General features: G+C 48.5%; 9 protein-coding genes across 16 annotated transcripts; 6 read left to right on the top strand and 3 right to left on the bottom strand.

The window, feature by feature from the left end:
* Positions 1–9,676: 9,676 nt before the first annotated feature.
* Positions 9,677–12,529, top strand: LOC108932218 (probable G-protein coupled receptor 83). Its single transcript, XM_029255891.1, has 4 exons — positions 9,677–10,081; positions 10,497–10,622; positions 11,083–11,216; positions 11,896–12,529. The coding sequence occupies exons 1-4, from the start codon at positions 9,677–9,679 to the stop codon at positions 12,527–12,529; spliced, it is 1,299 nt and encodes a 432-aa protein (XP_029111724.1).
* Positions 12,530–31,725: 19,196 nt separating this feature from the next.
* panx1a (pannexin 1a) lies at positions 31,726–44,929 on the bottom strand. 2 transcript variants are annotated; one of them, XR_003797960.1, is made up of 6 exons: positions 44,546–44,929; positions 40,926–41,062; positions 37,282–37,490; positions 34,894–35,564; positions 32,740–32,994; positions 31,726–32,576 (listed from the first exon to the last, which is right to left on the bottom strand). XR_003797960.1 is itself a non-coding variant. In XM_029255716.1 (5 exons), exons 1-5 carry the CDS (start codon positions 44,724–44,726, stop codon positions 32,912–32,914), a joined length of 1,281 nt encoding a protein of 426 aa, XP_029111549.1. In that variant the 5' UTR covers positions 44,727–44,929; the 3' UTR covers positions 31,726–32,911. The 2 variants fall into 2 exon arrangements, 1 of the variants encoding a protein (XP_029111549.1); XM_029255716.1 differs by having other exon boundaries at positions 31,726–32,994.
* A 114-nt stretch (positions 44,930–45,043) lies between these two features.
* On the bottom strand, positions 45,044–64,844 carry LOC108932216 (hephaestin-like protein 1). Its single transcript, XM_029255713.1, has 20 exons — positions 64,523–64,844; positions 63,316–63,560; positions 59,929–60,141; positions 58,678–58,872; positions 56,731–56,985; positions 56,449–56,620; positions 55,787–55,926; positions 53,972–54,103; positions 53,511–53,716; positions 52,543–52,687; positions 52,184–52,396; positions 51,869–52,082; positions 51,292–51,431; positions 48,803–48,931; positions 48,598–48,704; positions 48,240–48,462; positions 47,098–47,237; positions 46,383–46,545; positions 46,207–46,230; positions 45,044–46,119 (listed from the first exon to the last, which is right to left on the bottom strand). Exons 1-20 carry the CDS (start codon positions 64,699–64,701, stop codon positions 46,004–46,006), a joined length of 3,351 nt encoding a protein of 1,116 aa, XP_029111546.1. The 5' UTR covers positions 64,702–64,844; the 3' UTR covers positions 45,044–46,003.
* Position 64,845: 1 nt separating this feature from the next.
* LOC108932390 (transmembrane 4 L6 family member 1) lies at positions 64,846–72,349 on the top strand. Its single transcript, XM_018748746.2, has 7 exons — positions 64,846–65,224; positions 66,104–66,381; positions 67,520–67,697; positions 68,731–68,799; positions 70,616–70,761; positions 70,887–71,073; positions 72,181–72,349. The coding sequence occupies exons 3-7, from the start codon at positions 67,527–67,529 to the stop codon at positions 72,193–72,195; spliced, it is 588 nt and encodes a 195-aa protein (XP_018604262.1). The 5' UTR covers positions 64,846–65,224; positions 66,104–66,381; positions 67,520–67,526; the 3' UTR covers positions 72,196–72,349.
* A 4,549-nt stretch (positions 72,350–76,898) lies between these two features.
* LOC108932097 (high-affinity choline transporter 1-like) lies at positions 76,899–84,959 on the top strand. Of its 2 annotated transcripts, XM_018748291.2 has the most exons (10): positions 76,899–77,481; positions 78,381–78,458; positions 79,641–79,824; positions 79,991–80,104; positions 80,641–80,796; positions 80,978–81,126; positions 82,006–82,149; positions 82,350–82,503; positions 82,653–82,870; positions 83,062–84,959. In XM_018748291.2, the coding sequence occupies exons 3-10, from the start codon at positions 79,641–79,643 to the stop codon at positions 83,617–83,619; spliced, it is 1,677 nt and encodes a 558-aa protein (XP_018603807.2). In that variant the 5' UTR covers positions 76,899–77,481; positions 78,381–78,458; the 3' UTR covers positions 83,620–84,959. The 2 variants fall into 2 exon arrangements, with proteins under 2 accessions (XP_018603807.2, XP_018603808.2); XM_018748292.2 differs by lacking the exon at positions 78,381–78,458.
* Positions 84,960–85,666: 707 nt separating this feature from the next.
* vstm5 (V-set and transmembrane domain containing 5) lies at positions 85,667–89,730 on the top strand. Of its 3 annotated transcripts, XM_018748287.2 has the most exons (4): positions 85,667–85,851; positions 87,865–88,191; positions 89,299–89,442; positions 89,622–89,701. In XM_018748287.2, exons 1-4 carry the CDS (start codon positions 85,773–85,775, stop codon positions 89,651–89,653), a joined length of 582 nt encoding a protein of 193 aa, XP_018603803.1. In that variant the 5' UTR covers positions 85,667–85,772; the 3' UTR covers positions 89,654–89,701. The 3 variants fall into 3 exon arrangements, with proteins under 3 accessions (XP_018603803.1, XP_018603804.1, XP_018603802.1); XM_018748288.2 differs by lacking the exon at positions 89,299–89,442 and having other exon boundaries at positions 89,622–89,730; XM_018748286.2 differs by lacking the exon at positions 89,622–89,701 and having other exon boundaries at positions 89,299–89,615.
* A 1,913-nt stretch (positions 89,731–91,643) lies between these two features.
* Positions 91,644–97,132, bottom strand: med17 (mediator complex subunit 17). 2 transcript variants are annotated; one of them, XM_018748285.1, is made up of 13 exons: positions 97,058–97,132; positions 96,248–96,511; positions 95,923–96,086; positions 95,462–95,681; positions 95,082–95,218; positions 94,845–94,926; positions 94,513–94,665; positions 94,264–94,394; positions 93,883–94,067; positions 93,407–93,544; positions 92,897–93,014; positions 92,104–92,263; positions 91,644–91,868 (listed from the first exon to the last, which is right to left on the bottom strand). In XM_018748285.1, exons 2-13 carry the CDS (start codon positions 96,480–96,482, stop codon positions 91,660–91,662), a joined length of 1,932 nt encoding a protein of 643 aa, XP_018603801.1. In that variant the 5' UTR covers positions 96,483–96,511; positions 97,058–97,132; the 3' UTR covers positions 91,644–91,659. The 2 variants fall into 2 exon arrangements, with proteins under 2 accessions (XP_018603801.1, XP_018603800.1); XM_018748284.1 differs by having other exon boundaries at positions 97,062–97,132.
* Positions 97,133–97,559: 427 nt separating this feature from the next.
* Positions 97,560–121,503, top strand: cep295 (centrosomal protein 295). The gene is made up of 31 exons (XM_018748866.2): positions 97,560–98,029; positions 99,045–99,245; positions 99,492–99,616; positions 99,914–100,007; positions 100,102–100,215; positions 100,669–100,809; positions 101,394–101,577; positions 102,450–102,698; positions 102,980–103,174; positions 103,401–103,501; positions 103,744–103,947; positions 104,421–104,503; positions 105,272–105,998; positions 106,457–106,625; positions 110,471–110,638; positions 110,942–111,130; positions 112,227–112,324; positions 113,456–113,597; positions 114,101–114,265; positions 114,617–114,774; positions 115,032–115,143; positions 115,225–115,325; positions 115,989–116,184; positions 116,405–116,517; positions 116,670–116,793; positions 116,894–117,324; positions 118,577–118,753; positions 119,167–119,236; positions 119,503–119,697; positions 120,413–120,509; positions 121,158–121,503. The coding sequence occupies exons 1-31, from the start codon at positions 97,922–97,924 to the stop codon at positions 121,288–121,290; spliced, it is 5,364 nt and encodes a 1,787-aa protein (XP_018604382.2). The 5' UTR covers positions 97,560–97,921; the 3' UTR covers positions 121,291–121,503.
* Positions 121,504–121,723: 220 nt separating this feature from the next.
* smco4 (single-pass membrane protein with coiled-coil domains 4) lies at positions 121,724–135,888 on the top strand. 3 transcript variants are annotated; one of them, XM_029255718.1, is made up of 4 exons: positions 125,303–125,361; positions 129,479–129,599; positions 132,331–132,401; positions 134,771–135,888. In XM_029255718.1, exons 1-4 carry the CDS (start codon positions 125,358–125,360, stop codon positions 134,836–134,838), a joined length of 264 nt encoding a protein of 87 aa, XP_029111551.1. In that variant the 5' UTR covers positions 125,303–125,357; the 3' UTR covers positions 134,839–135,888. The 3 variants fall into 3 exon arrangements, with proteins under 3 accessions (XP_029111552.1, XP_029111551.1, XP_029111550.1); XM_029255719.1 differs by lacking the exons at positions 125,303–125,361; positions 132,331–132,401 and adding an exon at positions 121,724–123,913; XM_029255717.1 differs by lacking the exons at positions 125,303–125,361; positions 129,479–129,599 and adding an exon at positions 131,894–132,035.
* The last annotated feature ends 1,068 nt before the right edge of the window (positions 135,889–136,956 follow it).

Raw genomic sequence — 136,956 nt, 5'->3', positions numbered from 1 at the left:
AGTGGAGGCACGTGATCCTAGAAGTACGCTCAGTTAGCCCGATTACACCACCGATTTTGCCAGAGCGCCTTTACAAAGTTTACAGGGCAGGTGGGTGATCGGGAGGGAAGTGGGTCTGAAAGAGATGGGCTTTGAGATCCTTCTTGAATGCTGAGAGGGATTCAGCAGCTCCGAGGAACGGAGGGAGTTTGTCCCATTGCCAGAATCATTAACCAGCAGACTTTTGATTTTGGACCTCTAGTGGGTGGGAACCACCAAGTACCCAGTGGTGGAGAAGCGTAACAGTCTGGTTTGGGTGTAATGAGTGATCAGGTCCTGTAGATATCAGGGAGCAGATCCTTCGATGGTCTTGTAGGCCGTAACCAGAGTGCTGAATATGGTACAGGTAGTAGCTACAGGAAGCAGGAATTTAACACAGGCACTGCCATTAACAGATATGGAGCTTTTCCAGGAATGAAATTGCCATGTGCTGAAAGGTGGGTATTTGGACCCATCTCTCACATCGGTACCTAAAGTGCCTGCAGGTAGCTGGTCAACTCGCACAAGTCGCACTCTCGTCAAGGTGCGTTACATCTCAGATGAAGCCTGCAGAGCGGAAATAAGTAGGCAGCTCCCAACACACACATCGGTGGAGCTTGTTGTGGGTGTCGTGCTTTGGGGGGTGTGGATGAAAGAAGGAGGTAATTGTCCATAACTAAACCGGGAGCAAAAAGCGGTGTTAAAAAAATTGCACATCACAAAAAGCCCTACAGAAAGTAAATGACCTCTGCCGTAGCCTGGGGGGGGGGTGTGATAGTGTACAGCGGCGATGTTTGGGGTCAGTTGTAGTGACGCCGCTTAGTTTGGTCTCCAGACATCCTTCCAAACAGCCAGAGCTCCTTCGGCTCTGTGTTAATAGATTTATGTGTCTGCAAAGACGATGGCCAGAATTATATTTGATTACGGAACCGTTTTCCTCTTCCGGAAAGTTCTTTCATCATTTTGCAACCTGCTAGTTGTGATCCAGTTCGTCAAGCAGAAAATGGCTTGAGTACCAGATCCGCAAAGATCTCGAGCGCTGGGATGGGGTTCTGCTCCCACCCGTGGGAGACATGTCCCTCTTCTCCTTGCTGAAGATGCCTTGGCATTCGTCTTCAGCTGCCTGTCTCTAATTCTTCCTGCCTCCCGAATCATGTTCACCAAGAGCATCGGGGCAGCAAGTCTCTCCCAGCCTGTCCATCTTTTCGTGGAGAGATGTTCTCCTGCAGCGGCGCTTGAGCTCGTCGTCAATGAAATAATAATGTGTTACTGAGACCAGCCAGTTCATCCATCCATCCATCCATCTTCCTCCGCTATCCGGGGCCGGGTCGCGGGGGCAGCAGTCCGAGCAGAGTCCTCCAGACTTCCCTCTCCCCGCACACCTCCTCCAGTTCCTCTGGGGAAACCCCAAGGCGTTCCCAGGCCAGCCGGGAGACGTAGTCTCTCCAACGTGTCCTGGGTCTGCCCCGAGGCCTCCTCCCAGTGGGACAAGCCCGGAACACCTCCCCAGGGAGGCGTCCAGAAGGCATCCGGAACAGATGCCCGAGCCACCTCAACTGGCTCCTCTCGATGCGGAGGAGCAGCGGCTCTACTCCGAGCTCCTCCCGGGTGACTGAGCTCCTCACCCTATCCCTAAGGGTGCGCCCAGCCACTCTGCGGAGGAAACACATTTCTGCCGCTTGTATCCGCGATCTCATTCTTTTGGTCATGATCCAGAGTTCATGACCATAGGTGAGGGTAGGAACGTAGATCGACCGGTAAATTGAGAGCTTCGCCTTACGACTCAGCTCCTTCTTCACCACAACAGACCGGTACAATGACCGCATTACTGCGGACGCCGCACCGATCCGTCTGTCAACCTGCCGCTCCATTTTTCCCTCACTCGTGAACAAGACCCCGAGATACTTAAACTCCTCCACTTGAGGGAGCAACTCCCCCCTAACCTGGAGGGGGCAATCCACCTTTTTCCGACTGAAAACCTCCCGGCTGCAAACCTCCCCAGTGCACGCTGCAAGTCTTGACTTGATAAAGCCAACAGGACCACATCGTCCGCAAAAAGCAGAGACGAGATCCTGCGGCCACCAAAACAGACACCCTCCGTTCCCTGGCTGCGCCTAGAAATTCTGTCCATGAAGATAATGAACAGAATCGGTGACAAAGGGTAGCCCTGGCGGAGTCCAACATGCACCGGGAACAGGTCTGACTTACTGCCGGCAATGCGAACGAAGCTCCTGCTCCGGTCATACGGGGAACAAACAGCCCGTAGCAGCGAGCCCCGAACCCCATAATCCCGAAGTACCTCCCACAGGATGCCATGAGGGACACGGTCGAATGCCTTCTCCAGGTCCACAAAACACATATGGACTGGTTGGGCAAACTCCCACGAACCCTCCAGCACCCTAGTGAGGGTATAGAGCTGGTCCAGTGTTCCACGGCCAGGGCGAAAACCGCATTGCTCCTCCTGAATCCGAGGTTCGACTATCGGTCGGATTCTCCTTTCCAGTACCCTGGCATAGACTTTCCCAGGGAGGCTAAGGAGTGTGATCCCCCTGTAGTTGGAACGCAATCTCCGGTCCCCCTTCTTAAAAAGAGGGACCACCACCCCGGTCTGCCAGTCCAGAGGCACCGTTCCCGAACTCCACGCGATGCTGCAGAGGCGTGTCAGCCAAGACAGCCCCACAACATCCAGAGACTTGAGAAACTCGGGGCGGATCTCATCCACCCCCGGAGCCTTGCCACCGAGGAGTGTTTTGACTACCTCAGCAACTTCAGCCAGGGTAATGGACGAGTCCCCCTCCAAGTCCCCAGCCTCAGCTTCCTCTACGGAAGGCGTGTCGGAGGGATTGAGGAGATCCTCAAAGTACTCCTTCCACCGCCCGAGAACATCCTCAGCTGAGGTCAGCAGCGCACCACTTCCACTGTAAACTGTTTGTGGAACACCGTTTCCCCCCTCTGAGTCGCCGGACGGTTTGCCAGAATCTCTTTGAGGCCGACCGAAAGTCTTCCTCCATGGCCTCACCGAACTCCTCCCAAGCCCGAGTTTTTGCCACGGCGACTGCCAGAGCCGCGCTCCGTTTGGCCCGTCGGTACCTGTCAGCTGCTTCAGGAGTCCCATGAGCCAGCCAGGCCCGATAGAACTCCTTCTTCAGCTTGACGGCATCCCTTACCTCCGGTGTCCACCACCGTGTTTGGGGATTGCCGCCGCGACAGGCGCCGGAGACCTTATGGCCGCAGCTCCGAACCGCTGCCCCGACAATGGAGGCGTGGAACATAGTCCATTCAGACTCAATGTCCCCCACCTCCCTCGGGACCTGGTTGAAGCTCTGTCGGAGGTGGGAGTTGAAGACCTCTCTGACAGGGGCCTCCGCCAAACGTTCCCAACAGACCCTCACTATGCGTTTGGGCCTGCCAGGTCTGTCCAGCTTTTTCCCCCACCATCGAATCCAACTCGTCACCAGGTGGTGATCAGTTGACAGCTCAGCCCCTCTCTTCACCCGAGTGTCTAAGACATATGGCCGAAGGTCATAAGAAACGACTACAAAGTCGATCATCGACCTCCGACCTAGGGTGTCCTGTTGCCAAGTGCACTGATGGACACCCTTATGCATGAACATGGTGTTCGTTATGGATAAACTGTGGCTAGCACAGAAATCCAATAACAACTCACCGCTCGGGTTCAGATCAGGGAGGCCGTTCCTCCCAATCACGCCCCTCCAGGTGTCACTGTCGCTACCCACGTGGGCGTTAAAGTCCCCCAGTAGAACGACAGAGTCCCCAGTGGGAGCGCTTTCCAGCACGCCCCCCAGGGACTCTAAAAAGGCCGGGTACTCTACACTGCCGCTAGGCGCATAAGCACAAACGACAGTGAGAGACCGTTCCCTGACCCGAAGGCGTAGGGAGACGACCCTCTCATTCACCGGGGTAGACTCCAACACATGGCGGCTGAACTGGGGGGCTATTAATAAGCCCACACCCGCCCGCCGCCTCTCACCTTGGGCAACGCCAGAATAGTGGAGAGTCCACCCTCGATCGAGAAGAGTGGTTCCAGAACCCAAGCTGTGAGTGGAAGTGAGCCCGACTATATCTAGACGGTATCTCTCAACTTCCCGTACCAGCTCAGGCTCCTTCCCCGCCAGTGAGGTGACATTCCAAGTCCCAAAAACCAGAGTTGGCGCCCGAGGTTTGGGTCGGCCGGGCACTCGGCCCCGACCACCGCCTAAATCGCAATGCACCAGCCCCTTACGGTTTCTCCGGCAGGTGGTGAGCCCACCGAAGAGCGGCTCTACGTCATGGCTTCGGGCTGAGCCCGGCCAGGCCCCGTGAGCATAGACCTGGCCACCACGCCCCCCCCTCCCCCAGGCCTGGCTCCAGGGTGGGGCCCCAGTGACCCCATACCGAGTGGGGTAAACGAAAGCCTTGATTTTATTTTCTTCATAAGGGGTTTTTGAACCGCACTCTGTCTCGTCTGTCATCCAGGACCCTGTTTGCCATGGGAGACCCTATCAGGGGCATATAGCCCCAGACAACATAGCTCCTGGACTCATTCAGGCACTCAAACCCCTCCACCACGGTAAGGTGGCGGTTCACGGAGGGGCAGCCAGTTCATAATGGGGTGAAATAAATGTAAGTGATATTTTAGTACACGTCTCGCTTTTGTCGGTAACGAAAAGTTTTTTTTTGTGCCAGAAATAGGTGAATGCACCTCTTTTCAAATTATGGAGCAGCACTAATCTGTTTCTGCTGATTTTCTATATAAATGGTGACTAATATTTGAGTTTTTTTTTTTCTTATTATTATTTGCCAAGGTTGTCCTTCATTTCAGGGACAGCATTTGATGTCCAACTACTGGAGGCTGTGAAAATTATTATTGTGTTAGAAGGTGATGATAAAAATAGCAGCCTATTCTATTTTTTATTTTAGTGCACCATGTTTTCTCCTGCATGTTTAGTATTTTTGAGGATGCGCCTTGACCAGAGTTCTACGCTATTGTAGGTCTCCGCTGCTCTTCTCTTCGTTGATCTTTTCCTTCAGCATCAGCAAATATATCCATAAAAAATTTTTTTTAAGATTCAACCTTCAAAAACTTGGAGCAGAACTGATAAATGAATCATCTGCTCTATATTTTAAATAACTTATTTAAAAACAAAAAAAAAAAAAAAAAAACTAAATTTAAATGTGCAATTGTACGCCTTAAAAGTCCAGATCACTGTAGTAAAATAATTTGAAAAATAATCAATGCATAAAGGAAGGACGGTCCACTTGACTGGAGTCAATTATTGACAGTGTATTTATTTGTAGTGTCACCCCTCGATCGCAATTTTATTTAATGATTAAACCGTAGTGCATCCTCAAGAATTTGCTTATGCCAAGTGTTGTTTTCCTTTGATTAAGCATTTATGCAAATTTTGATTCATTTCATATTCGCCAGTGATTACTACAGAAGATTGAATTGAGTCAATTTGCATACGTTCTGCTGGAATCATTTCTCGCAACAATGCAGCTGTGAGTGACAGCCGTGCGGAATGGCCTCTTTGTGAATGACGCCGACGGACCCTGCAATTTAATACACGCAAAAAATTCCGACATTAAAAATGCAGATGAAAGCAGTTAGAAACAAAGGCTTGTAATTTATGAGAACAGTTGCAGATATGAAAAATTACAGCTGCCTAATTCTCTGTCTCAGAAGTGTGTTAACATTATAATACAATGATGACTGAAGGAGAGGGACCAGCTAAAGATGAACGCAATCTGTGCCGAGGTTAATGATAGCTGGGAGCTCAATACAAGCTACTGCTTTTGGATCCAAAGGTTGCAGGTTCGATCCCCACCTCCAGCTGTAGTACCCTTGAGGAAGGTACTTACCCTAAATTGCTCCAGTAAAATAGATAAATAATTGTAACCTTAGCACTGTTTTGGAAAAAAGTCTCAGCTAAATGAATGAACGTAAATTTAAAGAAAAAACTTTAAGAAACTCTTAAGGACACGGAAAGATTATTGAAAACGCTAAAATACGAGATAAAATATACTGGTGCAGCCGACATATCGGTACGCGGCTCACAGAAGAGGTCTCGCCGTTGCTTCTGCTGAAAAATAACTTGCATAAGCATGTAATCTGCCGCCTCTTACATCATTTCGATAAAGGTTGAAACCGCCTGCACTCTTGGAACAGGTGGTCGTCGAAATCAAAGCATCTCGGAAAATTTGCCTGTTTAGGCCGTGCACTTCAAAGGCCGCTTTTGTGGGCAAATTACTCACAGACAATATGCTGGCGATTTTACCGACCGTTAGGGAAAAAACGTCTGCATCTTTTGCCGGATTTCTTTAAAAAAAATTATTCCTGGTCAAAGGGATTGGTCCCACCAATTTGTCGATAGCTGTTTTACAGCTGGGAAACTTTCTCAAATGAAATTGTACTGACATGCCAGTCAATATCAGCTGTCATGATGGCAACGTGGTCTTTTTTTTCTTAGCGATTTTCTCTCGAGATTTGGATTTTTAAAATTTTTTAAATGTATTTTTTCTCTTTTTTAATCTTCTGTCCTGTTAAATATAGATCACACAACGAAAAAACGCTTTCGGGCCTGTATGCGAAACAAATTCCACGTTGTTATAATAACTTGCAGAAGCAGGCTTGTTTTTGCATGTCGGTATGAACGCTATTATGCATGAGTTATAACCTGCTTAAAATTTCTGAGCCGTTCCAGTCGGCCTAACACACATGCAGAACAAGACATCACGTTCTACGTTGCTCCTTTGAAACGGCTTGACCTTGATTTTCCCGCATTTTCAGTCGCTGAGGCGAACTGCTTCGACAGGCGCTAATTTACTCTAGTCATGACCACGCTGGTGTGGTTAAAGCAAAGGCAGAGCTGTGCATTGTGGGACGGTGCAGAGTTTTGGGGCTCTCTGTAATCTAGCAGCGGGGGATATACTGGTCATATCTGTCTCCTTACAGTCAAACACTCCAGGGTTCAAATCCCCAGTTTTGTTGTACTACCCTTAATCAGTGTACTTACCTTGATTTAATATAGTAAATCTTACACTGCTGATAAATGGGTAGATAATTGTAAGTCAGTGCGGAGAAAAATACATAGATATTACTGTGAGTAAAATAATGACATAGTACAGCACTTCATTTGTCCCTGCAGGGAAATATAGCAATATTATTGCAATATTATATGACAATAATTTTAATAAAATGCATATTGGTGATATGCAAAGTTACTTGAACCAGATGAGTGTAAAATGTAAGCACTAGGGAGCCTGGGAAGAAGCTGTTTGTCTTGAGATATCTTACTAAGCACACTTTGTCCCTGTGTGTCTCCTTGACCACAAGCACCTTAATTTCTGTGATAACTGATGATGTAACTAATGTGATTACTCTGATGCCTACCGTATTCGATGAGACGCATGATGCTGGCAATATTTCACAAAAGCACAATGAAGAAATACAATTTCAGCTCTACAGGTGCGTCATATTCATTTCGGTACCAATTGTACCATCTGTAAAGGGACTGGTAATCAGCACTTTAATATGTTCTTAAACTAGTAAGATAAGAGTCAGTGGGTCAAATTGAAAAAGCATCAGCGATAAAAATGAATATGGAAAGGGCTGGAGAGCATGTGAAAGGCAAAGTGAAACTCCATCGCGTGGGGAAAAATGGCAGAAGAATCTAAAAGCTGTTGACAGGTATGGTATCAACACAAAAGGAACGGCCTTGGAAATTACCACAGAATTGAATCAACACGTCTGTGGCCCCATCGCAACTCAAAGCCCCGCAGTGCCAGTTACACAACGCTCATATTCAGATTTGTGTCGCTGCTTGGAAATTACTTTCATGCGAAAAACACAACATGTACCCTGGAGCGGTGGAGAAGCACAACGTGGTCCGAAGAGTCATCTTTCACTCTTTCTTCTACATCGACACCGAGAGACCAGAAAGTCAAAGGTTGGATTAGTGCTGCATTCATGAAGTTCCCATTTTCCACAGCAGTAACACCTTCATACAGAAGGTCTCCATGAGATTGAAGACGGGTGTCACGAAAGCCCCAGTGAAGTGATTCGAAATCCTTCCATCACTTCCTCGGTCTCGAGATCTGAAAATTGCTGGGCATCGATGGGAAGTTTGGAAAGCGTGTAGATGCGAAGGTAAAGGTCCAACAGGTAGTGTATCTGTGCCACCAGTTGGTGTAGTGCTTAAAGATGCCACTTTACACTCAAAAAAGACCCAAGTTTGAGTATCTCATCCTGCTACAGTACGTTTGATCAGGATAGGAGACTTACCTGGGATTGGTACAGTAAAATGTGCTCTGCAGTACAAATGGGTAAATTATTCTAAGTTGAGAAGTGCAGTGGGTTGGACCAGGTTGGACCAGGTCCTGCTCTTCAGTGGGTCTGGGGTTCAAGTCCTGCTTGGGGTGCCTTGTGATAGACTGGTGTCCTGTCATGGGTGTGACCCCTCCCCCTCCAGCCTTATGCCCTGAGTTGCTGGGTTAGGCTCTGGCTCCCTGCAACCCCGTATGGGACAAGTGGTTCAAAAAATACATGCGTGTGTATGTGTATTCTAAGTTGTGAACAGTAAAAGTGGCTTTGGAGAAAAGGGTTAGCTAAATAAATAAAAATGTAGGTCCAGTGTCTGGCTGGTTGACTTCAGGACAGGGTTCTAAGAAGGTCTGAGGCTGTTCTGAAGGCTGATGGGTCCCTCCTGCGGTGAATAACTACATACAGTGTAAATATTTTGACTTGCAATTTTTGCCACTGGTGTTGCTCAAGTTCCAAAATGGATTGAAATGATTTATTTTTCAGTCCACAGAAAATACCCCACGTTCCCTGATGGAAAGACATTTTTAGACTTTTTTTTGAAGTTTATTATTTAGAAAGAAAGTCTTCAGGCCCATTTATTCGGTTAAACTTAGAGTGTTATGCTACCTACGGTTATTTACCCATTTATACGACTGGGTAATTCTAGTAGAGCAATTTAAGGGTAAGTACCTTGTTGTACTGGGGGGTACCTACCCTCAAGTCCTACTGTAGTAAGAGGTGGGATTCAAACCTGCTACCTGTGGGTCCGAAGGCAGCAGCTCTAAGCACTAGACTACCAGCTGTCCCGCTACCACAACCCTCCGCGTTGAGCTCAGATCCGTCCGACGTCTTTCCATCATCTCGCGCTGCTTCTCAGGAACTTGGCTGGCGCGAGACCACGTTGTAGCCGGTGTTTCCTGTAATTCCTCCACTTTCCGTGCGCGAACGAACACGGACGGGGTGTGACGGGGTGTGAATCGCGCTCGCTCGCGGCGAGCTGCAGAGGAGCGGCTCGGCTGCCTGTTTTGAATGAGGTGTGGGCGCGCGCGCGGGTGGACCAATGGGGGGAGAGCGCCAGCGCTCGCGGGCTTGCGGGGGTCCACCTTGACAGGGAGCGCGACGGCTGGGCTGGAGTGGGGGAGGAGGGGGGGGGGGGGGGGGCGGACTGACTGACTGACTAACTGACTGACTGACTGGTGGGTTAGTCGCTCCCGAGATGCTCTCGCTGGCAGGTGCGTCCTGAGCGACGCGCTCCTCCTCCGGCACCCGAGCGACTCCCGGCGCATGATCCCGTCTCTCTCTGCGCGTCTCCCGCGTCCTCCGAGAGAGCCGAAGCTCGAGCCCTCGCGGGGCGACATGCGGGCGGCGCGCGCCTGGCTCGCGCTCGCGTGCGTGGCGGGCGGGCTCGGCGGGTCCCGCGCGCGCGGCTCCAACGACTCCCGGCTGCTGCCGGCGCCGGGGGGCGTCGCGGGGGGCGGCGGGAACCGCTCGTCCCTGTACGCGGTGGACGAGGACGCGCTGGCCGACTGGCGCTTCCTCATCGGCCAGAAGAAGTACGGCGCCGAGTCGCAGGACCCCACGGCCAGAGCGCTGCTCATAGCCGCCTACTCCTTCATCATCGTCATCTCGCTCTTCGGCAACGTGCTCGTGTGCCACGTCGTCATGAAGAACAAGAGGATGCACTCGGCCACGAGCCTCTTCATCGCGAACCTGGCGGTGGCCGACATCCTCATCACGCTGCTCAACACGCCCTTCACGCTCGTGAGTGCGCGCCGAGCGCGAGTCCGAGCCGCGCACGCGTCACTTGACTTTCTTTTATTTACGGTTGTTCCGCTTAGCAGCCGTGCGGGGGGGGGGGTTCGCCCGGGCAGAACGCAGCCGAGCAACTTTTTTGTCTCTTTGCAGGTGTCGAGAGAGAGAGAGAGAGAGAGAGACAGAGAGAGAAAAGTCACATCTGAGATTTCACGCTTCTCGCTCTGCCATTTATTTATGCAATTTTTTTTGTTTTCCTTTTCTTTCTTTCTTTTCCTTTCTGGGCAAGAACGGATGCCACCTTTTGTCCGCGCCCCTCCTCGGCTCCTCGGTGCTCTGCATGTTTTCGCTCCTCGCAGATGAATCCTCGCGGATGACTTGCGGACTGATGCCCGACTGCTCATGAGCGCTGTCGCCCTTGCAGGTGCGCTTCGTCAACAGCACATGGGTGTTCGGCAGGAGCATGTGTCACATCAGCAGGTTCGTGCAGTACTGCTCCCTGCACGTGTCCACGCTGACCCTGACGGCCATCGCGCTGGACAGACGGCAGGTAACGATGTATTTCGTAATCGAACCCCGACTCGAGGAGCAATATGGAATATTTCAGAAAGGAGCCTGTTAAGGCGCCCCGTGCGCCAACGAACCCGTTCCCGTTCTACCCACTAGGTGTTTGCACGATGCTACACCACACCAGCACACGACTGTCAGTGTGAGATAAAGTCAACCAGGCTGTGTATGATTTTTTTTTTTTCCCACCTCCTAGTAAATAACATTTGCCTCCTTCCCCTTGCGCTGTCCACCGCTGTGGTGCTGAAATTGCGCGCCGACTCCCCGCTCCCTCGGAAGAATTAAGAGCGTCCGGGAAGCATCTTTGATAATAAGTAATAATGTGAACTATGGAAGTAGAGCATGTGTTATTGCATATGTATTTCACCCGCCCGTCGAAGATTCATATGTGAATGAGTAGAGATGCGTGCAGGGATGAGCGCCGGTCTCCTGTCTCTCCACAGATCATCTTACACCCGTTAAAACCCCGCATGTCCACAGCCCGTGGGGTGATCTGGATCGCTGTGATTTGGGTCATGGCCACCTGCTTCTCACTGCCCCACGCCGTCTATCAGAAGCTCTTCACCTTCGTCTACAGGTGCGCTCGAGCCCCGGGTCCTCGGAGAGCGATGATTCATGAACTGCGGAGACCGGGTGCAGATCCGGAAGCGCGGAGTGATGTGAATATGGCTTTGAGGAGCTGCTGAAAAGACCACGAGGACAGCAGATGTGCTCGCCTTCCTCACGCAAGAGTACCCTTTCGTTAGTGGGAAAACAAAATTAAACCGCACTGGCTGCTTTCGTATCTTATCATATCTCCAGGTATGAAAGAGAAGCCCCCCCTCCAAAAAAAAGCAGAGTCTTAGTCTAAAATCCATCAGTGCGCATCTGACAATGGCTTGGTGTGACATTCATCTGTGCCAGAGAAACCTGGAAACACCTCCCACCCTCTGGCTGAAGTGGGGGGTGCAGATGAAATAATATTTCCATAGAATTTTCCTTTATCCATCCCAGAAGCTGAAAACAGTCTTGAAAATGGCATTTTCAATGTCAGCACACATAAGGAGATCCCAGTAGCGCCCTAAAACGCTAAGTTTAACTTGTAATTGCTTCCGGTCTCATCGTTTCAGCGCGCTGATATTCGTGGTTCGAGCTGAAGGTATTGACCTGTGTCGATTAGGATGCTGCACGTTGCTTTGGAAAAATCAAGCAAATGAGATGCAGCAGTGATTTGTTCAGCCTTCGATCCTCAGAGCTGTTACCCGTCTCGTCCACAGCAAGGACATCCTACGGAGTCTGTGCGTGCCCAACTTCCCAGAGCCGTCCGACGTGTACTGGAAGTACATCGACCTGGCCACCTTCGTGCTGCTCTACGTGCTGCCCCTCCTCATCATCACGGTGGCCTACACTGCGGTGGCCAAGCGGCTGTGGCGGCGCAACGCCATCGGCGACATCACCACCGAGCAGTACTTCGCCCACCGCAAGAAGAAGAAGAAGACCATCAAGATGCTCATGGCGGTGGTGGCCGTCTTCGCCGTGTGCTGGTTCCCGCTCAACTGTTACGTGGTGCTGCTGTCCAGCCAAGCGATCCGCAGCAGCAACGCCCTCTACTTCTCCTTCCACTGGTTCGCCATGAGCAGCACCTGCTACAACCCCTTCATCTACTGCTGGCTCAACGAGAACTTCCGGGCCGAGCTCAAGTACCTGATGGGCATGTGCCGGAGACGGCCGGGCGCCGCCCCGGCGGGACCGCCTCTGTCCGGGGAAGGCTGCCGCCGCACCGCCTGGCCCGAGAGCCACGCGTCCACGCAGCTGCGCCCCAAGGACAGCCACGCCCTGCGCTTCGCCTCCCAGAACCAGTCCGGCAAGACGGACATTCTCTCGGTGGAGCCCATCGTGGCGGTCAGCTGATTCTTTGGCGCTGTTTTCCCTCAAAGTCCTGCGCTTCGCAGACACACGCCTGTACATACCGTAGTGTATTCCCATTCTTGTGCGGAAGTGTAAATAGCATCACCTTGGTACCGGTTTCCGGATGTCAAATTCCAGTCTGGAGCGGCCTCGGGCTTCCGGCGTCGACTGAGAACTTTGAATTGCGATTCGAAGACGCGATTCCCATCTTTCGAGATCCAATTCGTACCTGCGAGGTTGCGGCTCGCCCGTCGGAAGCAGTTCTTAACGGCTCAGCATTTGGGGAAATGCGATTTAAATCACATCTTGTTTACAGCTCGAGCGCCTGTATCGGTGGTGCCGTCGGCCGGACTTTTTCAAAGCACAAACAATGTAGCAAACAAGCGACAGATCGCCTACCTATCATTCGGCTTCCCGAAAGGACATCGTGTCCAGGTAACATTTTGACTGTTTGCGCATTGCCGAAATGAGAGCACAAGATGAAAATCCTGCAGGAAAAAACTTTCCACGTTTCGCCGGAAACTGCGACGTGCGTTTGAGACACGATTCACATCTTCGCTCGCGTTTCCTTTCTTGTTCTTTCACCTTTCTTACCGCCCTCGTGCGATGCAAAGAAAAGTCTCTGGTGCAATCTCAAGATGCCGAGGCTGTACGTTTCAAGATTTTCAGTGGTCGGAACTGATCTTTCTCGTGCAGCTCGTGGTTCTTTGGAGTCTCAGTAATAAAGCACAGTAAAGCTTAAAAATAGTTTATTACAGCTCTAACCAGATGTTATCCATCCTACGCCTTCACCGTCTTTTCTCCCCCCCCCAAACTCTCTTATCTACTTGCACCCAAAACAAAAACCATCCAGTCTCCAGCATCCAACCCCATTAAGTGGCATTTATGTGAACAGAAAAGCTTTCTTCTAGAAATTTCTACTGCACCTAAGCATCTCTTTCCTGCGCCCGAGTCTCTCTTCCTGCTGATGTAATGAACACGTTGTATTTTCTATGAAACGTACGTCGCTTTGGAGAAAAGCATCTGTTAAATGAATACATGTAAATGTAAGGTACAGCTGGGTGTATCACAGACTTATATGCACCAGAGACACGCTGCCCTGTACCCTGCAAAGCCGTTTGCTTCCACTCGTGCCTGATTTTCTGCAGCAAACCACCTTCCGGTGTTTTCTCATCTTGAGCATCAGTGTGTGTACCGGCAGGATGTGTGTTACACTCACCGGTGTGAACATTTTCACCTGGAGAGGGGCTGGATTTTATTGATATTGCTTATTTATTCTTGTTTGAACTCCTTGTCTGAATATTATTAAATTCCTCTCTGAAAATCTTGAGTCAGGTCAGTCTGTTATTGCACAGGACCCACATTAATAAAAGAACAGTGTGTGGAAGTGTGCAGCCCTGCAAAGGGCCAAAGAACTTCTAAACGGCTCTGTTTTCCTTTGACTCTCGGGCACCGGACGCTTAACCTCTCGCCGTTTCCTTTGTCTCGCTTCTTCTACCAGCGGCGTGTTCGTGCCAGGGTTCCGATCCAAGGACACCCTGAGCGTAATTCGTTCTCGAAACAAACCTCCGACTACTTACAGATGAGGCCGACGATGAGGCCAGTGAGTCATCATCCTTCAAAACCTCGTGCAGAAACCATCTGCTCAACACAGCCAGCGTTCCATCTTTATTGTTTTGTAGTCACATCTGAAAGTGTGACTCTTCCCATTTTGTTTCATGGTTTAATACAATTTACATGTATTTATTTATCAGACACTTTTCTGCAAAGTGACTTCCAATGAACTCTATGTAGTGTTATCAGTCCACACACCTGCTTCACCGCAGTGACTTACACTGCTAGATACACTACTTACACTGGGTCACTCATCCATACATCAGTGGAAAGCACACACACTCTCTCACACACTATGGGGGAACCTGAACAGCATGTCTTTGGAGTGTGGGAGGAAACCAGAGCACCCAAAGGAAACCCATGCAGACACAGGGAGAATACACAAACTCTACACACACTGAGCAGGGATCAAACCCACATCCTCTCGCACCACCCAGGCACTGTGAGACAGCAGCACTACTCACTGCACCACCGTGTCACCTTCAGTCCCATCACATTTACTCAATTAGCTGATATTTTTCTCCAAAATGACTTAGTCTACCTACAATTATTTACCGTTTATACAGTGGGGTAATATTACTGTAGCAATTTAGGGTAAGTACCTTGCTCAAGGCTACTACAGCTGGAGGTGGGATTTAAGCCTGCAACCTTTGAGTACAAAGGCAGGAGCTCTACCCACTATGTGGCCAGCTTTCCTGTTTAATATGTGTAATCCAAAAAAAATTGTTGTCCTTCATACACAAACAAGACAGATTCATCCAAATACACGTAAGGGTTACGGAAAAAATACACCGATTGTCTCTCATAGATTTATACGTTTGTACCACATACCAGCAGGTAGCGCAGCGAGAGCCGCCGTCGCCACCTTGCACACGAAGGAACCAGGTTCGAATCCCGCCGTCTGCTACAGTGCCCTTGATCAAGGTACTCAGCTTGCATTAATACAGTAAAAATTACCCTGCTGTATCGATGCATAAATCGGTGTGTTTAGCTCAACATTGCGAGCTGCTTTGGAGAAACGCATCAGATACATGGCTACATGTACATTTTTGGATTCCGAAACCTGATCCTGGTAGGAGCCATGATTGCATCTATTTGTTTACAGTGAGAGCACTGATGTTTCACCGGAGCTCTGCCGCATCACAATGGATCACAACTTGCGAAGCATCGTCCATCACTAACGACCTTTGTGTTTAAAACATGAGACGAGATGCTGCAAGTGACCCGACCCTTTTGCTCTTCCGCCCCGGAAGAACGACTCATTTTCCTAAATAAGCGATTTGTCCGCTGTCCCTCTAAGGAATGGGTGCGGCTGCATTTACCGTATTTTACCGGCTCTAAAGCAGCCCAGGGGGATTGTTCTACGAATAAAAGTTCCACGAATTCTAGTTAAGATTATGAAACTTTTGGGGGGGGAATGCAGTGGAAAAGTTTACACTGGGGTTCATCTCAGACGTGTTCCGCCTTCGCTGGAAGAGCAGCATCTCTTCACTTCCTCGTAAAAACATCACATTTTTCTTTGGGATCAACAAAGAATTCTCAGAAATGAAGGTGTACAAATAATGTAAATTGTCCCAGGCTTGGGGGGAGCGTTCCCATCCCATCATCCTTTGTCACGTAGCGGTTCCTTCTTGTTTCAGCCTTGAACAAACTGCTGCAGTTAATAGTGTTGGTTAGTAAACTTATTAATAAATGCTGTGTTATTGATGTCTGTTTTCCTATGAGATGTATTTATAATATTTAGGTTGCCCATCATCACTATTGTTGCTGTTACATTTGATATCCTCTCTTGTGTGTGCACTGGTCCCCCCCATCCGTGCTTTCGCTTTCCGCTGTTTCAGTTACCCTCGGTCAACCGTGGTCCGAAAATATGCGTGCGTGCGCACACACACACACAGGAGCTGCTTGTCCCAAGCAGAATCACGACGAACCGGAGCCTGATCCGGCAACGCAGGCTGCGAGGCTGGAGGGGGAGGGGACACACCCAGGATGGGACGCCAGTCCATCATAAGGCACCCCAAGCAGGATTCGAACCCCAGACCCACCGGAGAGCAGGAACCGGTCAAACCCGCTGCGCCACCATGCCCCCCCGGTCCGAAAATATTAAATGGAAAATTCCAGAAATAATTCACGAGTTTTAAATTGGTGATGAAATCAGCCCAAGAAGATATTTTTAGAGAGAGACCACATTCACATAACTTTCATTACAGTACATTTACATTTTTTTCTCTATCAGACACTTTTCACCAAATGACTTCCAATGAGCTCTATGTAGTGTTATCAGCCCACACACCTTATTCACCATGGTGACTTACACTGCTAGATACACAAAACACTGGGTCACTCACCCATACATCAGTGAAACACACACACACTCTCTCTCTCTCTCTCTCTCTCTCTGTCACTCACACACTATGGGTGAACCTAAACAGCATGTCTTTGGACTGTGGGAGGAAACCAGAGCACCAGGAGGAAACCCACACAGACACAAGGAGAACACGCAAACTCCACACAGACCGAGCGGGAATCAAACCCATGTCCTCTCACACCAGCCAGGCGCTGTGAGACAGCAGAGCTACCCGCTGTGCCACCAAGCTGGCCGTATTGTTATAATTGTTCTATTGTATTATTATCTATTTTTGTAAATCTCTTATTACACCTGATTTATACATTAATTCAGTACTATCCGCAATTTCAGGCATCCGCTGGGGGGGTCTTGGACCATATCCCCTACGGATAAGCGGTGACTACTGTATATGTTGCATTGCTGTAATTCTTGTATTTTCACAGCACTTAAATAGTCACAAGTTACAAGTTCCTGGGAAGCAGCTAATTAGAAATAAATAGAAAATTAGCTGACATTCTCTACAGCAGCAGTTGTGGCTGAAACTTCATCCCAGTACACAAACAGCTCCAACCCCTTACATCACCCTACAGAGGGGCCTGACGCACAACCCACACACACAGACACACACAGACACACACACACCCATTCACTTGCCATTGGCCACTGCTATCTTTTCATAATAATTTCAGATAATCCCCTGATTCATTACCTGCCGACCGTCTGCAGCGACATACGAGACCCACCGAGCGAAAACGGTAAGTTACCAAAGCTGAGGGTCGCGTTTGTCGCCGGAAGCTTATGACCTCATATCGAATTCCCGCAATGCCCCATTAAAAACTAATTGCTGCTCAAAAAGTCCAAGTACAATTGGGGGCTCTAAGGCAACTTTGGGATTTTGTTTGATCCCTGCGTGTCTCCGCTCCCGCCTCTGGCTACGAGCGCAAACATCCCGAACTGCTCTCACGGCTCCGGGTCGCGTTCGCAAAGACGGGGAGGGCTTCTGTTAGACAGCCGCGGAGGATGATGCGGGGCGATGGAAAATGCGCAACAGGCTCGAGGAGCAGTGGGGGGATGAAACGAGATGAGTGACGTGAACTATTTGGCGATCGCTGTCGCGGCCGAGATCCGGAGAGCCGTGACTCTTTACCACGCAGACGCTGGGCCCTCTGGGCGATGCTCAGCATGATACATGCCCTTCCGCATGGTTTTCGACATCGAGCTGCAGCAGTGAGATAAAACACATCTCTCAAGTTTTGCAGCTGATGTTATGAAGCACAAAATAAAAGCAAATGTATGTAGATGTTTCAATGCCGTTTTGTACTTGCGGTTTCATACTTCCACTTTGCAGACTGGCCATAAAAAAATTTTAAATATGTAAATTATTACACAGCAGCTCAAGCTTCTACACTTATTTATTTAGCAGACACTTTTCTCCAAAGTGACTTCCGATGAACTCTATGTAGTGTTATCAGCCCACACACCTTATTCACCGCGGTGACTTACACTGCTAGATACACTACTTACACTGGGTCACTCATCCATACATCAATGGAACACACACACACACTCTCTCTCTCTGTCACTCACACACTTTGGGGCAACCTGAGCAGCATGTCTTTGGAGTGTGGGAGGAAACCAGAGCACCCAAAGACTTACACCGCTAGATACGGTACTTACACTAGGTCACTCATCCATGCATCGGTGGAACACACTCTCTCTGTAACTCACACACTCTGGGTGAACCTGGGCAGCATGTCTTTGGAGTGTGGGAGGAAACCAGAGCACCCAAAGACTTACATTGCTAGATACACTACTTACAATGGGTCACTCATCCATGCATCGGTGGAACACACTCTCTCTGTAACTCACACACTCTGGGTGAACCTTGGCAGCATGTCTTTGGAGTGTGGGAGGAAACCAGAGCACCCAGTGGAAACCCACAGAGACACAGGGAGAACATGCAAACTCCACACAGACTGAGCGGGGATCAAACCCACGTCCTCTCGCACCACCCAGGCACCATAAGACAGCAGCACTGCTCACTGTGCCGCCCCAACTTCGGAAGACATCCCAGCTGCCGTGAAGCTTAAAGTTAAAAACAGCGGTTAACAAACCCCAAGCAGATTAAAGAAACTCAACACTGCTTGCAGGAATGCAGACAGAAGCAGTGAAAAAAATGGTCCTTGCAAGGCTACATTTTTGTGTTTCAGTCACCTTATAATAAAGTAAAAGGAGTCCAACAACAGAAAGGCCTGAAAGTTGAGGGACACGATGGAGCGGAGGATGAATTAAACTGAATCGAAGCCTGATGCGCTCGAGGGCCTCTGAAGAGCTGTTCTCATTTACCGCCGATGTCGTGCCGATCGCTGATTGTTGGAGGACGCCGGCCAAGATGGAACCGTTTAAAACTGCTGGGACGTGACAGCGGCAACGTGAACGTGACTTTCATCCGAACGCGACCTCCATCCTTCACTTAACACTCAGTTCACAGACCGTAAGCGGTTCCCTCTCGCTCTGCGGAGATGCTGCCGCACCCCCCTCCTTCCCTTTTCTCCCCGTCATTTATGTGATTTATTTATTCATTTTTCATTCAGCTGATGCTCCTCACCAAAGACCTTAAAACCAGCAACCTACTTATTTTTCACCCCTTTACGCAGCAGGGTGATTTTTACTGTATCAGTCCAGGGTAAATATCCTCATCAAGGGTCCAACAGCAGGACGTGGGATTCAAACCCAGGCCCTTCCTGTGCAAAGCGGTGGCTCTAACCCTCCACATCAGCCTTTACATAACACACCATCACCGCCGCGCTCCTGTAAAAATACATCGGTTTGTTTCTCCGCGACGTAAAGGTCCTTCGATGGTAACAATATTCAATAAAGATTGATGCAAAGGCACTTTACCTGCTGGATCGTATTTAATAAATGTGCAATGGTGTCGAGACTCGATGAGGACAAGTGACAATGTCTTTCTTCGCTAAAGTGGTCCCTTCATTTCAGGGCTCAAGCCCACGAGGCCTGGAGAGCTGTTCCGTTTTAGGGCGCGTGCAATTGCAGAGGAATCGAAGCGTGCGCGATTATTACGAGAGCACTCCGATATTAAAAAAATTGATTTACTCGCAAGAAAAAAAATGACGGGGTGCGATCTCGGAAAACGCTCACCTGTAAGAGCAAAGGTGCGGATCTGAAATATCGCCTTCGCTCTCGGAACACGGTATTTCAAACTGCCCAACAAAAGGACTTGCTGCAAGAGAAAAAAAAAAAAAATGCATTTTGAGTTTTGCAAACTATTGATTTTAAGCCCTTTCTGCGCATTTCGCATCCTGGGGAAAGTAATTCGGCTGTAATTCGACATCCCTGAAAGGACGATGAGTTAAGGGTTGGAACGGACGAGTCGGCCTTTTTTCCGAGGTTTCGCCGAACGCAAAGACGTTGCCGCGTCGGAGTTTCTTCTCTTGAAATCGATACAACTTAAAAGCAGCAGCAGAAGCGGAGAGTAAATAAGGAGTGATTTGGGGTCCTACCTCGGGTGTTGAGCTGAGACGTACCAGCAAGGCACGTTGGGCGTAGATGTATGAAATGAGCGCTTAGTGTTAGGCTTTAGTTCCGATCTGGACCAAGGAGGTTCTCGTGAGAGGGTCAGAGCTCAGTAACCCCCCCCCCACCACCCCCAACTCCATTCACGGTTAAAACTGCCCGTTTTCATAAAGTGGAATCTTGAGCCGCAAACACCCGCAAGGACGCCGACACAAAGAGCAAAGCAGAAAAATCCACAGCCGCATATTTTGGCTGTTACTCCGAACGCGGCTTCTGAAGAAGAGCGACGGGAACGCCGAGCGGATCCCTCGCTCACTCTCAGGAATTTGGACTCCTCGCATGTGCTCGACGGGGCGAATCCGAAGCCTTCCGTGGGTAAGCCCTTCCGCGGCTGCGCCGGGAACCTTCTCGACACCTCAGGCCCACGCAACCCTGCTGCTCGAGGGAACGTGGCACTGCTGAATCGAGCAAGCGGAATGAAGCTTTTTATCTCATGCAGAACAAGAAGATTCACAATCGAGAACTCGGATCGCGCGTAATTTTCACGAATTTGCCGTCTCCCGCACTTGAGCGGAAAGAGCCGCGTTCCGACCGTCGCCGGGCGGCCGACGCCGGTTCTCGTTCCGCTAGTTGTAGTTCACGGCCGACGATGCGAGCGGCGAGCAGGATGTCCCATCCCGTTCAAGTTCTCCAGGATTATGTGTCACGAGGGCCGAAAGGGTCGTATCCCCTTATGAAAGCAACCTTTCGTTGACCGAAATCGAGATTTAAATCGCACGCCATCTCTTTCAGGAGAGTGTGTTGCTTGCGAGGTCGAGAAAACCGAAGAGGTTGTTGAGAGTGCATTTGGCGGCAAGCCCCCCCTTTTCAAAGTGTTATAATGGAAAAATTTACTTGCATATTTATAAAGTCCTCCACTGAACGTTGAAGAGTGCACATTTTTTCCTTTTTTTTGTCTCTCTCTTGAGGATGAGCATCAAAACGGTTCAGATGCGTTCTCTGTTACACCCTCGAAATAGCGACGAACGCTTTTGTCGGAATGACTCGGAAGCGAAGAGCCTACGGATACATTACGTGCGATCGAGTCCAATCCCCCCGAGAGCATCTCTCACGGGCCGAAGTTTTTTCGACCATTCAGAAAATCTGCCCTGCAGTCTCCGCAAATTCATCAGGCTCTAAAAACCTAGTACGTTACCTCTTCGCCTTACGGAACCGGTTGGGACCGGATGTCCGTTCGTAAACGACGAGAAAGAAATTTTCTCCGTCCCGCCGAGCCGTCGGAGACGCCGAAAAAAACTTGGACCCACGAAGACTTTTCACATCATGGGCTGATGGGTCCCCCCCGCCATCAGCCTTGACCGCCTACTTCCATTCAGCAAACTCATACATAGTTCATCTCAGGGCGCAACAATTAGGCATATTAGTAACTTTCCACTCGTTGGGCCCCGAAACTTTTCTTCTTTATCGGTTTCTGCTCTTTCCGTGGAAGCAGAAGCAGTTAAGACCCCACCTCTTGGTGACCTACCGACCTCATTTCATCCCACATCTCACACGTAGAGGCACCAGTCGCCCCGACCACGTCCGGTCACTTCTGGGTGTTAGTACTTGTCCCTACTTAGTTGTCCCAACGCATTCTCAGCGTACATTTTAATTTTTAGACATGTTTATTCAAAGCGTACGTCCAGGTCACGTTCGGATCAAATTCAACAGCGCAACCAATTTTTTTGTAGCTTCACTTCACCCCCCAGATCAGTAACGCAGACGTTCCTCGGTTCAATCGGGGGGTTCGTTTCTGCCGAAATCTCAGGAGGAGCTAAATGAGAAATAATGTGTAAAGACTCTTTACTTCAATTGTTTCATTAAATCTGAACCGCATTCAAATTAAAATTTGTTTAAAATGAGTGAAAATAAAACTAGATTGTGCTCACAAAGTCACATTCGGTGGAAATTGTTGGCTAATTCCATAAATACGGAGAATATTACCTACATCAGTTGGGGGGGGGGGGGGCGTGAGGGTGCGGCGGGTCTGGGGTTCGAGTCCCGTTCGGGGTGCCTTGTGATGGAGTGGCGTCCCGTCCTGGGTGTGTCCCCTCCCCCTCCGGCCTTGCGCCCTGTGTACGGGGTTAGGTTCCGGCTCGCTGTGACTCCACTCAGGACTAGCGGTTTCAGTCAGGGTGTGTGTGTGTGTGTGTGTGTGTGTGTGTTGCTGATCACCGACACAGAGGAACGCCAGACCCTGTGGAAGTGAAGTGAGGACAGTTAAAGGGGCCCCTCGCTCCTATTTCACATGGCTGCTCTTCTTGCCGTCTGTTCCATTGAATCCTCTACAGCCTGAAATCTAAGAAAATGCAATTTGGAAATCGGTGAATAGCCTGGAAAATGTTTTTATCTTTGACAATTAACTCATAGCCAACATCCAATTAGAAAGGAACCATCGTGCATAGTAGAAAAATCTCGCTTTCACAGACAATAGTGACTCAGCGAAAACACACCGTGAACTTTTTTTCCGATGAAGCTCGAGAGATCCTGCAAAAAAAAAAAGAAAAAAAAAACGAAAAAACCAAAAATGCCTCGAAACGTCTCCGTTCGGTTCACATTACTCCGCATGAAGGCCGCTGTAAACTGTACCCTCTCTCCCTCCTCACTGTGTTTCCAAACCATAAGCAATAAGCAGAAGGGATTAAACGGCCCCACATTCACTCCTCCTTAATGAGGTTGGATTTAGAGAAACTTCCAACGCAAACATTTTGCTGAATTAGAGTCGGTGCCCAAGAGAACGAGTTTAAAAGTGAGCAGTTCTGAAGAAGTATGTAAAGTATCGTTTATATTCTTTCACCTTATTAGAGGGACAAAGAAAAAAGCTACGTCTTATTAATTCATCTGATGCCTTTGTGCAAGGTAAATTACACTGGTAACCTGAACGAAACAAAGGGTGAAAGAAATTATACAAATAAGCGACACTTCAACATCTCTGCATATTTATTTATTAGACACTTTTCTCCAAAGCGACTTCCAATGAACTCTGTGTAGTGTCATCAGCTCACACACCTTATACACTGTGGTGAGTTACACTGCTAGATACACTACTTACAACGGGTCACTCATCCATACATCAGTGGAGCACACACACACACACACACACTCTCTCTCTCTCTACCGCTCACACACTATGGGTGAACCTGAACAGCATGTCTGGAGTGTGGGAGGAAACCAGAGCACCCAAAGACTTACACTGCTAGATACACTACTTACAATGGGTCACTCATCCATACATCAGTGGAACACACACACACACACACACACACACACACACACACACACACTCTCTCTCTCTCTCTCTCTCTCTGTCACTCACACACTATGGCTGAACCTGAACAGCCTATCTTTGGACTGTGGGAGGAAACCAGAGCACCCAGAAGAAGATGCAGTGAGAACATGTAAACTTCACACAGGCTGAGCGGGGATCAAACCCACATCCTCCCACATCCTGTGAGACAGCAGCGTTACTCGCTGTGCCACTATGCTGCCCCGTAATTAGCAAAAGGGTTGCGGCACAAAGTGAAATTTTCTTGCTTGTCAGTTCGTAGCCCTTAGTCTGATAGTGTTTTCTGTTTGGGTTCTTCTAGTTCCAGAACACCCCCGTAATGGCATTTTTTTTAATTGTCCCCCAATGCTAGAGCTGATTCAGGCAGATAGCAGCATCTAGTCAACTTATCGAGGACGTGGATCTTCTGGGCTTGTTCTGTTTTTTTTTCTTTTTTACCCCCATCAATTTCCAGCACAATTTTGTGTTAATGTTTGCAGGATATGAGCTGTTGGCCTTGGGTGAAAACTGGACGTGAAGCAGCAGTGAGGGATGAGCAGCGCGAAGGCTGTGTCCATTGGTGGCGGATTGGCTTCGCGAGGAGCCGCTTTCGACTCCCAAGGTCTGCAATTACCGTTTTTTTTTTTACCTCAAACTGAAAGTGATCAGGGTGGGGGTGCGGGGGTGCGGTGGCGCAGTGGGTTGGACCGCAGTCCTGCTCTCCAGTGGGTCTGGGGTTCGAGTCCTGCTTGGGGTGCCTTGCGATGGACTGGCGTCCCATCCTGGGTGTGTCCCCTCCCCCTCCGGCCTTACGCCCTGTGTTGCCGGGTTGGCTCCGGTTCCCCGTGACCCCGTAAGGGACAAGCGGTTCTGAATATGTGTGTGTGTGTGTGTGTGAAAGTGATCAATATCAGTTAGTGTCAGGAAATGAAGATGTGATGCGATGAATCCTTTGCTTCTTTGTGGCCCGTTTTTATTGCATCCTCAGTGGCAAATGAGACATGCAGTCGGTATTCGAAGATGAAATACTTTTTAATACTTTCTCCACCCATAAATTGTTTTTGGCACTTTTCTCCAGAGCAACTGACAATGTTAAGCTGCTTTCAATAATTTGCGCAACTGGGAAAGTTTTACTACAGCAGTTCAGGGTAAATACCTTCCTTGGGGAAATTACTGCAGGAGGTGGGATTCAACGTGCAACTTCCAGAAACCGCAGCGTTCATCTGCTGCAAGGTTTGAATCCACCTGAGCTTTTTAAAATGTGTTTTAACAGAACCTGAATAAATTGAGGAATTATGCTTTATTAAACTTTCATAAACTGTGACATAGTGGGAGGACATGAACAATCTGAGCTACAAAAAAGTTTGGGTGGCACAGCGAGTAGCGCTGCTGTCTCCTAGCACCTGGGTGGTGCGAGAGGGTGTGGGTTTGATCGCCACTCAGTATGTGTGGAGTTTGCATGTTCTCCCTTTGTCTATGTGGATTTCCTCTGGGTGCTCTGGTTTCCTCTCACAGTCCAAAGACATGCTGCTCAGGTTCACTGAGAGTGTGTGTGTGTGTGTTCCACTAATGTATGGATGAGTGACCCAGTGTAAGTGGTGTATTTAGCAGTGTAAATCACCGTGGTAAATAAGGTGTGTGGGCTCACAACACTACATAGAGTTCATTAGAAGTTGCTTTGGACAAAAGTGTCTGATAAATAAATGTAAGTTATAGTTATTACAGCCACAAGCTTACAATTATTTATGCAGCTGGGTAATTTTACTTGAGCAATTCAGGGTAAGTACCTCGCTCAATCAGAATCAGAATCAGCTTTATTGGCCAAGTATACCTGAGCATACAAGGAATTTGTTTGCGGTTTAGAGCAAACCTGCAGTGCACATTCACACATACAGGCTACATGAGCACATACTGAACTAGACATAGACTAATACAAACATGATTACGGATAATGCAGCAGACAAGAACGTAGTATAATGCAGACAGAACATAATACCACTAAATGACCAAGCATAGAAAAAAAGGACGCGTTGACCTGTATCATAAAGTGACATTATAGCGCAGTGATTGTCAGTTATTTGGAGAACATATTGCATGTGGGTATGATGTTACTCAAAAGATATAAAGAAACATATTGCGCATGGATATGATATTGCACAAAAGATATAAGGAGACATATTGCACATGATATTGCAAAAAAGATGTAAGAACATACTGCGCATGGGTGTAATGCTGAACAAGTAGGGTACAGTAGTAGTAAAAAGTCCGGTGAAGATTGAGGTTATAGGAGGGCGTTTAGAATCTTTACGGCTGCCGGGAAAAAGCTGTTTTGGTGTCTGGTAGTTCTCGTTTTGATTAGTCTGTATCGCCTGCCAGAGGGAAGCAGGCTAAACAGACGGTGAACGGGGTGTGAGGGGTCCCCTACGATTTTCTCAGCCCGTTTCCCCACACGGGACACGTACGGGTCCTGGAGGGAAGGCGGGTCGGTCCCCGTGATGCGCTCCGCTGACTTAACCGGCCTGCGAAGGCGGCGCTTGTCCAACTGGGCGGCAGAGCCGAACCAGACAGCGATCCATGAACATAGTATGGATTCAATGGTGGCCCTGCGGAATTGGCACAGCAGTTCTTTCGGCAGGTTGCGCTTCCTTACATAGCGGAGAAAGTACATCGTCTCTCTGCTGGGCTTTTTTTGTTACGGTAGTGATGTTCTTCTCCCACTTCTTTGCAGATGGTAGAGCCAAGGAACTCGAAGGAATCGGCGCTGGACACAGTACAACCTCGGATAGTGAGCGGTAGCAGAGGAGAAGGTACTTTCTTAAAGTCGACTGTCATCTCCACCGTCTCGCTGGTATTAAGTTCCAGGTCGTCGTTGCGTCCGCACCCCAAAGAAAGCCGGTCCACCTCCCGTCCGCACGCAGACTCATCGCGGTCCACGAGGAGACCTATGACCGTAGCGTCACCGACGAGTCCGCGGAGGTGAGGTCGTGTGCGTGTGTTGAAAAGAGCAGAGGGGAGAGCGCACATCCCTGGGGGGCACCGGTGCTGAGCGTGCGAGCGCTAGATGTGAATATCCCCACAATATCCCCACCTGCCGCTCCCCGTTGGTGAGGAAGCTTGCGATCTGGCTGCAAGCGGACGTTGGCGCAGTGGGGATCGAAGGTGCAACCTTTGGCTCCAAAGGCAGTAACCCCTACGTTAGCAGCCATGCCTCTATACGCAGCCGTCCTTGACGTTACGCGTTTTCTTTCATGTCGAGGTGCGATGTGGGGGGGGGATTTTTTTGAAACGTTTAATTTGACCTCCTCTCCGCTTCAACCGCACGCAGATGTTAAATCTCGCATTTGCGCGAAAAGGGAGACGAGCGGGTGAACCCGAGGCCCCGAGTGCGTCGAAACGGCTCCGCCAAACGACCGACGCGGGAAGAGTGAGCTCCCCTTCTTCACACCCCCGCCAAATGCGTCGCCGTGACTCACTCCGCGACGTGCAGCTTCGGCGGGGCAGCAGCCGCCGAATTCATCTGCGGGCTGACGGCAATTAACCGTCGCATTTGTGGCGTATCCTTCCCGCCACACAAACAAAGCTGCGGGTGTCATCGCGAATCTCGTCTCCACCGGTGCACGTCGATTCCGGCAAAATTGGGCTGAAAAGTGGAAATCCCGCCAACGGTTCGAATGGCGGGACAGCAGCTAAAGGAGGGGATTATGAAAGGAGAAGGACTTAAACAGCAGAGAGAGTAAAGTGAAGGGAAAGTAGACAGGAGTTAGAAGAGCAGCACCACCACAGCTTCGAAAACCTATTTACATTTACTTATCAGACACTTTTGTCCAAAACAACTTCCAATGAACTCTATGTAGTGTTACCAGCCCACACACCTTATTCACCGCGGTGACTTACACTGCTAGATACACTACTTACAATGGGTCACTCATCCATACATCAGTGGAACACACACACACACTATGGGGGAACCTGAACAGCATATCTGGAGTGTGGGAGGAAACCAGAGCACCCAAAGACTTACACTGCTAGATACACTGCTTACACTAGGTCACTCATTCATACACCAGTGGAACACACAAACACTCCCTCTGTCATTCACACACTAAGGGGGAACCTGAACAGCATATCTGGAGTGTGGGAGGAAACCAGAGCACCCAAAGACTTACACTGCTAGATACACTGCTTACACTAGGTCACTCATTCATACACCAGTGGAACACACACCCTCTCCTTATCACTCACATACTATGGGGGAACCTGAACAGTATGTCTTTGGACTGTGGGAGGAAACCAGAGCATCCAGAGGAAACCCACACGGAAAAGGGGAGAACATGTAAACTCCACACAGATTGAGTGGGGATCGAACCCACATCCACCACCCAGGCGCTGTGAGACAGCAGCGCTACTCACTGTGCCACCCTATATTCACATGCATAACCCAGTTAAAGAGATTAATATTTCATAGAGACAAACGTGATTTTTTTTTTCCACTCAACCTTCCGCTCACTGGTCATGGTCCAATGACACCCCCCCCCCCCACCCAAAATAAGTGGGTGGAGATACCGCTACTCGGAGATTATTTCCCAGCATGAGGTGAACCACAGAGCATTGATCATCTTTTCAAAACTCTTTACGGAAACATTGTGACTCAAAGCAAATTATCCATTGATTGAAAAATTAAACACAGCAGAGCACTTACTGTAAAAGGCCACGGAGAGGAATGATTAAAAGAAGAAAAGTAAAGATTTGCATAACTTTCTAATAGCAGTTATTAAAAGTGCATTTGCACAGCTTTTATTCATTTATCAGATGTTTCCTTTCAAAGTGACGCACAGCTCAGAGTCAACAAAAGGTCACCAACAGCAAACGAAGCGCTTTAGACACAGATATGAAATTGCTTGTCTGACACCACCATGTTGCTGGGTCACATCCCTCCAGTAGCTCCTACAGGAGTGACATTCAAATAGCAAATACACGGATAATCAGAGCAGACGGCGTTGGATTCTTGGAGCTGTCAGGAGATCAGGAAGTGGCTCTCAAAGCGACGGGTTCGAGGCCCTTCTTGGATGCGGGAGAGATTCAGCAGCTCCGAGGGACACGGGGAGCTCGTTCCGCCACGACGAAGCCAAAAATGAGCCTGTAGACTTAATTATGTACACACTGTGAGTGGGACCACCAAGGGCCAAAAGCTGGGGGTGTTGGGAGTGATCGGGTCCTGTAGACATTGTAGGTACATTACCCTGCTATTACACATTGGGCTGATGACCCTTTGATCACTTGCTGATGTCTTCTGAGCAAAAGCGCTGCAGGGTCACGTATGTGTAATGAAACAGAGAAACACACATTGTTTACCCTAAGGGTCTCCGTGGGAACCTTGTCTTCTTTTCTCTCTGAGTGACAGAAGAAAGTTTATTCCAAGACATTGGAAGCAAGACTGAGAACCTGCAGACCTTCGTTTCTGGATCCCTTGGCTGGTTTTCCCTCACAGCGCCAGGTGGTGTAATAGGACGTAGGTTCGATCCCCGCTCAGTCTCTGTGGAGTTTGCATGTTCTCTCCATTTCTGCGTGGGTTTCCTCTGTGTGCTCTGGTTTCCTCCCACAGTCCAAAGACATGCTGTTCAGGTTTTCCCCCTAGTGTGCGTGTTCCACAGATGTATGGCTGAGTGACCCAATGTAAGTAGTGTATCTAGCAGTGTAAGTCACCGTGGTGAAGAAGGTGTGTGGGCTGATGACACTACATAGAGTTCATTGGAAGTCGCTTTGGGGAAAAAGTGTGATAATTACACAAATGTAAGTGTTTTTACACCAAGGAAACAGATGGTGAGAAACTGAACGAAAAAGCTTATTTCCCCCATTTGCATTTTCTCTCACGCGTTGTGACCCTGAATATATCGCTTCATTTTGCTCTTTTCCACCGTGCTGGGAGCCAAAGAGTAAGAGGGCCTGGAACATTTCTAATTAGTAATCAATTTAACGTGTGCCTGCCCATACTAATTACCGCGCTTCGTCCCGCGCCCCAGAGACTGATACATCCCGACATCGAAACAGTAGTAAAGGACTAGTAAGGCGATGAAGACACTCAGCCTGGATCCAAAACGGCCAAACGGCTCCGAGAACAGCGCATTTCGCTGTAAAAACATCATTAAATTGCGTTAGCTTCCCGCTGGGCTACATGCAGCTTTCAATGGGAGAGCTGTAGCTGTGAATACAAATCTGAGTAACAGTTCAATGTTGCATAATTAATAGTCTAGAATTTAATGAAAATGTACAAAATTAAAGCTCTGGAAAAACAGGTTTGAATCTGGCTTAGTGTGTGTACAGCGTTCATCTTTTTCCCCATGATCACGTTAGTTTTCTCCAGGTGCTCTGGTTTCCTCCCACAATCCAAAGGTGTTTCAGATTAATGTAAAAAATGAACCTGTGTGTGTGTGGGGTACGGGGACCCGTGCCATGTTTCTGGGATAGACGCTAGGCCGCCAGCAGCCTACACAGGACAAGCGATTAGTGAACGTGTGAAAGAACAATGAAGATCTGCGTCAATTCGAGGACTTGAAGAGCGAGTTTAGGAAGCGCCGCTCTTGCCTCATACCCAACTCAGCGCCGGTAGCAACTTGACAACAAATCACTGCAAAGAGGAGCCCATCAGCGCAGGGATAAATGACAGACGACGACGTCTTCGCAAACCCCCATTCGAGTCGGGGCCGGCGGGCAAGAAACGAGAAGGGAAGGAACGGAAGGGCATTCACCTTGACGGACGTCCCCTTGGGAGGAGGAAGAGGAGGAGGAGGCAACGGCCTGCGAAGAAGCGGCCGGAGAGGAGAACGGGAGCCGCGGGCCGACGACCAGGCAGGAGGACGCGCAGGGATGCGAAGCGAAGCCGAGCCGAGCCCTACCCAGGCGGGCGAGAACCTCGTGGAGCGAGACGGAAAACACTTAAAAGCGAGGCAACCGCCTTTAAGACGCCGAGTGCGTCAAATCCTGTCCGAGTCACGTCTCGGGACCCGCGGCGGAGCGGGATTAAACGAAAATGGGAAATGCGGTAAAACCGCCGTTTGCTTTCGCAGCCTGCGGCTCCCGCTCCCTCGTACCCGCGGAAGAGGAGCTCGGTCCAAAGAGAGGGGTCCCGCCCTTCTCCGGCGACGGACGGTTACCTTGGCTTCGCCCATAATGAAGTATTTCTAGAATAACGTAATATAGTATTTATGCAAACCTAATGAAAATAAATAAGAGAAGCAGAGCTAATAAAGTGCGATAGGCACGGAGGATGCGCGTTGACCCGTGAGGTGATCCACCTGGGGAGGGCGAATCGATACAGATGGAAGAAGATGCGAGCGAGTCCAATGAACCAAACATTCATTTCTCACCTCCTACGTTCGACAGCGACGTTAAACGAAAGGAAACGCACTTTTACGAGTCATTATGTAAATCGGTGCCGCGTAGAGGCCATATTGCTCTTGCCCCAGAGCCGTAATAAGAGAAGAGGCTGCGAGCAACAGAAACTTTTCTCCGCCGCAAGTTTCGGGAAATCAAAGCATCGCGTCGCTTGTTCTGCAGACCTTCACAATAAGTTTTTTTTTTTTTTTTTTTTGCAAATCCTCCCTTCTGCTTATTTCGAAGCTCCATGGGGCGGAGCAGCGGGCTGAAGCGCTGCAATTAATCTTTCATGATGTGCGTAAGTATCTCAGCAGCTAATTGAGACATTTAATGGAACAAACATTTACGAACCTTGAGACGTCCCAAAAGAAAAGGAAAAAAAAGTGGTTAAACCTTCAGAGACCAAAGAAGGCCGTTCTGTGCTTATATGATGAGAGTTGAGATACTTTGTCATTCCGTGCGATACGAGGACATTTTTGCGGCAGCCATCAGAACAGCAGCGGCGAAAGGAACGAACGCAAAACGGACGAAACGGTAAATATTCCTCCGCTCTTCCCGGAGTCCCTCATCCGATCCGCTTCTCCTCTCGCGGACTTGGGGTGGCGAGGAACGGGCTCGGCGGCGCCGCCCCGTGCAGTTTAGCCTGTAGCCGAGCGCGAGGCCCGGGGCTCGAGTCCCCGCTTCCGTTATACCGAGGTCGACGGAGCAAGAGAGGCGCGGTGAACCCCGGACCCGTGTCCCACGTAGCCGCTCTCCCGTCGAATTCGCCACGCTATTTACCTTCGGTTGGGACGCGCAGGGGTTTGCGGCCCCCGAACGCAGGGCCCGAGGCTTCGTCATTTCGACCGCGTCGAAAGCGTCCGCGGGAGAGGTGAGGAAAACGGGGTACGCGGGAGTATTGCCGCAGCGCTCTTAATTCCAACCTCCTGGCTCCAGGTCGGAGGCGTCCATCGGGGCGAACAAAACCTCACTGACTCGGAGTGGAAAAACAGGAAGAGCCAATTTATTAGAAACGGGGGGGGTAGGAAGCTCCTGTGCCGGAGGACGTTCACCTGTTGCGTCACACGGTAGAGCGACGCTTCTTAAAAGCACGTTCAAATGTGTACAGGTGCTGTGGCAAAGGTTTTTTTTTTAAAAAAAAAAAAAAAACCCAACACCAAATGGGCCGAAACACAGGCATCCTTCCTACGAACCTGCTAACCCTGTTCCACATGCAGAGATCTCTCTCACACACACAGAGCGGTTTTTCAGAGCAATAGATGACACCATTCGTATCGATTCGTTATCAGTTCCCCGAGCGCCCAGTTACCACAGAGCAGCGCGTCACCCTCTTCCAACGGAAAGAGCGCAACAATAAATATTTATTGAACGCTGCCGGGGTCCCCACACGCGGAACACGCTAGAATCGCGGTGGGATCCGTTCCCGTCGGAGCCGGCCCACGCCCCCCGTCCGGAAAAGCCCGGCCGATCGGAGCGAAGGGTGTAGAGTTGCATAAAAACACTCCTAAATAAAGACAGACGCAAGCCTAGGGAAGACGAGCGAAAAGCCCTCAGTGCCATTTTACTGTTGCATATGAAAACCGACACGGTGCACATCTTCGGACGTTACCGTCGCTACGTTGGCGCGAAAACGTACAAACGCAGCGGTCGCCCCGCTTGCCACCGCAATTTTTCAAAGGACGGAGTGTCGCTTTAAAGACGCAGTCCTTAAGCGGCGACCCAAGAGTCCCGGAACGTGGCCCGTCCGCGGTCCGAGGGGCTCGTCGGAGGACGGGAGAGCATCGTCGGGAGTCCCGTCGTCCTTTCGGTCCTTCCCGCCGATGGCTCCCGCGGCTCTAAACCTTTTCTTGGGGAAACGGGGCGACGGAGAACCTGCTCTGAAACAGTCTCGAGAAGAAGAGGCAGCTTCTAGCATCACGGCAGGAGACCCAACACCCTCAAAACGTCCAGGAGACCAAAGGGAGACACAGAACTCATTCTCAGGGCAGTCTTACCCCCAAAAATATGCAGAAACACTAATGCATTTACAGAGAGGCTTACAAACGTCCCGCTACACGGAGCTCGCGTTGACGACGCCCCGCCGCATCCTCCGCGAAGGCCGCCGCTCTTCGAAGAGTTCCGGAAGCTTCCGAAAAGCAGAGCGGCAGCGAGCGGACGGTCACGTCGGCACGGACCGAGTTCGTCGTCGCCGCCGCCGCCGCGGAGACGGCCGTCAGAGTCGCTGACGGACGGCCTTGCGGTCGCCGCCCGTCTCGTTGCGCGTCGCCTCTTCGTTGGGCAGCAGGGCGGACATTTCTGGAAAACGGAGGGGTGGTTCACAGCGGGTTACAAGACGTCGATCGCGGTACACGCTGAAGTTCTCAGGTGCTCTTTCTGAACCTCATCCAAGCTCCCTGAAAGAGCGCAAAGAAAAGTGAGTTTGGCCAAAACGCAGACAGTGAACTCGGGAAATACAGATGGGCTCAAAATCCTATAAAAGTGATGATGGCTCCACAGGGTTGGAGTAACAAGAACAACAACAAGATTCACCCCCGTTCCCGCCCCCCCCTTACATTCAGTGCTCACAATTCCACATAACTTGTCAGAAGGGGAAAACGGACGTATTTAACCCTTTACTCTCCTCCCTAGTGATGCAGTCGCCCACGTGAAACGCCAACAGCGAACGCACAAATGCGCGCGTATGGACCCCGCGTGGTACAGCGGTTCAAGGAGCGGTCAAGTGGTCCAGCATGAAGAACCAAGAGCAAATTTACACCGCCCTGCAAATCCCAGACCCGAAGAGAATAATTGTGAGAAGTGTTAAGTGGCAACGTGGAGCTGCGGTTCATTTCATGTAAAAGTCTCCGCCGAGCCATTCAGTAGGGTCACTTGAGAAGAACCGAAGCGATTAACGGGCAGCGAGTCCGAACACGGAGGGCGCGACTGCCGCGACCCGCCTTTGGAACGCCTCGCCGTCGCCTCGAGAGCCTCTCTTCGTGGGAATGGACGAGCGATGGGTTGGGCGAGCAACTCAAGCCAGGCAGAGAGAGAGAGAGAGAGAGAGAGAGAGAGAGAGAGAGAGAGAGAGAGAGACGTGGAGCCCTGGGTCGAGCCTCCTCAGCTGCGAATCTCCATTAAAGAGCGAGAAAAACAGGTGCGGGAACGAGCGCCAAGCAAGCGGGCGGCACCACCATGAGCAGGTTCGCCAATTAGGAGGACAAAGCGGCGAACGAGCGGACGGCGTCGAAGCTCGGCCCTCTCGGCCTAATGGAAAGACACACTCGCAAGTATCGCCGTACGGGGAATTCACAAATGGGTCTCCATCTACACAAAGAATTGATCCGGCGAAAGGCTTTTGCAGGACAAAAGCACGAATGGCTAAAAAAGGAGGTAGTCGACAAATGGAGGGAATCGTATTTCCGAGGTTCTGGGAAGGGTCTTAATTCGGAACGCCCTCACGTACGGCACCCTGGACCAGAAAACACGGTCGCACCCTTCCCGTTTCTTAGCAGCCGGCAGAGGAGAACACAACGAGGTGCAACTAGAGCGTGCCAAAGGCGCTCGTACGCGTGACGCCCGGATGAGCGCAATCCGTCGCTCGGCGCCCGTCGTCGCGTTTTTTGAGGAGCTCGAGACGAAAAGGAGAGCCGACGGGGAACGGAGTCGGCGACAGCCTTGGTCTCGACGCGTCGGGATCCTCCGCTCGTTTCCGTTCATCCCTTTAATTCCGTTTCTCATCTCTCTTCATTTTCTTGTTCGAAAACTGGAAGCGTCTACTGACGTTAGCTCCCGGCTTTTTGCTGCCGGTCGACGAGACCGCGCTACGAGAAGGCGGAACGAAAACATCCGTACCGGCTATCTCGCACCGCGGCCGTTCTCGCTCGCCGTTCGTTCAGCCCGACAAACTCCCTTCTTCGTTCTCTTTGAAAACCAAGAAAGCCGCAGTTGCCACTCCCTCCAACCCCTCATTCCCAAAGCGGCCCGAGTTACATTAGCTCAATTAATAAGTGGGGGGGGGGGAAAAGAAAAAAAAAAAATCTATAATCATTGAGAATTCTGCTTTGTGTCATTTCAGTTGCAAAGTACTGAAGATTTTTCTCCTCTCTTTCATCTGAATTTTTTTGCAGAATCGAAATAGACGATGTAACGTTTGTTCAAAGCCGCTCCGCTTTCGGAGCACGACGGCAAGAACGGCAAAGACGACGACGGTCTTACCCTTCATCTCCGTAGCGTCGGCGCGGCCCTCTCCGGCCGTCGCGCCCTCGTCCTTGAGGGAAGCGGCTGCCCGGCCGTCCACGGCGTCCACCTTGACCTGTCCGAGCGCACGGAGAATCCCCATCGTGTCGCCGCCCCCTTCGCCGGTCTCCTGCAGGTGCACCAGCACTTTGAGCCTCTTGTAGGACTTGAGCTCGCTCAGGTTCTCCTCCAGGAAGAGCAGGCAGACGGCGAGATCGTCGTAGCCGCATCCGCCGAGTTCCAACACGCCGAAAGTAGGCAGCTTGAGGTAGGGTTCGAGGAAGGAGGCGTTCCGGCGCGCGGGCAGCAGGGCGGCATACACCACGGCGGGAGCCAGCAGCACGTACACCGCCAGGTTGATGACGCTGAGCAGCTGGAAGACGCCCACGGCCACCAGCTTGCACTGCATGGCTGCCGGGACGCCGGTGTCGTTGCGCAGGACGCCCGTGCGGATGTTGCAGGCGAACTCATCCGTAATGGACGCCAGGTTGATGTAGTAGCCCAGGTAGAGGCAGGCGAAGAACAGGATGGCCAGGGTCAGCGCCCTGCAAATAAGATACTTCGCTACAAGTCCCCTGGAGAACCTCTTGGTCTTCAGATACTGCTCCACCAAGGGGTAGCGGAAGCCCTCCGTCAGGTCCGGGACGCTGCTGCCGAAACGACATCGAGGCGATCGTTAACGGCCATCAACGGACGCCGAGACCCGCGCCCCATCGCCTTAGCGACCATATCCGTGGTCTTCCTACGACGACATGTTAAACGCTTCGAGGAACCCCTAGTCCCGAGCCGTGCAGGTGACCCTTGAACGACGGAGGGGTTAGGGGTGCCGACCCCCCGCGCGGTCGAAAATCCGCGTGTAACTTTCGACTCCGCAAAACTTAACTACTAACAGCCTACTGTTGAGCGGAAGCCTCACCGATAAACAATCGATTAACACATTTTGTGTATGTATTACTTTATTGTAGGAATGAAGTATGTAAGCTAGAGAAAATCAAAAGGGAAATACTTACAGTATTGCATTTATCGATACCGTAAGTTTACATCATCTGTTTTTGCAAGATGATGCATCTTGTCTGTCAGTACCTACATCAATATTGCCTTAAATGATACAAAACACAGCAGATGTTAGACGTATTACATGTATATTTTATGGTAGTAAATGATAAAATAGACTCATAGACATATTTATGCATTCATGACATACCCAGTTCTCTCGACATTTCTACGTTACGCGGTTCACCCGCGAGTTTTTTCAAATTGTCGCAAATCTCCAAAAAAAATTTTCCAATATTATTTGTTTGAAAAAACCTGCGCGGAAGAGAACCCACGCAGTTCAAACCCGTGTTGTTCAAGGGTCAACCGTATTTCCGTTTTGAAGAGAGATAAAATGCCGACGTAAGCGTCACGCGACGGCAGTAAAAACGGAGACGGGACCTAAAGCAGAACAACTTCAGCTCTTGAACGCAACCGGTGAACAACGTGCGGATGTCGTTAAAAAAACGGGATAAACAGGACAGAGTCACTTTCTGCCCTCCGCCCACCTAGAGCTGCACCGCAGTCGTTCGGAGCAAACCGGAGGGCTTCGTTAAGGGCCACTACATCCGGAGCGTAACGAAGCCGCGTCTCAGCTCGGTTCAGCCAGACATCAAACCCCTAAGTTACGGATGCCGCCTTCCCAGAGCTAGGTGGCTCTGCCCTTCTTCCGCAGATACGCCACAGGGACCGAGGGAAGGTCGTTTCGTGCGGCCGACGCCTAATTAAGGTGCCTCCGTTAAGCCGAACGGAAGCACCGGCGACCGACTTAAGCCCTGACGCCTTCCGGCGCTCCAGTCACGTATAACATTTCAAAGCCACTCACATCATTCTCCTCTGGCTGAAGGCAACACCTTCCACATGCGAAATATATCGAATTTTTTTTGTGATAAAGGTTATCAAAACACCCATTCAACAATTTGGTGCTTGCATGATAAGTATCATTAATATTTAGAGCTCAAGGGATCCAATTGAGAATATTTAATTTGAAGCATCTTGTCCTTTGCTGTAATCACACAGTGCCGCTAAATCTTTAAGCTTTCATATCTAGCGCACTGGCAGGTGATATATTAGCAGAAACTGTGCAGGGTTGTACAAAATTTATCATGCCTAGACAGCACGGAAAAGAGGAGGAGGAAGAAACATACCAAGTAGTTATAATTCAGGACAAGAGGCCCAACACAAGAAACTGGGATCCAACTTCCTCACCCCGATGAGACCGAGCCAAAGCGGAGACAACTTGGAGTAATCGAAGTCGAAAAGTGAACTTTCGGGCTCTGCCGCAACGCGTCCGACACACTGAGGGAGAAAGGAGGCGGTTCGCGGAGGGGATACCTGCGCTGCTCCGATGGCGCGTCGGCGCCGTTGCGGGATTCGCCGCCGGCCAGGCTCTGCGCCAGCTTGATGGCCCGGTTGTAGGAGCGGTCCAGTTCCTCCATGATGAACGCCAAGTCCGAGACCAGGTGGGGAGCGGCCGTGAAGCGCCAGAACAGGGCTGGGACGTACATGAGGACAGCCACCAGCAGGAGGACGTACGGGAAGAACTAGATAGATGCACGACGACAGATCGGGTCAGACCCGTCATCTCCATCCGCGGCGATGAATCCGTGACACATCATTGCTCAAGAAGAGCCAAAAGCCAAAACTCATACGGTTGGAGGTCTAAGAGAAGGCCCTTCAAATTGGTACAGATGTGTTCCTCAGAAGAACCACCTAAAAATCTAAAACCTAAAGCCTGCTGGTTCTCAGTTCTGGCCTCAGTGTGGTGGAATGAACTCCCGAATCCATGTCAGCCTTCATGAAGGGTCTCAAATCCCAAACGCTTCTCTCCTAATAGCCACATAAATGTGTCCACCACCATCTGCTGTGGTCATCTATGCATTTGCCCTAGGGATGCAACTTCTACTTCAGAGCCACTCGAGGGTTTTAAACCTGTAATATGGTGGCATCAGACACACAAGCTGTTCTTTGATTATCCTGCGGTGCCTAAAGCTCTTCTGCTGATGATGCAATTTAAGGCTGAAAAATCTTATGCTGCACAAATAAATGCAAGTGTGAAGAAGGCAGAACTGTAGAGGCAGAAGTAGATCCAGCAGGAGCACAGCTGCCTGTACTGCTGTACATAATGTACCTGCTGGGGAACCAGCATCTCCTCCTCATGTCACCACACTCATTTAAACACCGTTTGTCAAGTTTACTTAAAGTAATTGTGTGCGCTTCATTCTGGGAGACAGAGCTGAGCCTTTAAAAGGGTCAAGATCAACACGGCACGAACAACCTTGAGCTCGAGCGTGCGGTTCATGACTGCAGATGATTTATAGAAACAACCCCCGCAGCAAAGCCCTCGGCCCATTTTTTAAAAAAAAAAAAAAAAAAAGACGTAAAGTGGCCTTAACCTTTCCAACACTTCATATGAGGTATGATATGCTGTGAGCAAAGAATAATATTAGTTTACAGTGACCTTTAAAGAGGTACAACAAGCACAATTTTTAAAACATGTGAGCTAGGGGAAACACTCGAGGGAACTGCATTAAGACAAGGTTGGACGGCAATGCCATCCTGCGGACCGGGCGGAATTAAAGATGTTGTTACCTTAGTCTCTATTCCCCAGCCACCACTTTATCAGCAGGATGTTCTCTCGCAAACTCATACATTTTCCCCCAACATAAGCAAGCTGGGAACGAAGGCACATCCAGATCGCAACTGCCTCAGTCGACTGCTCCCGTCCTTAATGAGATGGTGGGCCACTTTATCCAGGCCCGGGGCGGCACAGGGTTGACTCACGGAGGATTACGGGGGCGGGGGGTTGGGAGCTTGTCAAACACGGCTGATCTCAGATGTGCAAATCCGAATAATCTCTCCAAAGCTCTTCTCAGGTTTCGGTAGTCAGGTCACTCACGACTCACCTTACTGGGTGGTGGGAGGGTCATGCCACGGGGTCGTGAAAGCAACTGAAAAACTGTGCTCCCTTCCTCCACTGTGTACTGTACCAGCTGTATATAGCTGAAATGACAATAAAGCCTCTCGTCTCGCAAGCCAACACCCAAGTGGGAAGCAGACTTACCATGAAGAATCCCTAACCTTTTCCTAAATGTACGAAACTAAAATAACACCACAGCACACCTGCGCGGACAGCTGCATGACTCCCAAACAAAAACCCTGAACGCTCCCAAGTTGGTTCTATCTTGGAACGTGTGCAATCTGCAGATCAAGCGTGTGAGCACCGGAGGCCAGCGCCAATTATGCCGCCCTCTAGCGGCTCGGGAAATTGGAGTGGCATAAAGGCCACGATGCGAGATTGGTAAAACGGCCCATTAGGAGGCATTCAGAATCGCCGGGGCCTTCCTTCGAGCCGCGCTTGAGGCTGCCGGCCAATTTGCTAATGGACTGAAAGGGATGCGGCTCCGTATGTCCGCTGCTAATGCTCCCAATTTGATGTTTCTGCTCCTACTTGTTAAAAAAAAAAAAACTTGGAAAGCCAACCGCGCCGCGAGGAGCTTGATTAGTGGAAGCCATCAAAATTGCCGCTTTGGGCCGATCAGCTCAGAACAGCTGTCTCAGTTCAGCCAAAAAGAGGGGGAAAAAAAAGGGAACTTTAACCAGTGGCTTTAAACCTCTGTCCATTTCACGAGTTCATCCATCCTCTCTGCCTTGTACAAGTTGCAGACGAACACGTCCAAGTGTGTGAGTGTGTGTGAGAGAGATAAAGCACAGCTCTTCTCGAAACAAAACAAAAATCACAAAACCGCCACCCGTCGCCACCACTGCCCAGCTCGATTTCTGCAAGGCTCTTTGGTGCCCCCTTTCGGCCCATTCCCAGGTTCATCTGAACACGTCCCCCCGAGGCACCGCCGCGCTCATTGGACAAAGACTTGCCGAGCACATTCCGCAGCTTCCGTTCTCACCTTTCAAGTTCTAAATTTTGTTTATTAAGAACATGTACAAAATATAGCGTTTCTTCTTATACTGGGGTATCAAAATTTTACCCTGGGCACCAATTTAAACCTATAGGCGAGACTCTGGTGTTCCTGCAGTACGCTAGACCACGTTTGCGGTGTCAGTCAAGAGTACAGAGTCCTAGTCAATGGCTGTTTGCATGATGTACACCATTATTTACTCTGCTTCATGACATAAACAGGATTGTAGCCTCTCTGTATGTTTCGTTACAGAGAAGTGAAGGTTGCTTCTTTTTGAAACCATTGTGCTCTTTGAGCGTTTGTTGGAACCGAAGAAATTTCTCAGCAGATGTGGCTGTGCTCAGGCTTGCGCTCCTCGTCCCCCAGCAGCATCGGGGGGGGGGGGAGCTCTCCCGAAATCCTGCAGCTTGTATGCAAATGGGAGACCTTACTATACCGCAAAACAACCTTTCAATAACACGCACACATGCTTTTAAAATAGCTGTGCACGCACAACCCTGTGGCTTGCATACATGGTGTTCCGAGAGAGGTGACCATGGGTGCAGTGCTGGGGAGAGGTGCCTGCTGGAGCACGTCCACGTGCACCCGGAACAGCTGCGGGAGCTAAATATACCGCTCCTCATGGGAAAGGACGGAGGAATCCAGCCGACGCTGACAGGGAGGCACCGCAGGGGACGAGTCAGACAATTTCAGGTAACACCTTAGAACAAAAATCTTCAATTTCCTCACAAACCTCTCAAAATTTACAAACCAGGTGGGACACGTTGGAATGGAAGAGAGCGAAGCAGATACTCGCAGGAAACGTCTTTTACCGCAAGGGCATCTTGGGCGTTTCTGACCTGACGCCGTTGCTCCGGCTGTTGCCACGGCGACCACAAACATACACGCGCTTTAAGGGCGTGTCACATACAAGCAATTAAAAACTGGTGTTACCCATACGCTGTTGTCATGGGGATGAAGCTGATTTGCGTGAGGAGACGCACCTCAGTCCCACAGAGAGGTGAAGCTAAGAGGCACGGGGAACGAAGGGACCAGGTGAGCGCCGGCGGCGGGCGTCCTCACCTTGTGCAGCCATAAGGGTACGAGGCCGTGCTCGGTGACCAGGCTCTGCTTCTGGACCGACGCCCAGCAGAAGGAGTCCACGTATCCCGCCTGGCGCCATGAGAAGTTGGTCGGGGAGAAGCAGCTGATCTGGGTACCTGGGGAGAAGGAGCATGTGACAGAAGGAAGGTCTTCATGTACCATCCTTAAGCTTCTCGACGTGCCAAATGTCAGTGACAATTAAAAATTCAGAAAATTAAATTCTAATTAAAACATTCCTGCTCCTCTAGTAGTACCGTTGATGAACTTACTGCGATCTATACCGGTGAAACACCCTGTATAAACAACTCACGGTGCTGAGCTGCTTTGGATTAGTGTCAGATAAGCAACAAATTTATTTTAAAAAAAAAAAAAAAAAAAAAAAATTAGCTGACACTTCTCTCCAAAGAAACATACAATTATTTATTCATTTACACAGCTGGGTGATTTTACTACAGCAATTTAGGGCAAGTACCTCACTAAAGGGTACTACAGCCAGAGGTGGGATTCAAACCTGCAACATTTGGATCGAAAGGTAGCAGCTCTGACCGCTACGCTACCAGACGTCCCAAAAATGAATAATTCCTATATACTTACTGATATAAGAAAATGGACAACATAATAATAGTATCAATAGTACAAAAGTAAATCAAAATGCCCCAAATAATCTCCCTGGAAAGTTCACTTGTGGAATATGTGTGTGTGTATATATATATATACACACACACACACATATATACACACACACACACACACACACACACACACAGCCCATTTTATGACTGGTCTTCTCCCACGGCCACAATCTGAACAGGGACACCGATCGAGGTTTTAATTTGTGTTGAAGATGGGGGACTTGACCTCTACATGATCTCAGCAGCCACACGCAAACACTGCGATCCATGTGCCATGTGTCCAATGATGTGACATCATGTCATAAAAATGCATCGAACTGAGCCCTTGGAAATAGGTTTATTCCACGCATCCAGCAACTAATATCCTGAAATCAAAGAACCGTAAGAAGAAGTGTGTCTGGGGGCGATCCGGGACACGCCGCCCCCTTCCCGAGCGGCAGCAGGAATGCGGGTGGATTTGAAACACGAGAGGCAATTAGTCTGGTCATCTGATGTTTTTCTGCTCCAGGACCAAATCAAATAAGGGTGGCTTCCACGAATGTTCAATCAGCGGCCAAAAACACGAACGCCGAGCCTCGCCGAGCCCCGCCAGCGGAACACGCTGCGCAGCGAAGAGCAGTTTCCTTTTCTCACAATCGCAGCAAACCAAAGCACAGACCACAAAGAACCAGATGGAGAAGCAGATTGTTTAAACATGAAATAAACAGAGCAAGTCTCACACTGAAGGTGGTGGGGGGGGGGGGGGGGAGGGGATGAGACACTCATTCTATAGCTGCTCACCACTGCTTTTAAAGTGACCACATTTACATTTACTTATTTAGGGGACCTCAAATATGCAAACCCTGAAAGCAGCTCTCAGAATGCGTTTTCAAAGAAGGAGAACAGGACCCTCCCCCCTCCCATCCCCGCCAACATTGGGAGGTGTGAGGCGAGACCAACTTCACCCGACTTCTCACATGAGGGACCTGATCTTCGCATGGGATCGGACCTCACTCCCACCACACCGTTCGGTGAAAGACTGGGCGCGAGAGACGAAGCCCAGACAAAGCCTTGACACTCGGCCCGTCTCAGTTCTCGCCCTGGGGACGGCGAACAATTCCCTGGAAGCATCCGAATATTAAAATGAACAAATCGACCGTGCAAATATAATCACCCTTCAGGTGAACTCGGCTCGGATGAGGTTCCCACGAGTCCTCCGAATTGTAGCCCTTCCTATCACCTTTGACCTTTAAAGGCCGACAGACGGGCCAGAACGACCGAGTGACCAGACAGTGTCCAAGACAACAGGACAGGGAATGGAGACACAACAAATACACTGCAGGACCTTTTGGGGAGGGACAAAAAAAACACAACCCCTACAAACAAGACACAAACTGACAAACTTCCTAAAAACAGGATACAAACTGTGACAAATTGATACAAAGTAACAAAACTGCTACAAACTGTGACAAATTCATACAAAGTAACAAAACTGCTACAAGTGGGACAAACTGATACAAATGGGACACACACTGACAAACCCTCTCACAGCTGGACACAACTTACAAAAGAAGACAGACAGACAAAAAGTTAGACACACAAACTGAAAACAGCAGTTAAAACGGGACATAAACAGTGACAAAGAAAAACTGCTACAAATGACACAAAGTGACAAACTGAGAAGGTGGAAGAATTAAACCGACAAACACAAATTAACAAAAGTGTAACTGACAAACTGTTACAAACTGACACAAATCGTCCACATTTGTGACCCTTTCTTTAACAATATTCCTGTAACCGATATATAGAGATTTTACTCACACACACAAAATTGGTGACTCTCCTTTGTATGTGTTCATCTTACACAAAACAGCCCATAACACACAGCCTGTGTCTTGATGTCTGAATAATCATTAAACATTTCAACTTACATTTATTTATCAGACACTTTTCTCCAAAGCAACTTCCAATGAACTCTATGTAGTGTTATCAGCCCACACACCTTATCCACCGCAGTGACTTACACTGTTAGATACCCTATTTACACTGGGTCACTCATCCATACATCAGTGGAACACACACACACACACACACACACACACACACACACACACACACACACTCTCTCTCTCTCTCTCTCTCTGTCACTCACACACTATGGGTGAACCTGAACAGCATGTCCTTGGAGTGTGGGAGGAAACCAGAGCACCTGGAGGAAACCCACAGACACGGGCAGAACGTGCAAACTCCACACAGGCAGGGGATCGAACCCACGTCCTCTCTCACCACCAAGGCGCTGCGAGAGAGCGGCGCTACTCGTTGTGCCACTGTGCCACCTAACTTTAACAAGAGACACCCAAAGGAAAAAGGAGGAAGGCCACATATTCCAGGAACTAAACCCAAACACCGGACCCTTGAGCTGAGGTGCGCACTTTTACCCACAGACACACTGTACAGACGCAAATCAGTGCACGTTAACACTGCTGTCGGTATCGAGCTCCTAAAGGAACAGAAAACACCGAAGACTTTACACTGGTAATATGTTGTGTACCATAAAATAATGAGGTGTCACCTCTTCTTCCCAACTATATTTAGTCTTGCGGCTTATTCCACTTTTTCTCATGCAACTTAGATCTGCACACAAAAGCTCCCTGTGGACCCTTTATTCTCTTTAAACGTTGATACTTCACACTTATTTTTCTTCTGCTATGTTAAGTGTGTCTGAATGACTATCGTATGCGCAAATCAATGTATCAATTAAGTGCTACCTATATACTCATGAAACTCTCTCTCTCTCTCTCTCTCTCTCTCTCTCACACACACACACACACACACACACACACACACACCTCTGAACCTCGGAGGAACCTTTTGATGGACCTTGGAGCCTCTAGAAAGACCACTACCACCATGATCATCATCATCATCATCATCATCATCCTCCTCCTCCTCCTCGCGGTGCCGGCGGGGACTCACTCACTCACTCACCCACGGAGACCTCCTGCGCGAACGCGAGCGAGATGAGCAGCAGCGGGAGCCCCACGCCCACGCACGTCACCATCTTACTGAGCGCGAGGTCCACGCGCAGCCCGCCGTACCGCGGTTCCGGCGGGTCCTTCAGCAGGAAGTCCGAGAACACGTACTCCGTGGCCACATGCGCGATCGCCATCGCGGAGCCGCGAGCCGCCTCCCGCCGCCGCCGCCGCCGCCGCCGCCGCCGGCTTCCCCGAGACACGCGCGCGCACCTACACTACAGCGCGTGGCGCTAACACGCACTCGGCGGCAGACCGACGCAGCGTCGTCCCTTCGTCATCACGGTTCCAAACCGCGCCTCTTTCTCTTTGTGGCGCAACAGTTTCGCGCCCAGGAGTACCGCCCCCTTCCCCCCCGCGGTGTTTTTCACTCACACACACATTTGGTTCTTCAGACTCCTTCCGGAGATCGTTCTTTCTTAAGGTGGTTCCGTCAATACGAGCGTCTACACAAAGCGCTCAGGCTCCTTTTCCATCATCGTTCATTCGTTTATTTTCGTACCAGATCCTTAAACCCAAAAAAAGCATCATCGATATCAGATACAATATTTATCGTATATACCTCATTCAATATATAAAAACACGTTGTTATAGATCTGATTGAACGCAAGACCTTTGATTTATGTACAGTTCAGTTTTCTTCACAATTAACCGGTACGGTGAGTGATTTCATTAAGGTTATGAAGACATAAGACATTGAGGATCCCGCTAAATTCTGACGATTTGTGCTCGATGCATCCGGAACATCTCCTAACGCATCTCAGTGGAAACGGAGGGGAGCGTAAGCGTTCTATCCCAGTCGACCTTAAGAAGCGCGAGGGACAGGTGTACCTGCTGCCGCAGAGCATTATGGGAAACGACTCAACTGCCAGCAAACCCCCTAAAAGTTATGATTTATAAATAGTAAATAATGACACCTCTACTGGCAACAAACACACAAGAACAAACCAACATGTCTTTATTCCCCCCCCCCCCCCAACCCAACGTGCATTTCAGATCCAGCTTTTGTAAAATATAAATCTCTGTGCATCACTTTTCTTTCACTCTCTATATTAATCATTAATTACATAGGATATCATGTAAACAAATCTGCGGAAAATATGCGAGGGCAGCTTTGAGCGCAGGATTCGCCGGACAGCCGTCCTCGCGCCGCAGTGAAATCTCACCGGTGACGCTAGTGTAAAATATGGTAAAAAGTGGCGGACGTGAAGAAGGGGGCCAAGGGAGGAGTAACTCCAGGATGTGCTGACGGACGGGATCGTTTTCCTCCTCCTCCGGGCGCTCTGGATGTTGGAAGCTGGACTCTTCGGGCGATGCACACGATTCCCGTAACGCGGATGCGCCGTAAACGTTACCACGCTTCTCTGCCGTCTCAGTAACGCTCACGTTCGGATCTCCTTCGCTTGCAGGCGACTCAGAAGTAAAGTTCGGAGGTCAGCAGTGCGAGAGCAACCAGTGAGAACGGCGTGAGCTCCCTTCCCAGATGATCTCCCCATCGGGGAAATAGGACGCTGGTCAATACCGGAGCATCTGGGGGGGGGACAGTGGTTGAAGCACTGCGGTCGTTCTCCGAGGACCGTGAAACACCATCAGGTCAACCAGCAACGGGTTCCTTACCATTAAATACAGAGCTCCCTCTTCCTAGAGCCACAGAGAGAGAGAGAAGATATAAAATCACACACACATCTTGTACAAGGAAGAGTCCTGTACAGCAATGCATTCACAAATGAACATGTGTCGAGATTCCACCCCGCAAGCCTCAGGTGCGCTGGAGCATCTGCCGACTCCCTCACCTTTCCTGCTGAGGATCGTGAAGGTGGTCTCCATCCCAGCGTGGATGTGGTCGGTGACGTGGCAGTGCAGCAGCCACCTCCCGGGGTTCCCCGCAACCAGCTCCACGGTCTGGAAGGTTCCGGGAAACAGGTCGTAGACGTCCGCACGGTGGATCCTGTCCGTCTGCGACAGGGAAACCAGGGTAAGGTGAGAAGGTGTGGTCGTTTCGTTCTTCACAGCACCGTGCAGCAGTTCAAACACACACACACGCACACGCACACACGCACACACACACGCACGCACGCACGCACGCACACGCACACACGCACGCACGCACGCACACACACGCTTTCTGTGCCACTTGTCCCATACGGGGTTGCGGGGAACCGGAGCCCACCCGGCAACACAGGGCGTAAGGTCGGAGGGGGAGGGGACACACCCAGGACGGGACGCCAGTCCGTCGCAAGGCACCCCAAGCGGGACTCGAACCCCAGACCCACCGGAGAAGAGGACCCGGTCCAACCCGCTGCACCACTGCGCCCCCGCAGTTCAAACAAGGTGTGAAAATTCCCGAACCAGAGCATGGTAGTTGAGCGTGAAGGGCATGACTGAAGAGATCACACACTCCTGTAGCCCTCAGGGAGCTGATCGGGCCACGACAGAGCCGACACGCTTTGGGTAAGAGGTGCCCCACGGGACACGTCCACCTTCCGGAGAGGAGCCTCAGACAAGCACCTTGTAGATGAAGCTCTGAGCGTGGAAGTGTACGGTGTGCATGTCCACCTCGTTGCCCATGCCGAGGAGGTACCAGTCGGTCTTCTCGCCCTCCACCATGGTGAGACCGTGCAGGTTGCCGTAGAGCTTCCCGTTGATCGCTGGGCGGGAGAGAAAGCGCGCTGTGACTCCAGACCTTCTGCATGTAATCATGTGGAATGGGGCCTGGCCTGCCCTGACTTGGGTCATGGGGGGGGGGGTTAGAGCCACTACTTTGCACTCAAAGGGCCCAGGCTCAAATCCCAGTCCTCCTGCTGTATCATTTCGCAAGGTACTTGATGTGCACTGATGCAGTAAAAATTACCCAGCATCATCAATTTATTTATAATTGGGTAAATAAGTATGTTAAAATTATTTTTTGTTTTAAAGAACAGCGTCAGCTATAGAGATCAAGTGTAAATTTGATCAGGGCCAACAGACAAGACAGCCCAGTTCCACACACACACACTTTCTGACCCGCTTGTCCCATTTGGGGGTCGCGGGGAGCCGGACCCTAACCCGGCAACACAGGGCATAAGGCTGGAGGGGGACGGGACACACCCAGGACGGGACACCAGTCCATTGCAAGGCACCCAAGCAGGACTCAAACCCCAGACCCACTGGAAAGCAGGACCCGGTTCAACCCACTGCGCCACCGCACCCCCCCAATGTGAAGTTAATTATAATTATTTACCATTTTATACAGCTGGGTAATGTTACTGGGTAAGTACCTTGCTCAAGGGTACTACAGCTGGAGGTGGGATTCATCCCTGCACCCTTCGGGCCCAAAGGCAGCAGCTCTGACCACTACGCTGCCAGCTGTCCCATATGGTACTGGGGCAGTAATGCCAGGAACCTCTGTGGTAATGAGATGGAGCTCCGCCAAGCCTGACTCATCTTTACAGGCCAACTGTGTTTTTGCGCGTGTGCGCATCGGGCTGCAGCAGCAGTGTGCGAAGAGCTCGGAGTCTCCCAGGCACACACCCGCACGCGCACACACATTACGTTTTGCATCTCCCTCGGAGGACAGAGGACACGTGTGGAACGCAAATGCGGCACCGAGCTCGGAATAAAACCTCAGCCAAATAAATGCAAACGGGAAACGCGGTCATCGGTCCATTCACCGTGCATCTTGTTGCTCTCCTCGAACTCGGCATCAATCTCGAAGGCGTCCGGGTCCTTCTTCAGGTAGGTTTCCACGTTTTCGTCCAGGTACCAGGATTCGTTCTCGTCGAACACCATGAAGAGCAGCGCAAACTCCCGGTCCACATCCCTCCGGCGGCGCTGCTTGTCCAGCGTCCCTTTTCGACAGATGACCAACGGTCCGATGAGCCCGCTGACCGTGTCCTGGGACGGAAGCGCAACGCAACCAATGGGAATTCTCGAAAACAGATGTTTGCAGAAAGTTCCGGAAGCTGCTGCTATCCAACAATGCGTTAAGAGATAGACTCTAACGGACGTGTGCGCAGGTTAAGGACGCACTTTGACGAAGTCGGCGGTTGAGTAGTACGCAAAGGCGATGCAGTTTGGGTCCGAGATTCCCGGGCCCGATTTCTCTGGGATGTCCCAACGGTACTGTCTCATTCCTCCTACGGAGAGAAGAACGAAGGAATGAGAGGAGATCAGATCCTCCTTCCTCACTCCACTCTCGACCTATCCTGGCTTGATCGCTGCACCTTTTCCTCACCTGGCTGAACGGGCGACAGGTGAGCGGAGCTCGTCCGCACGCCGTGAGCGTGCACGGAGAACGGGCGGCTCGCCTTGTTCTTGAAGTTCACCAGCAACTTCTCCCCGACCTCAGCCCTGATGATGGGTCCTGCACGCGGGAGTAAATATGAAACAACCCCTTTCGATGCAGCTCAAAGACGTCCCATGCTGATGTACACTTTTACCGCAGGTCTACAGCACCTTATCCAGAACGCTTGGAGTCACTTGTGTTTCGGAAATCAGAATTTTTGGATGTTAAAAATGTCATAAGGTGCATATACCATGTTAGGCCACACCCCCAGGGGGTCTGGGGCTGCGCCTGATAATCAAACCCACAAAACGTATGAACATCAAACTAACAGGAATAAATAAGACTGAAAATGGCACTGCGGTTTAGTTAGAGAGTAATAAATTGGTAAATGAAATTGTGGGATAAATACAGGCAATAAATTCTCCAGTATTTCTGATTTCTCAGAAAACATTCAGTAATGTATAGATTACACTGATGTATGGATGAGTGACCCATTGTAAGTAGTGTATCTAGCAGAGACTCCCTGTGCGAGAGAAGTGTGTAAATGTGGGTGGAACGGTGACACAGTGAGTAGTGCTGTTGTCTCACAGTGCCTGGGTGGTGCGAGAAGACGTGGGTTCGATCCCTGCTCAGTCTGTGTGGAGTTTGCATGTTCTCCAGGTGCTCTGGTTTCCTCCCACATGCCTGTCTGGAGTTTGCACATTCTGTCTGTGTGGGTTTCCTTTGGGTGCTCTGGTTTCCTCCCACAGTCCAAAAACATGCTGTTCAGGTTCACCCACAGTGTGTGAGTGAAAGAGAGAGTGTGTGTGTTCCACTGATGTATGGATGAGTGACCCATTGTAAGTAGTGTATCTAGCAGTGTAAGTCACTGTGGTGAATAAGGTGTGTGGGCTGGTAACACTACATAGAGTTCACTGGAAGTTGCTTTGGAGAAAAGTGTCTGCTAAATAAATAAATACACACACACACACATTTTCAGAACCGCTTGTCCCATACGGGGTCACGGGGAACCGGAGCCTACCCGGCAACACAGGGCGTAAGGCTGGAGAGAGGGAGGGGACACACCCAGGACGGGACGCCAGTCCGTCGCAAGGCACCCCAAGCGGGACTTGAACCCCAGACCCACCGGAGAGCAGGACTGCGGTCCAACCCACTGCGCCACCGCGCCCCTCTGCCAATAAATAAATAACTATTTAAAAAAAAAAAAACAGAAACTAAGCTAAACACTTGTACATGCAATTTGTTTTCATGACATCTGGACGGTCGAGGATCTTGGAGAAGATCAGTGTTGCTGCTGCCGTCATCAGGTTTCGTTTTTACGGATTTGGCTCCAAACTTACAAAAAACACTTTCAGTTTTCAGAGCTTTCCAGGTTTCGGGATTGCAGACAAGCGATCGGGGGCCTGTATATATTACTATTTGTTATTTCTCATTTTAAACTATTTTAAATCCTGCAGAGCAGGGCAGGTTGCATGCCCTAGGTGTGTGAAGAGGGTGTGACCCGAAGAGTGAACTGAAACAGTGAAAAGCCTGTTTGCTTTCAGTCTGATGTTATTATGAGGTTATAATGAGATAATTGCATTGGTGCAGCTGACGTTTTCACGGAACCACGTTGTTATTTTAGCCGACGGGGTTTCAGACGTTCGGCGGATCTGAACGTTCCCCGCAGCCGCAAAGTTCATCTGCAGCTTTAATTACGTTACTAAATGTTGACTTTTTCCGTGCTTCCTTTTTTTAAAAAACTTCCCATTTCTCGTTTTGAAAGACACATTTTATTGCAGCGCTTCCCTATTTTAACTGCAAAAAGACAGATACCGAGGAAGGGAAAAGTGCTAAACCGTTTTAAATCATTTGCATCAATGTCTGTGTATTAGCTGTGGAATGAAGGTGCTTTATGTTGGACTGGCGATGTTTGTATCGCTGCAGTGCAACAGTGGTGTTTTACGTTGACGTGTAGGTTTATTCTATGGCACTCTCTGTACAAATAAAATTTATTGTTCGCATCATTTGTAATCTTTGGATTTTCACCCTTGATGTGTAATATAGTACATTTATTTATTTAGCTCATGCTTTTCTCCAAAGCAACTTACAATGTTAAGATACATACAATTATTTACCCATTTATACAGCTGGGTAATTTTTCCTAGAGTAATTTACATTTGTTTATTTAGCAGAACATGTAAGTGTCTTGGATGAATGGAGCTGCTTTGACACATTTCAGATAAATCCATCAATTGTATCATATCAGAAATCCTTTTTAAACTTCCTGGAACCTAGAAAAAAGGCATTTGGAATATATTTCTTGAATTTCCAGGTGCTTGTCCCATAAATCAAGAGAATATTGTTCTGTTTCTTTGGCAAAAACGATCCTGCTCTGCACCGCAAGTATACAGCTGGGTGTCAGAAGTGGTTCGAAAGAAGCTGTGAAACTACATTACCCAGAATGCCCAGATGTTCTTCTTGAGCATGTCTCTCCTTCCTTGTCCTGAAGGTGGCGTCAGTGTACTCCCTGAACACAACTTTCTTATACTTGGAGCCAATCAGATTGGCTCCCTGCTGGACAAAGATGCTCCCAGGACTGAAACAAAATGCAGAGCAAGGAATATTCCTTAAGTTATTGAATTTAGCAACGATACTACGAATTCATACGCAGACTGCCTGTCACTGTAAAGAGGCATCATGAATAAATGTGAATACTATTTGGATTAATTCATTCAGCTGATGCTTTTCTCCAAAATCACTTGCAGCGTTAAGCTACTTAAATAATTCACCCTTTCATACACCTGGGGAATTTTTACTGAATCAAGTACCTTAACCAACACCGTTACAGCGGGAGATGGGGTTTGAACCTGAGTCCTTTGAGTTCCAGACACCTGCTTTAAGCACTACGCCACCTGCTGCCCCAGGAATAACTCAGATCAGGGGCCAAACGGTGCCAAGGCTCTTTGTCGGTATCTGATAATGCTGAATTGCAGCTTTTAGAAGGTTAAAGATGCTGGTCGGTTGAGGTCACACCTGTTCTCCACCGTGGAGTTGTGCTTCTCCAGCTCCCAGTCGCGACTCGGGGAGTAGTCCCACTCCAGCTCCTCAGCGGCAATGAAGTAGCTCACCGTGGGGGTGGAGCCAGTTGCGGGGGAGCCACCCTGCTCCCTGCACTTCTTCACCGTGTAGTGTTGCCTCATGCCACCGAGGTAGTGGTCGCTAGTCTGGCAACTGACCTCAAAGGTGCCTGCGGGCCAAAGGTCAGGGGTCGCAAACTGTCCCGAGGTCCGACGGTCCGCCGGCGACGTTGCGATTCCCCTAATTTCGGCCACGGATGAGGGGACTCACCGTCGTTGTCCGGCTCCATGGAGACGGTCACCGTAGTGTGTGGGAACAAGCTGAGGGTGTCCCGCGTCACGCCCTCCCGCTGGAAGGTGTTGCCCTGGAAGTAGACGCCATGTATGTCCACCTCCGTGCCCAGCCCCAGGGCGTGCCAGGCGACCCGCTCCCCGTCGCACAGGTCCAGACCGAGCAGGTTCCCGTACATGAAGCCGTTGACGGCTGCAGCAACGCACACACACACGCGGTGAGGGTGACATGGGCTAAAGGACCAGTTTGCTAATAAACACCGACACACACACACACACACACACACACACACACACACACACACACACACACACCGACACACACACACACACACACACCATGCATCTTATTGCTCTCCTGAAAGTCCGCGTTGTACAAGTCGCTCTCTCTGCTGCCGAACATCTTCATGTTGTTCTCCAGGTACCAGCTGAGGTTCTCGTCCAGCACGGAGAAGAGCAGGAAGAACTCCCTGTCTACTTCCCTCTGGAAAGAAGACAAGGTTCCCACGGAGACCCTTAGGGTAAACAATGTGTGTTTCTCTGTTTCATTACACATACGTGACCCTGCAGCGCTTTTGCTCAGAAGACATCAATAAGTGGTCAAAGGGTCATCAGCCCAATGTGTAATAGCAGGGTAATGTACCTACAATGTCTACAGGACCCGATCACTCCCAACACCCCCAGCTTTTGCCCCTTGGTGGTCCCACTCACAGTGTGTACATAATTAAGTCTACAGGCTCATTTTTGGCCTCGTCGTGGCGGAACGAGCTCCCCGTGTCCCTCAGAGCTGCTGAATCCCTCCCGCATCCAAGAAGGGCCTCGAACCCATCGCTTTGAGAGCCACTTGCAGATCTCCTGACAGCTCCAAGAGTCCAACGCCGTCTGCTCTGATTATCCGTGTATTTGGTATTTGAATGTCACTCCTGTAGGAGCTACTGGAGGGATGTGATCCAGCAACATGGTGGTGTCAGACAAGCAATTTCATATCTGTGTCTAAAGCTCTTCGTTTGCTGATGATGACCTTCCGTTGACTCTGAGCTGTGCGTCACTTTAAAGAGAAACATCTGATAAATAAATGTCACTTCTATAGGAGCTACTGGAGGGATGTGAACCAGCAACATGGTGGTGTCACACACACAAGTTGTGTGTCATTATTTCAGTGTCTGTGTCTAAAGCTCTTTTCTTGATGTGGATGCTCTTTCATTCACTCTGAGTTGAACATCGCTTTGTAGAAAATCTCCCGATAGCAAAAACCACGAGTATGAAATATGACAACAATAAGGTCAAAGAGGAGCTGGTTATGGTACCTGTGATCCGCTCTCGTCCAGCGAGCCCTCCTTGCACACGAGAAGCGGACCCACGAGGCCCGAGCTGGTGTCCTGGATGGGATCAGCAGCAGAGTAGTACAGGTAGGAAATGCAGGCTGGGTCGCTGGGGGCGGGACCCTCTGCCACCCTCCACCGGTAGGTGAAGCTATTGCCGGGAGTCACTTGGGAGCTCCGCTGCTTGGCGTCTGTCAGGGTTACACTGTATGTTAATATACCTACAGTTATTTACCCTTTTATACAGCTGAGAGATGTTACTGGAGCAATTTAGGGTAAGTACCATGCTCAAGGGTACTACAGCTAGAGGTGGGATTCAAACCTGGACCTTGGGGGCCAAAGGCAGCAGCGCTAACCGCGACACGACCAGCTGTCCCCAGCGAGTTTAGCAGGTGCCCGGAGCGAGGTGGCCTCACAAGAACAGTGCTGGGGCGGTGGTAACGTACCCCCCCCATAGTGGGCGCCTTCGTTCGCCTTGTCGTACTGCAGTCCGTGGGGCTGAATGCTGTACGCCCTGCTGGCTTTGTTCAGGAATGTCACCTCGATGAGGTCACCGCTCTCCGCTCGGATTACTGGACCTGGATGGAAAAACAGAGCAGGAACCCATGCGGTCAAAAAGCGGTCATAACCCGGCTCTAAACTCTTCCATTCAAATCAACCCGATTTTGTAGCGCTCGGAGCGGCACAGAGCAGTGAACAAAGTTCCTGGGAATGACACAATGCTGGGGTGTGATCGGCAGGTTGTCGTTATACTACGGGTCGCAGCGACTGCATTTTATGTACGAAAATATTTAATTTACGGAACATTTCTTTTGTGGCTCCATTCAAGTTATTTATTTATTCATTTTTTTTAATTTAAAATCACCAGCAAGTGAATAAGTGAGTGTTCTGGTGCTGAAGAAAAGAAAAAGCAAAAGAACACTCAATTATAAAATGAAAATAATAATGTAACGTGACAATATAATACCATACTGAATTTATATTCTTACTATTGTATATTACTATACAACCATGTGTCGCTTAACGGTATTTTGCTTAACGACTGACCACATATACAACAGTGGTCCCATAAGATTATAATGGAGCTGAAAAATTCTTATCGACTAGCGATGTTGTAGCCGTCGTAACATTGTAGTGCAACATGTTACTCGCGTGTTCGGGGTGGTGCTGCTGTAAACAAACCTACTGCACTGCCAGTCCTATAAAAGTATAGCACATACAGTTATGTACAGTACATAATACTTGATAATGATAATAAAGACCTGTTACTGCTTTATGTATTTACTATACTGTACTTATTACTTTACAGTGTGCTCTTTCTACTTATAAAAAAAAGTTTACTGTAAAACAGCATGTTGTGTTACCCAGCAGCGGCGTCCTAAATCTTATGTTTACTGCATCTCTTGACTGCATCGAGGCTATACCATCTAGGTGTGTGTAAGTACACTCTACGATCGAGGCTATACCATCTAGACTTGTGTAAGTACACTCTACGATCGAGGCTATACCATCTAGGTGTGTATAAGTACACTCTATGATCGACGCTATACCATCTAGGTTTGTATAAGTATCTAGGTGTGTGTAAGTACACTCTACGATCGAGGCTATACCATCTAGACTTGTGTAAGTACACTCTGCGATCGAGGCTAACCATCTAGGTGTGTGTAAGTACAGTCTATGATCGAGGCTACACCATCTACGTTTGTGTGAGTACACTCTGATATTCGCACAACAACAAAATCTCCTGACGACACATTTCTCAGAACGTATCCCTGTCGTTAAGCAACGCATGTCTGAATTTTAACGTTAATAATGTGTAAAATTAGTGAAAAAATAACAAGCTCTAGGATACAAAGTAGGATTCATGCATGTTCATTGTTTATGTACAGTACACTTATGGGTCATATAATACAGTATAAGGATGTTTACGACCTACGACAAAGTCATCTTACAACAAGATCGTTGGAACAGGACCTTGTTTTAAGTCAAGGACCACCTGTGTAGAGTAGTACAGTTGAGGAGAAGAAAATTAAAAAGTCCCCACTGCAAAGAAGGGGAGAAAATACACCTGTAGGGGTCCAAGTACCAGTGGCTTGACCTCCCCTCTGTGTGGCGACAGGGTACCTGTGTGGATACGTCTGATACGTAAATATTCACTATACACACATTCTCTAAAACGTAACCGAAACTGAAAGCAAAACCTGATTTTGAGGGACGTCTTTGCTAATCTGGACAAACAAAGAGAAGCTCGGAATTCATACCCAGAATCCCAAGGTGTCTCTCTGTGGCTCCCCTCACTTTCTTGGTGCTGAAGGTTTCATCCGTGTACTCCACATAGCGGGCCTTCTGATAAACCCCTCCCAGTCTGCCGTGGGTCTTTCCGAAAAACGTTTCGGAGTGGCTGGAGGAGGGGAGGTCAAGAAAGACTGAGACGATTCGTTCTTCTATCCGTTATTGACAGCCGAAGGTCTAATGAAGAGTCACGGTGGTCCAGAGCCTATCCTGGAAGGTTAGGGCACGAGGCAGGGTACATCCCGGACAGGATGCCAGTCCATCACATGGCAATCTCTCACACACACACACACACACACACACACCAAGGGCTACTCAGAGCCATAAGTCCACCTGAAACATGTTTTGAACTGTGGGAGGAAACCAGAGCACCTGGAGGGAAAAACCTTATAAAAACATACAGAGTCCATGCAGACAAAGCCAGATCTGAACGCGCTGCCCAGGAGCCGAGAGGCACCAGCACCAGGACTCCTTAACAAAGCAAGCGCACCGGTTTTAATCATACACCACATAAAGTGCGTGTTCGAGAATCCAACAGTGGATCAGGTTGTTTCCTTTCCAGCGAATTATCTGCAAATAAATGCCTCTGCAAAACTCTTTAAAAAAAAAAAAATCTTTAAAATAAACACACCTGTCTGGGGACGTTAGCGAGACGTTCTGGAAGGTGTCGATCCCAAGCGGAGCGTAGTTCCACATAACCTCTTCGGCCGCTATGTAGTACTGCCTCTTTTTGCCACCGGGGGGCGCTTCATGGTCGTGTTCCCCTCCGCAGGACGACACCGTGTAGAAGGCCTGCATCCCAGCTGTGGACACGAACACCGTGACGTGAGCCGCTGCTGCCGGCGGACCGCCGACAGACCGGAACGGAGGGGCGCCAGCCCGGTTTCGACCGAACCGAGTCGGCGGTTCGTACCCTGAACGTGGTCGTTCACTTGGCAGCTCAGCATCCACCGGCCCACGGTTCGGGGCACCATGTCTGCTGTGATGAAGGTGGCGGGGAAGAGGCTGAGGACGTCTGCGCGGTGACCCTGCTGCAGCACCGTGTGCCCGTGGAAGTAGGCCGAGTGGATGTCCACCTCGTTGCCCATGCCAAAGAGGTGCCAGGACACGGTGCGGTTAAGGCACATCTCCAGACCGGGCAGATTTGCGAACACGTACCCGTTGATGGCTGCAGGTCAGAGGGGCGTCGAGAAGAAAACAGCGGTCAGGGGGTTCCTGAAGACCAGGTCACCCAGAGAGTGCACATTCTCACAGCGGAGATTTTAGAATCACCGATTCACCTGAACAGCATGTCTTTGAACAATGGGAGGAAACCAGAGCACCCACAAGAAAACCCACATAGAGAAAACGCAAACTCCACACAGACGAAGCAGGGATTAAACCTACAATATCCCACAGCACTCCGGTGCTGTAAGATAGCATCGCTGCTCGCTGTTCCACATGCCACTTTTACTGTAAATTGCTGTAACAGTAATTAAGGTTATTAACAGTAATTAACAGACGTCGTTAATAAAGCATGAATTAAATGCTTAACATAATAGTGTTCTACAAGGTTCATGTCTAATATTCGTGTGTCAAGCAGACCGGCGAGGAGCCTCTTGTTAAAGAACACCCTTGTCTAGAGCTTATATTATAAATGGGAGCACAGTGGTTAGAACTGCTGCCTGTAAACCTGAAGGATGCAGGTTCAAATCCCAGCAACAGCTGTAGAACTCTTAAACAAGGTACTTACCCTCAACTGCTGCAGTAAAATGACCCAGCTGAATAAATGGGTAAATAACTAAGTACCTTAACGTTATAACTTGTGTTGGAGAAAAGTGTCAGATAACAAAACAATATAAAATTGTACAATAAAGTCTTGTTTTTGTATAAATGTGTTTGTCCAGTTAAAAATTCTTATGTTGCTAATTAGTAAAACTGCATGAATAAACAAAACATATCAAAATGATGGCTCATTAAGAGTGCAGGGGGCAGCGTTTAGAGTTGCCGGGACAGGACGGGATGGTGTTCAGGGTCATGACCAAAAACGTATAGGACCGCTGGTGCAGTGAGATAAATGACTTCCTGTAACACAAACACGGGCAGCGGGAGTTCGAACCTACATCCATCAGCGGTGAAAAGACCCTCCTTATATAAACAGGACCAGCAAGCAGGGGTTTACAGCCCGTGTGTGTGTGAGAACGTGAAAGTACAGAGGGCCACGCTGACTTCTCGAAGACAAATCCCTTCACCTCAAACAGATTAAGAGGATATACAGAAGAGACCGATGTGTCACAGGTTCAAATCCCACTAGAACCACAGTTCCACAATGAGGAGGGTTCATAACCTGAATTCTTTCTGTAAACACCTAGCAGTGTGAGGGGGTTTTAAATCTCCATCCCTTCACTATAAACAACTGCATGTTCAGTATGGGGTTGTGACCCTGTCCCAGACACAGGGTTCGCACATTAAGAGCAGGTTTGAGTCTCTACTCCACATCAAACACATCTTTGGATTGTGAGAGGAAACCAGAGCACAACACAGGAACAAAGGGAGAACACGCCAGCTCCAGACTCACCAAGCCAGGTTCAAACCCACATCCAAACCCACCGCTCAAGAGCTGTGAGGCACCAGTGATACCCACTGTGCCACCCAGGTTACAAAAACACTGCAGTCTAGTGCTTACAAAGGGGGTAAATAACGTAACAAGTGTGACGGGTATCAATTTTTTTCATAATAATGATATCAAAGCACCATAATTTATGACTTCCAGAACAACATATCACTTCCCTCCTGAAATTTATTGTTTTATGATGATCATTAGAAGCAGCAGACTGTGTTCGAACCTAAGGAGCCACGAGCAGCGAGACGCCCGACGCACCGTGCATTTTGTTCGACTCCTGGAAGTCCTCGTCGTCGGGGTCGACGCCCGCCGGGTCCGAGCAGAACGTCTCGATGTTCTCCTCCAGGTACCAGCTGAGGTTCTCGTCCACCACGCTGAACATGAGGAAGAAGTCCCGGTCCACGTCGGTCCTCTCCAGCTGGGTGCGATCTCCTGAGCTGAGCCGCAGGGAACCTGGGCAGCGCGGGGGGCAGAAGATACGACCGCATCAGCGGAAGGGCGTCTGTTCAAGTCCCACACAGACTGGTGCAGCCTGTTGGTTAAATATTCACACATTTACTGTTTCCCTACATAAATAACAGATGAGCAATAATTAAAATGTTTTATCAAGCAGTGTCGGGATGTTCCTGTGAATTCAAAACACTAACACAGTAGATGTGGATCTAATAATAAATGATGTAAAAACAGTGTATGGACGACCCAAGGGCTGTACAGCGCTCCTAGAAAGTACGGTAATCCCTTGTGTCCCTAAGTTTTACCACGATATGGTTATTAAATAAGAATCAGTGTCTGTCATGTGACACAATAGGTGTGTAATGATCAATTCCATGTGTTGCTTTAGAGGAAATCGTGTGTGTAGTAGAAAGGGTGTAAATATAAGTGAAGCCCAAGTTGAACTGGTTAAACCAAGTGGGTAAGTAGAGTCAGGGGTGTAAATTGTACTCATTTTTTCATTTTAAAAGTTTAATATTTAGATTTTTCCATGTTTATTTTAATATTTCATACAACAATCATTACCGTTCCTACAGGGTTCACACACTTTCAAGCTGCACTATATTTAATCAGTATAATTTACTTTTATTTTCACTATATTGCAGTTTTTGTCCATGTGTTCTTTTTGCGGATGCACTCAGCAACATGCTGCCGTTTCATCTTTTATGGTGCCCAGCGTAGCAAATAATAATATCTATCTGACACTTTTCTCCAAAGGGACTTATGATGTTAAGTCACTTACACTGATTTACTCATTTATACAGTGGGACAATTTTACTAGAGCAATTCAGGGTAAGTACCTTGCTCAAGGGTATTACAGCTGGAGGTGGGTTTTGAACCTGAGACCTTCAGGTCCAAAGGCATCAGAAGTAATCACTACGATACCAGCTGCCCCACAGACTGCAACACATAATAATAATAATAATAATAATAATAATAATAATAATATTATTATTATTATAGAGGTGTTTGCTAACGCTCGGCCACACAGAACTCATTCCCTGCTGGTGCCCAAACCTTTTCTGCAGGTGAGGAGGGCCCCGATGAGGCCGGAGGCGATGTCCCGCGGGGCGTCGATGTGCGAGTGGTACACCCACGTCAGACAGTTGGCGTCGCCGTCCGCGGGTGCGAACTCGGGCGTCACCTCCCACCGGTAGGTGTGGTTCCCGCCGGGTGGCACCGCGTCGTCCAGCTTGAAGCGGCCCGAGGTCCCGTCCGGATACAGAGCCCCTGGAACGCGGGGAAAAAGGGTCCGTTACTCCCGGAGTCACGGATGCGAAACAATACCCTGCCGTGCGCGTGGGCCTACAGGGCCGTTCGGTGACTGTGACTGAAGAAACGGGGCGGCTGGACCGTGCGTGACGTATCTCGGTCTCAGGACACGACGTCACAACGTCTTCCGAACTAAAATGTGGCGAAACGACACCAGGTATGAGTACTGGAATGTACCTTGGCGACCAAAAATTTACTTATTCGTACTTCTTTGGGAAAAAAATTCCCCTTATGTCTGATTACATGAGGAATATTTGGGGGCAGTAGGGGGCGCTGCGGTTAGAGTCGCCAACTTGCACTCCAAGGACCCGGGTACAAATCCCACACCCTGCTCGTACCAAGGTGCTTACCCTGATTTAATAGAGTAAAACAAGCCAGCTGTATAAATGGGTAAATCAGTGTAAGTGGTATAACATGGTAAGTTGCTTTGGAGGAAAGTGCCAGATACAGTAGTAAACAATAAAAAAATGACGTGATGGTAAACGGTCACAGGAAATGCCGCGAATCCGGGTTCGGGACGAGGTGGAAGAGCAGCTGCGGAGACGGTTCGGGAGGAGAGGTTCCTCGAGAGAGAGGGAGCGACACTTGAGAAGCGAAGCTCCGACAATGGAGCGCTTCACTGCTTCGTCCCGGCGGGATTGGACACGACGACCACTCGGCCGACCTTCCTCCAGCCGCCGCAAGCCCCTCCCAACCGCGACAACCAGTGTGGTGTGTATTCTGTGTCCAAAGTACAGAGTACACACAATACACCGAACCCAAAGTACTGCCGAAGCGCACAAATCTACCAACAGGTCAGCCTACAGCCCCAGAGTGACACACTGTACGGAAGTGTGTGTGTGTGTGTGTGTGTGTGTGTGTGTGTGTGTGTGTGTGAGAGAGAGAGAGAGCTGCACTGAACGCTGTTTTTTGTTCTGTTCAAGTTCTCCATTACTTACGTCTGAATGAGCCGCTGCTCTCGATCCATCAGTTTCATGCAGGGGGGTGGGGGTTGGGGGGGTGTGGGTGTGTCCATCGGGACCAGGATGGAAAACCGTGGTTAAAAGCAAAGTATAAAACATCTCCGCGGGTATTTAAAAAAAAAAAAAAAACACCTCATCTGAGATGCCAAGGAGGGACAGAGGGGATACACCACAGTTACCGCAATTTACCTCCCCTTACTGAAGCTCAGGTTGGACTCATGCAGAAAGAACCTTTACAATTATTCATATACACATTTATCCACTTATTGGACACTTTTATCCAGTGACATACAGTGATTTTTAACTAGTATTCATATGATCACACACACACACACACACACACACACACACACACACACACACACACAAGCCTAGAGGTGTCCAGCCTTTCTTTGTCCAAGGACCATGCGTAAAATCATAGTGATTGAGTGACATACTTAATCTTAAATGTCTAAAGCGAAAAATTATCATTTATTTTATTGAACTTTATTTAGCTGTGTGTGTGTGTGTGTGTGTGTGAGAGAGAGAGAGAGTGATCGGACACGGTAGAGACAGTACATATTGATACTTTTGTGAATGTTCTTGCAGGCGGCGTTACGTGGAACAGCGGTTCACATGTTGGACAGGGTCGACATGCGCGGTAAAGGGTGTAAACGGAGGGAGTAAAGAGTAAACCGATCAGATGCACAGGACGACACCAAAAGCATGAGATACGGAGACGTGGGTTTCGACAGGGAAACCACAGACTCTGTTTTTCAGCAGTATGGACCCCTCCTCCCACCGGGGTACCGCGGGTCAAGGAACTTACCCTGTATTGATACGGTAAAAATGACGCTGCTGTATAAATGGGTAAATCACTGTAAGTCACTTACTCTGCAAACTCACTGTGTTCAGAGCAAAACGGGAACAGCAGGTGGTGCAGTGGTTAGAGCCTTTGGAGGATGCAGGTTCAAATCCCACCTGACGACTTCATAACTCTCAGCACGGTACTTACCTTATTTCACCCAGCGGTGTCAAAGGGTAAATCGTCGTAAGGTACTTTGGAGACAAGTGTCGGCTGAAAGAGCGAAGGAATGTAGGTGCAGAGCAGAGAGACCAGGGCCCTGGGGGAGGACCACTGGAATGCGGTAAAGTGCAGGGGGGCTTATCTGGGGGGCAGAGAAAACTGAGAGCTCAGCAGTTGTGTGTAAGGGGTGATGGGGGGTGGGGGGGCAGGAGTGACGCAGCTCTCCGCCTGAACACAACACATACCACCTGTCTGCCTCCCTAAGGTGAACGCAACCCAGCTCTGCGCAGCGGGGTTATGAACCCATCTCCTTACGTCATACCGACTTAAAAAACTTCTTTTTAACCACTGGACCCAAATACTCTAGAACAGGGTAAGACAGTATAGTACTTTATTAATCCCAAAGTATCCAAAACACTCACAAAGCACCTAGGAAGTACACATAATTAATTAAACCCTGCATTATTATTATTATTATTATTATTATTAATAATAATATAGTACCTACTCTTAAGTGATACAGTAAAAGTTACCCTTTTGTTTAAATGGGTAAATCACTGTAAGTGGCTTTACACTGTATGCATCTTTGGGGAAAAGTGTCAGGTAAATGAATACATGTTAAGACACCAGGGTAATTTTTACCGTACCGGTTCAGCATAAGTCTCGGGCTCCCGGTTCAAGGGTACAACAGCAGGAGCAGGGATTCAATCGAGGGACCTTCGACGAAAGGCATCGACACTAACCGCCGCGCCACCCGCTGTCCTCTTTCTTCTCCTGCTTTATTTATTATCCGTCGAGGGGAAACAGCACTGCGCTTCAGCCAAGTGTCGCGCAATAAAACTTACGGCAGAGCTGCGGTAAAACCGTTTTTGTCGACTTCAGAAAGCGTCTGAGGTTCAGTTCTGCCGGTTTTTTCCAGCATTGCCTAATCAGGGCCGCAATTGCAAACCAAGGTCGTTCACATCGCTTGTTGAGGGCAGAACACACACACACACACACACACACACACACACACACACACACACACAAGGGCCTGGGAATCATTGTGCTGGAGAACACAGGGGAGGATTATAAAGGCTTTGGGGAGGACCCCCAGGCCCCCCTTTCCAGTAAAGGTGTGTGTGTGTGTGTGTGTGTGTGTGTGTGTGAGAGCCTGCAGGGTACCTTCAGAGTCCTTCTCGTAGAAGACGCCGTGGGGATGGAGGGAGTAGGAGCGCGACGCAAAGTTCTTGAGGTGGACCACGATGACGTCGCCGACTTCGGCCCTCAGCACGGGGCCCAGGAAGCCGAGCCACGGCGGCTTCGCCACTTCCTCCGCGTACTTGTCGTCCGCGTACTGCGTGTACACGGCTTTCTTGTACACGCTCCCGATGGCGTGGGGACCCCTCTCCAGAAAAACAGACGCGTGTCTTGGACGGAAAAAGACACACGAGCAGCCCCATCAGTTCTCAGGGGCCATGAAATATTTCATATCAACGTCACATGTGCCAATATTTCATACATTGCATTTTTTCCACGATAAAATGTTATTTACACTTTCTGAACATGTATAACATACATGGAAAACTGCATGATTGGGTCATTGCGTTGCTCTACTCTTACTATACCATAACCATATACTGTCTCTCCTTGAGTTAGACATCTCAGTTACAAATTTTCAAAGATCAACATTTTCTCATCGATATTATTTATTCGGGGGCGCGGGGGTGCGGTGACGCAGTGGGTTGGACCAGGTCCTGCTCTCGGGTGGGTCTAGGGTTCGAGTCCCGCTTGGGGTGCCTTGCGACGGACTGGCGTCCCGTCCTGGGTGTGTCCCCTCCCCCTCCGGCCTTACGCCCTGTGTTGCCGGGTAGGCTCCGGCTCCCCGCGACCCCATGGGACATGCGGTTCAGAAAATGTGTGTGTGTGTGTGTGTGTGTGTGTATTATTTATTTCTTGCTACATTTCGATTTTCCTTCAATTGTTCAGCAAAAGCTCGCAAGTCCCGCATGATCACGCTTTTACTGACTGCCACAGAGCGCTGAAAGGGGAACTTGGGAGTTATGAACAAATCGAGTTGCGAACACACAGCTATTCCGGGAAATGAGGAGGCAGAGAGCGCAAAACATTGAAGACGAAACTTCGAGAGCGACAGAGATCATCATAATAATGACGTCAGCAGTTCATTAACATTCTGCGTAGATAAATGCTTTGTACTTTATTGATCCACGGGACGGGGGAAATGTAATAAAGAAAAGGGGTTCAGAGAATTCATTGAAAAAGAGTGAGAATAAATTTATGTCGGGATCTCACACGCCTCCCAGAGGCAAGAACAATAATAATAATAATAATAATAATAATAATAATAATAATAGGTTAGGGAGCCACTCACTCATCTGTGCGAACGGATTCTCCGCTGAGCGCGTTTCTCCCACTCGGGCTGTAGTCCCATCTCTCCTCCTTAATTCCCACGTAGAACCTCCTGGTAACGGAGCGGCTCTCGGGAACGAGCAAGGACGTGGTGAGAAGAGGTAAAATCCAAAACGAGGGGTGTGCGCGCGCGCGGCACATGGCGGCTCGGGGTTCGAGAAGAGCGGAGACGCGCAGTTGAGTTGAGTTGGTGCTGGTCAGGAGGACGCCTCTCTGAGAGCTCTCGCTTCCGAGGGGACACCAGTCGCGCGCGCGCTCTCTCTCTCTCTCACACACACACACACACACACACACCCTTTCCGGTCTGCGAAGTGAGTTGAGAGCCCCGCGGTGGGAGCGCGCAGAGCGCACAACTGGAGACGCCCACACCCCCCAGGAGTCCGAGCTGAAACGGCCCACGAGTTTCCACAGCTCCGTCGCACCGATCGCTCACGAACGCCCCGCGGACGCGCGCGTCGGAGGTCCGGCGGCTGCACGGGCTGCGCGCCCCCGACGGAAAGGCGCTGCGAGGGAGCGAACGAGCGGCAGGGAGCGTTTAACTCTTCCACGACCACAGCGCGCATCCCGAAATACTCACATTGATTGATTTACTCGTTGAGCCAGTGCGTCTCACACTTCTATCACAGCTACTCTGCTTAGAAACACTTTACCAGAGTAATTCAGGGTAAGTACCTTGCTCAAGGGGGGGGATTCGACTCTGCGACCTCCCTGTGTCTAAACAAGGCAAGGGAGGGACTCGAACCACTGCGCCACCCGCACAACCCATTGTGCCAAACGGCTGGGAAACTGCGTACCACATCTGTTTACCACTTTTACCACGTTCACCAGTGCTCCGTTTTTCAGTAAACAAGAAGAACACACACACCTTGTTTTCTCGGCGACCATCCAGTTGCCACCATCCCACGTGACCCGGGGGACGGGGGGGCTCAAATGTCGGCCACGAGAAGAGTAAATAAGTGAAATCTGAAGAAGTCAGAATGTGAAATTAAGTGTGTGTTTCACGTGGTAAAAACTCTTCCAATCAATGTTGCACTTATCCGTTAATTTATTATTATTACTGTATCATTATTATTGTTGTTGTTGTGTGTGTTTGTTTAGGTGATACTTGACCCTCTGTTTGTGAATTTACTTACATTTTGTCCTAAATTTCTTACCGTGTCCTCAGATGACCCCCCCCCCTGCGGAGGAGCGTAATCTGGCTCTGCCTTTCAGGACAAAAATGTGTGTTTATCGTGCAGTTTGCTAATAGGGTCTCAGGACCCACCTCTGACCCCAGCTCCGGACACCCCCCTCCCCCCCGAGCGAGCGCGCACACACACACACACACACACACACACACACTAGAGACTAAAAAACAAAAAAAAAAAAAAAAAAAATCATTCAGAGGGAGATTTAGTTCCAGAAGCCAATAGAAATGTCCAGGAAAATCACACACACACACACACACACACCCGGTGTGCACCGACTGTTGGTATAATACACACAACCGCTATTTTGTAAACTTCGATGCTGAACTCAATGAAATATTTCCATTTTTTCCAAGGCCGACGCTCAGACGTGTTCCCAGGCCCCCCCCAGGTACAGGTCCTATTGAGCGGGGGCCTTCAAGGGGGGCATTGACCAGCAGGACAATGGTGCCACTGTCCCCCTGTCGCCAGTCCGTTTGCTCTCGCATTACTCTGCCGAGGAGCTCGCAGACGAGGTTCCGGAACTTTCCGCTCTTCCCAGCCTTTCGGGGCCACAGTCGACCCGTTCGGCCAAGTGCACATTGTGATCTTTCTAAGGAGCTGTCAGCGGGAGGGTCCTGGGCGAGTGAGACAGGTAAGAGCGGCAGCTTAGCTTGCTGTAATGAGGCTTTCTCTCTCTCTCACGCACGCACACTCAAAAGCTGTGAATAGTTGTCACTGCCTGTGACCAAAAATATAGTGACTCGATGTAAGAACAGGATTATTATAAGACTGCTGCAACATGTGCCATATGAGTGTCCCCCTGGGTGCCACCTTCCCTCGGTCTAAAATTTTTTCCACAACCTACAGCACAAAAGGCCTCAGTCAGATTTTCTCTCTTTTGAACCTTTTACATGTATTTATTTATCAGACACTTTTCTCCAAAGCGACTTCCAATGGATACTATGTAGTGTTATCAGCCCACACACCTTATTCACCGCAGTGACTTACACTGTTAGATACCCTACTTACACTGGGTCACTCATCCGTACATCAGTGGAACACACACACTCTCTCTGTCACTCAACCTGAACAGCATGTCTTTGGAGTGTGGGAGGAAACCAGAGCACCTGGAGGAAACCCACGCAAACACAGGGAGAACATGCAAACTCCACACAGACTGAGTGGGGATCAAACCCATGTCCTCTCGCACCACCCAGGTGCTGTGAGACAGCAGCGCTACTTGTCGCGCCACTGTGCCGGGTGCGGTAAACTTATGAATCAGCGCCGATTTACTGGAAGCGGCCGAATCGAAAAATATTTTTATTGGCCAAAGCCGTGTCGCAGTCATGCCATTAAGTTTGTTTCTCTAGCTGAACCATTTTCCCAGAATGTCTTACTTAAAACAACTCATCCACTCATACAGTAGGGTAATTTTTACTGAGTAAGTACCTTGTTCAGGGGTATTACAGCAGAAGGTCGCTTTTGAACCTCAGCCTTTTGATTCCAAAGGTAGCGATTCAAACTTGCTAAATGAACTAATGATAATTATAATAAAAATAGCGATTGCGATGATGATGGTGACACAGGGATTCATAAAGTGCTCTACTATCCTAATAATAAAAATATAACTGTGGTGTAAGGGTATTGCAGAGTATTTGGCTTCAGAGGTACTGGTAAGGTACGCCAGCAGGAGGTGGGGTTGAAACCCAGGTCCTTTGAATCCAAGGTGAAAGCGCTAACCGCCCCGCCACCTGCTGGTCCTCCTCTTACTGCGCCGCTGTCCTTTTCAGATACGCGATGTGCACGGGAAAGTGCGCGCGATGCACGGCGGGCCTCCTCTTCCCCCTGGGGCTGTGCGCCATCGTCGCCAACGTCCTGCTGTTCTTCCCCAACGGGGAGGTGTGGCGCAGCGAGGAGATCACGCAACACGTGTGGTTCTTCGGCGGCGTCGTCGGCGGCGGCGTCCTGGTGAGACTCCGGCCCCGGGAGCGAAAACCGAATCCCAGCCCTGCTGCTCTTTCAACAGAGCGAGAGATAGGGACCGAACGGGGCCGAAGTTCATGGCGACGCTCAGAAACGCTGATGGCTTTATTCCCCCCCCCCCAACTCCCCACCCCCCACCAGCACCTGGACCTCAAACCTTGAGTCTTAAACCCTCTGATTTATCATTTTTGAGCAGAAATCTCAGTTTCCTCATAAACGGACTCGTACAGCTGCTATCATACCTGATTGTGTATGATTAACCTGAGCAGATGAGATTAACGCTGGAGTGAGACGCGCGCACACACACACACACACACACACACACACACACACAAAAAGTGTTTCTGCGCGTGTGCCGCCACTTCTGCTTCTCACTCATCGCGCCTTCATGGATGTATTTCTCACATTTATTTTTATTGGGAGATAAAAACACTATACATATAACGCACATTAAATATTTAAATACATGAAGTATCCAAATAAATATTTCAATATAAATATTGAATTATACAAACATTTAAATATATGTTAAGTATTTCCTGCATTTTTTTTTTTTTTTTTTTTTTTTTTTACACCACCAATCTAACCCGTATTACAAGAAGAATGGAAAACGTGTTGGAATAAGTGAACCATTTCATTATCATAGTCTTAAGCATCAAAGAGATATGACTGCTTTTTAATTTTCATAATTTGGGGGAAGGACTTGAGAGTTTTCCAGAAATGATCGTCCCAAACTATGTTGTGTTTTTATCGAAAAAGTTTTTGTTTTGAGAAACTCGGGCCAAAGTTGCACGTAGGATGCCGGGCGAAGGGGTGTCCGTGAGCCACCGCGTTCCTGAGCGGTTAACGCTCCGCAGCGCTTCATCTAAAGCAGAGAGTGCAGCCCGTGGTAATTAGCGTGACACCGGGGGTCATACGGTCTCGTTCGGTTCCGCCTTCATGGTTCAGTGTCAAACTGAACGGTCGCGGCGGTCCGCATCCTCAGTTCACCTTGGGGCGGGTCGTGTGTCATTGACAGGTGTTCCTGCCGGCGCTGGTGATGAAGGCCGCCGGGAGGGAAGAGGGCTGCTGCGCCAACAGATGCGGAGTAAGTGAAACTTCACACTTTATCGAGCGCAGATGAGTGACCGATTACAGCGGCGACACCGCGGCTGTCACTTATTAACACCCCCAGCCCCTCCCCTCCCCTCCCCCACCCCTTCTCCACTGCGCCCAACATCTGGGCCGAGCGTTAACCACCGCACCTGTACGTGCGAGTGACGTTCTTTAGCGCGCTCAAAGGTCCATCAGCAGGGCCCTGCCGAAGGGAGACGCGGCGGACGGAAGCTGCGAAGCGCCCATCGGCTCCGGACGTGTCCACATCCGCGGTCCGAGTGCCGGAGGCGAACGCGGCGTCAACCTTGAACTTGTGCCTTATCGTGTGCTTCCGACGCAAATCACCCGGCGCTGCAGCTGCTGTGTGAGCAGTGGCGCCACCGTGAGCTGTAAAACCACGGAGAAACACGATCGCGAGCGGTCCGGCCGGCGTCACTTCTTTAGCTGCGCTCCGCAATATTTCAATATTTCATGACATGTATGTGGCAAAGGGTTTCGGGCGGCAGAACTGGACCGCAAACTGGTTTTTTGCACTTTTTGAAGTAAATTTATAATATACAGTATACACACATGCATTTTCAGAACCGCCTGTCCTATACAGGGTCGCGGGGAACCGGAGCCTAACCCGGCAACTCAGGGCATAAGGCCAGAGACACACCCAGGACGGGACGCCAGTCCGTCGCAAGGCACCCCAAGCGGGACTCGAACCCCAGACCTACCGGAGAGCAGGACCTGGTCCAACCCACCGCGCCACTGCGCCCCCTATATACAGTATATACACACACACACATTTTCAGAACCGCTTGTCCCTTACGGGGTCACAGGGAACCGGAGCCTACCCGGCAACACAGGGCGTAAGGCCGGAGGGAGAAGGGGACACACCCAGGACGGGACGCCAGTCCGCCGCAAGGCACCCCAAGCGGGACTTGAACCCCAGACCCACTGGACAGCAGGACTGCGGTCCAACCCACTGTATACAGTATATATATATATATATATATATATAATTTATTCCAAATAATAAATATATGTTCCAACACATATATTAAAGTACATATATTAATGTATTATGTAATCTGTTACATATAATACATATGTCATTGAAAAATATATAATTATAATATAATACATTAAATTATTTGGAATATATATGTTCCAACATGTATATTGTTAGGGTACATATATTAATGTATTACATAGTATATATAATACATATGTTATTGGAATATATTTACTGTATATTTTTTATCGTACCCCAAAACGTTGAAATATTGACTGTGTGTGACACTCAAACACTGGACACGTGGGCTGAGTTGGCAAACGGCTTCCTGAGATTGTGTAAATCTAACTGGGTGCTGTATAATGATACGGATGTATCCTAAAGAAATAAAATATTGTCAGTGAAATATAAAAAGATTAAACATTATACACGAAGGCAAGTTCAGGTGCTTTTCCCACCTGCCTGCCAAGTTGAGAAGAAAAAAAAAAACACAATTTTTTTTTTTTTTTTTTTTTTTTACTTTTTAAAACATATTTACATTACATTTGCATTTAGAAAACATTCGGAATACTTACATATATGTCCTAATGCATCTACATTGTAACAATTCATACGAAAGGTGTTTTAACCACTGTGCAACTGGCTAATGGAGACTTCATATTATAGTGTTATATTTTTAATTGTGTATAGATACATTTTATTGGAGACAAATTCCTGAAGGGGAAATGCAGAGAAGAAGAGTTTCTCGTAACTCGAATAAAACGAATTTAAGTGCCACACTGAATGAGATTTACCCCCCATTTCACAGATGATGGTTTCCATGGCGATGTCAGTCGTAGGCGCCGCGGGGGCTCTGTACTGCGTGGTGGTCTCTGCGCTCGGCCTCCGGGACGGACCCCTGTGTGACACGGGGACGGGGGACTTCGTGTACCCGTTCCTCAACCAGAGCCAAGGGTGACACCGCGCCGCACTCCCCGTCTCTCCGCCGGGGGTCTCGCCTCAACGACGGACGGACAGAGTGGCCGATCGACTTTTAACTCGTTGTGTCCTCTGCCCCCCGCCCCCATCCCCCCACACAGCGAAAGCTACTTGTCCAACCAGACGCTGTGGACAGCGTGCGTGAGGCCGGCTAACGTGGTTCTGTGGAACATCACGCTCTTCTCCATCCTGCTGGCACTGGGCTGCGTGGAGGCGCTGCTCTGCCTCGTACAGGTGATCAACGGGCTGCTCGGCTGTCTGTGCGGGACCTGCATTGGCAAGAGACAGGTAGGTTGCCGTAACAACCTCTAGCGACGCTGATAATGGGGTGAAAATCGGCTCTCTCCTGCGGCCTGGCAGAACCCCAAGGTCGCGGGTTCGAATCCCGCCTCTTGCTTCCGAACCCTGGAGCGAGGTACTTCACCAGAAATCGCTCCAGTAAAATTAGCCAGCTGTATAAATGGGTAAATCAGTGTAAACAGCTAAACGTCGTCAGTCAGTTTGGAGAAAAGCGTCGGATAAATGTAAATGCCTGGTTCACGTCGTATAGTTAAGGGCACTTGGCTGTTCTGTAAAATGAATGAGCGCAAAGGCCTCACGAAGGGAGTTTACACTGAAAATACAGTGGAAAAACCAAGGACAGAGGGAGTAAGAGGGACGTCCAGCTCACTCTTTCTGTAAATGTTCGTGATGAATCTGTTACAGTTCGCTCACAGGTCACGGTTCTTACATGTCACGGCCAGCAGGGGGCGGAGTAGTTAGACTTGCTGCCTTATGCTGCCTTACACCGAGTCACTTTGGATCAGAGAAGGGGTTATTGGTTCTGTAGAAATGAAATAAAGTGAAATAATAATAATAATAACTTCATTGTCATTTATATATTATTATTATAATATATTGCCCAATGCGCCGAACGGTGTGGGAGGATCAAAGTCTAATTATAATATATATTTATTATATGTTATATAACATTTATAATATAATATTATTATGTTCTATAATTATTATTATATGTTATTTGTTATTTGTTCTGTGTTACACCATGGTCTCCATAGAAACGACATTTCATTCCACTGTATACAAGCTGTATAGAGGAATGACGACGAAAACTACTTGAACTAATAATAATAATAAGAGAAATTAAAATAGAAATAAAACAGAAATAAAAATATTTCTAAGAAGGCAGTCAGCGAGGACATCGAGTCAGCCCAGCACACAGGTCACGGATCCTGAAATTACTAAAAATACAACCTGAGCTGTTTCTGCTTTGTATTCTTATCTCAGGTATTTACTGTATTTACTGTATTATCTCAGGTATTTACTGTATGTAAAGGTACGATACTGAGTTAAAAGGACAGTCAGAACCCTGAACACTGTTTTTTCCTTCCTTCGCAGGCAGGAGATGCCTGAGGAGACTGGCACGCCGCACAGCAGCAACCCTGTACGCACACCCTGCACACACACCCGTGGGACGAGGAGCACCCGTGCGTCACCTTTACACACGCTTTATGGAAACGATGTACAATAAACTGACAATTATAAAGCAACATCTATGCGAGGAGGGCATACGATCAAGTGAAAAAGTGCCGAAAAACTGCCTTTCATATTTCTCCTCTCGTGCTTCTGTTTTTTCTTGGAAACTATGTACTGTTGCACTTGCACACTTAGCCCGAACCTTGTCTTTTTGTTCGTTTCCATCGATGTTACTCTGACTCGTACTAAAGTCCGTGAAGCTGCAGATTTTTGGCTTTTTCTCGCATTATGCAATGTGTTATAGTGTAATATTTTAACTGCCTTGGACAGATTTTTCTTCCCTTTTCCCTCGTTCACTGTGCAGTAACTCTTCTCACCAGCAGATGGCGTGTTTGTTGAAGTGATCGAAAGAATCCAGTTAAAATAGCGACAGTCCCGCATAAAGTCAATTAGCTGAATGCATTTTCATTTGCTTGTTTATTCAGTAGTGGAATTATACACATTTATTAAAACATTTATTTATTATATACATTTATTAAAACTTATTGTTTTAATGTCATTAGATGTTACGCTGTTAAATTGGAGAATACGGTACAAAATGCAGGGGGGTGCAGTAGCGCAGTGGGTTTGACCGGGTCCTGCTCTCAGGTGGGTCTGGGGTTCGAGTCCCGCTTGGGGTGCCTTGCGATGGAGTGGTGTCCCGTCCTGGGTGTGTCTCCTCCCTCTCCAGCCTTGCGCCCTGTGTTGTTGGGTTAGGCTCCGGCTCCTTGCGACCCTGCAGGAGACAAGCGGTTCAGATGATGTGTGTGTGTGTGGGTACAAAATGCAGAACTGAGGGTATCTCTGCACTCTAACATTTCTTTAACTTGTAAAGCAGAACGATTAATGCGGTAAAGGATGATGAGGTCGAGTTCCCACCTGGTTTTACACCTTAATCACTACTTACTACTACTAGTGAATGCGTTGGCATACATTGTGTAATAATTAATATTTCGTGGTTGTTCTGGCTTGTAATATAACCAATAATGGTTCACTTTTACACACACACACACACACACACACACATTTACACTGACGGTTTTTTTTTGTGCTCGAGGATTTGTTTCGAAGATATGAATAAGGCAAAGTTTCCTTATCGTATCTCACAATAACACAAAACATTATTAATAACTTTATATTAATGATGCGTTTCTCTAAGCTGGCTGATGATGTGAGGTTTGTGCACTAAGGCGCGTACACTAATTTACCCATTTATGGTATGGGCAATTTTTACTGTGCTAGTTCAGGGTAAGTAGTTTCATCAAGGGTACTGGAGGAGGTGGGATTGGAACCCAGAACCTGCCACTGTCAGGTTACCAACCAGTATGTCACTTGCTTTCTCCAGAATGCAAAAAACCCTTTGGTAAACAGTAAATACCATTCTCTCCTTAATTTGTCTAACCATATATGTTTGTTCCTATATTTAAATATTTATCAGACACTTTTGTCCAAGGCGACTTCCAGCAAACTCTACGTAGTGTTACCAGCCCGCACACCTTATTCACTGTGGTGACTTACACTGCTAGATACACTACTTACACTGGGTCACTCATCCATACATCAGCGGAACACACACACACTGTCACTCATATGCTATGGGGGAACCTAAACAGCATGTCTTTGGACTGTGGGAGGAAACCAGAGCACCTGGAGGAAACCCACACAGACACAGGGAGAACATGCAAACTCCACACGGATTGAGTGGGGGTCGAACCCACGTCCTTTCGCACCACCCAGGCGCTATGAGACAGCAGTGCTACTCGCTGTAGCACCGTGCCACCCGCATGTGTGTCCACCCATGTCTTATATGTGAAAAAATGTCATAAAGGTACAAACACCTTCATACACTTTAATTATATAGTTGAGTTAATATTCATACAGGCAGGATATTTCTGTGCTTCCAGAAACAGTAAGACACAAGACATATATATGTGTGTGTAATTATAATGTATAGCTGAAACATACTAAATATACCATATAACTATATCATAAACCTGCCCATACATGTGTGTAAGAGTAGCTGTTGGTCAGGTGGGTAATGTGTCATACAGCAGAACGTTCTAGAAAAAAGAAAGAAAAAACGCATACGGTGCTGAGAAGTAGCGGAGTGGCAAATTTCAGCAGGCCTCCGTTCCGCTCCACTTTTCCGCTCAGTTTCCGTTCTTTTCTCCAGGGGAGTCGGGAGTAAAGACGAAGTAATAATTGATTTAATGAGATCGTTAGGAGCCAATTACAGCGTTCCCAGCGGAGAGCCTCCGATGGGCTGCGCACACACGCACACACACACACACACACACACACGCACGTACATTACAGGAGGCACCTTTTAAAACCACTGAATGTAGGCGCTCAATTATCAGCACTGAAGCTGCTGCGGGTTCGAGTCACGCTTTGGGCAGCGCTGAGGTTAAGTGAAAAAAACAGGTGTCTTTTGTCATATTCATATCCGCCTCCTTTCCTCGGCTGATTTGGTGTGGAGCTGCCCAGAGGCCTCGCCCCTTACCGCGGTATGGTTGCATGTTCGGTTGTGGTAAGAATGCCGGTGAACCTGTTGGGTAAAGTTACGGACCAGCTCTGTCAGTGTGGCAGGGACACTCCTGCTACATTCTAGTCGCGTTAGTAACAAATTGCATCCTGTCCTTTATTCCCGCAAGTTCACATCCCCTCTGACTCAACAAAACAGGCTGACAGCACCGAGGTCCATTTGCAGAAGTGTGATTCACTCAGCTTGTAGTGTAGTGGTTGGAACTGCTTGCTTTATACCCAAAGGTCATAGGTTCAAATCCCACATCCAGCTCTAACACCCTTGATCAAGGTACTTACCATAAATTGGTCTGGTAAAACTACCCAGCTGTGTAAAAGGGTAAATAATTGTATGTAGGTTAAAATTAGAAGCTGCTTCAGAGAAATACACACACATGCTGACTGAAGCCACCCGTCCCATGTGGGGTCGTGGTGAACCGGAGCCTAACCTGGCAACAGAGGGTGCAAGGCAGCAGGGGGAGGGGATCCACCCGAGATGGAATGTCAGTCTGTTGCAGGGCACCCCAAGCAGGACTTGAACCCCAGACCCACTGGAGATCAGGACCAGGCCAAACCCACTGCATCACTGCACCCCCCCACTTGGAGAAATACATGCTGTAGGCATATTTAAAAAAATATATAATATGTCTTACAGTACATACTGGGACAGCTGGTAGCATCGTGATTAGCACTACTCCCTTTGGACCGAAAGGTTGCCGGTTCAATGCTCACATCTGGCTGTAGTACCCTTGAGCAAGGTACTTACCCTAAATTGCTCCAGTAAAATTACCCTGCTGCATAAATGGCACAGTGGCACAGCGAGTAGTGCTGTTGTCTCTCAGTGCCTGGATGGTGTGAGAGGATGTGGGTTCGATCCCTGCTCAGTCTGTGTAGAGTTTGTGTATTCTCCCTGTGTCTGTGTGGGTTTTCTCTGGGTGCTCTGGTTTCCTCCCACACTCCAAAGACATGCTGTTCAGGTTCACCCATAGTGTGTGAGTGACAGAGAGAGAGAGAGAGAGAGAGTGTGTGTGTGTGTGTGTTCCACTGATGTATGGATGAGTGAAAATAGTGTATCTAGCAGTGTAAGTCACCGTGGTGAATAAGGTGTGTGGGCTGATAACACTACATAGAGTTCATTGGAAGTTGCTTTGGACAAAAGTGTCTGCTAAGTGAATAAATGTACATGGGTTACAAGGTACAATGTAACCTTAACACTGTAAGTGGCTTTAAAGAAAAGCAGCAGGTAAATGTACATATATTTGTTCCAAGTGAAATTGTGTTTAAGGGTGTACCGTCATAAACACCTTTCCTCATGAAGCACCTTTGAACGATAACGAAAGGGCAGAAATGACTGAGAAGCCTGTGCTGTTTTGTGGAAACTCTTTTTCACTTCAAAGGAAAGCTAAAAAAGAAAACTTGTGCTGCTTCTGAACTCTGACCGATTTTCTTAGAATAAGAAAAAGTAATTTAATTTCCTCAGCAACCCAGGTTGTTACAGTTGTTTAAACAAATTGTTCTGCTCAAAAAAGCAGAAATAACCAAATCACACTTCCATTTCTTCAGTCCAGTCTATCTATCTATCTATCTATAGAGTACACCATATGTATATACATATATATGATACAGCTATCTATTCTCTATATATCTATATACACATATAGACATATGGGTAGATTACACCGTATCTATCTATCTATCTCTCTATCTATCTATTTATAGAGTACACCATATGTATATACATATATGGTACAACTATCTAGTCTCTATATATCTATATAGATATATAGATAGATTACACCAAATCTATCTATCTATCTATCTATCTATCTATCTATCTATGTTCGGTACGGTCGGTGAGATGATTGTTACCGAAACCGTGGAACATAACCCTGACGTGTTTGGGAAACGCGGTGCAGCCGGGTCACGGCACCAGACCTCGACTCACCGCCGCAGGGGGGCGGGAGGGGCCTCCGTCTCCTCTTGATTTTCATTCCCCTTGAAATTGTTATTGTTTTCATCAGTATTATTTTAATTATTGTCAGAAAAAGGGTTTTTGTTTCTCTGTGTTTATTTTTCCTCCGAAAGAATTTGCTTTGTAGGGTTGCAGAAGGGCGGATCCTTTGGAGCCAGAAGGCCCATTGTCTGTTATCGCAGTATCTCTGAGACGTTCTGTACATGTTTACTCCACTTGTGTTTGTTCGGACAAACGTGTTTGAAGGCTTCGCACCTTGCAGGCAGTGTCCTCGGCCGGCTAAGACACCAAAAATGGGGCACGTGCTTTTTCATAAGCTGAGAGGGCAGAAGGACAGTGGGTGTGTGCATGTGTGTGTGTGTGCGTGTGTGTGTGTGTGTGTGTGTGTGTGTGTGCGTGTGTTGCATAACTGCCAGACGCTCACGATGCAGCTCAATTAAAACCACGAGCGAACCTGGCACTGATCCGCCCGGATGATCAGAGGAAGCGCTCAGTGGACCCAGGCATAAATACCGCGGTGCAGGTGGAGCGGAGATGCAGTGAGGGTCCGGCTGAAGCGGCGCCAGGTGCCACAGCGTCCATCGGGCCCGCGTTGATGTTTCTGGAGTTGGCCTCCAACGACTCGTCTTCGGGGAGCTGCAGCAGCGCCGTTTTCACAATTTGGAAGTCGCACGAAATATTTGCGGGGTGTGCGTATATTTCTTTTGCTCTCTTTGCAGACATGTGGCACGTGGTCAGACACATGGTAACGCACCATGCCGCTCTTTCCGGCGTTTTCTCCACCAGTCACCGTGGAAGGAGACACATCTTCGTCTGGGTTTAACGGACGATGCTCATATTTGGAAGCTGTTGGATATTATTGATTATCTCAAGATGTGGTTATTTAAATGGCACGTGCACGTGGTCAACATCTCCATTATCAATGTAATTGATTAGAGTTATTGATGCAGCCGCTTACAGGTGCTTCCATGGCTATTCAGTGGGAAGGAGTGCGTTGTAGGTGTTGTGACGAATGGTCTCGGATTGTTCGCTGACTGCTGCTGAGCTGAGTCAACGAGACTGAAGTCGACCGAGAATTTTATGTTTTAAATTTCAAAGCCACTGCAGGAAGGAAGAGGGTTAAAGGGAACGGCGGCGGTAAGGTAAACAGGGTAAATTTAGCGTTAAGTACAAAAACAGGTGGGAAAGGCTCTCAAAGTGGGCGTGGTGATGATTATTCACAGTGACACAGTGAGTAGTGCTTCTGTCTCTCAGTGCCTGGATGGTGTGAGAGGATGTGGGTTTGATCCCCACTCAGTCTGTGTGGAGTTTGCATGTTCTCCCTGTGCCTGTCTGGGTTTCCTCTGAGTGCTCTGGTTTCCTCCCACACTCCAAAGACATGTTGTTCAGGTTCACCCAGAGTGTATGAGTGACAGAGAGAGTGTTTGTGTTCCACTGATGTATGGATGAGTGACCCAGTGTAAGTAGTGTATCTAGCAGTGTAAGTCACCGTGGTGAATAAGGTATGTGTGCTGATAACACTACATAGAGTTAACTGGGAATTGCTTTGGAGAAAAGTATCTGTTAAATGAATAAATGTATTCCACAGGTGGTGCACAAGTGCCATTTGGAGGCTCCTGTGGAACTCATCTGACAACTGTCCTTCTAGAGAGGAGAAGAAACAAAAGTTTGTCCTTTATCACTTAATTAATTCCCTACTTTCTAAGAATTATTAACATGCAGTGAAATGACCGAGTACCTCTAAACATTGCTGTGTGTGTGTGTGTGTGTTCATCTTGGTTAACCTCTCAGTGCTATTTTTTCTTTCTCTGAACTGTGTTTCTGAGATTTACATTTACGTGTATTCATTTATGGGGGGTGCAGTGGCGCAGCAGGTTTGAATTATGCCTCTTCTCTGGCGGGTCTGGGGTTCGAGTCCCGCTTGGGGTGCTTTGTGCCAGACTGGTGTCCCATCCTGGGTGTGTCCCCTCCCCCTCCAGCCTTGCGCCCTATGTGGGCAGGTTAGGCTCCGGCTTGCTGCGACCCCGCTCGGGACAATCGGTTTCTGACAGCGTGTGTGTGCGTGTGTCTTCTCCAAAGCAATGTACATCTCGCAGAAAATACAATGTGTTTGTTATGTTAGTGGTAATAATGCGTTGATGATAATTAAAGCACGGAGGTTCTCAGTTCTGGCTGTGTTGTGGTGGAATGACCTCCCCCTCTCACTCAGAACTGCTGAATCTCTATCCATGTTTAAAAAGAGCCTGAAAACTCACTTCACCCATCACCTCTTAAGTTCATCACACACACACACACTGTCTGAAACTGCTTGTCCTGAGCAGGGTCGTGGCGAACCAGGTGATCAGGAGCCATGGATATGCAGGTAAAATGTAATGCAGCTACTCTTGTGATGAACGTTGGTTCATGCAGTGGAAAGAAACAAACTAACTGCACTTAAGAATCACACATTTGCATCTAAGTGTCTCTTCCTGCTCATGTAATGAACACACTGTATTTCATATGAGATGTTTGTCGCTTTGGGGAAAAGCGTCTGATAAATTAATGCATGTAATTGATAATGCATTGATAATTACATTAGCAGAAGTGATGCCTGTGATTTTTCATAAAGTCATGACTTGTGACCTCAAGCTCCCGGTGAGACAAATCAAATTGCACTTTTCACCGAACACTGAGATGTTTAAAAAGGAAGGGAGCGTTAATTTTGCCCGATCAAATTTCCTGACGTGTGCGATGTTGCGCTCGTGTGGGATCATCGCGTCGCTATCAGTCAGTGATTTGCAGAGATGAAGCGGCGGCTCAGAGATGCAGCTCCTTTCGCCTTTCTTTGCTCCCCCTGTTTTAACTAAAGATGACGGTGAACATCCCTGGTCTGGTGTCCGTGGTCGTGTTTTACCTGGTCGTCCTGGGCACGGGAATCTGGGCCTCCAAGAAGTCCAAGAAAGAGGAGAAGAAATGCACGGGCAAGGAAAGTGAGATCGCCATGGTGGGCGGGCGAAACTTGAACATCTGGGTCAGCATCTTCACAACCACCGGTGGGTTCTGGCTCTGAAGATTAACGCGACGTCGCAGGACTGTTTTACACAGTTCCCGGAGTGCGAGCAGCATTAGGGACCAAACCCAAGGCCTGAACCCAACACCCTTCTGGTCTCAGATGTATGATGTATGTCATGAGTGAATAATGTTCCCATCTCTCCATAGCCACATGGATAGGAGGAGGCTTCATCCTGGGTAATGCTGAAGTCACCTACCTACCAAACAAGGGCTTGTTGTGGGTCATCGCTCCCATTGGCTTCGCCCTCAACCTCATTGTAGGTAAGGGAAGCTCCTGGACCATCGTATCCAGGCACCGAACATGTACTTCAAATTTACTACCTCTTCCACTCTTTCCTTGTACCGAAGATCACTTGACCTTCACAACACAAGACTCCTTCCTGTTTTTCTCTAGTCTTTCAGGGGAAAAAAACATTGTCTTCGTACACATGCATACGGAGGGAAGTGTTGAAGGTTGTATGCATGCAATGCTTTAAATCCCACTCTTTTTCCAGCTCAAATCTAGTGTCACCACACATTTGACCAGTGACTCTTTAGGAGGTAACAGGCCAACCTGAGCCGATGAACATCGACCTCAGCCTCTGATCTTATGGCACCACTTTATCGTCGAACACGCAACGGGTGCTTCTTTCGGTCACCCTCACTGGCTCAGCTACTTTGCAGCAATGGATTATATATTACGGTGCTACACATTAACACCTTAATGACACATTAATCGTGCTGGAGATGAGGAGAGGAGCGAGCCAGCTGAGTGTCCTGGTTTTCCCAAAACCCTGTCCCGATCTTTTTTCACACAGCCGCGCTGTTTTTCGTCAGACCGGTACATAAAAGGAAATATGTGACCGTTATGGACCCGTTTCAAGAAAAATATGGCGACACGCTGACCAGCGTGCTCTTCATTCCGTCTTTGCTGGCAGATGTTTTCTGGGTGGCCTGCATCCTGGCGGCATTAGGTGAGAGAACCAAGTCCATGCTTACTGTGCTCTCGGCATCCACCTCCAGCGGTGGTGACCCTCCAGATAAAGGGGTACGGGTAGTTCCCAGAACTTCGGCTGTAACCTTTTTGAACTTGCATGAGAAGACCTGCTGATCTGGAATATGAACTCTTTTGGCTTTTCTTGCCGTGAGTTGCAGGCGGCACAATGAGCGTGATCCTGGACATACCGTCCCACTTGGCTGTGATCATCTCGGCGGCTGTGGCCATCATGTACACGCTGCTGGGTGGTCTGTACTCGGTGGCGTACACAGACGTCATCCAGCTATTCCTCATGCTCCTGGGCCTGGTGAGCAGAGATGCCTGTGGAACCATAAGATCTCCTGTGACTTGTGGTACTCCATGTCTGAATAAAGCCACCAGTTGGCATTCCTCGTCTTTACTCAGTGCTTCAAAAAAATCTCCTTACTACAGCAGATGACCAAGTGTTTGGCTCCTAGAATATACAACGGTGAACAAGTTGGGTCAATGTGAAGCAGAAACAGCTTTGGATTATAATTATAACTGTAACTCTTATATTTGGGTGGCACAGCAAGTAGTGCTGCTGTCTCACAGCACCTGGAGAGGACATGGGTTCGATCCCCACTCAGTCTGTGTGGAATTTGTGTGTTCTCCCCGTGCCTGTGTGGTTTTCCTCCAGGTGCTCTGGTTTCCTCCCACAGTCCAAAGACATGCTGTTCATGTTCACTCAGAGTGTGTGAGTGACAGAGAGTGTGTGTGTGTGTGTGTGTGTTCCGCTGATGTATGGATGAGTGACCCAGTGTAAGTAGTGTATCTAGCAGTGTAAGTCACTGCAGTGAATAAGGCGTGTGGGCTAGTAACACTACATAGAGTTCATTGAAAGTTGTTCTGGAGAAAAGTGTCTGATAAGTAAATAAATTGAAATAACCCAACTACATCTATTAGACTGCTGTGGTCACCTTTTATCACACACTGATTTCTAAAGCAATAAGCTGAATTATACACAAAAAAGATTTTCACATCTAAAATATTGTGGCATTATTGCTCATCAATTAGCTGGGATTTATTGGCTGAGAGCTGACTGGCTGAATGACTGAGTGCTGATTGATGCAGCTCTGACTGGCTGAGTGCTGATTGGCTGAGCGATGACTGGCCTAGTACTGATTGGCTGAGTGCTAATTGGCTCTCCTGACCTCTGAATTTACAGTGGTTCTGCGTGCCCTTCGCGCTCCTCAGCCCGGCATCGGCAGACATCACGTTCACGGCCGTCAACGAGCTCTACCAGCCGCCCTGGATTGGCAGGCTGGAGCTGCGGGACGTGGGCAAGTGGCTGGACGACCTGCTAATGCTGGTACCGTCAGCAAGGGATGAACAAAACTGTTTTATATACAAGTCATATTTACAACATGCACATTTATAAGCGATACTTCAAGCAGGCTTTGGGGTATCAGGTACTACGGCAATTTCAGCCCTAGGCGGCGCAACACTTGTGACTGGATGACCTTCTAGATCGGCCCTTGGTGATGCTCCTTGATGATCCTCCTTTCGTAGACCATGGGTGGAGTTTGCTACCAAGCACTCTATCAGAGGATCCTGGCCACCGCCACTGTGAGACAGGCCCAGATCACGTGTTATGCAGGTGCTGCCATGTGCATCATCCTGGGCGTTCCACCCATCCTCATAGGCGCTGTGGCCGCTTCCACAGGTACCGGATATTTCAGAGATTCACTGAAACGTAAAAGACCAAACGTCGCTTTCAGCAGGAACCGAAACACGGGTTTCGGTGGCTGGTCGCGGGAGCGGAGTTCCTTCGTTTTTTTGTTTGCCAAGAGTGGTTTGTGCCTCCTTCCTTAGACTGGAACCAGACCAGCTATGGACTGCCCACACCCTACGAGCAGGACAAAGCGGGCTCCATCCTGCCCATCGTCCTGCAGTACCTCTGCCCCCCGTTCGTCTCCATCGCCGGAATCGGGGCCATCGCCGCCGCCGTGATGTCGTCGATCGACTCCGCCCTCCTGTCCTCCTCCTCGCTCTTCGCTCGCAACATCTACAAGAACATCATCAGGAGGAAGGTGAGAGTTTTGGGGTGGCGGTTGGGATGATGGAATTGGGAAGTTCCAGCTACCTGAGGAGAATATCAAACTTAAAAATAAACTGAGCTCAGGTGTGAAAATATCGATGGGTTATGTCAGTGGATCAGATTCCGGGGTTTCGTTCTCCTCCCGTTGCGAACCAAGAGCGTCTCTTCTGGTTGCCTCCACAGAAGGCCTCCGAGCGGGAGATCTTGTGCGTGGTCAAGGTGTCCGTCTTGCTCTTCGGAGCGCTCGGCACCGGTCTGGCCATGACCACCTCCTCCGTGTTCGTCTTTTGGTACCTGAGCGGCGATATGATGTACGGGGTCGTTTGCCCCCAACTTCTGGCCGTTTTCTTCCTGTCGAGCTACACCAACGGCTACGGCTCAGCGGTGGGCCTCGTGGCCGGGGTGTCGCTGCGCTACCTCATGGGCGAGCCCACTCTGCGGCTTCCCCCGCTCTTGATCTTACCGGGCTGCCGGATCGAGGATGGCGTCCACGTGCAGTACTTCCCCTTCCGCACGACCACCATGCTGGCCGCCCTCGCCGTCATCCTGCTGGTGTCCCGCCTGGCATCCTTCCTCTTCCTCCACGGCCTGCTCCCCGAGCGATGGGACATCTTCGGGGTTCGGCGGCCCGCCATCACCCTGAGGGACGTGGCTCCGAAAGAGCTTCCGGAGGACAGCGCCCTGAACTCGGCTCTGCCGTTCACGTCTCTGAATGACGCGAAGCCGGACGCTTTGGAATGAGGGAGACCGTGCGCTCGGCTCATGGCGCCCACCTGGTTCACCTCACACACATTAACACACGTGTAACGACTACGGATCCTCACTCCAGGCCCAGTGTTTCACGCAAACAAAGGAGTGGTTGAAGGCTTTATGGAACAATCTGCATTGTTCTACCAAACAGCGGCGTGTCCCTCATGCATTTCCCTCGTTCGCACATGCCTGGGAAAGGCTTCCGGAAGCTATTTCACTCAGTAATTTCCGTGAACCGGCCCGCACGACACAGAGGGTAGCGCTGGTGCCTCACAACTCCCGGGTTGCCCGTTGGGACGCAGGTTCAAAAGCGGCTCAGTCTGTGTGGAGTTTGCATGTTCTGCCCGTGTTCGCGGGGGATTCCTCCAGGTGCTCTGGTTTCCTCCCACAACCCCAAGACATGTGCTGCAGGTGGACCGATGACTCGAAGTTGCCCTCGGTGTGTGTGAGTGAACGAGTGCGTGTATCTTGCAACAAACTGGTGTCCCAACCCGTCCTAACCTTAATCCTACCTCAAAGCCTGTGCTTCTGGAATAGGCTCTAGTCCACCATGACCCTGGAGTGGGCAAGCAGTTATCAATAACCGATGCTGCTATGATCCAGAGCCAATGCAGGTAAATAGAGGCTAGGAAGGTGGGGTCACCCCAGGACAGGAGCCACTTCTGGTCACTCAATCACTCACTCACTCACTCACTCACTCACACACATCTTCACAAGGACAGCTGAGAGACACCAGTTCACCTGAATGTGGAAGGTGGGAGGGGCCATTGCGAGCATGGCCAGAACATACATTCGCTATTAGCGATTAGCAACACGCTAACCCAGTGCAGTGGATAACTGCAGAGTGTCTTCCTGTGCTTTCAATACTTGTGTTCACTTCTGTCCGTGCAACTCCAGCATTATATTTTCTATATGTGCACTTCAGTGCATCTTCATGTTCTGCTGGTAACCTAGTGGTTTGAGCTGCTACCTGTGGACCTGAAGGTTATAGGTTCAAGTCCCACCTCCAGCTTTAGTACCCTTAAGTAAGGTACTCGCCCTGAATTCCTCTGGTAAAATTACCCGGCTGTATAAATGGGTAAGTAATTATCGTACCCTAACGTTGCAATGGAAAAAAGTGTCAGCCGAATCAATAAATGTAATCGGGAAAGCTGTGCCATGAACTTTTTAACACCCCTGTTACTTTAATGATCACAGATTTGTAGAAATGTTAATTTTTTTGCTGCTGCTGCTGCGAAAATCCTGCTAAAATAAAAGTGAAGAATAAACGGGCCCTGTTATTCTGCCAAAGCCAATGTGTCGTATGAGGTACGGAAACAGCATAGACACACACACACACACACACACACATTTTCAGAACCGCTTGTCCCATACGGGGTCGCGGGGAACCGGAGCCTACCCGGTAACACAGGGCGTAAGGCCAGAAGGGGAGGGGACACACCCAGGACGGGACGCCAGTCCGTCGCAAGGCACCCCAAGCGGGACTCGAACCCCAGACCCACCGGAGAGCAGGACTGTGGTCCAACCCACTGCGCCACCGCACCCCCTACAGCATAGACATTAATATCATAATCAAATGAACACATGCACACACACACATACACACACACACACACGCACGCGCAAGAAAAGCATAGAAATATAGATGGAGAAAAGAGAGGCCCGGCGACTTCCGGGCTCAGCGAAGGGAGGGCGCGGGGAACGCGTTCGTACGAACTGGAGCGCGCTTTCCCGGCCGAAGCCCTTATCTGCGGCGTCTGATGTCACGCCCGACAAGACCGAAGCCTTTGTCTCTTATCTGCGTCGACGCTCTCTCGCTTTCTTCCCGAAGCTCGGCCCCGCAGGTCCTCGCGCCCTGCGCCGGAGACCGGAGTCGGCGGGGCGAGCGCGAGCATGCGTGGCCGGGCGTGTCCGAGCGCACGCCACGGGCTCCCTGCGTGTGATTGCTCGCACGCCCATTGGAGGAGGCCTGCGTGGGGCCGCCGGGGTCGACGTGGAGAGGGCGGAGACGGGGGAGGGACGGCGGGTGGGGGGGGGGGCAGGCAGGCTCGAGTCGAGCGCGGCGTCCCGAGGGCCGGGGGAAGAGCCGGGACGCAGGATGAGCTGATGGAGACGTTCCGTGTTTAAATGGAGGCGGCTTTCTAATGTTGCTCCCACGGGACTGGAACCCAGACTGCGCCGCGCTGCCCTTGGCTGCTCTCTGCATGGGCGTGATCCGGCTCGGTGAGTGAATGTAAACAGCGGGCCTCTTCGCCGGGCTCTCTTTCAAGGCTGCTGTCACACACACGGGACGCGCAGCGTCGAGTCCTTCCTGTTTGTGTCCGAGTCCCACTTTGATGCGTGTTGAGAGGAGAAAGCAGCGGCGCTGTTTACAGAACGGCGCGGTTATGCTTTATAAACACGCCTCTCGTTTCATTAATGGAACCGTCAGCGTTAAATCTTTGTGTTCTATTTTTTTTTTTTTTTTCAAAAATTGCAGATGAATGGAATTCATTAATGATAGTGGAAAAAAAAATTTAGATGAAAACGGAAGTGCAGGAAGGTACCGGTATGGTCACGTATTTAGGCACCAAACTAGTTCCACAGGTTACCTTTCGGTGTCGAACGTGCCCCTCCGACCTACGCGTCTGCCCTCGCCGGTATATTGGAAAGGAGCCTTTCTTTCGTCACATGGGTATTTGTTTTGTCATATTTACCTTGAAGAGTAATAGCGCTGCGAGCAAAGGGAGAAGGAGACAGAAATGCATTTTTCATAACAGACACAAACGATTCACACATCTGTAAATGTGACAATGACCAGAAACCTGTGTGAAGCAGGCAGTGCAGTTCAGGATGGGAAAGGAGAGAGTTTAGGTATAATAATAAAAATAATAATGATAATAATTATAATAATAGTTTGCATGCTCTCCCCGTGTCTGCGCGGGTTTCCTCTGGGTGCTCTGGTTTCCTCCCACACTCCAAAGACATGCTGTTCAGGTTGAGTGACAGAGAGAGTGTGTGTGTGTTCCACTGATGTATGGATGAGTGACCCATTGTAAGTAGAGTATCTAGCAGTGTAAGTCACCGCGGTGAATAAGGTGTGTGGGCTGGTAACGCTACATAGAGTTCATTGGAAGTCGCTTTGGAGAAAAACATCTGCCAAATTCAATAATAATAATAATAATAATAATAATAATAATAATAATACTTTGCCTATGTATAAAGGAATAATAATATATTCAAAATCTGTGTTTCGTATATAATTTTCATTGTGAAAATCTCGTGTGCACGACTGTTCAGCGAGAGCTTTGGGAACACAAGGGTTTGAAATTGTGCCAGTAAAGTCTGCTAAGTGACAACTGAACGGAGGAACATATCAGCTGTCATTGTTCTCTTCATATGTCACAGGGCAATGTGTTCAATGCGTTTCGCAAGAACAGAATAAACGCACTTCAGGTTCGCTTTGGAATTCTGGGTCACCGGTTCCTGGGTGTGACGGGTTGTCTTCTGTCGCACATATTTACCAAAGGGTAAAACCTTATTTGAACAAACTTCTGCAGATATGTGTGCTGTATCTGATATTCCAACAGCTCGAACCAGTGTTTTCGCACCATTCTGTCAACGATACTTATATCAGTTTTATTATTATTACTCCAGCTCTGAGCACCATCAGGTCACATGTTCAGCATGACTTGCACAAGACACGGTTCCTCTCATTTCCCTCTCGTAATTTGCTTTATTATCTGTATTATAATCCCTGTGCATTGGTTTAATTTTGTCGATGCTTTACCATACTTTTTATACTGTTTCTTGTTGTACTTTGTTCTCATTCCATTATTGTGCCCTATTCTTGTATTTTTCTCATACTATGGTAATATGGTAGCACAGCAATTTGCGCTGTTGACTCACAGCACCTGGGTGGTGTGAGTGGACATGGGTTCGATCCCTGCTCAGTCTGTGTGGAGTCTGCATGTTCTTCCTGTGTCTGCCTGGGTTTCTTCTGGGTGCTCTGGTTTCCACCCACAGTCCAAAGACATGCTGTTCAGGTTCCCCCCTAGTGTGTGAATGACAGAGGGAGTGTTTGTGCGTTCCACTGATGTATGGATGAGTGACCCATTGTAAGTAGTGTATCTAGCAGTGTAAGTCACTGTGGTGAATAAGGTGTGTGGGCTGGTAACACTACATAGAGTTCATTGGAAGTTCCTTTGGAAAAAAGTGTCTGACGGTCACTGCGCTCTCCTTTCTCCTGCTGTGCAGCACATGCCATCACCATCAACATGCCGGAACAGAGCATCACGGCGGCGGTTGAGGACGACGTGCTCTTCCCGGCACGGTACTCGTGCAACGGGACTCCCACCATCCAGTGGACGTTCCTGTCCCCCAGGGAGAGGCGCGGCGTCGCCGTCTGGAAGCCCGGGGCCTTCAGCAACGTCTCCGCCGAGTATGAGCACAGGCTGCTGACCCACGCGAACGGCTCCATCACGCTCCTTCGGGTGCGTCTCGCCGACTCCGGCTACTACGTTGTGTCCGTGAGCGAGTCGTCGGGGAGCAGTAAGGAAGCAGCAATCGTTCTCACGGTCACTGGTAAGCGTAACCGGTCACCTGCACATGAGCCCACCCAAGGATGTGCTGTCCATACAGCTTTATACATATCTTCACAGTTGTAGTAGGCCGACTCGGTCTGGGCTTTATACACACACACACACACACACACACACACACACAGATACCACTTGTCCCAAGCGGGCTCGCGGCAAACCGGAGCCTAGTCCCGCAACACAGGCCGCACCACTGGAGGGGAGGGGACACACCCAGGACGGGACGCCAGTCCATCGCAAGGCACCCCAAACAGGACTCAAACCCCAGACCCAGCAGAGAGTAGGACCCGGCCAAACCCGCTGCACCACCGTGCACCCCATTACTCATATAGTCGATACTTATATACTTAATTTAATCAGTTATACAGCTGGGTAATTTTTACTGCATTAATTCAGGGTAAGTACTTTGATCACTGAACTAGAATAGGATGTGGGATTCAAACCCAGGACCTTTGAGTGCAAAGTGACAAGTTTTGAAACTACGTAGTCTGTGATTCTTTTTTGTATTTATAGTTACGTTTTGCCCTTTTGTTGCTATAGACCAGGCGTTCTTCACCTGGGGTCCATAGAGTCCTTGGGGTTCCGTAGATGGGCTACAGGGGGTCCCTGAAGTACAGACTCCCTTTGAAAATAACACCACGTTCATATTTAAATTTAATCATTTAGTTCATGGTTTCCTTCAAAGCAACTTCCAGTGTTAAACTACTTAGTGTTTATTTATACATTACACTTTATGTATCTTTATACAAATTACAGTTTACACAGCCCAGCAATTCTTACTGTATCAGTTCTGAGTAAATGCCTTATCTAAGGTTGTGTGAATAAAAGTTAAACATTAAATAAATAAATGACAGGACTATTACTCTATTAAAAATTGTATGTGAAACGAATCAATTCGCAGCACAATAAATTCAGTGCAATAATTTCTTAAAGGAGCCGCATCCCAGAAAAGGTCAAGAACCTCTGATGTACATGTAGCTAAAGCGTCCAAGTCGTGTCTATATGACCAGGTTCAGGCCAAGGCCGTACCGCATAAATGCACCTTTTGTTCATCAGTATTTTGATCAATAAACGGTGTTGCCGCCCTCCTCAGAGCTGCTGTACGAAGACCTGCAGTATTTAGCCGGATTTGTGGCCGTCCTGGGGGTCCTGGCCGGTCTTCTCATGGTTTCCATGTGGCTCCTGAACAAAATTTGCAAGCGTGTCAAGAGACAATGGCGCCGACACGCCCTACCTGGTAGCGTTACGCCGTCACCAAGGAAACAGAGTTAAATACTCTGCTACTGATGCTAGTCTTGTCCCTGTAATACATGTGGACTTCAGCTTAAAACTAAAGCCTTGGTGTTTCGAAAGCATACAGGAGAGGTGCATCTGAAGAACATTTAGTATATTTTAAAACAAGTGTTTGTTTTGCAGAACACAATGCGATGGAGTTAGAGCGTCTCTGACAACATGAAGGCCTTCGCTAATTGATGGTGACCCACAATGAACCGGAGGTTTAATATACAAGCTGCTGACCGTACTGCCTTCCTGCTGGTACCGTCGTGTACGGCGATCAGGTCCTGGTCCGGGATCAGCTGGAAGGAAAGTAACCGATGACTGAGACTGGAGGGTTTGACCCTTCAGTTGGATCGATTCCATGTGCTGCAGATGAAGCAACTCTGCACTGCGCTTGAGCGACCTGGAGAGAGCAGCGCACAGGGTTGTGTCCTTGTGGTCCCTGCCCCTGATGATCTCACTTTCCGCTGCGAACATTCGTGTCGAGTTTTCAAAAAGACAGACCTTTTTCATTCATTTATTTATTTCTAATTGTATTTTTCCTCATTCGCCTAATTTCAGGAGTTTTGTCCTTTTCACAGAGCAAACGCCACCTCAATTTCTACGTCGAGCTATAGTACGGCGGTAAAACAGAATAGGAAAGTGGGACTGCATTCATTCATCTGGCCTTCCAAGAGGTTACAGCTTGTGTCTGGTGGGTTTCTGAGCATCAGCGATCAATGACAATACGAGGAATGTTGCACACGTTTACAGGATGGATCAGTCAGGAATCCTGCTCAAATAGGAATTTGAGTAGAGACTTTTTTTTTTTTTAATGTTCTTTTTAAGTGAGTTCCAATTGTACTGGTGTTCAAAGTTAATGAAACAGTTGTTTGGAACATTTGTATTGCAGCTGTATCTGAAGATTTCTACAGAACCTGGCTGCTGAACAACTCAAGGCACTTTTACCAACTGTACATAGAAAATAAAGCAAATTGAAAGTGGCCAGATGCTGACAAATGCAAATTTTGAATTCATTATGGCTTTATCCAGAGCCTAACCAGTGAATAAATCAAGGGACGTCTGAATTACTGAGCTTTCACAGATTGCAGTGCAGCGAGTTTACAAAGAAATGGGGTAATAAACAATTTATCCAATTGTATTTTGAGGACTCTGTTTACAAAACTAACACGGCACAGTTCTCAGCAGTTGAAATGAGCCAATTAAATCAACCACAGGATGATCAGCGGAGAGTAAAAGTACCTTCAGTGTGTTTGCAATGGATCCTTTGAGTCCATTCAATACACCAGTTCTCTTTGTACGAGAACTGTACAACATCCTGCTTTGGGTCCTTAAAATATGAGTTTATGTTCATTATGCAGGTCCATGTTCTCCATATTGACATTTAGCCAATATTGCAATCAATGATTTCAGACGACGGTTATTTCTGGCTCCTGTCCAGATCGATCTCTCTCTCTCTCTCTCTCTCTGAACAACAGATGAGCATCGCAAGGTTCAATACTACAGTTCTGTACATTTGTAGACTATACAGCGGTTTTGTTTACATATGAGGATCCATCCACCTTTTACACTTATGAAAAGCAACTTTCACTTGTAACAGTGTGTTGTATATTCAAATTAATAGCTACTAGGATACAACTGTACAGTCAAAACAACATAAAACTTTACTTTTAAAACCAGATTAAGTACAGCTCAGAAATGAGAGGGGGGGAAAAAAAAAAAAAAAAAAAACAAACATTTTACAGTTTGCTTGAAATTACAAAGGGTAAAAAGGGAATCTGACTTGTTATAAATGAGATGTTTATTTTTATCACCGACAAACTTGGGCATTTTTAACTTTTAAAAAATAAAAGGGCACCCAGGGTTTCACTGTGAGAACATCAGAAAGTTTGTGCAACAGACAGATCCTCCCTGTCGTGAACACACACACACACACACACACACACACACACAGATTCAGTTCATGAACCCCCTTCCATGCCATGCCTATTGTCAGCCTGCTGTCTACAAATTCTTACACTGGGGGTATAATAAATGAGTATGACCAGAGCCCTACAAGGCCCATCGTACGTCCATGACCAGAGTACATGTTGTCACCACTCGTGTTTGGGCTTCAAAAGTCAGTCCCACCTGTGCCCACTCAGTTCCACCAGGGGGTGCCAGCAATAGGAGGGGGCTAGGGGCATGGGGTTAGCGCCGCCATTAGGAGCTCCATCTTGTAAACGAAGTTGCGGCCCTCCATTCGGCTCCAGTGCACCTCCTTGTAGGGTCCGCGTAGGTGGTTCCACTTGTTGTCCTGGATCACGTCACTTTTCGGTAACTCCTTGCACTGGTTCCGGGGGAACTGGACTAGAACCTTGCAGCCGCTCTCTGGCCCATTCCGCACTGTGGGGGGGGGTTTAGGGTGATGAGGCTCGCACACTTTGAATGCAACGATTTTTAAAATGAGGCACATGAACCTGAAATTTCTAATTTTTACAAGTGATCATCTCAAAAAGCTATTTGGGTTATGACTCAATGTACTGAAATGCATGCCTGGGCTTTGAACCCACAGTTTTCTCGTGGTTAGGCGTAGCATACAAATAAGAACTTTGGAAATACAGTGTGAAGTTGTCCGCACCTGAAATGGCGTACTCGCCGTTGGGGGACGCGACCGTGATGGCGGAGGCGTTCCCGATACTCTCGACGGGACCCAGCCCCACATGGTTGCTAAAGCTGAGCACATGCCAGCCCATCACCTTGGCCAACTGCTGCACGGCGTGTACCTGGTGCTGAGACATCTACAGATGACAGACAAATGGACCCAAGGGGAGATGATACACATGAGGTGCTCGGAAAGCCTCTCACAATGCCCTACTGACCATTGCTGGGGTTTCAACTCCAGCACGAACACTCCTCTGTGCTCCTCCACTTCTGGCTGGATTATGATGGGCCCAAAGTCTAAAACCCATCGATTCCCAATTTGAATCTGATGTGGTGGAATGAGCATCCTCAGTTCCTCAGAGCAGTTGAATTCCTCCCAGCATTCAAGAAGGGTCTCAAACCCACCTCTTTCAGAGAAACTTCTCTCTCGACTCCCTGAAAGCTACATAAATGAGCCCAACACCATCTGCTACAATTATCTATGTATTTGGCATCTGAATGCCACTTGTATTGGCAGCTAATTCAGGGACGTGAACCAGCAACCTAGTGGTATCAAGCAAGCACGCGGCTTCAACAATCCTGTTTCTATGTCTAAAGCTTTTTGTCTATTGTTGGTGCACTTGACTTTACTCCTAGTCATACATCACTTTGGAGAAGATCCCAAAAAAATGAGTAAACAAACTTAATACACTCCCGCTGCAACTCCCTGCAACTGAATTTACAAAGTCATCATTCAGCATCAGAATGCAGGTGAGAACTTTGGAGCTCACCTGAGACAGAAGGAAGTCCTGCAGTTCCTGCTCCTGGTGAGACAGTGTAATGACCCTCCCGTCTCGATGGACCACCCGAATCTGCTCCACCCCGATGTTCAGCTGCAGCTGGATGGACCTGAAAGGAATTACAGGATAACACAATATTCTTATTTAACCTTCATTTTGCCAGGAACAACACCACTGTGCTTCAAATCTCTTCTGAAAGGGAGTCCTTGCCAAGACAGCACAAATATCTAAGAGCAGTCAATATCACACTCTGAAAAGTATGCAATGAGTCAGCCAGTAGTCCTTGATCCTAATTTTACCTTCTTGCATCACATGCTTTTAGCTATAGACGACCTTGAAATTCATTCCAAGTTCACGGTGAAAGTTCAGCGTAGCTGTCGGATGAAGCTGGATGTATTCCATCGAAAACAGCAGAACAGATTCTACATGAATTATACATCATTTATCCCAAGTAATGAAGGCTGAAGTTTCTGATGGGCTGAGCAATCGATAAGGACTTACTTGCAGATCTGCTCGTAGCCCTGGGAGGTAATGAGCACCTTGACGCTGGACTCATACACGTCGTTGATGTTCGACCAGTGAGCCTGGATCTGCGGGTCCTCAATGCGGCTGGCCAGGCTGTCGATGGTACGTGCCGTTCTGCCGTGACACAAAAGCATATTCCTTGCCATCAGAGCATTGTGTTTGGTACAAGGAAAAGGAGGAGGAGTTTTGAGAACCCTCACTTTCTTCATCCTTAATATGAACTGAACTGATTTCTGAATATGCAAATCAGGTCGATTTGAAATATTAATGGATCAGCAGAGAAAAAAAAATTGCTGTTCATGACATCTGAAGCAGGTTTGCTATGTCAGTAAGTCTTAAATCTGTCATCCAACAAAAATGCTGCTGAATCCACATTTCGGAGACATGTGCTGACGGTTTAGAGAAAAGTTACTTTTAGAGTACCAGCGAGAACCCAGGACTTGCTGACCTACCTGCTTCGGAGGAAGATGTGCTTGGCTTGCTTGATGATCTTCTCCAGCAGTCCTTCGCTCTGCTGCAAGGAGGTGATCTCCGCCTTGTCATAGGCCATCGGGCCTGCCAGCCGCAAGCGCTTGTGTCCAAAAGGAGCGGTAGCGGGATGGGGCATCACTGTGGAGCTTAGCGTCTGCTTGTGGAACTGCAAGAAGAACCAGGCAACAACACTATGGAGGTCACGGTCTGTTTGTGGAACGACTGAATTTAAACTGGACAAAATCCAAACTTTACAGACCCATGTCGTATTAGCGATTACAGCACCATTGGTTTCCTCACAAAAACACTGGATGCCTCAGTATGTGTGAAATACTACAGAGGATCTCCAGAACATGAGCTACCTCTCTCATGAGTTGGTGCAGGTTGTGTTCCAACACATATAGGTGATCATCAGGCTTAGGCTTTTCAGGAGAGGCCTTCTGATTCTTCTTGTCTCCAGTAGAGTGGCACAGAGAAATGGAGAGCTGCAGGCCTTCAATACACAAGGAGAAGGTTTGGTTTGACAATGTCCAGTCCCGAGATCTCCCTACTTGAGACAAAACAGTCAGAGTGCCAGTCACCACAGAAACATCTGCAGTAAAGGGGATCACCTGGAAAAGGCTGTGAGATGATCTGATTCTTCACTACAATGTGGGGGATCTGAGACTTGATCTGAACTGCCTCGCGGGACAACTGGGCGAAAATCTCCTTACAAAGAAGCACGTTCTGAGCCGCTTCCAACTTCAGATGCCAGGCTTGGGTTCCTGGAAAACAGAACAAGTCATCGACACGCAGTGCAGGTCAGGGGTCTTAAGGTTCACCTATGCCAGACTGATCACTGCAGAGATACTACATGTCTATAGTTTTTTTTTTTTTTTTTAAACAGGTTATAATTGTAAACTTGTAGTTTCAGTCATAAAATGGATGAAAAACCACACTGTACCTGCTTTAGGTTTTGGCTGCCTTCTAAAGAGACTAACTGTGCCCAGGTCACCAATGTCAGGAGCTTGCTTCTGAATCGAAACCTTTCATGCAAACATTCACATTAAAGACATTGCAACACACTTCAGACATATTGAATGTAATGTAATTACATGAAAGACTAAACTCCAAAAAGTGTATAAAACAGGTTATACATCTTCAACCGTACAACTGCAGGCAAACACAGAGAGACTGTCACCTTGATGTAAGCAGATCCCTCCAGATCACTGGGAATCTGCACATTCAGAGGGCAGTAATCCTCTGGGATCTTCTTGTCCAGGTCAATGTCTGTGTTTTTAATAACCTCAAACGTGCCATGATGAGGAAACAAGGACCCTAGAAAATGGACCATATTATATACATTATGGCCCTCGCAGCTCTCTGATCAGTGACAAGGTAAAAATAATACACCAGCCTCTTTGAAATAAATTCTATGAACAGAGGAGGTTCAGCCAGTTATGCAGTTACGTTACAACATCTAAGTAAGAAGAACTACTGCAACTTTGGCTGAGTGTTACAGGATAAGGAACCTCAGACAACATCTGACTACCTGTTCCGAGTCGTCTCCTGTCATTATACCTGCGCTCCGATAGCTGAGGTCTCCCAAGATCTTGTCTCCCACCTTCCGGAGCTTCCACTGGGAGCGGAGCCGCAGCAGCTCCGAGTTGAAGTCCCTCTGCCGCCGATTCTCTTGGTTCTCTGCCACTGACTTGCTGAGTTTCTCCGCTCCTTTCAGCAGAAGCTGCGCAGCATTAGCCAGAGCTTTCTTCTTACTGATGAGCTGGAACACCTGAGGGCTCTGTGGAGGTTGCAAAACACCACCGAGTTACAGATGAAGGGCAGCTCATCCTCAATGACAGTTTGACGCAACAGTGACATTATCTCCTAGGGTGGAGTTCGGGGTTCATTTAATTATCACATGGTCATTTGCGCACTTAAACAATTAATGCCCTTGTGATTCAGTGCAAAATATATAAACAAGTATACTGACCACAGCAGGTAAGAACCATTGGTCCCATAGCGTTACACCCAGTATTTACCTTCCCAGCCATAGGATCCTGTGAGACAGGGTCAAGAGTCATATACTTCTTCTGTTTGACGATGCTGAGGACGTCGTAGAGCACGCACATCTCGGTCAGCGCACTGCGCAGGTTGTTTCGTACCGAGTCCCAAGGCCATAGCGATGGCTGGAACTTCACCGTTGCTGGAAGCAGAAAGAAAACATGAACAGCCACAGGAAGCCATTAATCTGAGCAATCAGTTCCTTTGAAATTAAGGAAAAAGATGGTGTGCAGCATCCTTACGACAGGTTTCAACAGAAACAACCGATGATTTTATATAATTAGTCACAATGGAAGATCTTACCCTCATCTTCCTCGGGTTCCTGCTTGCCCCACTCCTGGTCCCGCTGCTCCCCCTCACCCCCTTCCTCCTCGGAGTCGGACCCCTGACTAAAGTCAATACGCTGAGCGAGTTTAGCCAGATTCTGAGACATGGACAGCGGGGGCACATAGGTCTCCACGCCGTCTAAAGAGACCTCCTGCACTTGCATTTCGCAGGAAGACTCTATGCTCACACGGACCGCGGGACCTCCCGACATGATGCTGTGATGCAGGCTTACAAGTAGACCTAAAAAACACAGCCATTTTTGAAATTAGAAAAAAAATGCATTTTTTAAATGAATATTAGCACTGTTTTACATGGATTTTAAAGATTTTTTTGTCATTGTTTTTTATCATGAAAAACAGAGCTGTATAAGTTTTACAAACAGGAAAACTGACTATATCAGTGGTTCTTAGTCCCAATCTTCACCTACCTGTGTGTGTTTAATTATAAATGAGTAATAAATTAATTAGCTATTCATTACAATAATTAAAATATTATTAATTGAGGTGTACTGCAAAAATCTCCACTGACATGATCTGACATGACAGACATGTCATTGATGTAGGGAACAAAGGAGTAGGACTATGAGTATGAACCACTGGAGTCAATTATATAACTTGACAATATTAACACTAACTAAATAATTAGCAACTGTAGTGTAAATGATAACAGGAGGACAACATGATGGACACACAAAGAAAAGCAAACACCAAGTCCCAGAAAATTGACTTCTGTGAACATTAAAATGTACCTAACAAGAAAGTGAGAGTCAAATAAAGCAAAACATACTCACAGACTCCTTTACACAAATCCGCTTTATAACTTTCAATTACTGAAAAATGTACAAGCACTCCGCCATGAACGATGTCCACAGCGGAAGTGACGTACTTCGGATCGGTCCCAAGTCTCGCGAGATTTCAATCCCCCCCAGAAAGCATGAAATATAGAAACATGTTGCAAAACGTATTATTTAAATTGTAGAATATGAAATTCCCATCTTAAATGAACTCATATTTAGCTATAAGCATGAAATTCATTGGCTCGCTGAGACGCAGGTTGTTTTTGCTAAATTGACTTCATAGCCCTTTAATTTTGGTACAGTACTACATTATAGCAAATTAGCTTTAACACTGAAAAACCGTCATTCCGTGTGATCCGATTTTGAAAAAGTATTACTTTCAAGGATTACGGGGTCACGAATTGTTTTTTCCCGCCTTTTCCGCTCATTTAGCGGGGCGTTTAAACAGAGGAAATGACGTTGCTGCCGTTTAATTTAGGAAGTGACGTCACCAAACAAAAACTCACGTTAGTTACTTCGGCAACCCGGCAGCTGGACTGGCTTTGTTCGAATACGTATATTAGGATACATTTTATTCATCTCTTAATTCATTAATTAAAGTTTAGTGTGTTGTCTGCTAGTTTGTCCAGAGGTCTTTGTGACGGTAGGACGTTGTTGTTATGGTTGGAATTCGTGTACCGGCGTCGTGTTGTAAATTAGGATGATCATGTCAGTCATGACATGATGATGAGGTGAGGAGACAGTCAGAGTCACACACACTCGTCAGTTTATCTTAGATGGGTAAAAAGTGTGTGTTGCAGCAGTACCACGCAGCCGGCGGATGGACTGACTGAGTGCGCTTTGTGTGTGGGAACATGAAGAGGAAGGTGACCAAGGTGGGGCTCCTGAAGCTCAGCCCCAACGAGGAGGCTCAGCTGCTGAGAGAGGAGCAGGACAGGAGGAGGAAGCTGAGGCTGCAGCAGGTGAGACACACACTCTGACTCTTTTACACACTCGCAATCGCATCCTCCCTGGTGCATGTGTGCGCTGCATGCCCATTGCATTGCTACCCTTTGCAGCCAGGCTTATTGTCATTATTAATCTTATTGGAGGGGGTGCACATCTGCAAGGGGACTTGCTAAACTTCACAGTGATTTGCCCTTCTGTAGAGCTGACTGATCCGTACCGTATCAGTGGAGGGTAAATTACCTCGATCAAAGGTACCGCAGAACCCGGGGCCTTCAGGCTGCAAGGCAGCGGCTTTGCATAAGTGCATATTGCTGAAGCAGTTGCTCCAATTTAATTTTTGAATCTTTAATGTAGCTAATTCACCACCAGGGCCAGTAGGCGGTGCGGTGGTTAGAGCTGTCGTCTTACAGTCAAAGGGCCCGGGTTGAAATGCCACCAGCTGCAATACCCTTTATCAAGGTACTTTCCCAGAATTAATAACAGTAAAATTTGCCCAGCTCAGTAAACAGGTAAATCAGATTAAGTTGCTTAAGTTAATCACGTCTAAGTAATTGTAAGTAAATTAACATTGTAACTTGCTTTGGAGAAGAGCATCAGATAAATGTAAATTTATACTCATATATTATGCTATGTGTGGTCAGTATGCTTGTATATTTCTATGGTACATATATTAATGTATTATATAGTATATATGTGTAATATAATTATTTCACTTACATTTATTTATTTAGCAGATGCTATTCTCCAAAGCGATGTACATCTCATAGAAAATACAATGTGTGCATTATTTGAATATACATATTTTTTTTTTTTTTAATTATACCCGAAAACATTTAAATATTTCATGTATGGACACTGGCTGCATGCACTGAATTGTCAAAAGTCTTTGTGTGTCAGAACTGGACCAGAAACTGGTTCCATACATTTTATTTCAATTTATCACAAAGCTCGTGCTCTACAGTCTATAGTCTTTGGCTCCAGACCCCTTTTAATTGGTTCCGCTGTCCTGGATGTTGGATGCTGCGGCAGGTTCGAGAACAGGAGCGGCACATTGCGCTGCAGATTCGCAAGGAGGTGCAGCACCGCCGGGACCACGAGCTGCAGAAACTCGCCAAGCAGCTGAAAGATGACTGGGAGCAACAGCAGAGAGACAGGCTACAGGTACTCATGAAGGTCTATGAGGAGAGCCTCAGCGCAGTGGGAGAAGGTCACAGGAGTGCCAAGGAGAACGTGAGTGTGGGCCAGCGAGCTGCTTCCATTTCTCCTCACCTGCACTTTCTTCACAGAACTCCCAGCAGCACTATGGAAAACGATTAATAATGGTCTCTACAGCAGTGCTACGTGCGTTCAGGATTAGAATGGTGAACTCATAATGGGAGGTGTTGGACATGCGGGTCACTGGAAGCATCGTGTCAGAGATCTACCGGTAGCTCTGAGAGTCCTCAGTCCTCAAGCTTCACATACCTGTGTCTGCAGGAGCCTGACTGGGAAGCGATGGCACGAAAAGCAGAGGAGAACAACGAGAAGGCGGTGGAGCGACACCAAGAAGCACTAAAGGAGCTAAAGCTGCGGCGGCAGAAGCAGCACGAAGAACGAACTCGGTGACTGTTTTCTTTCAGGCAAATCGTTCAAATTGTGTGCATTTAAATATGTTAATGAGAGTTCGAGTAGAGTGTGGTCATTGTCCGTATGGTCAGTTGACTCCAACTGTAGATCTCTTGGGGGTTTCAAGTGTGCCATTTGTACTGGAAAACGAATAATATCTGCATTCTCCATTTGAATTTGAGGGTCGTCTACTCATTGTTGTCCTTTTTTTTTTTTATTTATTTTATTTAATAAACTGTGTTCTTCAGGATGTGACATTTAGGTGAAAGTTAATCTTTTCCTTTGCTTGGCAGACACATCCAGGCTAGGAGAAGAGCCATACTGGCAGAGAAAGAGAGAGCCGCCAAAGTGGCAAGTCTACCAGCCCGTCCTCTTGACCCGATTGAGGTAAAAGCAGACTGTTCGCTCCTCTTTGACTTCTTAATGCTACTTTGAATATCATATTTTCATTCTTTCTGTCACATGACTGATTTGCTCCCAGGAAATTGAGACGAAGAATGCGCCTTCCACGAAGATGTCCAGCACGCACAGTTTTTCTTCCACGCGCTACCATCTGCCTGAGACAGCGGTGGACCGTGAAGTGCACACCGAGCAAGTACGCCTGACCCGGAAAAAGACCCCTGTTGTGTGTTGTTCTTGAGCATTGTGCGAAGGTTACATAAGAGTATTTGCAAAAAAAAAAAAAAAAAAAAAATGGAATCCACAAATGCAGAATGGGCATTTTTTCTTTTGATACATTAGTTATAACTCCAGCACTTAACACAATGAGGCAGAAAGAACGGCTAAAAGCCGTACGGGGAAACAACTGCAAGCGGGTCACGGAAAGGCGTGGGTGGAGAAACTTGACAGAAAAGAAAGTGTGTGATGGTAGGAGGCTTGGGCAAATTCCTGTGGGGCATAAAGAGACTTGAAAGTGAGTTCTTACAGCTTGATCTTGTGAAGGAGACGTCTGCACCGCAGAATGATTAATTCAACCCTTTAAAAAAAAAAAAAAATAAAATAAATAAATAAATTATATAAATTTTCTTCCCCCTGTTGGTGATTGTAGCCAGACGCCCGGGTCGCTGCGGAGGAGGAAACCCGTCGCTTGGAGGAGCTGACGAGGGAGGAGGAGCGTGAACGGAGGGAGAGGGCAGAGAAGGCGAGACTCAGGGGCGTTCACGCCTTGAGGAAGGAACATCTTAACCAGGTTCACCGCAGTCCTGCACCTCCCCGTCCCATGCAGTTGTAACATTGTTTCCAGTAGTTTCTCAAAACAAAATATTCATATGGCAAAATTTACGTTACATTTACTCATTTATCTGATGCTTTTTTCCAAAGCAACTAATAATGTTAAATCTACCTACAATTATTTGCCTATTTATACACCTGCATAATTTTACTGGAGAAATTTAGAGCATACTACAGGCAGAGGTGGGATTCAAACCTGTGACCTTTGGATCCAAAGGCAGGAGTTCTGACTACTTTACATTTACATTATGTTTACATTTATTTATTAATTAGATGTTTTTCTCCAAAGTGACTTCCACTGAACTCTATGTAGTGTTATCAACCCACACACCTTATTCACCAAGGTGACTTATACTTTGCTACCATCTGTACCGTAAAATGAATAAGTACTTAAAATAAATGGCAACACTTAAGGCTGAGACACGGGTGGACTGTACAAATAAGTCAAAGGTGTGTGTGTGTGTGTGTGTGAGGAAAGTGACGATTTGGAGTGACGACACGTGGAAACAAAGAGCACACATCTCATCGCATGTTTTCCTGCAGGACCGGGAGTGTCTCCTGCAGCAGCTGAGCCGGATGCAGCAGGCCGACCTGCTCCGGCGCAGACAGCAGGTGGCACTCATGCCCCCGCACATCTTCCAGCCTCCGTACAAGAGGGAGGAGATGAGGGAGCAGCGGCAGAGGGACCTGGAGATTGCATTCGAGAACATGTACGCGGGAGAGAGAAGTATGTGGAGCCCAATAATGTACATTGTGTGACCACTGTGGTTCGGTGATTCTTGTCTTGCCTTTGAGTTTTATGTATTTATCTCTCAACCGATTCCTAGTACAGGTGAAAACTTTTTTACTTCATGTTTAAAATAGACAGCGGGAGTCAAAGTGAGGGTTCTGGTGGTGCTGAAAAGAAAATAAAATGGATTTAGAAATGTGAACATAATAGTGGAGTATGAAAATATGATGCTGTACTGTGTTTTTATTGTTATTGTTCTTTACTGTTATTTTTACTCTAATGTGTGAAATGAATTTAAAAAGTTTCAAAGCCATGTTATACAGTGTAGCATTGATGCATGTTGTTTATATATCCTTATGGTTCAAAGGGAATTTTGTATTAACACAGTCGACTTACAGTGGGCTGGTTAGAATGGAACCCTTTTCATCCAAAGGTTGCAGGTTGGATTCCCACCTCCCATCTATAGTATCCTTGGGCAAGATACTAAATTGGTCCAGTAAAAAAAACTGCCCAGATGTATAAATGGGTAAATAATTGTAAGTAGCTTAATAGTGTTAAGTTGCTTTGGAGAGAAGTGTTAAATGTAACAACATCATAAGCCAGGGACTCCCTGTATTCTGTAGCATGTATAATTTTTTTCATTACAGAATTTATTAATTTACTATAACACTTCTTGCTAAAGTACTATAGTTATTTACCTATTTTTATTTTATCAATTCGCAGTAAATACATTAACCAAGGATACTATAGTAGGAGGTGGGTTTTGAGCTTGGGTTTTTTTGCTTCTCACAAGGTGACTGCTTTAATTGCTACGCCAACTACTGCCCTGATAAGACCAGTCTTTGACTCCTTTGTCTTGGCCCTAACAGCAGCGAAGGAGGGCTTGGCCCTGCATCTCGTCCCAGAGCCCTTTCCTGCCATGTCCACAGACAGCCGGGATGAGGACCTGGATGTGACCGTGGAGCCCACGGCCGAGGAACCCGGCGATGGAACCATGGAGACCCCAGCGGAGGGACCTGCAGATGGAAGCCCGAAGTCCAGCAAGGAAACCGTAGAAGCAGTGGCTGGTGAGGGTGTGGAACCCAGTCGACCTGAGCCATTGTCTCTCTTGGAACGAGGTGAGGAGCAGTAGAGACTAATGCTGGGGAAATTCTGCGGATTCCATTGCGCTGATCTTGCTGCTCATCGGGCCGTTTGAGTCTTTTGATATTATGTTTCAATCTTTTATCCATTATGCGACAAAGTTGGGTTTCGTTAAAGTGGATGTTTCTCGTCCAAGGAGAACTTTACAGCGTCATTACTGAGCACAGACATACAGTAGTTGGTGAACTTGGTTTGATTTTCATGTGATACTAAGCTAAATTATGTGATTGTTGCCTTTGGTGCGGTGGGCCAGCAGAGCCTGAAGATGAGCGCTCCAGACAGGCGCTGAAGAAGCTTTTGGACAGAGTCCGAGCCCAGCAGATGCAGCGCGGCAGGCGTAGCGGAAGCGAGATTTCTGCCGCTGCGACCGAGAGCATGAGCATAGAGAGTGGTTCCTTGAGCAGCCAGGAGAGGGTGTCCCTGCAGCCAGAGCCCACATCTCCTGCTCAAGGTGAGGAGCTCATTGTTTGTTTTTTATCTTTATCTTTCATTATTTCAGCGTTGCCCTGCAACGGCCCAGCTTCCTGTCCAGGGTGTACCAACCCTGCTTTGTAGCCTGTTTCCAGAATAGGCCTTGGACCACTGCGATCCTGCACCGGATGAGCGGCCGTTGGTATTGGATGGATAAAAGAAATTTAAAAAAAAAAAAAAAAAAATGAAGCGTATGTGTTTCTCAGATCGTGACATGCTGGAGGAGTCCATTATCGCAGGACCTCCGGAACCGCCGAGGGAGCAGTCAGAGGAGGGTCACAGAATCGAGGCAGAGAGGAAGAAACGGGTGAGATTATAAATTACTGAGACTTATAGTTACTTGGGAGGTATTTCTGTTTGACCAGCGATTGCTATGAAGCTTTATTTTGTGTCCGATGATGAGACCCTTTGTCTTCAAGGGGGTCTTCCGCCCTCCTGAAAACGGCTGTGTTTCACCTGTCGACCACCTCCCATTCCACGAACACTATGAGAACTTTCTTCTCACATTTGGCCTTTTTCAAATGCTCCACTTTCTTCCGGCTTCTCCAGGAAGAGGAGCTGGAGCGTCAGAAGCAGGAGCAGATCACTCTATTGCAGCAGCTGGAAGAGCAGCGGCACTGCCTGGAGCTCCACCTGCAGCAGGTGCAGCTGGACAAGGCGAGAATGCAGGCTGGTTTGCTGCAGGATTCTGGGAAAGGGATCCAGGACCTCTCTCCTGCACAGGAACGGGAAGTGCCTGCTGCCTCTAACATGGTATGTTGGAAGGGTGTGAGGTGGGACGATTGGGTGGCGCTGTAAATGCTGTGGGGAAGCTGGACAGTACAGTGAGGCATGCACATGAAATGCTGCCATGTGTCCTTCACATGACCTTTGTAAATAGAAAAAGAAATTTTAATTTAAAGACATGCTTTACTCATAATAATGAGCACTGTGTGGAAGAATCCCGGTTGCAGTAGTACTCTTGATCAAGGGACTTGCCCTGAGCCAATACAATAAAAATTACCCAGCTGTAAGTAAATATGAAAGTCATTGTAAATTTGATTGACATTGTAAGTTGCTTTGGTGAAAAGTGTCAGATTAATGAATAAATGTACATATAATAATGATATAAAGAAGTTATTCAGACCTCTTAACTATTAATAGTCTGAGGACTTTGAATATTTCAGATTGCGGTTAGTACCATTTTGGTAAATGACAACCTGTTTTATTTTTTTCATAAATCGCAGGTGCATGGTGCTCAAGGCCCTCATCAGGATGAACACTCAAGGAAGATCCGCGAGTATCAGCATCGACTTTTGGAACGGAGCCGGTCAGTTTTTTTTTTTTTTTTTTTTAAATGATAATTGAACTGCACAGAATGCAACTTCATGCCCACTTTAGTATTAGTGTGTAACAAAGTATTTTGCTGTTCTAATAATGCATTTACAGTGTGCTGGAGAAATGGCGCCGATTGTAATTCATTGTCATTTGACATGTGTGATTTAAGCAATGATTGCCGTGAATAAGACTTTTATTTTGCGCTTTCATAGGTCTTTTAAGTGTCATTGAAATTTGCATATCTGCACCACATACCAATGTCTGTGAAGAATATGGAAGTCCTTAAATGAGACGTATCTTATAAAGAGAAACGCTTCCCCTTCAAATGGATCTCTGGCAGGAGAGCAGGGTGCCGTAGTCCAGTAAATAGGCTGTTTTTCTCCTGTAATGAAGCCACTGGCCTGTAGCTGGGTGTTATTGTCCTCCTGACTGGGCCACTGTGCCGAACCCAGACTGCAGGGTTTACGGGTTTTATTATGTCCCAGCGCTCGCTTGGTGAATTAAAGTCATCGTCTGGATAGAAAACGGCATCACGTGGATCTTGGTCTGCATGAGAAAGGTGGTTTGTTCATTCTTATTTCTTGTCCTAATGACATCACTCACTCGGTCAGTTCAGGGTTGGGGCAGAATAAATGCTCGCAGACTCTCTGGTTCCCATTGGGTTTGACCGTCTGCCTTTTGATGCACTCTAATGGCTAGTCCCAGGTTCGAATACAGGTGTCCAGCGTTTTTTCTGAACCTTGTGTATGTTCTGCTGCAGCCGGCACCAGCAGTCGGTGGTGGATGCGCGCAGACAGCTGCAGGAGTACCAGAGGCTGCTGATGACCAAGTACCCCAACATGGCGGCAGCGCCGGGACACCCTTCTGCCCCTTCCCTCCGGGGGGTATCTGTCTCCAGCATCCCTGTTGAAGTCTGTCCTGGACCGTTGCCTCCCACTAGCTCTGCTCCCGTGCAGAAAGAGACCACTTCCTTGCGGAAAGAAGCCACCTCTGGCATCCCAGCGGCATATGTTGCTCATACCCTTCAGGCTCCATGCCTCTTTGCTCCTGGGGGGCAGCTGTTTCGTCCAGGACCCCAGCCTGCACTGCCATCCCAGGTTACACAAGAGCATTCAGAGACCAGGCCAGTTGGGATGATGACGCACCCCCTCTTGGGAATTCTGGGTAATGGATCTGAGGTGGTCCCAGAGAGCTCCCTGGAGGTCATTCCCGGCCAAGGTGCTGATACTGGGACGTGGTCCCTGCGAATCACTGAAACCGCTGTGCAGTTCCCCAGGCCACCTTCTGCTGACCAGGAGCTGACGTGGAACACCTCAGAACTGGTCCATGATGTGCCGGCACCCCTGGTGGAGGAGGAGCAGATCCCTGCGGAGCCGGTGCCACAGGTGGCAGCCTTCCTTGGCCCGCAGGGGGTGCCGGAGGACACCCTGCATCAGCACCAGCAGGAGCACAGAGGGCCCATGAAGTCTGTGCTCACTGAAGTTCAGGTAGGAGCCAGTTGGCACCCCCTGAACAGATGGGCTCAGTCGCCCCCATCAGAACCATCCATCACCCCCCCCCCATCGCCTCTGAGCTATGGGTCATACCCACTCCAGCATTTCACATCTGCCACTTGGTGTGTTTGGATCCCACCTTTGTGACTGCCTTGCCCTGCCAGCATGCTTTGCTTTTGGAGGGGGTGGGGGGCATAGAGGAGTTTTTTGTCCATTACCCCAAAGTCCTCATCCCTGTGGGCTCTCTTGGTTCTGCCACTTGGCTTAACATACTTTTCTGGAGAATATCTCTGCAGGATTAGATTTTTCTTTCTTTCTTTTTTTTTTTTTTTTTTTTTAAACATGATGAAAGCGATGTACTGGATGTTCCAGCTGATGTTGTGCGATGGGTCTTTTTACCGTGTTTTTCGCTGTGGGGAGTCATCCTGTCCTGACCTTCTGTGTGATTGCAGCACTCGAGGAGCAGCCAGACCCAGCGGCTCAGTCTCATGTCTGCTCTGCTGAGCGCCATGGAAGAGTCGAACCTCGATGAAGTGACGCCTGAGGGCAGGTCCCCAGTGTCGTCCCACGGAGATGGTCAGGGACAAGACGGCTCCCTCAGCCGTCATCTTTTGGACAGTGGTAGGTTGGTTCCTAACACACACATCAAACAGCATTTTGTGTTCCTGTTTGATTAAAGCATGATCCACTGCTGCCGGACTGTGAAGCGTGCGTGCGTGCGTGCGTGTGCGTGCGTGTGCGTGCGTGTGCGTGCGTGCGTGTGCGTGCGTGTGCGTGCGTGTGCGTGCGTGCGTGTGCGTGCGTGTGCGTGCGTGTGCGTGCGTGTGTGTGTGTGTGTTTGCCTATGCTCGGAGCACTGTTGGCCTTTGCCAAAGCCTCTTGCTGCCGCATTCTTGCTCCGAGATTTCGACTGTCCAGTTACCATGGATACAGGGGTTTCATTGTCAGTCTCCGGGTCCGGCTGAGCCTTGGAGGCGAAGTCCGAACAGCCTTGGAGCCAATTCAGAGGGTGCGGATCGCTGTGCTTTGGGCGGTCCAGATTGGCTACTTATCATACCTCAGCCCCGCCCACTGCAGAACGTTAATTGTGGGAGCATCTTCCACCCCAGTGGCACGCTGTCCACCATTGACAGTTTCTGTTTTTCCAAGATGTAACAAGTAAAAGTGATTCAGTGGGACTATGTTTCTCAAGTCTTACCACATCCACTCCCTCCCCGACCAGCGTTCTGATGCGTTGCACATGATCCGTGCTTTATTGTACCCGTCAAATTGAACGCCATGAATAAAAGCCTCTGTGCCACGGTTGAGCTGTAGAGAGACACTTTCAGATGCGGTACCCCAGGATGGCTGTATTCATTCAGCCTGTTTTGGGTGTATAATTGTCTGGCCACGTGCTTGGTGTGCAGCGCGGCGTCTCGACCGGCCTCGAGCGCATCTTCCAGCCTGGCGCCTGAAAGCCATTTGTCAAAATGACAGCCGAGAAATGAACAGCGTTCTGTCTCGTGGAAGCGCTATCTGTCGACGGCCTCACGGGCCCTAGTCGAATTTTTATTTATTTATTTATTTTTTTTGGAGATACGGTTGTTTTTAAGAGCTGCTTGTGGGGCTGAGAGTGACTTTAAAATTTCCTCTGCAGAAAGGCTCTGCGGGAGCTGCCATCTGGGCCAAAAGAGGTTACGAACCGATTTCTCTCTTACTCTTTGCCGCCACATCGGATGATACTTTTGGCTCACATATCTAAGCCAAGATCTGAACATAACAGAAATACTGGGCACTCTAATGACTCTCTTTCCAGCTTTACACCCTGCTGTGGATTCTTTCTGTCAACAGAAAGGGATCGTGGCCTGAATTTGTGTTTTTGCAGCGCTGGCAGTGTGCCAAGATGCAGCATGGATCTAATTATGAAACATTATATTTACATTTATTCAGATGTCAGACACTTGTATCAAAGTGACAAAGTATGTGCGTCAACAGCAAGTGACAGGCTTAAGACACAGATGCAGGATTATCAAAGCCCAGCTGATACGTCTGATTCCCCTATGTTGCTGGTTCACACCCCTCCAGTAACTGCCTGTAGAAGTGACGTTCAAATAGCAAATCCATGGATAATCAGAACAGATGGTGTTGGACTCCTTTATGAAGCTGTAAGGAGAGAAACTGGTCTGAAAGAGGTGAGTTGGAGACCTTTCTAGAATGCCGGGAGGGATTCAGCAGCTCTGAGACTTAGAGGGAGCTCATTCCACCACACTGGGACCAAAAAACCTTGAACCTACAGACTTCTGATTTTGGATCCCTTGTGACTGGGACCACCATGTGACCAGATGTGGCTCTTTTTTGTGATGTAGAGACTGAGGTCCTGGAGGTATTGGGGTTGCCAAATGTCAGCTTTTTTTCCTTCACTAAATATGAGAAGAAATATTGGCGTGTACCGATTCAGACAGCAGTGGAAATATTCACCAAACAGCACATAAAAACAGAAAATAAAACACATTACAGAACCACAGACCAGTTATAAGTTAATTTTCAATCTAAAAATAAAACTATGCTTGAACAAAATAATTACAGGGAGGTTGTGTATTCAGAACGGTTTTTCAGCTGGAACATTACCGATTTGTGCCGGCGAGTGCGGTTGCCGCTCTGTGTTTTGTTTGGATTCGGCTCATGATGTTTAGTCCTAGATTGATGGGACTCGATCACTTTGTGTGAGATTGTCCAGACTGCGCATAATGTGGTGCATTTCAATGGCCAGTTCCCTTCAGGCACGGATCAGATATTACCCTGTTAGCTCTTTGTTTTCCTCGCCTTACTTTACTAAATATGCAAACATGCTGACAGGTAAGACAAATGAGTACATTTATCACACACGTTAGTGGATGTTTAGCGATATAGTGGAGCTGTTCGGTAAGTAAATGGAACAAGCGATTTGCTTCTGCGATCAGGGTGAAGGAAATGGAAATTAATGAAAGTGTCTTCTGCCCAAATGCGGACACAGGAATTTTTTTTTAAAAAAATTTGAGAATTATCATCAAGTGCTGTTGAGTCCATGTAGAGTTCTTCTGAAAAGTTCTGCTCTCAGCTTGCGTCCTGAGTGATGAAACGGTTGCATCCATGTTGCTGCGGTTGAGTTCATCCATCTGGCTCCTGCTTGCCTCCCCCCAAGTCATCACCACCTCATCTTCTCAGGACAGTCCAATCTTGTGATGCTGCGCATGTTCAAAGTGCGATGACCTCGGTCTTATCGTCGGTGCTTCCAGTGAGAGCTCAGACCCCATTCAATACAACATCCATCAGTTTGCTGTCCTGTCTGTCTGCGGTGTCTTTGAAGGTCTCCTCCAGCACCGCAGTTCAAAGGAGTCGCCGTTTCTCCTCCCCCTTCCTTCAGGGTCCAGCAGCTTTCTCATCCAGCCGTCCATGTTTACGCAGAACCCGCGTTTAGACGCCTGACGTCGATACCCGCAGCGGTGAGATTTCGAACTCCCTGCCTGCTGCGACTTCCTGCTGATTCTGAACTTGTCAGCAAGGCAGGTGGATGTTGAATTGCAGCGGACGTTGCAGGGCAGTTTGGAGAGATGGCATCGGTGACGCGAGGACATCCGCACGCTGGGTTGTCTTGTCGGGTGATTTCCGAGACCCGTGGGGGCAGTTTGCTGTTTGCACAGCTCGTTTCCTGCAGGGGGTGTTGCAGCGGGTAGCCCCGCGTGCTCGGTATACCTGCACCGAATCGCAGCCCAGCAGAGACTGACATACGGAGCTTCAGCCCCACTTTCCCTTAATGGGCCTTCAGCTGCGGGGCAGGAAGAGGCCATTCAGTGGAGGGGATCATTGCGCAGGGCTGAAAGAGATGCTAATGGCCAAGTTTAGCTCATTTTGTTCTCAAACGGCCGCCGACTTCATGGCGCATTTCCAAGCAGGATGCCTGATGTGCGGCACCGCGGTCCCTCTGCTCCTCCCCCGCTGCACCTCAGTCGGGAACAGCAAACTGGCGAGGTGACGGAAATGCAGCAGGCAGGGACCCCACGTCGCGCTCCGCTCTCCAGGCATCTGTACGACTGTACGTTTGGACTAACGGTACCGTTGATGAATGAGTGCGGCCTGCTGGACTCCCCCTGTGCAGACGGCTGCAGTTTCACGTCACCGAATTCTCCCTTTGTGTTTGTCTGCACATTTTGTATTCTTGTAAAGCTATTTTAAGGATATTTTATATAAGGGTAATGTTGGTCAGGACTTCTACAGCAGGAAGGGGTTTGACCCTGTGACTTTTAGATTGCGGCAGCTCTAACCACTTTGCTATCATTTTTAATGTAAGGGAAACATCCAGAGAGGGCTGTAAACCCTGATTTTTAATTTAAATATTGACGTGGTTAAAAATCAATGCATTAAAGCAAAAGAGGTGTGGATCTATGGTACTGAAATATAAATTATTTCTGTCCATGTCTTTGTGTGTGTTCTGAACAACCCCTTTCCAGACTCATTTATGCTTCACAAGGAACAGATCAACAGGAAAGGCGCACACCCCAGAGCCCCCCGGCCTCCCATGGTCCGACCCAGGCTGGGTATCCTTGAGATGATCGAACAACATGAACTGAGCGCCATCCAGGAGGTGGAGACACCAGACAGCATCAGCTTTGCCACAGGTATGACTTCAGTGTCTGTGCCTAGCTAGGGCGTAGCGGTAAGGTATCTCACGGTAAGGTAGGCACAGCTGGTAGTGTAGTGGCTGCATGAGTGTGGTGCTTACCCTAAATCGCTCCAGTAAAATTACCCGGTGCATAAATGGGTGAATAATTGTAAGTAACTTAACGTTGTAAGTCACTTTGGAGAAAAGCATCAGATACATTTATTCATTTGTCGTGTAAAAACAGAAAATCTTCCATCTACACCTAAACGTGATCAATGGTGAGCTGGGCGATTTAGTCACGGGCAATGTTGTTTCACAGCTGGGGAGGCGGAGTCGACAGAGGTGTCCTGCACCGCTATGGAGGAACCGAGGGAATGGGCCTCCCCCATTGGCTCTCTCGGCAGCGAGGGCCGGGGCTGGAGCACAGGCAGGACGGACAGCGGGAGCTCCAGTAGACTGACGTGGCGGGAGCGTCTTCGCATGGAAGCCAGCTGGTGCCTGGAGAGAGGTAAGAAAAGGGGGTGGGGTTAGCAAGGTGGACAGGATCACTTTAGCAGACAAAGCTGGTGGTCCTGGTAAACAGAGTTACGCAGAAAAGAAAACAGGCCAAATAAATATAAGTTTTTATGGAAACGTGCTCCGTCATGCATTTCGGCCCGAGGGGAGGAGGGAGTCAGGCTCTTATGACAGGGAGAACTACCCCAGGCGGTCAGTCTTTCACTTGTTCATGTTCTCTCACCTTGCTCCCACTGGACAGAAGCCATTATGTAATGAGCGGTAAAAAACAAAGGGTGAGTAAGAAACGATACCCCTCCTACCTGAGCCCTGAAATTATTTCATATCCATTTGAGTGTAACGGAACTCAGCAAAATGCACATATAAAAGTGTAATGTTGGTACCTGTGATAGAAACAGTGGCTGTTATTTTCCCTCGTGTGTGTGTGTGCGTTTTCAGTCTCTACCAGCTACCTCCATCTGACCCGTGGCCCGTTTTGTGCCCTGCATCTGGATTTGTGTTGTGCACGTGGCTGTGAAGTGCCCCACACCTCTGAATCCCCGCGAGGTGTTGAGCTCGCAAAGATGAAGCTCTCCACTTGAACTTGAGCTGAAGGGTGTTAACCTGCAGAACAGGAGCGTCGCACGGCGAATGCTTTACACAGCCGCGCTTGGCTCAAGTGGAGAGTCTCTTTTGTGTGAGTGTGCGTGTGAGAGATGTCTGTAGTGCTGTTTGCCGAAAGTGTGTGTTACAATAAGGCAACGATGCCACTGCACCTGAAATCGCATCTGACATCTGGCACCGAACTGAGCTCGGCATCTGTATGAAGAGCAACCGCCAGGAAAGCGCACGGCGGTGCAGCAGGAGCACGGAGCGGTAGCACAACGCCCTGCTGCTTTATGCCTCCTTATTATTTCTTTATTCAGGTCATGGATCTTCAGCTTGGTGCTGGTAGTTGCCCAGCAGCTGTTTGTTTTATGAAAGGCATATTAATCTGTTTACTCAGTTTATGTTCCCACCCCGTCGCGGCTGAACTTCTGCTCGCGTGAAAAATGAGTCTCTCATTCAGCTGCGCTGCGGTTGTTTTTCACGCGCTCCGCTGCCCTCAGGTTCAGTCGCAGTCCCAGCACTCTCGGACATCCTGCGTTCCCGGGGTGTTCAGCGAGGTTCCGGGCTCACGAAGGCTGATGGGAGCTCAGTCACTGAGGTAGGCATTGACCACCTCCCCCCCAGGGAACTGAACACAAGCCTTGCTGGGGGTCTGCCTGCATGTGAAAATGAGAAACGAGTGAAAAAGGAATATACTTTTTGTTTTGAGTGTATTTTTAAATGTGTTACAGGTGAGACGAAGATTTTATTTTAGTGCACTGGCTTGTCTCACAAACGCCTGAGTTACAAGTTTTCAAACAGTTTCCATTTATTTATTTTACCTTTTCATTACATCATCTTCCCGTTTTAAAATATTAGTGTGAAAGGGACCTGTGCTTATCCTCCGAGCTTATAGGTGGCAGTAATGATCACCAAAAGAGAATGAATTCAAGACATATCCACAGTGTTCACAGTTCACGTCTGGTGTTCTTGAGTGTTGCTGATGGATAATAAGATGAGGAACGTTGCACATGTTTCAGCTCAATCACTAAACTACCAGCTGGTAGCGTAGTGGTTAGAGCTGCTACCTTTGGCTATGAAGGTCACAGGTTTGAATGTCACCTCCAGCCGTAGCACCCTTGAGCAAGGTACTTAGCTTAAATTGCTCCGGTAAAATTACCCAGCTGTATAAATGGGTAAATAATTGTAGGGAGAGTTAACATCTTAAGTGAATTTGAAGAAAAGTGTCCAGTAAATGTAATATGAAGGTAAACTGTTGGCATTGGAGTTTGGGGAGACAACGTGTTTGTTTTTCCCTAATTTTAAATTTGTTTTAATGTAGTTTGAAGTTCAGAAGAAAGGTTACGATGATATGTATTTTTATAGCTACATGAAGGATTTTTACAGAAGCAAAGAATTAAATCAAAGGTCTCTGAGTGGGGAAAAGTGACCTTGGACTTACAGACAAAACAAGTTATGAACAAACTTCCAGGCCCAGTTTTGAACTGAGGAAACAGTGTACATTGTTTTAGACAGACATTGAAAGGATGTATATCTTTAATGCTTGAACATGTCATATATGGGGAGTTTTTTTTTTGGGTACGTGCCAGTGAACTTGACATGAGCATTTGCTCAGCTGACGAACCCAAGATCTGTACCGACACTGACAGTTGATCAGTATGTCTCAGCTGAACTGAAACTGTGTGTGTGTGTGTGTGTGTGTGTGTGTGTGTGTGTGTGTCTTCTCCAGCAGAAGGCATCTTCCCGAGGGTCAACCGACAGACACTCTCTGCCATCAGGGCATCACATTGATCCAGAGCACTTGTCTTCCACCACTATTTCTACGGGGAGTTTCTCCACGGAGGAGCCAAACCTCAGCACCATTGGTGTCGGTGAGCACGCGCGTTTCTGTCCACGTGTCTATTTAGTGCCGCAACGCTGGCTTTTAACATCTACAACATCGAACCAGAAGGTTGTGGGTGCGCGTAGAGTGCAGACCACTAACTTCTGGCCCTCAGTTGAAAAGACTGACCTGTCATGGTTCTGAGCTCCTCCACAAGACCCCCCCCGATGCTCTTTTCTTCAGGAAACAGCCAGCTGAGCATTGAAGGACTGATCACTGATCATTTTCTTTAATTAGAGATTTTAATTGTTCCTCTAGGTTTAATTGACAAAACAAACGACCAAGGCATCTGCCTCATTAACTCACATGTTTTCTCTCTGGTCGTATATTCTGGAGATGTGGGCAAATGGAAGCAAAACAAGGGGCAATCCGTCTTTTATCGAATAAACAGCCTGCGATAACTTTGTAAGGATCTTCAAATTTAGCTCATGGGTCTCTGTGGCCAGCAAAGCTCCTCCCGTCATTCATGAACTTGCGTCTCGGTTTCCACAGAGTTCCACAACAGCGGCAGCTTCTTCGGATCCCTCCCTGGACACAGCGTCACTGATGCGTCCCCGAAGTCCGAGTCCCTCCCGTTCAGCCGGAGCGTCCAGGGTATCATCGACAAGTACACCAAGGAGCTCAACGACTCCCTGAGCACTGCCGGAAGCCTCAAAGGTACAAATCCTTTTACTGTCTCCTACCTGGCACTGCAGGGGGTATCGATAGTGTAAAGACACAGTAAATAACATAGCGTCAGGTGTATGTCTGTATATTTCAATACCTGGGGCAGCAAGTGGTGTAGCAGTTAAGAGTAAATCTGACACAAGTTTGAGTCCCACCTTCTGCAGTAGTGCTCTTGATCTGGGTATTTACCCTGAATTGACAGTAAAAATCATCGCTGCAGAAGATGTGTAGCGCGGCACATGTTTCTCAGCTTTTAGTTACCGTGGGAACTGTTTCCTCCCTAGACGTCGATGGCTGGGAAAGGAACGATTCCCACCAATATCTCCATCCCTCTGCTTTCAGGGAACAGGGATTCTGGTTTGGGGGCGCCCCACTCCCTTACAGTCCTGCCCGGGACACCGATCCGGCAGGACACGCCGCACGTCCAGCCTCGGGTCTCTGGGGAGGGCGCCGCAGCTCTCCGCACGGACCAGACACTCGGAACACCGAACCGTTCGCAGGTGCCCTGTACACACAAGTTGTGTGTAGTTTCACATTGTATCACTGGAATGTGGAACTGCGCAATAATGAGAGATGACCCGCGGCTTCTTCCCTCTCCTGGGGGCATCTTATATTGTCAGCAGTTTTAAAAATGTTGTGTAATGATGTGTTTTTGTAGCGCTCAGGGAAAAGCCTGCAAATTAATGTGAAAGTGCTCTGTTTAAGCGGTTGTCTTTCTGTTTCTCAGTGCCGGTGTTGGGTTTGTTGTTGACTCTAGGAGTGGGAGACTCTGTCCAGCAGCCCTGTGAACCTCCTCAGCGGACATGGAGGTGCTCTTAGCTGTGGAAGCATCTCTAGAAGCAGCTTCGAAGGGCAGCAGAACACTTCTAGTAAGAGCATGTTGCGTTCATTCACACGCTCTTTTCAATCACCGTTTTTGTTTTGATTGTAACTTCACCGTGTGTCCACAGGTCACTTTCTCCCTCTGGAGCCAAAGTCTGACGTTGACTCTTGCTCTTCCTCATCTTCATCACGCCGCGCAGGGTGGCGGGAACAGGCGACGAGAGCTGAGGTGTGCGTGCGTGCGTGCGTGCGTGAGAGAGAGAGAGAGATATACGCAGTGCTGTTTGCTGAGAGTGTGTGTTACAATAAGAAAATGATGCTGCTGTACCTGAAATCACATCTGGCACTGAACTGAGCTCAGGATCTCTCTCTTTCTGTGTGCATGCGCGCCATATCTCTTGCCCTGTGGATCAGGCCCCTTCTCCTTCACCCGTCTGCTCCAGGTTTCTTTCCGGCTCCCGGGGAGCTCAAATAAAGCCGTCCTGTCGGTTGCGATGCGAAGCAACACGCCTGTCATCCCGTTTAACACGCTGGAGACGGATCCCTTTGACTTTTATGCAAATCTTCACTGCTGCCACATTTAGTTTACTGCGCTCCCGAATGGCCCCCGACTCCCCTTAAGCACTGTAATTGTGGGCATCGGCTAGCGTTTACGTGAGCAGAAATGTAACCCAGTTGCTCGGCTTTAATGGCCACCCTGGGTGTTTACTGCATTGGGCACGGTGGCCTCTGGAAGGCCGTCTTCCTGACCTGTGCCAGTAAGGGTTGCAAAATGCGCTGCATCCTCCTCCTCCTCTGTGCCGTGTTGGGGAAGTGGGTTGTGTCGGGCAGCGAGAGCTCTGTGCCGGACCGTGTTTCGCCAGCTCGAATGTATTGACCGCCTCATGTTCAGCAGTGGGACCGTGCCGTGAGCAGAATCGTACAGCTGCTCTCTGACCAGCCCTCCTCTCTGCGGCCCGGAGAGGAAGCGGACGCCAGCGTGAGCCTCCTGATTGCTCAGCTGCTGAGTCAGTCCTCACAGTGGATGGATGCGGGCAGCTCCGCGGGCAGCTCCCCGGCCAGCGAGAGGCAGCAGAACGATGCCGCAGGTAACGAGCAAAGCCAAGTCAGCTTGACTTCTGTCCCAGAGGAGGATCAGAACTTAAACCTTCACACAGGACTGGACTAAGCCCTGGTTTTTTTGCCTGGAAAATGTTGGTGTTTATGTAAGGTGCAGGTATTTGGGTCTGGATTATTAGCGCGGTGGTTTTTACATACATCCACCTGCTCAGTGCCGACTGTGTTCCTTTTGCCTCGCCCTTATGACAGGTGGGAGCAGAGTGCGATCGCCGGCACCCCAGGTGGTAAAGCAGGACTTCTTACACCGTAAGCAGGATGGGAGTGCTGGGATACTCAGGACTGAGGCCCCACTCCTCACGCAGGTAGACCACGGCTCTCTGAGCCCCATAGAAAATTAAATATGAATAATGTGAGAAATACTGCAGATTTCAGTCTGCTGTCACCAAGTGTTCCTGCAGTCGTTTCAGTCAACGAAACACAGCTCCGTTCAATACCCGCCCCCCCCCCCCGACAGGTGACAGGAGAGAACGCCCAGGAGCTTCTCGCGGAGTCCGTTTCAGAACTTCAAAACGGCGGGAGCTTCCAACCCGTCCCCTGGTCCCCTCCGCAGGATCACCCAGCGAATGAGGAAACGCTCCGTGAGTCGGGCTCCCGGCTCAGTTGTTCTCCTTACGGTATTTCAGGGCAGGGAGGCTCACACGAATGTGTGTTTCGGTGTGTTTCACTCGGCACTTTCAGTGGATGCCACTTCGGATTTTTTCCACCCTCTGCTGGCTGAGACGACGGCGAACGGCACCTTGGAGAGCTCAGTCACCCTGCAGGGGTCACAACCCCTCGGCCTACCCGAGGCGCTGCTGTCGGCAGGGCGGACCCTCGCCGAGTCGGAACCCCTGTGGGCTTCAGAGGCCTCCCTGGAGCAGCTGAGGGCGGAGCACTCAGACCTCTTGCAGGACACGGGGGCCATGCTGAGCGACTCCTCCCATGTTACCATGCTCGACTCCGCCATCATGTCCTTTGTCGTCGAAGACCCAGGGCTCACCAGCCCGCTCCTCAAGGACTCACACTCAGAGCCAAGTCACCAGGAGCTCTGTAGCGTTCGCACGTTGGAAGCTCCGGATCCAGAGCAGCAACGGAAGGAGATCTCTCTACCGGTCTGGGAGCGGATAATGGTATGATACAGTAAAAATGATGCTGCTGAATAAATGAGAAAATGCTGGACATACCTTCACATTGTAAGTTACTCTGAAGAAATTTAGCACATGATGCATCATAGGGGTATAGTGGTTTGTGGAAGGTCCTGGGTTTGAATCCCACATCTTGCTGTTGTCCCCTCGATCAAGGCACTTAGTCAGAATTGAGACAGTAAAAATTACGTTGCTGTATAAATGGGTAAATCACTGTGTTAGTGTACAAACATCAGTGGCAATCGCGTTGGAGAAAAGCATAAGATAAATCAATAAATAATAATTTCTTTGCCCCCCCAAGTGAGACAAGTGGCAAAACATCTGGGGTCCAAGAGAAACGGAGACAGGAGATTGGTGTTAAGGAATTGTGCTAATTGCAGCTTCAATGGTGCTGGGAGCACTTATGCTTAGCTGATCTTCACTGACTCATCTGGTGACATGAAATGAGGCGGTGTGCGTCCACTCTGACACATGGAACACGCCTCTGGCAGTTGTCGAACAACGTAACCGCAGTCCCGAATACGGGGCATCCGGCAGCCAGGCAGTAAGAGCCATAACTAAATCGGCGACAAGCGCAATTAATTACGTTCATTATGGAAAATTCCCCGAGTACGATTTAATTAAGCGGCTAAGTGTTTTCTGAGACCATTTAGTTGGGGTGACGGTGATTGTAGTAATTTTAGCACTGACTCTTATGGGCATATGTGTTTTTTGGCTTTAGTGATGCTTCTAAATAGGCTTTTAGTGCTTGTTGCTGCAGAATAGACTCAAGAAACTGCATTTTCAGTTTATTTGCGCTGTAAATGTATTCAGACCTATTTGTTTTAGTGGGAACAGCTGGTAGTGTAGTGGCTCGAGCTGCTTCCTTTGGACCCGAAGGTCACAGGTCTGAATCCCACTTCTAGCTGTACTACCCTTAAATGAGGTTCTTACTCTAAATTGCTCTGGTAAAATTATGTATCTGTATAAATGGGTAAATAATTGTAAATAGCTTAAGATCAATAAGTTGCTTTGGAGAAGTGTCAGCTAAATGAATAAAGTTTGTTTTTAAATTGCGTTAGGGAAATTTACACTTTCGCTGTTGCACTGGTTGTGATGACTCTCATTCCCTTGACAGAGGTTGACTGTCTGTTGCTGCATTGTCTTATGATCAATTATATGGGCAGGGTGAATAGGGCAGGGGTGGGGCTGTATGTGGGTGATGCTAAGAGAGCCACTCTTTGGGCGTGTCACACAGGAGGCTGGCAGTGGGAGGGGTATCCTGGAGGAGCCGGATTTGACCCTCCTCAGCCTCGCTGACAGCACAGCGGAGCAGGAGGAGCCGTCCGCCGTGCAGAGGGAGGGGAGCGAAACCCTGGGAGGCGGGTGCGAGAGCCACAAGGGCGAGGACAATGTGTCCAGCGAGGACAAAAAGGTATGGTCCTCCTTGCGATTCTGACTGACAACTTTTATTGAGGTGCCTCGTAAACACACGTGTCCAAAGTGGAGGAAGGTGCTTGTTGCGCTTCCATCCCTTGTGTTTAGTGACACGTGTCGTTGAAGACAGCGAACCGATCATGAAGTGAACGTCGGTGTGTTTCTCCGAAAGTTCGCATATGCAGATATCGAAACGCTTCCCCCCCCCCCCCCCCCACCGTCTCTCTCCCCCGAGGTGCTGAAGTGGTATGAAATTGAATCATGCAGCAGCATCAATTATAAATACTCAGTCGACTGTGTTTACAAGCATTGGGTAATGATCAAACCGCGCACGCCGGGATGCGGTGTAAGGGAGGCTCTTGCGTGTTTGTGTTTGTGGGAGCGCTTTTCAGCTCAATTTAACTTCTGCAGAGTGGCGAGTGTGCGTCTCCTGGGGGAACCGACAGGAACTCTGGGGATGAGACGGTGGCGTCCCGAGCAGGTGAGTCTCCCGTGACAAACAGGTATTTTTGGAAGCACAAGATTAGCTCCATAGTTAATCCTTTTATCCACACACACGCACATACGCTCGCGACCATATCTTTTATGATTTCCGAGAAAGGTATCACTTCTTTAATCGTTTAGGATCAGTACCGTGTTTAGACGCGTCTCTTCATCTCCATCACCGTGTAATCGAATGTACAGGGAGGCAACACGCTTAATGGGATCCTCGGTGTTCTCCCCCCCCCCCCCCCCCCCCCCTAACAGCTATGATGCTCCTGGAGTTCCACGCGACTCCTGGGCGCTTGCAGGACCTTTTCCTGCAGAAACGGCAGGACTTTGTCCGGAGGTCAGCTCAGAGGCTGGAGCAAGTGAAGGCCCGGAGAAGGGAGGCAGCGTCCCTGCGAGCTTCCCAGCTTGGGAGCGGTGCACAGGGCCAAAGGGCGTCACCAAAGGACCAGTGTGAGCCCTCTAACGGCCCACCCCCTCATTCCTACACATCAACATGTCTGAGTTTGTCCAACGCTCGTTCCAGGGATCCGCTGCACAATGTTTACGTTAACGTTTGTGAACTTGCAGGTTGAACAGGTGAACTACAAAGTGTCGTTTTTGACCCAGACATTGCATTATACTGTAAAGTATGTGTGGGATTTGAGTACATTTGCTGGAAACACATTTGATGAATAAGTGTACGCATTTGGCAGTGTTTTCCTCCAAAGTGGTGTGCATCTCAGTGTAAACAGAAGCGCATCCCACAACAGACAGGGCTTAGATACAGACGATTGTTGAAGCGCAGCAGTATTGATAGGGAATGGACCGGTGTTTGTGTCAAAGAATGAAATGTAAATTTGTGGAGGAGATAGATCTGGAGAGAAGTGAGATATTTGGAGACCCTAACAGCTATGATGGATTCAGCAGCTTTGAGAGACCGAGGGAGTTCATTGCACCACATTGGGGCCTAAACAGAACCTACAAGCTTTAGTTTTCATGCCCCTTGTCACACATGACACCTGTGTGTTGCTTTACTTTTACTCTCCTGTCCAGCTTGTCCCACATACGCGTCACCCAGGCAGGCTCGCACCTTCACCGGTACCATGTGGTTCAGGTGACTGGTTTTATGCGTGCGAGCAGTAAACATGAGGATCGACGACAGGCTTGTACTTCATTTTGTCCTCAGTGAGCAGTGCTGAGCTGAAGAAGGTCGGAGAAGTAAAGGTCTGCGCTGCGGAGCAGAGGAAGATGGAGGAGGCTGAGATGTACCAGCGAACGGAGAGGTATTGGAGAGGCGCCATTCCTTGGCGAACCAGCCCTCATTGTCAGACCCTACGCGATCGTATCTTCGCTCACCCCTGTGGGAGAGCGCAGAAGCATTTTTGCCACCAAATTAGGCTAAGGTAGGGCTGCTAATTCCATCCCTGGCGGGCCCCCCCCCCTTCCCCCCTGGCTGTCACCACAAACGACGGCGCGCGGTGTGTTCCCTCACCTTACAGCACTCGCGTTCGTTAAAAGGGAGCACTGCTTGTTCCTGCTTTTCACATAAAATTTGAATAATGAGCAGACATTCAGCACCGTGGCGTGTGAAGGTGATGAGAACGGGAGCATTTCTGACAATCGGGGCTTTGGTTAATGGGGAGCCCTCAAAACGCCACGTGTCCTAACAAGCAGCCGTGAGTCGCAACCTCTGCCCACCACTGGACTCGCGTGTTATTTTCCAGGGCTTGCTTTTTCCACCTAATTTGGAAGGGAAGGCCGTTATGCATGTGTGCGTGCGTGCAGTTCGGCACACGCCGTCATCAGTCATGAGCTGCCAGTGAAATTTGCCATAGAGGACTTGCTGCAGACTTGGGGACGGTCCGAAATGGAGGCCTCGCTTGGCCATCATCCAGAACACGGTGTTCAGGCACCAACTCATGTCTCCGCAGGTTATATAACCAGCTGGAGGAGGTGCGGCAGCGCAAGGAGATGAGGACAAGGCAGGAATCTTACACCAGGAACCGAGAGAAGGCCAAGGAGTTCCAGAAGGTAGAAGACATGGCACACACACTGTTGTGGTAGAAACGTAGTGGAACAGGGTAGCAGGGCTATGGGGGGGGGGACCGTTGGCAGGTCTTCTTCCTCATCTTCAACCCCCTATGTTTCACATTTTATCACTACCTTGTTCAGTAAATTCCACAGTGTTTCTGTACATATATTTCCAGCAAGCTCATCACATACAAGGTGTATGAGTTTGTCCATACCCCTCCAGGATAGGCTCCGGATCACCACCCCCCCCCCCCGATCAGCAGCTATTGAAAATGGTATATGACTGGTGCTACATTAAATAGGGTATAACAGTACATAATGTGTGTATTACAGCTGTATGACACAATCAGTACCAGTGTATTACATGAAATTGGTTCAAGGAGAATTTCATCAGTTTGTGTTCTTTGTAAATTCTCATCTCTCCACAGAAAACTTTGCAGAAGCTGAGGACAAAACAGACTCGGCGCTGAAGTTTATTTTATGTGTGTGTCTTGTCCGTCTTATTCTGAGAATTTCTCCTGTGACCATATTGTTACATTTGACAGAATGTAAATATTATTTCATATTAAAGTTTAGGTAACGAGACTCTGGTCCCAGTGCTTCTTTTCGTTCCTTCTTCATTTGCTGGCTTCCTCTTCCTCGGGATCTGAGGTTCACATCTTGGAGAAGTATAAGATCCCAAGAGGACAGTGCAGCTCCTCGTCAGGTTCCCACGAGGTTCCCCCCATTTTCAGGTGCTGCCGGAAGCTTCTTTGCGCACTTCTGCGATCCCTGGCTTTATTTTCGAGTTACTGTTCCAGTGTCATCACAGAACCGCATTCCTTTCTGTATTTCCCCCCTCTATACACAAAAATTACTGGTTTTCAGTGATGGGCCGCTTTTGTTTCGACACGAGATCTTATAAAAAGCGCAAGATATTATGATGCTTAATTTATTAACTTTCCTTCAAGGTGACTTAGTGAGGTTTGTGATTTACTCAATTATACAGCAGGTTAAGTACCTTCATGTACTAGAGCAGGAGAGGGGTTTTACACCCTCACATTGCACAAGGATAGTTCTAACCACTGCGCCACCTGCTGCTCCATTAGCAGCGGTGTGAATCTCGCTCTTTGAGCCATAAAGCACTCGCTCCTAATTGGGCCTGTCCTCCCCCTGATGAATCCGCTGCCTCGTTGCCGCGATGATTTAATCAGGAGCCCGTGACGGCGCCGCTGTTGGAGGGCACTCAAGAATCACTTCAAATCAAAATGTGTTTTAATTTGAAAACAGATCAGTGGCACGACTGCTCCCTTTGACAGCCATTAACGGTGGCGGCGGCGGCAGCAGGGGCGATTAAGAGCTGCGCGGCCCGAACGCGTTGAGCGCTCGGCTCAGTGACACGCTCAATAACACGCTTCTTATTGGAGCGCAACCTCCGTGTTAGGGCCACGGCGTCCTTGATGTCACGCCATTGATCTTTGTATGGGGGGAGGCCAAAACTGTAACCCTATTAACTTCCTCTACTAATACCAGATTAATATACATTGAGAGGGTACGCTGCTTATATTTGAATTTTCTTTTAACATTAATGCCTGGTAGTCATGAGAATGAAACAACACCTCCCCCCCACCTGCCAGGTCTTTGGGACTCTGACAGTCCATTTGGTCCATTGCTGGACCACTAATGTTGGTCCAGTTTTCAAATTCTTTTGTTTCCGAGACACAAGCAGTAAAGTCTGCTTCTCTGCTGGAGCTGGCAGGTGGCGTCGTAGTTAGACTTGTCACTTTACTGTCAAAGGTGCTGGGTTTGAATCCCACCCCCTGCTGCAATGCTCTTGCTCAAGGTTCTTATACTGAACTGATACGAATGAAGATACCCTAATAATAATGTAGATGACATGATTTTTGATATTTACTGCAGGGTCAATCCTCTTTTCTTCCATTTCTCTCAAAGTTATGCTTCCGTTTCATTCGTTTTTCATTCCGTTCCTCCTCGTTTTTCCGTTGTGCTGTTCAGTTTCTTTCCTCAGGATTGTTCTGTTCCTTTACCTCTCATTCCCCTTCATCTTGTTTCATTTAATCCCTTTTCATTGCCCCTTGTTCTGTTCCGTTTCATCCCATTCCATTCTTTTTCCATTCTTGCTTTTCAGTTTTTGTTCCTTTCCTTCTTCTTTTCTCTGTACTGTTTTGCTCCCTCGAGCCTCTTGTTCCATTACGTTTCTTTCCCTTTTCGCTGCTCCGTTTCATTCTTTTATTCCCTCCTCTGGTTCCGTTTTTTCTCTTTTCTTCTCATGTCATTCGTTCCGTTTCGTTCCTCTCCTCTCCGCTCCGTTCCACTCAAAGCTGCAGCGGCGCTTCCTCTCGCTGCTGTACCGCTCCTGTCCTGTAGGAGGCGCTGTTCGCCCCTTTCCGCCGACTCGCGCGGAGCGCCTCGCTGCCACGTAATCCGACAGATCGGCGGACGGCAGGAGGGTTTGCAGCCCTGGATCGGGAGCCAGGAGAGCCGGGCGACATCGAGCCGCGACAGGCACTCGGCTCGCTCGGCACGGAGGGAGAGGGAGGCACGGAGGGAGGGCGCTGCGGTGAGCGGTGTTCTTCTTCTTCTTTGGCGGGGAGCGGGAGCGGCGGCGGCGGCGGCGGATCCCACCACGTCTCTTACCCCACGCCACGGTCTGTGGGTGAGTGTCGGAGAGGGCGCCGGACGGACCGGGTCCACGCGCTGTTCCGTTCGTTCGCTCGCTCGCTGGCTGCGCGAGCGCTGTTGTTGGCGCGCGGCGCGCATGCAACAAATGTGTGAGGCGGACGAGAAGGCAACTTTGAAAGTTCTCGAAGGGCGGCGCGCGGCGCGCTCCCGCGGCGGGAACGAAAGTGACGAAAGTTGTGGAGTGGAAAAGAAGTGAAAATATTTCGGAGTGGAGCGGGAACGGAGCGCAGCCGCGGCTTCGTTGGTTCTCCGGCGGCCCGACGCGGATTCCCTTCCCTCCCCCCACCTCCCGGAGCCGTGCGCGCGCCGAGCGGCCGCCTGAGGCGAAGCAAGTGAAGTGTCCGTGGCCGCGAGCGCTCTGTCTGTCTGTCTGTGCGTGCGCGCGTGCGTGTTACACCATGGCGCGTAGCGTGCTGCTGTGTAACGTTGTGTGTGTGTGTGTGTGTTGCCGCGTCACGGCGCGCTGTCGGTTTGTCACCGCGCGCGAGTCGTACTGTACACGGATTCGGGACACACACACACACACACACACAGTAACACGCCGTATCAAACTGACACGCGCTAACACAGTTTACCATTTCAAATTTGTCACACACGGCGACAGGCCGTTCGTTACGCACAGCAAGAAGTGTAACACACACATTTTCACACACTGCGGCGCACCGTCGTCGACCCCGAAGCACGAAAAGCCAACACCAAACCACACGTAACGCATTCGTGATTCATTCACACACCGGACCACGGACGGTAACTCACAAACACACGTGACAAACTTACACACACACACACTGACCGTCTTCTCTTACGTTAACACACCGAACTGTAACAGTACTGTACTGTACTGTTCTGTTGTGTTTCGTTGTTCTGCCTTGTTACACGTTGTGTTGGCAGCTTGTCATCTGTCTTTTAGAGTGTGTGTTTTATTCTATTCTGTTGTATGTTAGTGTGTGACAAGTTTGTTCGAAAGTAGTGTGTGTTGTAGCGCAGCGGTTAGAGTGTCTGCCTTTGCACCCCAAGGTCGCAGGTTCGAATCCCACCCTCGGCTGTAGTACCTTTGAGCAAGGTACTTACTCTAAATTGCTCTGGTAAAATGGGCCAGTCTTATGAATGTGTGGATAGTTGTAGGTGAGTCAGCGATAAATTGCCGTGGAGAAAAGCATCGACTAAATTAATAAATGTAAAATTCATTACAAGTGTAAACAGAAGGCAGTAATGTATCTGCTGTTATAAACCTCTACATACTGAAACTAGAGGGAGAATGAAAAAAAATGTGATGTTGCCATGGCTCTCCAGCAGGTGGCATAGTGGTTAGAGCCACAACCTTGCGTTCGAAAGACCCGGGTTCGAATCCTGCTTCTGCTATAGTACCCTTGAGGTACTTACCTTGAATTGGTGGAGTAAAAAGTACCCCACCGTAAATGGGTAAGTCATTAAGTAGCTTCACTTTAAGTTACTCTGGAGTGTCAGGTAAAACTATAGGACAACAAATGTAAACTGATAGATTCATGAGAAAGAACTTGCATGGGGGGAGGTCGTCTTTGAGAGTCTCTAGTGTGTCTCCAACACACATCTCCATATGATCCATCTCCAGAATCAGGCCTCCTCCGCGGTCACCACAGTCTCACAGAATACCTCATCAGCTCTGACAAAATGTGGTAAAATTTTGCCCAGACAAAGTGTGACCACATGTTAGATCGGTTTGCGACGTGCAAATGAAGTGACGCCGACGATGGCTTCAGTCGTGAACACGCCGCAAGTGTGAAGTGCATTTTCGCTTCCTTGTTCTTCCACAGATGGAGAGGGAAGGGGGGGATCTCGGTGTTTCAAATATGAGACCCATAAATATGTAAGACATTGAAATGGTATTTTTGCATAAAGTACGACTTGGGTGACTTCCCTGAGCTTTATATGTTTAACACGACCGCTAAACAACGCTAACTGTCACGGTGGATGTTGGAAACTGATAAGTCAGTTCTCCAGGGAAAATATACTACGTTTACATTTATTTATCTCACACCTTTCTCCAAAACTGCTCAAAACATTAAGCTATGTATAGTAATTTCTCATTTATACAGCTGGGTAAATTTAGCAATTTAACTTTTTTACTGCTTATATTATCATATTTATGTACATATTTATATCTTTTTTGCTAATTAATTATCGTGGGCTTCAAACCCAGAACCTTCGAGTGCAAGGCAGCAGCTCTAAACACTGTGCCACTACGGTACTAGCGCTTGCCTTCTCATACAGTGCTGCTCGAAGGTATGGTAACCCCCTAGTTTTACCACAGAATGGGTATTTCATGAGAATCAGTGTCTGTCATGTGACATAACCCGTATGTAATGATCAATTCCATATGTTGCTTTACAGGAAGTCGTGTGTAGTAGAAACACACAAGTAGTGCAGGTGTAAAAATAAGTGAAGCCCAAGTTGAACTGGTTAAACCAAGTAGGTGAATTGAATATAATTTACACTCTTGATTCATTTATTAATTTTCTGTTAATTTTAAGATTTAATATTTAGAGTTTATAAGTAATATTTTCTATAAGTAATATTTTATATGAGAATAATGACCATACCTGCAGGGTTCACATTGTTTCAAGCAGCACTGGATGTCTGTTGATTAATTGTGCATTAGATTTGCATGCCTAAATTCCCGCACTGTTTCCCAGTGCTATGCCTGTTATTGTGAAACGTGTTTATGGAATTGAACACATCATGTGATGAAGACTTGGGCTCCATTGTTTGTGTGTTTGAATGAAAGTTCAACTGCATCCCTCTAACAGGGTGGTACTTGGAAAACTTGAATTTCCTAGGATTACATTTGAGTGAGATTGCTGGCAACGATGCGGAGAGGGGGTTTGTGGATGAAAGGTTGTTAGGGCTGCTGCCTTAGGGCCCAACACTTCGAATCCCACATCCAGCTGTAGTACCCTTGAGTGAGGTACTTACTCTAAATTGCTTCAGTAAAATTACCCAGCTGTATAAATGGGTAAATAATTGTATGTATCTTAAGGTTGTAAGTCGCTTTGGAGAGAAGTGTCAGCTAAATGAATGTAAATGTATTATTGGACCATGTTGTTTCGGGTTCTGCATTGATCCATTCATCACATGCTTTTCTTCAGTGCGCCATAAGTCGTAGAGTAAGCAAAAGTGCATCAACAACAGATGAAAAGCTTTCGATGAAAACATCTGATTGTCTCAGCACATTCACTTTTTCCAGTACCACCATTTGTGCTGGTACACACCCAGCTGCGTATAGAATTGATAGAAGATACTAAGGTAGTTGTGACAGGTGATGGAAATTCAAGGAAGGGTCAGATCAAGAGATGTGGATCTGAAAGAGATGGGTTTGATACCCTTCATGAATGTTGAAAAGGGTTCAGCAGTTCCGAGGAGTAGAGGGAGCCTCTGCACGGCACCCCAGCACCTGGCAACCAGACCGCCAGCTTCTGGATTCTGTCCAAGCCTCCAGCATGTGGGCATCTGGGAAGGTGGTACAACTGCCCCGGTACAGGAGTGGTTTGGGAGGGGTGACGTTGTTAATGTACAAGAGGTTCCCGGCTCATCTGCGCCAAGAACTGCGTAGTAACACTGATACCTTTAAGTGAGCGTCTGCTTTCGCTGTTCTGGATGTTCTTTGTATGATGCTGTGGAACATGTGCAGAAACCGGTGGCACTGGCCTGCATGGCGCACTTGAGGCAGGTTCACGAGATACTAATCGCCTTCGGCGGGTCGTGTCGAACTTTCGTGGTGCCGCATTACAACTCATTTTCCCTGTTTGACGTTTTGACAGTGGTAATTTGCAGCACCTTGTGATCTGTGCGTGGAATTGTCCAGAAGTTTCCATGGAGACGGTGCCCTCTTCCTGCTCGGGATGCTTGCGGGGAGTGGTCTGCGTTCTTCACGTAGCCCCCCCGTCTACCATCATGATGCGCTTTTCGGCAAAGGCCATTTCCCCCTTGTGCTGAATTTTTCACGATTTGATGAATCTGGAGGATTTTTCACCATTTCGTAAGGGCTCTGATAACAGAGTTCATTGGAAGTCGTTTTGGAGAAAAGCATCTGCTAAATAAGTAAATGTAAATGTCTTCATGACGACTTACCCACCATCTCGTGTTTTATGATGTACGAGTTTTTACTGTTTTTTTTTTTTCTTTTTTTTTTTTTAAAGACAAATATTACTTTTAAAGATGCAACTAGACAAGTTCCTAGAGGAATAGTCCCTTTTCACTGCTGGCTCAAAACAGCAAAAATGGTTTGTGTCAGCCCACTTATTTGTGGAAGGTTAACTTAGAAGACAAGTTGGAGTCAGACGTCGGGGTTCGCGCAACGTAAAATCAACCGAAAGCAGAATTTCAAGGCACGGAATCCAATTTTTTTCCAATTAAATGATCATACATTTTATGGCTTGAATATATTGCCATTTTCATGGTCTATTGGAAGGTAGAAGCTGAGTTAATGTCTTAACCTCGTTTTCGGTTTTCATTGTGCATCTAAATGAAAAGGAAATGAAACCGCCAAGGTCCCTGTATAAAAAAGCCACAAGGGTTCTGTCTCTCTTGCCTGATTCCAGTTGGGTTGTGTTCTGGGTTCTGGTTGGAAAGTCCAGCGGTTATCAGTTATGGTCCCGCTGTGCTACAACAAGCTACCTCTCTCCCTCAGAGCTGCTGAATCCCTCCTAATCTCAAACCCATTTCTTTCAAAGCCACTTCCCTCCTGATCAGCTGCTTAAGGGATGTGAACCAACAACATGGTGGTATCCCAGAGAAGCTGCTTGTCAATCTTTGTTTGTTTGTTTGGTGCACACCAACCCCCCAACTTGTATGTTGCTTTGGGAGAAGTGACAGACAATTGAATAAATGTAAGTTTGATGTTTGTGACGGTTCAGTCAAATGCAGCAGGTCATCAAGGGACAACATTTGTTGCGTTACCCAAACCCCCTGGAGCACCACTTCAGACAGGTTCAGGTTGCAGGTTTCCTTCCTCCTTTGAGGGGCAGCACTTATTTTTCAGCAGTCTTTATATAGGCCCCGTGGTGGTGAGAACTGCAGGTTTCTGGGTGCATTTTCGGGAAAATATCAGAGGACTAACGAGATTCTTAACCCCGCGGGGCATCTCGGACTGCTGCATTTTGGTCGATTGATTAAATAATATGAAGTAAAGCAGGGTCAGCGCTCTGCTGGGGTTCTATTCAACGCACGAGAGACGAATTGTGATCTCGCTAATTCAGTGTTGTAAACATAACCTTTACCTCTGTGCACTTTTGAGGGTGATCTTTGAAAAGGTGCAGAAAAATCAGTGATCCATGGAGGGAGGAGGGAAGGGGGGGGGGGCAGGAAATCAGTGCTGCAGACTGTGTGATGGTCTGTCCCATTTTTCCTCTTTGCATGTTATACATACTGCAGTGTTTTGTTCATTTTATTTTATTTTTTAAATGATAAATATTCCCCCTTCGTATTCTGTCCCAGTTTGTGTCACGATATTTGCCCATGATCCACCTCGGAAGTTCACCCCTGTACGGTTCTGTCTGGACAGGTGCAGACTCTGACGTGCCCCGAATAAACTGCAAGACGTCCCGTAGGAGTCGCGGAGTGGTGATCCTGCGGAACAAGGACGGGCCGATCGTGAGCTCTCGACCCTCACCAGCACGCAGCAGGTGCGAAATCGCGACCCCGACGAGATCGGAAATCTCCGCGCGATGCTCCGCAAAGCCTCGTTGCTCAGCACGCTTTTTTAAATTTATTTTCTGACCACTGGTCGATTTCTTCCTCGGGCTGTCGGCAAAGTGTGAGAACTCTCGGGCCGAACCGATCAAAGTCATGGAAAAACTTAACGCGGGCGATCCGGGAATATCGGCGTGACTGCCAAGCGGCGTCTTAAATCAGCTGCTGGCGGGCGTGTTGCTTGGTGCGCGGTAAACAAGTGACACTCGATTTGCCGTTTTCATTATTCGACCGAGATACTTAATGACTCTCCCCCCTAATGCCGTTCTAATGGTCTTTTTGCTGTCATCCCTTTTGTGTTTTATTGAGTTGCGATTCCTCGGGGCTGCCCGGTGTGTCCTGTTGCTATGGCTACAGGTGTCTATTCTTTGCGATCCGGCGTGAAAAGAGGCATTAAAATGATGCAGGAGATGAAAGGGGGGAAGCGGGAAAAATCGCGACATTCTCCATGCAGGCACCTGAGGTAAAATGAGACTCTTATCCAGCGGGGACTTCCTCGCTGAAGGAAGTGGAACATATATAAATAATGAATATCGTCATCGTATATATTATCTTTTTGCACTCCAACTTTGTTTTGGACCATAGTTCCTCCCGAGACTCTGCCCCTAATATCCACGCAGATGTTGGGAAATTTGTTTATCACGTGTGAAAGTATGTTAGGTTTCCAGTTACTTTGGACCGGAGTGTCGGTATTGACTTCTAATGACGTGCGTGTTGGAGGCGTCGATCGGGGGGTGTTTCGCTGACGCAATTACGTCAGGTTGCCGCTCGAGGGTTCCGTCGCCGTTCCTGCGTGTCGTGATGCAGCAGACGAAAACCTTGGGCGGTCCGCTCTGCTCCTTGTACCTGAAAAATTGGGATCAGAGCTGACTTGAGGGCCGTGTGTCGGAACACGCCGTTTAAAGAGGGTGTCCAGTTGGACCCGGCATGTCAGTTGTCGCTCGCTGTGTGGCACCAGGGTCTTTCCGCTCGGGCCTCAGAGCAGAAAAGAGCTGTTAAGTGCAGCGTTGTTCGTGTGGCGCTCGTTCTAGGCCGTGTCTTGTGTTCGTGTCCTCAAATAGAAGCCAGAGGTGCTGCCAGCAGATTTACAGAGATTACCGCTTTACCCTTGAGGTTAAGAAAGGACGGCTCTCTGGGGTCTGGCTCCTGGCGAATAAGCGTGATCAATTCTCTGCTGCCGTGTGTGTGCGCGTATCCTCTGCATCTTATTGCGGTGTGTTCCGCAGCGGCGGAGCTTGATTTAATCGATGACTTGTTGCTGTCGGCAAGAAAACGAGGACGTTGGGGCCCAGTTGCTGCCGCCACCGCACCTGTGAAAACACGGTTAGCGTTGACCTCGGCTGAAACGGCCATTTGCCTAGAGAAGGGTCCCGGAGCGCCGTTTGTCAAGTGTTTGTGCTTCTGAACGCGGATTTGTTTACGGCATCTCCATGGAAATTAGGCTTTTTTTAATTTTTATAAATATCCCTCTGCCTTGGCGTTTTGGACTCTGTGGGAGTGAAGGTCAGCCAGTCCAATCTCCATTAAAAGCTTGTTTAGTGCACTTTTTAAAGCCATTGATTATGTTTCCTGTGACTTTGTGGATTGCAGCCCAGCCAGTGTCCTTCAGACTGTGGGCCGACACGTGGGCATATTGCAGCGGGTTGCGAGATCGCATCCCAGGAGGGAGCCGAGTCGAGCAAGACGGCCCTTTCCAGCTGTGCAAATTGGCCAAGTGTGACAGTGTTTGTAAGTCATCTCAAATTAATATACAATAATAAAACGGTTCAAAATAACACCATTACTTGTGGCAACTCTGAGGTTTCCAAATTCTATTATTGGGAGCACTGGACCGGACAGTTAGCATTTGGTGATTTAGTTCGGGTGGGATAAATCTCATTTGGTCGGTCTGTGTGTGTGTGTGTGTGTGTGTGTGTGTGTGTGTGTGTGTGTGTGTGTGTGTAAGGGGGGCTATTTTTAGGAGTCCCTGAGATCTAATGCTTGAGTATCCCCGGTCCGACACTAGGGTTCAAGCCTTGGCAGATAAATTATTAGAAGGGATGTGCTTGTGGATGGTTCGGGGGTCTCGACACAGTAAGGTGCCCCCGGTGGCGGGAGACAGTGACAAACTGCCAGCTCTGTGACGCTAATGGGCAGCACTGCCTCCCTAGTGTCCAAAGGTACCGCTGCCCACGGTTCTTCGGTGAACGGGGAGGAAAGTGTGACCAAGGAAGGGGGACGCCTCCGTGTGATGCAGAAGGCCGTGTCGACCAGGGGGCGGAGTTTTGTCAAGCTCCGCCCATCCTCGTGGCTGATTGCGGTGACCTTGTTAAAGCAGCGGTGGAATGCTGTTCCCAGGCAGACGCAACCAAAAGCGGCAATGACCCGGGGTGTGTTTTTTTTGGAGGAATAGTCCAGTTATCATTTTTGCCCTTTGGCTTTCGATTATCCTGCCGATTGTATCGCTCTATGAACGCGATGCTGTTCGCGGAGCGGCGACGATGATGTCGGCCCCTGCGTGAATGACCCTTATTTTAAAGGATGCTCTTTTAAAGGAGGGCTTCCAGCCTTTGTACTGCCATGCAACCACAAGCAGCTTATCCCACTGTCGTTAACTTGTTAGTGATCGCCAATAACCGACAATTAGTGTGTGTTTTTTTTTTTTTTTCCCTTTTCCTCTCCCAGGTGCTTCCGGTGCTCTGACACTCAATCCCAGGTCCGAGACGTTTTCGCTTTCCAGCTGCAGATCACACAAGGTGATTGTCCTTATTTTCTCTTAAAGCAGCTGCCGTTCTTGACCCATCCTTGTACTGACATCGCTGCCGGTGGCTGTCTTGCCAGCCTGATGGCACTACGTGGCACCCTTCTCGTTCCGACTATTTATTTATTCTTGTGTGTGTTTATTAGATTTGGTTGTGAAGGCAGGAGTGTCCTGGAGAGATGTCACTCCAGCTGTCGCCAAGCGTCCGTCAGGTGCGGATAAAACGCGAGCAGGAACAGCTGCCGCTCGGCATCTTCCGTGCCTCCGGCTACCTCCCGGCAAACTCCTTTGGTTTATGCCGCCAGGGTTATTTCTCCTGCCTCTTATTAGTCACTACTTTTTCCACTCGGTGTGACTGATTCATTTTTATTTCCCCTCTTCAGATTTTTGCATTCAGAATGTAATATTACACACACATACAATCAAATTTACTGTTGTGCTACAAACAGTGGCAGCGCCGCTATTACCGCTCATGGCAAAGGAGAATGTTGCAGGGGAAAATAAAAAAAAAATTAATAATAGAACCAACTGAAATGAATCAGTTGCAACTAATTCTGTCATCGCACACAAAATGAAGCACAAAACCCACGGGAGGTAGTTGGCAGAGATTAGCTTGTGCCGCGTATGCTAATTGTTTTAATGGAGCTCTTATTTGTGCAATTAATGCAACAGGCCGCTCCATGTGATTACTAATGGCTCCGAGTTGTCGCGGAAACGCCGTGACAGTTTTTTGGATTTATGCTAATATAGTATTTCAAACCACCGTGGCTTTGAGGCCCCTTTCAGAACAGTCAGGCGCTTTGGTTTGCAGCCTGTCTGTAGAACGGGTTGGGGGGGGGGGGTGGGGGATTGGCTCGCGGCAGGTGGGAAGACTTCCAGAAGCAGCGGTGAATTGCTCCAATTTCAGGTGCTACCTGTCAAGGTCACCCTGAATGAAGCCAGGTAAAATGAAACACTACACACGGGAATGTCAGACAAGCCTTTTATTTGTGTAAAAGCAGGTGAAATTGCAAGAGTCTTGATGTCTTATCCTTTCAGTCTTATATCCTCTCCGTGATGAAACAGCACTCACTGGTTTCACATGTTTGTTTTCAATAGACGGCCTTGAATTGATTAGGTTACAAATTTAAGTAAAACCCAGGACGGGTATTTGGACCCCCAGAATTTTTCCTTTTTTTTTTTTTGTTTTTTTGTCAAGCCGTTTCTTTGGAGTTTTTTGTTTTCCTCTCCTCAGCTGTCAGGTGGCTTTCTTACCTAATGATAGCAAACAGTTGTCTACATCCCTTGATTTTCTATTTCTTTGTGTTCCCTTTTATACCACTCTGAAACTGGGTTGGGAACTTCACTTATTTTTAAAAAAAAAAAACTGTAAAACAAAATAAGACTGAATATGCCAAAAGACCAGTTGAGCATGTTCTTACTGTTCTGGCTTGCATTTCAATGTAACTGTACTGGATGGATATGAAAATACAATTGATCACTATATTGCATCTTTGATACAATAAATTTACGCTAATAAGTAGTTAAACCATATCAACATATACTACAGTGTGCTGCTACTGACTTTCAGCTGGATTTGTTGCTCGGTGTAGAAGAGGGTGGCAAAGCACTTGTTATCAGTGCCATACCTCCTTGTTACAGGGGGGAAATGTGGCCAGGTGGGTTTGCAGCTTTGATGGACCAAAGCCAAGCAACTGAAAGCACAGTTACATGCCTCATTTCAACAAAACATAAAGCATCTCTTCCAAATCTTAGAAGAAAAAACAGGTCCTGTGCTGTGGGTTTGAGTCCAACTCAGTTTGTGATGTTTGCTTGTTTCCTCCAGGTGCTCTGGTTTCCTCACACAGTCCAAAGACATGCGTTTGAGGCAGATTGGCAACTCCAGATTGCCCACTGTGTGTGTGTGTGTGTGTGTGTGTGTGTGTGTGTGTGTGTGTGTCTAGATGTGAGCCTTACATTCCTCTGCTATGTAAGGTGAAAGATTACAAGGAAATTTAGAATCGTGTATCTAGTGCTGGTCAGATGATTAGCTAATTAGCTGGGAAATGTCTGCTGAATGATTAAAAAGTTATTGTTGACACTTCTTTCCTTTTCTAGAGATCTGAGAGACTTGAGCAATGAGACGTGCACTTTGTTGCCGTAAAACCAGTTCATTGTTCCCCTCACGGATGTAATCTTACAGGATACGGAGTTCCCGCCGCATTCTTGGGTGGAGCCAAACAAGCCGATAACGTTCCAGATGATTAGCGCCCCTCCCCCCCCGCGCTGCAGAAAGCCAGTCCAAAACAAACAGTGGTCCTGTCTCGTTTCACTTCTGCCTTTGTGTTGCTGATCGAAGTGCTTCCCGTTTTCTGTGTGCCGCAGGAGCTGCGACCCGTAGCCGGCGCAGGAGCAGGGAGGAGACGCGGCGAGCGTCCAGGAGGCAGCCATGAGGCAGCTCAAGGGCAAGCCCAAGAAGGAGACGTCCAAGGACAAGAAGGAGCGCAAGCAGGCCATGCAGGAAGCGCGCCAGCAGATCGCCACCGTGGTGTTGCCCACGCTGGCTGTCGTCGTGCTGCTTATCGTCGTCTTTGTCTACGTGGCCACGCGGCCCGGCGCCCTGGAGTAGTCCTCGCCTCTACGGGTCCTGCTCATGTCCCGTCCCCCCACCCCCTCGCTGTCCACCTTTTCCCGTCCTGGATGTTCGCTGCTGTCGGTCACCTGCTCTTCGCTTGGTCCTCCGCCACACGGGCGGAAGGCCACGGATTCCACGTTGGGCACTGAGACGGCGGGCGGGAACTTCTCTCAGACCAACTGTAACGTAAAAGTTCAGGTTCAAACGGTCATCTTGTAGCAGAATCCCTCATCCAATGCTTTCGAGTCCATTCACTGGAGATCTCATCTGCCCTTCCTTTCCACCAGAGCATCTTCTCATATGTGCCTTTGGGTAACGGGGGGGGTGAGCAGGGCGCGCCATGGCCGCGTTAGACGCAAAGCGCTTGCAATCAAACAAGTCCGATGTTTCTCGTACATCTTCTGACAGAAATCGTGTCCATTTTTGCCTCTGTGATGCAGTTTTATGGGGATGTCAGTCTCACGCTTACCAAAGGACTTCACACGTCACCCGCTGCTGCTGTGTGACTGCCGCGCTCGGCCAGTCAAACGATCCCGGAGACAAGTGTGACCGCAAAGACGTTGGCTCACCTTTTTAACACCCTGCGGACACACTGCAAAGTGTCCCCTCGGAATTTGCAATTGGAATTTGACTGTCCGGAGAAGAAGCGACGAAGCAGCTGGCAAACGGTGTGTTGATTTCATGTCATTTACGCATACGAGCGAATGTCACTGGACGGAGCGGTGCCGTATGTTAGTTCCACACGCGAAGCTGCGCGCACTTTGTAGCGTTAAATGGTTAAAATCAGCGTCACACAGTAAGACATCAGCGGTTCTGAACATGTGCCTTATGCATTTGACAATATATCATTTCAGTTAATAAAGGAAAACTGAGACACTTTGTGTGCTTTATTTCCCATCGGAGGCATGGTGTTCAAAAGGGACGCACTCGCGATTTTTCTTTTCGGCTTCACCGGCATTTTGTTGAAAATGTGTTTTGTTTGCTTCGAGTTTTGCCCACAGTGAAGTTTTAAATTTGCTGGAATTTGGCACCCTGCTTCCTCCGCGGGGAGGATCTGCACCGCGTGTCTTTTGAGGGGCCGGAAGGGAAAGGCCTGGATTCTGTTAGCATTCGTTCGTTTTCTGCTAATACGGTCCCGGGGCTGCGGCACCACTCTGCTCCGCTTCCAAGAACCACACTTTGTTTGGACCCAACGGCGATGTTTCCCCTGCATTCTTCAGGCTTCAGTAGAGCTCCTCAAATCCCCTTGTACCCGAGGTTGCGAAATGGGGGGGGGGGGGGCACAGCGGCACAGCTGTTGTCGAAGGGCGGTATCCGGTTTCCAGTCCACCAGTCCCCTGCCTTATTCCCTGAATATAGGGCTTGAACCGCCGCTCCATGCCTTTCATCCTCCGCTCCTCTTCCGGGAAGAACTGGTTCGTGGCCGAGGATCCGCGACCCGCCAGGATCACTTTTTAAATTTAAAAAGGACAGCAAGTGGCGTAGTGGTTAAAGAGAGCAAATTTCAGCTGCAAGGACTCACGTTCAGTACCCTTGATCAAGGTACTTACCCTGAATTAATGCAGTAAAAACGACTCTGCTGTATAAATTAATAAAGGGTGTACGTAGCTTTGGTGAAGTATCGAGTAAATGTTAGTGTAAAATGACCGTGATGACGGAGGAGAACTCGCTGAGAGGAACATGAAATGACAGATGTTGGAGCAGTCGCTTTAATGTCCTCAGACAAATATTCATCACGCCGAACGTGATGCATTTTTTGGTCTCCGTCTGCAGAGCGCAGATTGTGCGTCATTTTTCGCTTGCTTACGATCTCGCTCGTGGGACGAGATGCGCTCGGTGGCGGTTCGGCGCAGCAGCGTCATGGTGAACGTCGCTTATTCACCCGACAAAACTAATATTGTCTCAGGGTTGCAGATTAATTGCGTTGCCCGCAAAA

The sequence above is a fragment of the Scleropages formosus genome, chromosome 10 (assembly GCF_900964775.1).
Source record: "Scleropages formosus chromosome 10, fSclFor1.1, whole genome shotgun sequence".
In the NCBI taxonomy this organism is placed as follows: Eukaryota; Metazoa; Chordata; class Actinopteri; order Osteoglossiformes; family Osteoglossidae; genus Scleropages; species Scleropages formosus.
The sequence above is the reverse complement of the archived record's forward strand: the minus strand, read 5'-3'. Positions and strand labels throughout refer to the sequence as shown.

What these genes read in the sequence shown, in the direction of transcription:
- LOC108932218 (XM_029255891.1), top strand. Translation starts at nt 9,677, where the DNA reads ATGCGGGCGGCGCGCGCCTGGCTCGCGCTCGCGTGCGTGGCGGGCGGG. An exon ending in TCAACACGCCCTTCACGCTC is followed by an intron (nt 10,082 to 10,496) that starts GTGAGTGCGCGC and finishes TCGCCCTTGCAG; the next exon opens with GTGCGCTTCGTCAACAGCAC. An exon ending in CTCTTCACCTTCGTCTACAG is followed by an intron (nt 11,217 to 11,895) that starts GTGCGCTCGAGC and finishes TCTCGTCCACAG; the next exon opens with CAAGGACATCCTACGGAGTC.
- panx1a (XM_029255716.1), bottom strand. Translation starts at nt 44,726, where the DNA reads ATGGCGATCGCGCATGTGGCCACGGAGTACGTGTTCTCGGACTTCCTG. An exon ending in GCGCCATCGGAGCAGCGCAG is followed by an intron (nt 35,565 to 37,281) that starts GTATCCCCTCCG and finishes TCGTTTCGGCAG; the next exon opens with CAGCGTCCCGGACCTGACGG. An exon ending in CGACGCTACGGAGATGAAGG is followed by an intron (nt 32,995 to 34,893) that starts GTAAGACCGTCG and finishes TCCGTTTTCCAG; the next exon opens with AAATGTCCGCCCTGCTGCCC.
- LOC108932216 (XM_029255713.1), bottom strand. Translation starts at nt 64,701, where the DNA reads ATGTGCCGCGCGCGCGCACACCCCTCGTTTTGGATTTTACCTCTTCTC. An exon ending in GAGACACCTTGGGATTCTGG is followed by an intron (nt 54,104 to 55,786) that starts GTATGAATTCCG and finishes TTTTCCATCCAG; the next exon opens with GTCCAGTAATCCGAGCGGAG. An exon ending in CTCAGAGCTTCATCTACAAG is followed by an intron (nt 46,546 to 47,097) that starts GTGCTTGTCTGA and finishes TCCCTGTCGCAG; the next exon opens with ACGGACAGGATCCACCGTGC.
- LOC108932390 (XM_018748746.2), top strand. Translation starts at nt 67,527, where the DNA reads ATGTGCACGGGAAAGTGCGCGCGATGCACGGCGGGCCTCCTCTTCCCC. An exon ending in TCGTCGGCGGCGGCGTCCTG is followed by an intron (nt 67,698 to 68,730) that starts GTGAGACTCCGG and finishes TGTCATTGACAG; the next exon opens with GTGTTCCTGCCGGCGCTGGT. An exon ending in TTCCTCAACCAGAGCCAAGG is followed by an intron (nt 70,762 to 70,886) that starts GTGACACCGCGC and finishes CCCCCCACACAG; the next exon opens with CGAAAGCTACTTGTCCAACC.
- LOC108932097 (XM_018748292.2), top strand. Translation starts at nt 79,641, where the DNA reads ATGACGGTGAACATCCCTGGTCTGGTGTCCGTGGTCGTGTTTTACCTG. An exon ending in CAGCATCTTCACAACCACCG is followed by an intron (nt 79,825 to 79,990) that starts GTGGGTTCTGGC and finishes ATCTCTCCATAG; the next exon opens with CCACATGGATAGGAGGAGGC. An exon ending in TGGACGACCTGCTAATGCTG is followed by an intron (nt 82,150 to 82,349) that starts GTACCGTCAGCA and finishes CTCCTTTCGTAG; the next exon opens with ACCATGGGTGGAGTTTGCTA.
- vstm5 (XM_018748286.2), top strand. Translation starts at nt 85,773, where the DNA reads ATGTTGCTCCCACGGGACTGGAACCCAGACTGCGCCGCGCTGCCCTTG. An exon ending in CATGGGCGTGATCCGGCTCG is followed by an intron (nt 85,852 to 87,864) that starts GTGAGTGAATGT and finishes CCTGCTGTGCAG; the next exon opens with CACATGCCATCACCATCAAC. An exon ending in AATCGTTCTCACGGTCACTG is followed by an intron (nt 88,192 to 89,298) that starts GTAAGCGTAACC and finishes CGCCCTCCTCAG; the next exon opens with AGCTGCTGTACGAAGACCTG.
- med17 (XM_018748285.1), bottom strand. Translation starts at nt 96,482, where the DNA reads ATGTCGGGAGGTCCCGCGGTCCGTGTGAGCATAGAGTCTTCCTGCGAA. An exon ending in GGAACCCGAGGAAGATGAGG is followed by an intron (nt 96,087 to 96,247) that starts GTAAGATCTTCC and finishes TTCTGCTTCCAG; the next exon opens with CAACGGTGAAGTTCCAGCCA. An exon ending in TGCACCAACTCATGAGAGAG is followed by an intron (nt 94,068 to 94,263) that starts GTAGCTCATGTT and finishes TTCTTCTTGCAG; the next exon opens with TTCCACAAGCAGACGCTAAG.
- cep295 (XM_018748866.2), top strand. Translation starts at nt 97,922, where the DNA reads ATGAAGAGGAAGGTGACCAAGGTGGGGCTCCTGAAGCTCAGCCCCAAC. An exon ending in CCTCAGCACCATTGGTGTCG is followed by an intron (nt 113,598 to 114,100) that starts GTGAGCACGCGC and finishes CGGTTTCCACAG; the next exon opens with AGTTCCACAACAGCGGCAGC. An exon ending in AGGCCCCACTCCTCACGCAG is followed by an intron (nt 116,518 to 116,669) that starts GTAGACCACGGC and finishes CCCCCCCGACAG; the next exon opens with GTGACAGGAGAGAACGCCCA.
- smco4 (XM_029255717.1), top strand. Translation starts at nt 131,897, where the DNA reads ATGCAGAAGGCCGTGTCGACCAGGGGGCGGAGTTTTGTCAAGCTCCGC. An exon ending in AAAAGCGGCAATGACCCGGG is followed by an intron (nt 132,036 to 132,330) that starts GTGTGTTTTTTT and finishes TTCCTCTCCCAG; the next exon opens with GTGCTTCCGGTGCTCTGACA. An exon ending in CCAGCTGCAGATCACACAAG is followed by an intron (nt 132,402 to 134,770) that starts GTGATTGTCCTT and finishes TGTGTGCCGCAG; the next exon opens with GAGCTGCGACCCGTAGCCGG.